The 106,694-nt window shown below is 42.4% G+C and overlaps 2 protein-coding genes and 2 long non-coding RNA genes across 5 annotated transcripts; 2 read left to right on the forward strand and 2 right to left on the reverse strand.

Moving 5' to 3' along the window:
• Window positions 1-4,232: 4,232 nt before the first annotated feature.
• On the reverse strand, window positions 4,233-6,026 carry LOC119018415. Its single transcript, XR_005074751.1, has 2 exons — window positions 5,415-6,026; window positions 4,233-5,179 (listed from the first exon to the last, which is right to left on the reverse strand). It is a non-coding gene; the product is annotated as an uncharacterized LOC119018415 (long non-coding RNA).
• A 5,106-nt stretch (window positions 6,027-11,132) lies between these two features.
• On the forward strand, window positions 11,133-74,298 carry sema4bb (sema domain, immunoglobulin domain (Ig), transmembrane domain (TM) and short cytoplasmic domain, (semaphorin) 4Bb). 2 transcript variants are annotated; one of them, XM_037095733.1, is made up of 15 exons: window positions 11,133-11,386; window positions 38,359-38,797; window positions 53,403-53,563; window positions 54,267-54,329; window positions 54,880-54,978; window positions 58,178-58,289; window positions 58,767-58,883; window positions 59,289-59,446; window positions 63,659-63,840; window positions 64,360-64,510; window positions 65,587-65,797; window positions 65,977-66,092; window positions 66,969-67,126; window positions 68,339-68,430; window positions 68,847-74,298. In XM_037095733.1, exons 2-15 carry the CDS (start codon window positions 38,677-38,679, stop codon window positions 69,617-69,619), a joined length of 2,514 nt encoding a protein of 837 aa, XP_036951628.1. In that variant the 5' UTR covers window positions 11,133-11,386; window positions 38,359-38,676; the 3' UTR covers window positions 69,620-74,298. The 2 variants fall into 2 exon arrangements, with proteins under 2 accessions (XP_036951628.1, XP_036951627.1); XM_037095732.1 differs by lacking the exon at window positions 11,133-11,386 and adding an exon at window positions 22,541-22,708.
• Window positions 74,299-85,528: 11,230 nt separating this feature from the next.
• Window positions 85,529-87,363, reverse strand: serf2 (small EDRK-rich factor 2). Its single transcript, XM_037096408.1, has 3 exons — window positions 87,215-87,363; window positions 86,283-86,391; window positions 85,529-85,968 (listed from the first exon to the last, which is right to left on the reverse strand). Exons 1-3 carry the CDS (start codon window positions 87,219-87,221, stop codon window positions 85,896-85,898), a joined length of 189 nt encoding a protein of 62 aa, XP_036952303.1. The 5' UTR covers window positions 87,222-87,363; the 3' UTR covers window positions 85,529-85,895.
• Window positions 87,364-87,374: 11 nt separating this feature from the next.
• LOC119018605 lies at window positions 87,375-90,306 on the forward strand. The gene is made up of 3 exons (XR_005074798.1): window positions 87,375-87,484; window positions 88,610-88,779; window positions 88,981-90,306. It is a non-coding gene; the product is annotated as an uncharacterized LOC119018605 (long non-coding RNA).
• The last annotated feature ends 16,388 nt before the right edge of the window (window positions 90,307-106,694 follow it).

Consider the following 106,694-nt stretch of genomic DNA (forward strand, 5'->3'; position numbering starts at 1 on the left):
CTATTGAGATGCATCAGGGGCGGACGCCTCGGGCTCCCCTTGACGTCACATTAGTTACAAAAAGACAATCAGCGTCCCCTGCGGTGCTGTGAAAGGACGTCTGCCACTGGCTGACAGGTCCTCTTGGTTCCCGGGAGTTTAATGCTCTTAACATTTAACTCGGCCCAGTGTGGCCGAGCTGACATTTACACATGACTCTGACCGGTTATATACAGCCAATCGCACGAGGGGGGACATTAAGGTTTTCATGGTGCATTTCCAATGGGCCGGAGGATAAACTGTAAATGATCACTCTCGTTAGCGGTCATAAGAGGGACGGCTGTTTTAAAACATGTACCAACAGGCTACGGCTTCAGGTTGTCCGGCAAATTTGACCAAAAAAACATGATTAACATTTATTTTTTCACTTGTTCATTCATTCAGTCACTCTGTCATTCACAGCCAGCCTGTTTCTCCCTCTCTGCGCTCCCGCTGAACTGTGTAAAGTGCTTCACGTCTATGACAATATTTGTCCTCGTTGAAGGAAAAACCTTTCGTCAGCTTTTTCCCATTTCCCTTATGTTCCCACTATGTCATCAGGCTTGTGGGTGACTGGCTGCCGAGCTGATTAATTGGCTTGCTGGCCGCTTTGCAATCAAACTGTGAGCGGTGTCGCTGACTGAATGAATGATTGACTGACCGTACAGTTTGTCGGCTCTTTTTGCCGACCGATTGTCAAGGTGACCGACCGGCTGGTTTTTGCCGGCTGACTCTCTCATCGGTTGCTTTCGCCTATGACTAATAACGTCTCCAACTGAGTTATATTCTGTTCGCCAATATGTCTCATGAAAAACAACAACTGTGCTCGTCTGTCTCTCCATTTGACTTCCTCAGCTGCGTGTTGCTCGAGGCCCCAAGCCCGTTGGTCTCCACTGAACACAACATTGTTATAAATCAGTCGTGCGTATATTTTTTACATTTCCATTTAGGGCATTTAGCAGACGCTTTAGTCCAAAGCGACTTACAGTAATTCATACCTTCATGGTGCCAACCAGCACATCAGGAGCAGTTTGGGATTCAGCAGACACTTTGACATGCAGACCAGGGGAATCGAACCAGCAGTCCTACCAAGAACGAGACGCTGACTCTACCTCTGAGCCACAGCTGGCTGTATAGAAGAAGAGTAATTCATAGTTATGTTATTAGCCAACGATGCACAAACAGAAGAAAACAGCGTATTGTTCGGGACTACTTTTAGCAGCGGGCTGATACATATCCGGTGCTGTAGTAGGTATTTCTGGCAAGTTTGTGCGATTGACTCAAAGCAAAATCAACTACACTACAGTGCGTACTGAAGAACCTGTCACACAGCGCAGAGGTTCGTCTTACTTACATGACTTTAATAGTTTTTTGGACAACAGTGAAGATCTGAAGAAATGAGACAGCTTGACCTGATGAGGATCCAGGTGGGAGTAAGTGTGCTGGCGTTACCTTATTTTTAGTCACACGTTTTTATCCCTGACTGTGCAGCGACCTGATGTGTGCGTAGTCACCCTCCACTCCTACACAGAGGTAAAAGACATCCGGCTCTGACTACAGACAGTGTTTGTTTGCAGGTGCAATCTTTTTTTTTTTATAATGATAATAAATAATACAGAATTGCTAGAAGAGCACTGGATTTATCCTCTTTTTCTACCAATAGGCCCACGGTTATCAGCAAAGGCGATGCACATGAAGACAAATGAATGATGAAGAAAAAAACTTGGAAACTTTGCAAAAAAGAAAAAATGTCTAACTGACTATAATATTTTTACACTTAATCTGACACATCACATTTTTTTGTCGTGCCTTCCACAGAAGGGAGCAATCAGTGGGTGTGAGGCAATCAACTAGATAACATTATGCAGGATCAGATCTCTGACTGCCGTATAAGGTTCGGGTTAAATCTGGCTGCAGGAACCATCATTCAGCAGAACCTCGGGAGTTCTGAGTTGTTGTGAAAGATCCGTCAGGCTGATGGAAGCAGATGAGGGAGGTCAGGGGGGGACAGATTACCCCCATTCTCATAAAGCTTTAACTTCAGTCATTGTTTGCGCTTATGACTGAGTAATTATCTCATTAGGGCTACACCAGCAATTTGTTTCTTTCATTGCCAGTGTCAACAAAACAAGCTGTTCCAGAAGATCTATCTGTCTGTCACCCCGGGCGGTCACAGTCAGGGATCTCTCCAAGAAAACTCCATATTTGTCCCTTTTTTTCTTTTCCCTCGGCTGCCTCGCGAAACAGGGTTAAGTGACGGTTCAGGGCTGAGAGAGACATCCTGTCTCACTCTCCTGCGCACAGTCGATAAAGGCAGCGTCTCTCTTTGACTCTCACTGTATCTGGAAGCTAATAAATGCCTGTAAAATATCTGTAAAAAGTATTTGCATGTTCAGAAGATGTTTCATGACGGGACGAGCCTGTCAGTGTTGGTGTATTGTTCCCAAAAGAGTCGTAAACAGGACGAACCTCATGCTGCACCTGCCTCTCTAATTCTTCGTTGCCCCTAAGCTCTGAGAGGCCCTTGACCAGAGCGAGTCTAATAAACTGGAAGATCTTGTTAAGAACAGAACAATTTGTTCCGCCAAAGGGGAGACAAAACACCAACGAGTAAAGGTTCCCTTCAAGACAAAACCAGGCAATTAAAGCTGATGAGTTACAGCTGAGGGGACAAAGTGATAACCATTCTCTTGACACTTCATTAAATCTCAAGAAACAGAGCATGGAGAACAGGCCCCACGGACTGTACACGCTGCACTGTATGGTGTTGATGTTGTGGTGAAATGGGACACGAGACTCCTCTTGTCAACCATCGCATCTCTTTTTTGCTCTGGATGAAGTGTTTTGTTTTTTGTTTTTTGTTTTGGTTTTATGGCATTCAAGAAACACGCGCTGTCTCTTTGAAAGCAGTGTCAGACGAGGCCGTCTGTGCTGTTATTTTTCTACTGTCACTTTTTTAAAACGAAGAAAACATTTTGCCAGCTGGACAGTTTGGGCTTTTTTGGAATCCACAGCCCATTTCTTTCAGACTATTTTTTTTTAATACTTACCTTCACAAAGCAGAGCGATTGACTGACTGATGTTTCTAAAGCCGTTGCTTCTGCTGGCGAGCCAAGCAGCAGGATGCAGGATGCAGGTAATGCAACAAAAATATGGGTATTTACTAAATCGGTCCATAAAAGAGGCCAATAAAACAAAACCGAACAGAACAGAACTGCAACAGATTTTGATTTAAGAAGGCTGAATGCAAATCTCGCAAGTGAACACAAACCTATAGAGGTGAAAGGTAAACATGTAAGTCAAAGTAAGGGTGGGAGTTCAGTGGTGTCAGCTGATTGTTCACCCTCACTGGTCAGTTAGTCACATCTAAATGAGTCTCTTCTAGACAGATAACATTATTTAAATTCAGATGTTTGATGTACCTTAAAGTACTTAAGCACTTTGGAAAACACACTTTTTCCCGAAGAAACCAACGAGAACATTGAAGCTACTCTTACGTCTGTGTATAAACATGTGAAGGTGCAGCCAGGAGACGATTAGCATAGCTTAGCATAGCTTAGCATAACGACCAGAAAGAGCTGAAACACTTGTGAAGGCTCCTTACGTACAAAGTTACTTCCACTTGTTTCATCATACACAAATTAAAATTGACTAGAACTATCGGACATCCAACACGTTCACCAAAATAAAGAGCAGCTTATCCACTAATTATTGTAGTTTATTTTCTAAATATATATCTGTTAGTGTAGTTTAAACAAAGATTCAGTGTGTTAACTAACTAACTTCTGATTATGATCCTGGAACTCTATGATTTGACTTCTGGCACACATGTTGCGTATGTTGCCGGCTAGTTTACAGCTGGTGTCTGTTCAGTTAACACACCGACAGTTTGGGCTGAATAAACACAGACTACACAAACAGTCCAGTGGCAGAACAATACAAGCCTCCCCCAACCCCCCAAAAACATTTGGCGCTCATTGCTGTACTTTTAAACTCTGGAGAGATCGATGCTAGCTGTTTCCCCCTGCGCCCAGTCATTATGCTAAGCTAGGATTATCGCCCCCTGGCTCTGACTTTGTTCTTTTAAGCACAGAGATTAACGAGCAATATCAATCTTCTCATCAAATTCTCTGAAGGAAAGCAAAGAGGCGCGTTTCCCCTCTACGACCAGCTGAATGGTTGAGACTGCGGATGAAAACAACAGAGCCACAGTGTCTCCGTCACACTTTATTATCATGGACACTAATCTGTTCCTAAAATGACACGGCGCATCAGTAACCATTTTCATCCAACTGTAAAGCAAAGTGGACCTTTGATGAAAGGAAAAATGTGATTTAGTTGAATTTCCATCAACTGGTTCGGAGTGACAGAAAAGTGTTGGTTGGTCAGAAGTTGACAGTAAAAGCTACAGAGTGTTGAACGTGGCTTTAATAAACAAAGTGGAAACAAAACTAGTTGTTCTGCAACCGCAAAAGCAGAAGCCATGGCCACATGAGAGGAAACTGGGAGAGGTCTTCAGGATTTTTTATTTAATTGTGCAAGCTGTAATTATTCTCCTTTTCCTTTTCCATCTCTTTTTGCTTCTTCATATTCTCCTTTTCCTTACCCCCCTTTTCTCCTTATTTTCCTTTTCCTTTTCCTTCTCCATCTCCTTCCCCATCTAATTTTCCTTACCCCGCCTTTTCTCGTCATTTTCCTTCTCCTTTTCCTTTCCCATCTCTTTTTCCTTCCCTTTTTCCCTCTCCATGTCTTTTCCCATCGCATTTTCCTTACCCCGCCTTTTCTCCTCGTTTTCCTTTACCTTTTCCTTCTCCATTTCCATCCCCATCTCCTTTTCCTTCCCCCACTTTTTATCTTCATTTTCCTTCCCCTTTTCCTTCCCCATTTCATTTTCCCTACCCCCCTTTCTCCTCATTTTCCTTCTCCTTTTCCTTGCCCATCTCAATTTTCGTCCCCTTTTACTTCTCCATTTCCTTCCCCATCTCCTTTTCCTTACCCCGCCTTTCCTCCTCCTTTTCCCTGTCCTTTTCCTTCCCCATCTCGTTTTTTCCTCTCATTTCCCTTCTCCTATACCTCTCCCATTTCTTTTTCCTTCTTTTTCTTCTTCTTCTTCTTCTTCTTCTGCTTCTTTTCCTACTCTGAGAAGAGTGGTACAGCTGATCTGTAATGTGAGATAGACGATCGCTCAGAATCAAGAAAGTGATTCCCTGCGCTAGTAAGAGCATTTTCTCTTTTTGAAACAAAAAAGTCCTTCTATGTATTTGTTTTCGAATCTTTTTTAATTTTGCAGGGTCCACCCATCTTTATGTAACACGATACTTGTGCATAAAAATGTGTTGATGTTTTTTTTGTTTTTGTTTTTTTTGTGCCCCTGGAACAGATTGCAGATTTCTTACCTAAAACCCAGAGGTGTTGCTCCTCGGCAGCATCTGACCTTTACTGGTTTTCATGCAGTATATGCGGCGCGCTATACGGCCGAATCTATATTTGTAAAGGCTTTATTCGGCTCGCTGATATGCCAGCGTCTCACCGGGGAAGCGATGACAAGGACAAGCATGTACCTTTTTCTCTGCAACCTTAGCGAGTCCTTCTTCAGCTGCTCGGGGGCAAGAACAGGAGTCCCTGTGTATCCAGAGAGAGAGGCCTGGCCGTAGGGTTGCCACGGCAACAGGGAACAGTGCAGGCATGGTGGTGAAAGACGAGGGGGGTCTGTGCTGATAGGGATAACTGGAGACGCCAGGGGACACCTTTGTGCATTAAGATACTCCACCACACTCCTTTCTGAGGGGGGAAAAGGAGATTTTTTTTTTTTCTTTTTCTTTCTTTCTTTTTTTTTTTTTTTTTTTTCTGAAACCGAACTAAATGAAACTATAAATAGTGCTGGTTAGGCACTGTCTGAAATTGAGGAGCCCAATATCAGGGAATGTACCTCACGGGCGGAGGGCACAGAACATTTTCCGGTGAATGGGTACTTTGATCTATTCCTTGTGTCTGCTCTATTAGATATATGCTCTCCAGTGCACTGAGAATGAACACGCTTTGAAATGATGTGCGTTTCCTCGTGACAAAGTAAAGTATGACGCTCTAAGAATCCTTATGTGAAAACACCCATTTCAAACATTGGCTCATCCTTTATTTATTTATCTTTAAAACATGCTAGATTTATCTTCTGACTGACTTGTTGATGACCTGGTGTCAGGGAGGAAGCGCTGCTGAATGACTCATTGTTAGTCCTTTTTCCAGGACATATTCACATTTACATAAAATCTGGGAAACAAATGGAGGCATATTGGAAACACAAGTTATTCAGTCTCATTGGCACCAAACTGCAATGTAGATTCTATCCAGGCTGTGGAAGAGCGGTGCATTTCAGGCATGCTTGTGGCCGTGGATGTGTAGCCAACCGTGTAATTGCAACATCACTGGGTCAATTCCAGCTTGAAGCGGACTGTATGTTGCATGTCTTCTTCTTTATTTTTTCCCTCCGAGATTAATAAATCCTTCCATCTAGTCTGTCCACTGGATGTAAGAACGTTAAATACTACCTTCCAGGTGCGACCATTTCAAGCCAGCAAATCTTAAATCAAAAGCATCTGTTCAGTGTGCTTCTCTCCGAGGTCTTCTTTGTGCCAAGTAACCTCACAAGAAATGCTGGTGCCCAATAACAGGTCGTACTGATCCAGCTGTGCCTTATGTCAACAAAATGTCCCCCTCAAGCCCCCAACTAGGCTTTGTTCCCTGGTTTAAGGTAAGACTCTCAGTAGATGAGAGACACATCCACAGCTGCCTCACCTGTAGAATCTGCTCTCTCCAGCAGAGCAGGTGACCTCCTCGTGTCCACCAGCCTATCGGAGAAGGACGACTGTTTGCAGGGGCGCACGTTTTATTGTAAAAATATTGTTGAAGACACGCCTGCCCTTGAAAACAACATGGTCTCATTCCATTGTCAAATTAGCAATAACATACATGAAAAAGTCTGGTTGCCCCTTTCAAAATAAAGGCCCCAAGACTACTTGGTTATGTTAAGAAAACATCGTGGACCATCATCAACCACCTGCACAAAGTCAACCTCTTCTCATAAACACATATAGGTGTGTAAAATGTGTGCCCAGATGTTGTTACTGTATTTAATTTTTTACATATTCTGCCAACTTTTGTGGCACAAGTGAAAGAAAATTTAATTGATGTCCAACATTTGTCAGTTCATCCCCAGAATGTGTGTTTTGCCGTCACGTCACGGCTCACTCGGACTCTTGCAGAGCCGTCGTTAATGTCTTCAGTAACATCTGTGAGGAGGGACGATCAGCACAGTCAATATCTGTGCATACTTTACTTTCATATCAGCAGGATATGAACTCCTTCTGTTGTTCAACAGAATTACCACAACAAATATTTTCTTCAACTAAAAGAAGTGAAACAGTGAGCAAATCGTTGTCACACTGCCAGTGGAACATTTAATGTGCCCATGCTGACCGTCCACTGCAGCTCAGCCTGCCATTCTCATGTCAGCGGCCTTAATTAGTGCTCGGTTCCCAGAGCCTGGGAACCCTGCCACCGTGTTGACTTTAGATGTGGCCCCCTCCCTACAGGGCCCGGTTTTGTTTTTGCAAGACCAGGATGATACAGCTTCGCTGGAACTTACACATAACAAGCTCGCCAGAATGGGCAAGATATGAGCAGGAACGTAAACAGCTTCAGGGAGCTGCTTTATCTTTCAATTAAGCTGTTTGGAACCTGAAATGCTGCATAGTTTTGTAGACGATACGAAATGCTGAACAGTCATGAATCCTGCGTGTTTGATCCAGTACTCTGACACTACAATCCTCAGAATTGAATACAGACTTCAGTCTGCATTATGTCATTAAACCCCTTAAAAACGTTTCACATTCAGTCTCTCACAGTGGCTGCTGCAGTAAACACGCACCAGTCTATAGCGTATGGACGTCGTGAGCAAGATGTTCCCTAAATGATCCACATCCACACACACGTGGGCACAGGTCCATTAGCCTTTGTCACATTTCATTTAGTGAGTCATGAGGATCTCTAATGGCTTGTGACAGCAAAAAGGTCAAACCTATTTCAAACAGGTCACAAAAGAAGAGATGAAGAAATATATAATTAGCGCCGTTTCTTCTGAACATGTCGATGTGACCGCAGGTTCTTGTTGCATTATCGCTTCACCTTCGTAAGTGTTCAGCTCTGAATAGAGAAAATCTGCAGCCACAGCTCTGAAGAGGCTACATCACAGTAAACTTCTGTCTACTTTTTTTTTTTTGGTAAAGTTCTAGCCATATTGCCATGAAATGATCTGAAATGAAGCAGTTGTCTGATCTCTGACGGCCCACCTCACAGAAGATGGATGGAGCATTCGCGGTCAGCAAGGGCGATGAGAGGACAAAGGAATAAAAAGAGGCCATTCTTTGGCCAGCTATGGCCCAAATCTGCCTTCACTTGAAACAGCACCGTGAATCATTAGGTTGAAAGCGTGTGTATGTGTGTGTGAACATATCCAATATCTCATAAAGTGATACTGGCAGGAGAGGCTTGGTTGGCAGCACCTCTAAAAGCTGGTATAACAGCAAACGTGCCAGAAATATTGTAACGATCATAAATCACTCCGACTCAGTAGAACCTCTCTTTGTTTGTTTTCCCCGCTGAGATTTCCCCCTTGTGCTTTAAGTTATAATAACTGCATTAATGTTGCGTTAACCCGTGTCACTGCTGAATCATTGTGCTTGTTATCTTTCAAATAAAGACCCTGCTGCCACTCCTCTGGTATCACAGATAATGAACAGGCCTGGACACACTAGGATTGGTGGACGACAGCTTAATGTTGTGGTGAAATCATTTAATTCCAATGTTATTGCTGTCATCGGGGAATCCTCTTGGGGAAGCAAAAATTAGTCCAGACTAGCATCGGTTCAACTTCCGCGAGCTTTGAAATGCAAATGTGCACCGCTGACCATTGGAAAACTATCCCGACAATGTTGATCTTTGAGGGGAAAGAGAGTCATAAAGGAAAGAAGCTATTGTAGCTCATTAGCTGTGTGACATCATTTCTAGAAGAAACAGACCATTTTTCAAATTCCCACCTCCCGGCATTTCCCTGTGGCGTTACTCTCTGCAGCTGTTAGCAACATGGCTACCGCTAACGATGTGGCTACTGTCCAAAGCAACAACAAAAAAAAATGCTTTTCTGTAAGAAACCCTGAAAAGGCAGATTTAAACACCAGGTTGCATCAATAAGTAGGCAAGTTTTGTTACTGATCGAATAGAATTTGAACCATCTTAATCAGCTGGGGTCACGTGGAAATTGTGACCGCAGAAAATGACCCCTCTTCATGTTCTGATTGCAGCGGCAATTATTTATATTTATTTTCATATATATTCAGCCTGGTGGGCAGGCCAGTAGTGAGAGGGAGGTTTATAGGGAACCAATCTAGATGGATGGTGTCACTTCTTTTTCCATTACGCTGTGCATCAGTTAATACTCCAGAATTATGAGTTAAAGCTAAAAAGTTGGTGTACAAATTGTTGCACAACACAGACATGGGTCATAGAGAGTCTGTAGTCCAAAAACATCTTCCAAAGCCCAAAGCGACTGAGCTGGAATGACATGCTAACCGAAACCAAACTTGGTTAGCTTGTTGGCTTGGACAACTGTATTCTCCCTCCTCAGCAACTTTTTATTGAATGAAATGTGGGTGCAATCGTCAGAGAGATGCCAGGTGGGGGGGGGAAGTAACCAGAACAGTAGAGAGAACACTGACAGCCTGCCGGGCCACATAGCACGTTAACAGTTGGCTCACCAGAGACGAGGCGGGAGGACACGGCTGCATCCTGAGCGAGAGTGCAAACATCACAACATCCCTACGAGTCACAGAAAGCCTGCGGGGCTAAACACAGACGTAACTTATGAAAATTAATGAAGAGAGCTGTGAGGGGGGAAGACTTCCTTATCTACGCGTTTCTGCCACCTGCCTCCCTCCTATCTCGTTTTCTGCCTGTCTGGTGCCAGATCGGTGCAGACGGAGCAAGAGGGTGCGAGGATGACCCTGAGCTGTCATTGTTTCCCCGCTAACGCCCTTCCTCCTCACTCCCTCTCTCCCTCCTTTCTTCTCCCTCTCCGTTCCTTTTTAGGGATGGCAGGCTGCACAAAGACAGGTGATCGCTGCTGCTCCTGTAAGGTAACAACAACAACAAAAAAAAGAGAGAAAAAAAAGAGAAAAAGAGAAAGACAGATAGAGAAAAGTGTGTTTTTTCTGACACATTTAGAGATGTGCTACGTCAAAGCCGGCAGAAAGTGTTTTGGAATCGCTCACCTGAAATGTCAGCGACTTCCTAACAGGGTGTCCATCAGTGCTTTTTTATAAAAACTGACAAGGGAGCCATTAGCTGGTAGCTCAGCCTGTGGGGCGTGTGTCCTGTGGTGGGAAGGCAGGGCTCGAATCGAGGGTTTTTTTTTTTTTCTTTTTTTTTCTTTCTCTAATGTCCATCTGCAGCACGCCTGTGTGACACCCATGCTACAGAAGAAAAGGAAAAGCATCTGGAGTGTATCTGCTCATGGAAGCTGTGTGGATACTTATTTATATCCAGCAGGAGGGTTAAGGTTCAGGATCTATGAAATGTGGCGTGATTATAATACCTCCTTGATTATAGCTGTTGTTTATGTTTCCACACACAACACAACATCACACACACACACACATACACACACACACACACATCACAGACACACACCACACGCAGGTGCAGGCACCGTGACGACACCGCACCGTTTGCAGCACGGACACAATCTTTAATCATCCCGTTGGTTTTTCGGCTGCAGAGGGAGAATATACAGTGATGCAGATCCAAACACAAACACAAGGACACACACACACACACACACACATGCGCTCACACACCTTCCCCCACCCGTAGTCCACCCCCTGCAAACCCACCGATCCCTAGTCCATGATGTAATGCTACCAGACCCCTCCTCTGCTGCCTCTCCCTCCCTCCGTCTCTCACACACTCCCCTCTCTCCTCTCTCTCTCCTTCTCCTCATTCTATTGGTGGCTCCCGCCTGCATCTGCCGGATCAGCTCTGACTCCACACACACCACACACACACACATACACACACACACACACACACACTCACACTCACACACACATGCACTCTCTCACACACACAGACGCGCGTGCACACCTCCACGCTCCCCTCTCTCTCTCACACACACTCTTTACACATACACTACCAGGGGGATTCCTCCGCCACTGCAGCCTCTCCGATCGCTCCACCTGGCTCCTGTCTTCTTCTTCTCCTTCTTCTTCTTCTTCTTCTTCTTCTGTCGTGGTGGAGAGGGGGGAGAGGTGGAAGCACGGTGAGTCCTCCTCCTCTTTTTTTTCTCTCTTGTGACAGCAGGCGATTGGGGTTCACAGTAAGACAAAAGGATGAACGGACGTTGGGAGTGTTGTGTGTGTTTCTTTTTTTTTTTTTATTTGCTTCAGTAGAGAGAGTGGCGGACAGAACACCGGGAGGCATCGCTGCCACCGCAGCCTGGGAGGAGAGAGGCTGGCAGCCGAGTTTGTGCTCTGGAGTAAGGAAGTGGTGTGTGGGGAGGGGAGGGGAGGGGGCTGGTGGTGGTTCGCTCAGCTACTACAGATACCGGTCATCCAGGCTGCCGGGTGCCATGGCAATAGATTGCATTGAGTCAGGGGCTCATTGTGCGTCTGTGGTGAGCTGCACGTGTGGGATAAGGGATCTGTTTGTGTGCATATATGTGTGCATGAATGAATATTTAGAGGCTCCAGTGTGTTTGTGTTTTATCTGCTCTTTGAAAAAATAAAAAAAAACATTCAACATTGCTTTTGAGATAACACAGGGAATTGGGAAAATGATTTTGGAAGCTGAATCATGTGAATTTAAAGCTGCTGCGTTAAGTTTGCTGTGGTGTGGTGTAGCTCTCACTGGACAGCGAGGATGTATGGCTGCAATGAAGCCCTGACAGTCTCATTATGTACGTATAGACTGTTCCTGTCGTGCCCCTGACGAAACAGGGTGTGTGCATGTGGTGTGAACTCATGCGCTTGTGACATTTGGACACTTGCGATGCCTCCCTCTTGTCTTCTCCTTCCCCCATTATGTGCAACCGGGCTCTCTCATTGTGAGGCTCAATGACATTGAGTCTAATGGGAGAAAGTAATTCTATTATTGCCTCGGCTTTTGACTGCTAAATGACACATTAATGATAATGGAACTTGGGAGCGAAGTCACTGGTGCATTCTTTTCTTTTCCGGGCTGAGCTGCTTGACCAGATTGCGTTTCCTGTAGCCGTGCACTGCAACCTAACCTTTTAGATCCAGTGTGTTGAAATGTTAATATTTTATAATGGTCGGTCTACTTCACATGTGGACGCTCTCATCACTAATTCATCCAGATGTTTTTTCCACTCCTGTATTACATGGAGCTGACAAAAAGCCAGACATGGTTTGTTGCTTTTTTTTTTTTCATTTCAGTACAAATGCAGAAAAAATTGGCTACTTTTGAAAGCATCGCCATCCTGTTTAGTTGATCAACGTGTTGATGAGATCTATAATTCAAACAAATATCTGGCTAAAATCTGGGAGGAAGTGTAATCCATCACCAGCTCACTGGCAGCAACCCAAACAATATGTTTTCCGCGCTTGATTATCTGCGTGCCGTTCTTCAATTAAGCAACAAACAAATTAGCGTTGCTATGCTCTTCAGCTCGCTCATTATTACCAACGATTGCAGCTATAACCACATCGAAAAGGAACAAACCCACAAAGATATTTTGAGAGTCAGCTGGCCTCGTTCAGATTCTCCCTCATGGAACAGCGCGTGCAAATATGTTGCTGGATTTTTTTAATCGATGATTAGCACATGAAACAGTTCCTCCTCCAGGCTGTTTAACTCCGACACACTCTCTGTGGGCATGAATGCAAAATAATGAGGACGGAGGTCCAGCAACAAACTAATAAACCAACAGGCAATGAGGAAGTGAGGCTGATTGGCTGTTCAAGCATTATTTGGGGTCTTTTAAAGGTTAGTGTGTGGTCACACTGAGATAGCTTATTGATTTCTTACTGTTTGAATCCCATTACAGCCCCACTGCCCCAAAGACCTTCTGAGAGTAAGGCCAGGAGCTAATACTGCACTCATGCGCTGCAGTTTGTGAAGCTGGCGCAGAGTCTAAATGTTAATATTCTCCCCGAAGCGCTTCTTCTGTTATTCAAACATCCTCTGATTGTGAGGAATCTCTGCTCTTGTCTGTTCTGTCACTATTTCTGACTTTGGAGCTTCCTGTGTGGTGAAGTTGAGGATGCAGAGCCTGAGCTGTAGGTACATTAGATCTGCCTACAATTTCATGCTGACTGAACCCGGTAATTCTGTATCTTCCCCTCACCGGGTCCGCTGACGTCAAAGCAATCAGCTGAGGAGAATATGAATGTTTGAAACTCACTCAAGGTATAGTGCAGGTAAAGAGAAAGGTCAATTAACTCAATATTTCATCGACTCCTGTGGACTGTGTAACCGATTTGGATCCTGAACGCGGCGTAGAGGAGGATTCACACTACTTAACCTTCTGGACAACTTCAGCTCGGTCACGGTTGTATCTGCGCAGGTGCCAGGAATAAATGTTGGCAGCGAACATGAATGCAAACAACTGATGACTCTCACATTTGTGTGCATTATCAGTGCCGGATTAAACGTAAAGATTACACTAGGCAGACATGTTTCTGAGAGCACTACATGCTCATTTTGATATCAGGTAAACAAACCAGATCACTGCAATGCCACATGATTACTATTATGCTCATTTTTTGGGGGAAGGTTTATATTTTAGCTTATCTATTTATGTTTCAGTTTTCATACACAGTTGGTTACTCGTGTCCTTATAGGGGAAGTACAGCTAAAGCTGTGTATGTTAAAAAAAATAATAAACTAACATTGGAATTAAGCTTTAGATGGGTTAGGGTCACATGTTAATGGCCTGACTGTCATATCAGAAGGTGGAGGGGATGGTGGTGGAGCTACAGGTGAAAAGACTAGCCAGGCTAGCCACTGACTGCAGTTCATGACTGTGTTTCAATATTTGTAAGTGTCACACTACTAGACATTTTCAAGGACAAAAGGCACAAAAATCAGATACTTTGTATACATGTGTGTTTGTAGTAAGTCAAAAATGAATTTACAGTAGTTTTGGTGCCTAAACTTGACAAGATCATAAAAACAGAGTTGTCAGATTAAATTTGATTCCTAATAAACATAATGTTGCGACATCTCAGTGGTTTCCGGAGATGCAAACACTGCTGTGAGCGTTGTTTGCAGTTTAGCTAACTTCCTGTAATCCGTTTTGCATGTAGCTCCCTCCTCTCTACACCTCCACACTCCTACAACTCCTTTCTTTATTCGAAGCAGTTCTCTTTCTTTTTCTTCATCTTCATCGCTTGGCCTGTTAAGTTGTGTAAGCCTCCACGGGGGAGCTGGAACTGGTAGCATCCCCTGTTAAGCCATCGCTGGTTTAGGTACCAGAACAGGAAAATGCTTCCTCTTGTTCGAGCAGACAGGACCGCCTCTTCATGGGGTTCTCTGTCCTGATTGGATAAAGGAGGCAGGGATACCAGATTATTTATTTTGTTGCTATTTTACTGCATAAGCTGGGGGAGGATAGACCATACACCCCACACCAGTGATAGCTGTTGGAATATAGAGCTGTTTATTACTTATTTTGATTTTTTTAAAAAAGGTATAATTAACAGCTGCTTTAAGTGCTAACATATATTCTGTAAACTGGGTTTGTTCTATTGCACTGACTGTGTGCGTGTGTGTTCTGGTCTGCACACAGGTTTCTACATGAGCACTGACAGCTGTCATTCCTGTTTTTAATCAAAAATTGCGTTGTTTTTTTTCTTCACCCAGTTGGCTTTAAACAGAGACACCACAAGTATTCCTAAGAATAAAACATGTGACGACGCAGACCTCACTTTAGGAAAAACCAGACCCAGGACAGCTGCTCTGCTTCTTTGATCCTCAGTGCACTGAAGCTGTCCACCAAATGGCATGTGTATACAAGCTCAGGAACAAAAAAACAAAAAGAAAACCTCCGACATCTAAATGCATTCGACTCAAAAACAATGAATTCTTCCAAAGTCAGGAGCTATGTGTCTGTAAATAGACACACATGAATACCTGGGACGGCACAGTGTTTTCACAGAGACTAAACACATAACAGAAGGTAAAAGAAAATATGGATGATCTTTGTTTAACACTTGAAAATCTAGTTTGACTGTTCGTGCCTGCACTTGTGCTATTATCACACTTTGCTTTAAAAGGATTACTAACACATTGCATTGCGATCTAAGCAGCTGATGGAAATTTAATTTTGTTTTCAAGGAGCTGTTTCTCTTGGTTTTTTTTGTAACATTGCACAAATCTCTACGGAGCTTTACTGGAAGCAGAGCAGTTTTGATTTAATTTCAGTAAAGAAAAAAATAAAGAACTTTAATGGAAAAACCTGCCATTAGACCTAAGAAACACCGAGGCAATCTCTTACATTTAATGATATTCCCCTTTAACGCTGCGCTGTGTTTAATGTCAAGATTAATAAACTTGTGTGTCCTGAAAAATTCATAAAAAAATCAGAAACTCATTAATTCATTCCCAGTGCCGAGGGGCTCTTCTTCCACAGCCCTCCCCTCCTCCCCTCACGCTGTGCAGCTGTGCAGGACCTTCACCTATGCCCTCCTACTGCGGCATCCACAGCCTCCCAGCTTCAAAACCAACCCAGAAAGAGCCAGACAAAGGAAATCTATGCATTGAGCAAACACACACATGTCGACGTCTTCATTTAAACTGCACTGACAGTCACCCGGGGGAACACTGGACCGCCTTAATCTCATAACATCCTCTAGAAATTCGTAACGCCACATGGCAGCCTGTTCTCCTGAGAAGCTGTCAGGCAGCAAATATCGGTGCAGACACTTTGGCTAGCTTGACCACTGAGCAGGCACAGGCTTCGAGTCCATTTCATGATAATCTCTGCCACATGTGAGACTGTCTGTATCATTTTTTTATCCACTTGTCTTCCTTTGTTTTTTAGTATCTTTAACGTTTGCTGGTTAATGGAGCAGAAATGCTACAAAGCTAATCCAACAGATAGGCCGCAATGCTTCTTTCCTGCCACATCTTTAGATTGATACTAAGGAAAAACTGGTCACGGCATGAAATACAGGCAAAAAAAAAAAAAAAATCAGAACTTTGTGTCAGTCTTTTAGTATTCTTGAGCTGCGCTATTGACAAGTTAGCCCTCTAAGCTTTAATTACGCGGGGGAACCAAGAAGCCTCAAAAACTCACAGTGGGATGATTGAACATGTCAGGAATGAAAGTAAGAGCCAATTAAAGTTGATGACATGATTTACATCCACTCGTGTTTAATTATTTTCCCTGTCACTAAATACACGGGCGTATTTCTGACATGCGTGTGCATCAGAAGAGAGCGAGGGAGGGAGAGGGAGGGATGGTCGTGAGGCTGCATGAAAACAATGGAAGTTGTAAAAAAAAACAGGAGAGGCCGCCGCCCTTGTCTTTGATGTGGACATGAGCTGCCATCTGATGCTGTTTGGTCACTCTGGCTTCCCTGAAGGGCCAATTTACCCCCGAATAACAACACGTTCAACATATTCTCTCACTTCCTTCTGTTAGTATTTAGCCATGCGGACAGTTTTGGATTCGTGCGCTCAGAGAATTTTGCATATTTGGCTGCGAGATTTCTGCCTCGACCCCAAAAAATGGAATTATGTGTGTGGAGCTCACAGTGTTGACGAATGATTATAAAACACAATAAGCAGCGTGCCTTCTCATAAAATCCAACGATTCTAGTTTCTGTGTTGACTCTTACTTTGGTAGAAAACAGGTCCAATATAAACTGAGGCCTGTGGATTGTCCAGAGTAACCGGGTCAGAGATGTTGTTGTGGGGTATTTTTTTTTAGCTATGTCTCCATCAGTCAGCCAGACCAACACTTTGATCCAGAGTGGAACATCTTAGCAACTACTGGATTGATTGTCATGAAATTTGGCCGACACAATCCTGCCCCCCCCCCCTTCAGAATAAATTCTATTAACCTAGTTGAACCTCCGACACTTCGAATTACAAGCAAATACATGCAAAACCAATGACATGCACATCAGTCTCAGCTGTGCGTGTCCCAAATTCATACTAATGTTAAACAGTACGCGCCACATAACTCATAATAATATACTGTTTTTTTGCAGCTCCTACAACAGAATACATCTGTGTGCCTGTGATGTCGGATGTCAGCTGAATTGCTACTTAAAGATGTCGCTCCAAATTAAATAATTAAGCTTCATATTGAAATGTTTTCCCTTCGATTTAATACTTCGGTTTACAAGTTATTTTAGAGCTGTTTCACCGCCACCACCCACAGTTAACTTTAATTTTTTTCAGCTGTGAGCTGCTCCTCCGTTTTCCCCTGAGAACGGCATTGTGGGAGAACAGCGTGCATAAACAGCGCACTTAAAAAAAAAAAGGGCTGTATTTAGCCGGTGTGTCGTCTGCTTTAAGTGTACTTTGTCACATTTCATACTTATTGACACCAGACACCCACTTAGAATCAGTGTGTAGTATGCATGTTGGACACAGTGTTTGTATTTTGTGCTAATTAGCAAGTTTAAAATAAGCATTCTAGTGTGCTACAATGTAACATTACACTTGCTTTTCATCGGTATATTAACATTTTCATTGTGGAAACAGAGTAGGAGTTTCTGTCACAACTGCGCCTTCTTTCAAGGTGCAAGGAGAAGAGAAGTATTTTTCCATCGTGGGCATGTTGGCTCACCAGCAGCATCCGCTCAAAGCCCCAGCCTTTGGTGAAATGTTAGTTGAAGAAGTCCTTTACCTCCAACTAATTGCCTGACTAGATGCCAGTAGAGGTGACTGAGAAAATATGATTCTTCGTGGTTTGTAGCTGACTCTTTAAACTGTGTCAGGGTCCAGAGTTTAGTTCATTGGCCGAGTTGTGCGGGGCAAAGATTTCGCAAACGCTAAGCGGAAGGTTTCAGATTTATTCTGATTCTGGTCCAAGAAACATCCGTTTAGGCGGTTTACCCAAATGTGTGTGGAAAAATATGGTCACAGCCGACAGCACATGCAGTTTGATTTAAAGGCATCAAAACAACAAGTCATTCCTGTCAATGATGAACGACCAACTTGTCAAAACAACTCCACTCAGGATCATTTATAAAAGCGGCAAATGGGACACTTTCAGATTGGAGTGCTGCACCCGGTGAATAGTCATGAATCATCGTTGTGAGGTGAGACGGAGAGAGAGAGAGAGAGAGAGGGTGAGTGAGATGTCGGGACATTTTGGGGACCGCTGGAGCGGGACAAGGTGAGGACACGGGGATGAGTCATAGTGCAGTCAGGTCTACAGGAGGTGCCTCTGACTTCATCACAGGCTGCAGGGGTAGAGCTCACCAGTCAGGGTGTTCACACCTCGAGGAGTCATGAGTCGACCTTGTTGCATGTCAACAGCTCTTGTCATCTTCCCCCTGAAATACGTCTCATATCACATATAATTTTGAGTTTATCTGGGACATAAAATACGTCTGTCATTTTTCAGTTTATCACCAAATTAGTGATTAATGAACAAGACTGAGGGTCCATGCTAGCAGCTCTGTGAGGCAGCAGTGCTAAATGCTAACAGCAGCATACACAAATGACTAGCAGGTGTAACATTTACCAGCTTCACCATCTTAGTTTGGCGTGTTAGCATGCAAATATTTGCAAAATGTCAGTAAAAAGAAAGTACAGTGTGGGCTAACAGGAAAGTCAGTGGTTTTGCTTGTAGGTTTGTGATAAACCTGTAGTGGGTGAACTGACATACTGATCAGATCAGATTGTGGCACCTGATTGAAAATCTAAGGATCACCAAAGTCATTCAAATGTAAACTCTGGGGACCATGAATGTCTGAGCCAATGTTTAGATGATCCTTCCAGCGGAGAGCTGCAGGAATGAGTCCTTAAACCCCTAAATAATAATGAGTATGTTTGCATTTTAGCACTTCCTGTTCCATCGTCTCAAAGTCAGTGAGTTTTTTTACATGGGTTTTTCTTTCAGTACCTGAAATAAGGACTTTGGTTAACACAACAAACAACATGCCAGTAAGTACGCCTTGTTGAATTTAAAAGCATTTACATGTCTGAAAAAGACGGTTGCTAACAAGTTACTAAATGTGACGAGAGGTTGTTGGTGACATTCAGTGTCTTCCCTTAGACTTATCCAATCACCATCAAAACTTTAACTGTACAACTTGGAGATTATTCAATTTATTGTGAAGTGTGTACTGTGGTGAAATAAGATGCTTGGTGGAGGTGACGTTGAAGTCTTTCGCCTCCAGTGTAAATCATTTATAGCGATGCTAATTTCCGGGTTAGCCCACAACAATACGTAGCTACTCTACAGTCTCTGAGATCTCTCTGTCTCAGATTTATTTTTAGCCAAGCTACTAGCATGCTAGCTACAGCACATCTTTTTTAAACCTCAAATTATTATCCATGAAGGTAAAGCCAGTGGTTAGACATAAGGGGGACATAATAGCTAAACTGCAAGTGCCTCTGAGCCCGTCAATGAAAAGAAAAAGAAATGATGATCTCATTGACGTAAGCCTTAGCTTTGCCGTGAGCCGCTTAGCACTTGTAAATACAAAATATTTAGGCGAGTCTCCAAATCTGTTCAGTGTTCAGTGTCTGTTCGGTGTTGTGTGTTACTGAAAGAGTCTGTCATACACTTAACCCCAATAAAGGCTCCGCGGGTGGCCGTGACCTTAATATGAATGGCTTCTGTGTGCTCCCCGGTGCGCTTGCGTGCCACCACAAAGGGATATTACTTGAGCGCGGCGGCAGATTAAGGGTGATGCGGTCAACAACTGCACATTTGAGAAAAATTTTGACCTTCAGGACCTTCAGAGACGGCTTCTGTTTGGGTCTGAAATAATTTCCTCAAAGTGTAAATAGCTCCGAATAAACTCTGGCGTGCTCATTACCAAGAAGCTTCTTAATTCTTATCGAAGTGCTCCACAGAAAGCCGCAGAGCCGCTCAGCATCTTGTTATTGCATCTTCAGTTTGGGAGTGTCGGAAGACCGCTTGGCTTTTTTCCTTTTTTTTTCTCTCCCAGACAGCGGCTAATTTGTTCTCGTAATTTTTTAATCCATTTGTTTTCAGAGCGCTCAGTCTCAGTTTCGTTGGACTCACAGCTTAATGCATTGATTAATAATGCTTTTAAATCACTGCAGAGCGAATAGAGAAGGAATAAAATAAGAATTCAGCCGATCTTTAGAGGAATTCATACCGCTGTGTGGTCCATCTACTCCCTGTTGTTGCGAGGCTGACTTTTGAATATTGGATGATTTTAATCTCCTTGGAAGTAATCCTTGATTGAATTTGAGGGATTACTGAGGGCCCGGAAGATAAAGGAGAGCAACTTTGATTTGACGTCTGTCTATCAGAGAACATACAATCGAGAAAGAGAATGAGAGCCACAAGTAGTCAAAGAAATGGAACAACGGGGACAGAAAGCAAGAGAGAAACAGAGACTTTGCCTTAAATCTAACCCTTTTCAACATTTCCGGAAGTGTCAGGATGCAGGCTGCTGTCATTACATCCATTGTGCTAATAGTCAAAATATCTTCCCCCTCGATGATGCATGATTTGTGTCCCTCCTGCTCCTCGTCAACGCTGATCATTCTGATTGGACGTCCTGAGCGGAGCAGAAGGGCCACGCTGTTGTTTCTAGAGTCCACGTTTCTTTTGTTATTACTCTTTTCTGAGGGCAGAGAGGAGATTACATGAATGGCTGAGTCTGGTTGCGTTCAGGTCTTTGCCTTTGTACATAATCCGCTGTAATTCTCTTTGTGGTAGACGCTCTCGGTCGTCATTCATTGTCTGACGGCTGCAGGGTCGCCCTGAGAAAGAGAGAGGAAGAGGAACTCTGACACCCGCGACGACAGAGCTGGGAAACTTTCTCTCAGCAAAGAAATCTGTCAAGGTCAGAATCAGAGTCTCTTCGCCTCGACTGCATAAACTGCATTAATATATACTTCAGAGTGTGTTTCAAAGAGACGAGCGGTAAATCAATTCACTACTCCTACACGTTTGCAACTTACTGTGTATGCACAGATTGTGTGCGTGCATAATTGTCAGGTTTTCTGCATTTCTAGGTGAATGTTGCATATTTTCTGAACACTTTCAGGCTACTTGAGGCTTTTATTGTGGTGGAAAATGTAACCCTGTGATCCCCGCAGCAACTGGTGGAACTATTTTATATAGTATGCAACTATTCAGTCATTCATTTATTCATATTGGGTTTGTTTTACTTATTTCAGAGAAGGATTCCCAAAACAATTGTAGAGGAAAAATATTACAGTTTTACCCAAAACACATTCAATGAGCAGAAGGAGGGGGAACAGAATATCACCTTCCCTGCGCTGCTGTGCACAAACTGAATTTGAACTTCCATGTTATGTTTCCAAACTCCGATAAGACAGAAAGGTCTTTAACACTTTGCAACAAGAAATTCTCACATTGCAGAAGAGTTATGTGTAGACTTGTGAATACATCTTGTCTATAAAAATACACATTTGTATTTTGACCTGCTGTTGCATCATTCACAAACACAAAGGCACCTTTAAGGCTGGCCAAGGACGTTTTATAACCATTTATATCTACGAGAGCCGCTCGGTGCAGTTTCCAAGTCAAAATGTCTTGACATCCGAAAATATCAAATTACCCGGATCGTGTGCACTTCTGCTGACCGAGCTGGCTAACTTCTAGTTTAGCGCCCGGCTAACTTGAATAGAAATAAACAATTTAATTCTGTCCCTGTTATAAAATTTCCCCAGTTTTTATTAGACTAATCATCTAGAGAAAAAAAAATCCATGGTTTTACAGCTGCTTTTTTAATAATGTAAGCTTGTGGGGAAAAAAGTATTTTGGGGTGGCAGTGCATCACTTGACATAAATACACGGTTTGGCCACTAAGAGGAAAAAATGGCTTCAACACCATAAATATGGACAATTTTGACTTAAATGTAATAAACTAATTTATTGGCTAAAAAGAACTAAGTGACATGTGTAACACTTAACAATAACCGAAACAAATAAATGGTCACTTTATAGTTAACTGTATTTAGTAGAGTCATTTCTGTGTTAAGAAACAATCAAACACTTAATAAAAGATTAACTTATCAGTTACAACTAAACTAAAGTTTGATTAATCATAAATTTACCATTTCTTAGAGTATATTATTGTTTATTTAATGATGTACTCGAGGACATGACCTGTGAGCGCATGCCTGATTCATACATGATGAGGAGTCACACACACACACACACACACACACACACACACACACGATGAGCTGGCACGCGGACAGGCAGCGTGTGCAGTGGGAGGAGCTTAAAGTTTACAACCGTGTGATCCGGCAGCTCGCAGTCTGTAGTAGAGGAGGCTCGTCTTCACACACACACACAGACACACACTGCAGGTCCTGGAGCGGATTTAAAACTGTATGTCGGTGCTTTTTTGTTTGTTTTTTTTCGGCACACACATCGTGAAGACGTGAGGGGTTTTTCTTCGTGCGCTGCTGCAGCTCGTGCATGGTAAGGTCTTTTTTTTTTGTCTGCGCTCGAGCGCTGTGCGGCGGTTTTCAGGTTGAAACACCTTCAGCGTTTAGACGGAGTGGAGACGACCCTCTGCGCATTATCGTACACATTCAAAAATGTGATTTTTAAAGCCTAACTTAAGGTATTTTGAGCATTTCTCTTCGATTTGTAGTGTTTTGTGTGATGTTTGGGGTCATCTCCTTCCAGGGATGTGCTAAAATGATCTCCTATACATTTGAATAAATACTAATTTTACTAATTTGGTAGTATTGCAAACGGCTATCACTCAGTTTAGCCTACAGAAACAAGAAACAGTTCTGTTGCATTGTGTCTGCTTTTCCATACAGTTTGTGTTCTTGCTTCTTACTTCAGGGATGTGCAGCTTGGTGATGCTCCCTGGCACTCTACCTACGCTAAAAAAAAAAAAAAAACCCAAACTATCATCTTTAAATTTGAATGCATACTTAAAAAAATTGCAGCTTTGTGAGTTGGTGTTGTGAAAGCAGTGTCTGTAGGTGTGGAGGCCGCCTGATGGACTGGTCCCTCAGTTTTCTGTCTACCCATGTGGGTAAACAGCTGCTGTTCACATTGGGAATCAAAAGAAAACACTTCTGTTGATTTATTTTCAACAGAGTGGGGGGAAAAAAGAGAGAGACATTGGCAAATGCTGCTGCTGCTGAGCCCTGATTGATCACACAGGTCTGTTAACACCATGTGGAGCCACTTGGAATTGATCCGGTCCAACTTTACACTTGCTTAACAGCACCTCACTTTTCTCTTCCTGTTACTCTCCTCCTCTCGTCTCTGAGTGTGTTGACATATCTCCCGTATCGCTCTGCATTTCTGTGAGACAAATACATTTTTGACCCGGCGTGAAGCATCCCCTCTTCTCCCCCTTCCTCTGGAGCATGTCTTCGTTAAGGGCTGATGAAACGTGTACTTTATCCCGAACTAATGGACCAAATCTGCAGGCTGTGATGCGTGTGAGTCTGTGTTTAGATGGTGCTGATGTGCTTTGTTGGAACCTGACTGTAAATGACCGGTGCAGCAGTCTCTCTCTCTCTCCCCCCGTCGTCGGGCCTCTGCAGCTCTCCTGCTCCTCTGCGATGCTGTATCACCAACACTAATAACACTGATAGTGTGTGTGGCTCTCTGACCGTAAACAAAACCTTTTTTTTCCCTCTTGAAGCATCTTGTGTTCTCCCCCATCCTCCTTCACACATATGCACACACAGACCCCCGCCCACGCAATCACACGCACATTCAAACACTCAAAACAAACAGGCAGACTCCACCCGGCCCTCCACCCACTGTAACAACTTCAGAGGAATGGTCAGCATGTGGAGAGGTTGTGGTAAAAGAGCTGGAAGGGAAGAGGAAACCGGGGAGGGGAGACGGTGCTGCTTTTAACCCCTGGAAGGTTAGCGATATCCCGTACCGAGTGCAAGTGTGACTGGAAGTGCTCAGTACAAACTGATGTGATTCGTGCGTCCCTGTGCAGCTTCCCATACTGTGCTGCGATGTGGGAAAACAGTCGTTTCACTGGGCTGAAGCCAGATTGCACCCAGGACGGGGGCGGGCATGAAGCCAGCCACGCTGCCTGTGCGTCAGCTGAGTTGAGTTAGTGCAGATGAGTTCATGAAGGGTTAGTTGTCAGAGAGCAGTGTGTTGTTTTCTGTCGGGTTTTTCTCTCCAGCGAAAACATTTGGCAGAGAAGGGAGCCCCAGTTTGAGGAATCTGCGAGAATTCCTGTTGCATTATCGCAACCTGAACTGTGAAAAGTCACACGTCGCCTTTGCACATGGGCGGGGAAAAAAAAAAAAAAAAGGTTTAGCGGTTCACATTTGCATCCGCTAAAACTTGCCTGCAGCCCCTATTCCAGACTGTCTCTGCTGTGTCTACGCATAGCTGTGTTTTAAGGCCATTCATATTCAGTTTGACCTGCAGGTCCTGTAGAAAAAGGCTGGTCAGGCCCTGAAGGGGTTGTAGATGTTGGGCCAGAGGAGGGCTCAGAGTGCAGGTGATGTCGCTCAAGGGCCCACGCAGATGAATCTGAGAGTCATTTCCCTAATCTGACATTCTACCTTATCCTGTTGCATGCTCTCTGCCCACTCTGCCTGGCATCTCTGTGACAGTCAGATCTGTTTTAAAAGTAAAAACACGTGTTGTGACACATTCTTATCAGTCAGCTGTCATCACTGTTCACACAGGACACGAGTTTGTAGCTGCAGGTCCGTACATATCGCAGCTCAGCCCCAGAATCGCACCAGTCCGTACCAACACGCTGTGTGTTTGCTTAACGCTGTCCGTTAAATGTGGTTTTCCGCTGTGTTTACCCTGGAGATTAAACATGTCATGTAACTATTTAACATGTCTATATTTGGTCAGCTTTATGAATGGTTAAAGGATACATTCACCCAAAAATGAATTCCGGTCATCTATTCATCCCACCACCCCCCCATATGGGTGGAAAGTGGGATGAAAGTTTTGGCGTCCAAGAAACATTTCTGGAGCTTTACAGCAAAAAAAATGAAAACAACAGCTGATAAAACATAAATGGCTCCGTACAGCTTGTCTGGTGTAATCCAAGTCTCTCAAAGCTCCAAGATCCCAAATTGATTTGTAAAGATTTTTATTTACACCCTTTTTAAAGCCAGTATCTTCAGTGTAGCTGCAAGGCTAAAAGCGTTAGCACACACACTCCGTCTCAGTTGGGTGCATAAGCTTGTCTTTTCCAATAATTTGAGATCTCAGGGCTTCCAGAGACTCGTATAAGTATGGAAGAGCTGTATGAAGCCATTTTAACGTTTTAATTTTTTTTTTATTTTAAAACAAGTCCCCATCTACTTCAGTCGTTTAGGAGAATGCTGAAACTCTGTGATGATGCAAAGCTCCAGAAATATTATGTGTAGTCTGAAACTTCACCTGACTTTCCATCGACATGAGTAGATAACGACTGACATGATCAGACATAATCTATAGTAAGTCTATAGTTGTCCTATTATTGTTAGTAAAGGCAGTAAACCCTTGTATAACTGTAGTAGGTTCACCCAGTCATGTTTATTATAAAAAGCAGGTTCAAATCGCTGCACTGCTTCCATCTGACAAGAGTTAAAGTCAAGTGAAACGTGTCCTGTGCATCGACGTGGACGAGGCCTGAACTGAGGTGGCTGTCTGTGGATTGGAAACATATTATGTAACGCGCTCCTCTCCAGAGAGAAATTAATGTCTTCCCCATTTTTCTTCCCTTGTTTTGAAAGAAATGTAGACAAAAAAAAAGATAAAACCGTGACTTTGTAATGAAAAACAGACTTTTCTGTGTGCCTGGAATGTTTTTCCTCGTGAGCCCAAATGATAACCGTATCTTATATTTCAGTCTGAGTGATATGGATACAGTTATTGTGTTTTCATTTTGCCCCGAGATGGTTTATTGAGATTCGTGGAAGTTACGAAATAGAATCATCTTATTTTTGCTTTTAAAAACAAATAAGTTTTTACTCTCACATGCAGCGGGAGGGGTGAAGTTATCAGGCTCGTGTAATTACAGAAAAAAGTGTTTCTTAGAAGAGATAAGAAAGCAATTTACTGAAGGTAAAGCTGCAGTTTTATTTCTTTTTAAACTTCTCTCTTAAATCTTTGAACAAACTACTTCAGTGCATCCAGTTACCACTCTGATTTTCCACTTGTTGGAAGTCTTTTTACGTGATGCAGTATGAAGCTACAGGCATGTATTGATATCAGCATGCTTCAGTAGAGAAAACTAATTATATTAGAGACTGTATGAAAATTATTAGGGAGGGTGTCAGAAAACGAGGAAGGTGTTTTTTTTAATTTCCCTTTTGGCAGATTGGAGCAAAGAGAGAAGTCTGGTACGTTTTGTTACCCTGGATTTGTATTTGATTTCAGCTTTAAACTGGCAGTCAATGAGCTTTTTGCTTTAAAGGTGCAGTATGTAGTTTTGGGAAGACATTTTCATCAGAGAGATCACTTTTTTTATGCAAAACAAACTAGAAAAACAAACTATTTATTCTATTACTGAATATACAAACTGATTTTAAAAGACAACACAGTTTCATACTGTTTGACTTTGTTTTAGATGTGGCGGACCCTGCCACTTTTCTAACTCCACACAGTGTTCTGGCGACCTTTGTACCATTACCTCATTAATGTAAATATTAAAATTCTGATTTTGAATTTCTTCCCTGAAACTACATAGTGTCGCTTTAATCTGTTTTTATGTATTAATGGGATTGCACAATGTAATGCAGATAGACTTATGACACCACCAGCGTTTTGGTTGGTTCCATGTAAACCTCACTTTCACTGTGCTGCTCCGTTTGCTACCGGGGCAGAAAATCTCTCATGATGGGGGTGAGTGTCGTGTCTTCATTATCAGTACACACAAAGAATGAATAAACTCGCAATGTGTTGTTGTTGTTAGTCGCAACTCTGGAAAAAAAAAAAAAAAACAGAAATCCAGTTTGATCCAATCCAGTTATCTTAATAAATAATAAATAAATAACAGGTAAATAATACTTTTATTGTTGCAAACGTGAGGAGGATTGCTGTATGATTGCTGGCTGGATGGATGGAGGTGTTACAGTGTTCATGTAAAAATGTGCACCGACTGCACTAATTTGCTTACAAAGAAAAACCCACACGGTGACCCACAAGTGGCCCCAACGACTCTGAAACTCAGAGCTAGCACGTGTCCTTAACGACTCTGTGAGGACACTCCCACACAGATTAAAATCCAGCCAACTCTCCTCCAGTCGGTTAGAACTGAAGGAGCCTCTTGGAAGAGAGGTGAAACGTCCTCGAGAAACTGAAACACGTCCAGTCGCTTACGATACAGCACCTAGAGCGGATTTATTTAGTTTGCCATACATTTAGCAATATTCAATTTAACCTTAAGTGTGGCATCAGGGGCTAAATTATTGTTGCATTAACATATTCATGTTTAAATTAGGGAACAGAGTCTAATGAGTTGTACCAATTTACTGTTCCATGCTTAAGTAGTGTGACTTCTGGGGAAAAGGGAGTGCTGCAGTTTTCTTTTAATTCCAAAGAAGGGTCCAAAGAATATATTAAAAACACTGGATAGGGCCATTATTTTTACAGTGAAAGATTTGGTTCTGCCCACCCAAATAATTTTCCTCTCGCTCATAAAGGACAAATTGTCCTATGTTTTATGACAGTTTTCATTGGAAATCAATGAATCATAGCAACAGCAGGCTTTCTAATATTTTCCCAGTTTCTCTTGCACCATTGCCCGTTATAAATTCATCATGATACCATTTCTTATCTGTCCATGTATCCGCTATTATCAGCGGTATAGTTGGCAGGAGGGACGACACTGTTGACTTATTACTTCCGTTATTGGCGTCGACTGCTCGCGAAGACAAAAGACGGAGCCCCTGACGGTAAACAAAGCAGAAGTGCTTCGGCTGTTCCTTTTTGAAGTCGACATGTTTGCTGAGCGTAAACAGCCAACAGCCTTGAGGCGGCGAACCACACAGACGACTCAAACTGTGTCGTGTTTCCACTCGGGATAAGTAATGTGAACAGTCCTGCGGTCGTGGCACGTCGTTAACATCATCGCCGTCGGTACCTGATCACTCTGAAGTGTTGAACTCTCAGGTTTGATGAGGTGAAGCAGGGGCCAGAAACAGAATATCGTCATCTGATACGCTTTTAAATCCTATTTCCCTGCCTGTCAAATCGAGTAAAGAAATGAGTCCTCACATCGGTTTAACTGCGGGGATTAATCGTGCCCCCCCTCAACTCGATGTTTAAGTCATGAGATGAATAGCCCACTATGGATGGCCAAGTCTTTGGATTTGATGGCGTAATTAGCAGATGAACTGTGATGCTAACACAGCATGGGCCAGACCTCACAAAGACCTCTATTGTGCGATTACATGACTGTAAATCTTCCACTCTCCTTTGTCACGCCACAGAGTTTGTCCACAGACGTGGCTGACATCATCATCCACCCAGCGGATGAATGAGAAATTGTCCTGTGATGTGGACATCTTCGCAGCTTTGAAAGCAACAAGTGTTCACTTTACATCTCAGCTGGAAAGTAACGAAGGAGACCAGAGCGGCAGGGAAATAAATGAAATGCCCTTTTTTTTTTGTCCTCTCGCTGCTGACGTCTTTGGACAATCATTAAAATTGCAGTCTGTCAGGCTGCAGAGCCTTGAGCTGAAGTGGAGATTTAGATTCCTCTGTGACTTTTTTTTTTTTTTTCCCCCCTGACTGGAAGCAAAATGTTCGGCGGTAATGACGAGGATTTCCTGATTGGTCAGCGCATTCATTAGTCTAAATGGGTCATCAGGTTAAACGTGTGGAGAGCTTTTCCAACCCAGAAGCAACATAATAAACAAAAGGGAGATTAGACTAATCTGTTATTTTCCAGTGAGTTTGTGTTCTAATAGCAGTCATCTTTTTAAATACAGTAAAGTGATTTCCCTGTAAGTGGCTTGTGGAAAAGTCCCCATAGTTTCTGTAACCGGGCGGCGATCAAGTGCGACTCCGGGAAATGATGCCTCCTATCACACTGCGCTCTGACTGACACACACTGCTCATTATTGACACGTTGTAAGTTTTTCATGAAGCGATCTCCCACTGTTCCCCCGTCAGGCTTGAATAATTTGAGGCAAGGGCACCTCGGTATCAGAGGGAATAAGGTGACCCCAACTCTCCTTTGAGCACTTATCTCCTCTGCCAGTTCTGCTTCACTCGCTCGTTTGAAATGATAATTGCTCTTTCCCACGCGGCAAAGCTGAGCAGTGTGTGCACAAATGTAAAAGGGGGTTTGAATATTCCTCAGAGCCTATTCGAGCTTCGGATCTCACTTAAAGTGGTGTCACACCGCGCTCTGGGCTCCTCATTCCAGCGCTGCTTGTATACGCTGCATGTTGGGATCGTTGTCACCGAGAGACAAGTCCCCCATAATAACCTAAAACGATAACACGAGGGGATGTTCGTCGCTGCTTTTCAGTGAATACCTGTGAATCAGAGACATTGGCGCGATGGGATCACGGAAATGGTGCAAGTAATCAAACAATAAGCACAGGCTTGTCTGGTGGCTTAGTGTCATGCAAAGCCAATTAGGACACATTTAAAGCAGCACTACGCAGTTTTGGGGGGGAAATAAATAAAATGGAATAGATGCAGTTGAAAGATCTTCACTGAATGATTTTTTTTTTTTTTTTTATGCCTGGACAAACTAAATACACAAACTCTCTTTGTTTTCATGACTGAATCAACCAAATAACAAACTGATCTTGAAGGACAACACAGTTTCATACTGTTTTACTTTGTTTATACAGCTTGTTCGTTCAGTTTTAAGTTTGAATTTCTTCTCTAAAATCACACGGTGACACCGTGACAGTGTTGTGTCACAACTCAACCAGGTTATCTTACTCTCATTAAGATTGATATCCAAACATACCTCGATTAACTCATTATTCCTCCAGATTCTGTCCAGTAATGGCTAACAACAAGTGCTTCAGTGTTTTTAATCAAAATTGCTAACATGCTCTTTAAATTCAACACAATCTGGCTATTATCCAAGAAGCGATGCATCTTTCTGGACCCATTCACACCATGAAAGTTAAATTCCTGTGATCCCTATAAACACTTAAATCTCAATGAATGTTATTATTATTTTTGTGCGTGATAATGTACTGATCGATATCTTAAATAGCATTGTTTCAACTAAAAATCAAACATTTGGAGTGTTGTGCAGCAGAACACGCCATCACTGAGTGCTTTCCAGTTTAGTTAGCACTCTGTGTGTGTCTGCGCTGATAGAAAAGTCTTTGATCCATATTTATTTTTTAGCCGATAGCAGTTTGAACCATCAGTGAGTGAGTCACTCTGGGGTCATGGGAAATGCCTGCTTTATGTCCTGAGCTGCCTTTAGATTCATAGTAAGTCTGATGTCCCTTGAGTGAAAAACTAACTTGCTCTGCAGCGTTTTTCTCTTGTTTAGTTCTTTGAAAGTCGTCATCGTTGTGTATTCGAATGCATCAGGGACAAACCGCAGCAGGATGCGATACAGCCAGCCATCGATGAAAAGACGATTGTATGAATAATTAATAATACATGCCGGAAAAGTCAGTATCCTGTTATTATCACTCTGGGATCACACATGTAAATCAGACATTCAGTAAACGATGTCTGTTTCAGTTCTCAGAGACTTCCGTAGAACCATCAAGTAAACTTAGAGTGACGGATGGTGATGATGTGTCCAGGAGAAGATGCCCGTAGTTGTAAGATGGGAAGATTTTAACCTTTTTTGACAGGAGGCTACATCTAGAAAACGTCCAGCATCACATTCACGGGTTGGTCATTTTAACAAAATAATGTTTTTATAAATGTATTTACATCTGAATACACAGCAGGTCTGAAATCTGTCATGTCGTCATTTCTGAGTTGCTTATTTCCATCTTAGAAAAAAGAAGATAAACATACAAGTATACATATTTATACTTCTCTATTTTTTTTTTTGACACAGTTTTCGTAAAGGATTGAAAAAGTGCCAGATTGCTGTTGCAACATAGACATTATCATCTGCCTGCTATCATTAAGACAAACACATTTGCATGGAGGAAGTGGAGGTGATGAGTTAAATCAATGGCTCTTGATTAGAAGTCGCTTCTGTGTTTTTCGCAGCACTCGCACAATTTTGTCTCTTTCAGTGGAAGGTTGCCTTCAGGCGTCACAATCTTGAATCTTCAGCGAGCAGCTGTCCCATATTACGGAGCTAAAAGTTGGAGCGTGCGTAAAGGTTTGTTTTTTGTTTTTTTTTTTAATTTTATCCCGGGTTAAAGTCTCTTCTGTTTGTGTTCCGACACCGAGGCCTCGGTTGGTTTCAGAGCCAACGGAAAATCATGTTACCTGCAGGGCAGAAATGATATTGGAGAGACAATATAAGAACACTTTTCTCTTTGATGTTTGCTTTGTATTTGTGTGTGAGGAAGAAGTGAAAGCATGTCCAACTGATTCATTGAGTTGACATTCATAAAATCAGTCTTTTAAAAAGTTTACATTCAATTTCCTACTCTGTATGAATTTTCTTTGAGAAGTAAAAACAATATCTGGATGTTAAGATATTTGTCTGCACTGAGTTGGGATGAGGTCGTCCATATTTAAAACAACTCAAAAGCCTCTGTGAGATCACATCCTGCCGATTTGTCTCTGATGTGCGTATTACCTACGAGCTGCCGTACAGTCTTAAGAAAGCGATGAGCCACTTTTGTGCCTGTGTAGACGTACCCACGACTTCACAGTTTATTTTTAACCCGGTCGTGATTTATTTAGGAGTCTGCTTTCTTGGCCCTGGGAGCAGACTGCTCAGCTGAAACCTTTCTCTCTACTTCCCCCCCGTCCCGTCCCCAGGTGGGCTGGGTGAGAGGAAGTACCGTGCCTCGTGTTGACAGAAGGCATCATAGCGTTGTACCTCATAGTATGAAAATAACAGTACTTTACCCTCTGACCCTGCTGGAGGAATCCACTCAAAAGGATTCAGAATCTTTAAAGTTGGTTCACAGAGTAAGGCCACGTGTTCTCAGTCATCACTTTATGAATTATTTATCAAATGGACTGTATTTTATCAAAGCAGTAAAGTCTGCCAGTAAATCAAACAAGAAAATGCATTAATATGTACCTTGTAGCATGTTTGGCACACGTGCTAATTACATTGCATCCTTTGCAGTTTGATCGCACGTGTAGAGGCTTGATCTATATAAATCTGGCAGGAAACTTGCACTCTCAGTGCATCTTTTAATCAAAGCTGTGAACACATGGTGCTGCAAATGTGCAGTATTGTGCAGGATACAAGCTAACAAGCAAGGCTCACCACCAGCACTATAGGCAGATTGTTCAGCCTTTGTTGGCTAACGCTCTCAATGTGATCAGAAACAGTATGTTTGGATTTTGCTGCCGCTTTTATTCCAAAGTTGAGGATTCTGGTAGTTGCACCTGATACAAATATAACTGAAAAGTTTTATAGATTCTGTTGTCTGGACTGTCAACATATAATCAGCTCTAGGTGGCCCACTGAACTGCTTTCCTGACCATAGTTTACTACATTACAGTGTTAAATGCAAATTCATGAGTAAGGGGGTCATAGGTTGGTATTGGTTCTCTTTGTGTTGAGTGGAGAGATTGGTCCAGGATGTGCTCGTTGGCTAAAGGTGTAAGGAGACAATTGGCATCGACCAAACACAGTGGCTGCATGTTGAACTACAATGTCTGGTTGTTTATTCTAATATATGTTGAATATAGAAGATGTCAGGTTGGTGTGGGGCTTCAGAGTTGTTTAAAGACTTCCACGAGGGAGCTGTGCTCGGTAACAGAAGTACTGTAGCGAGATATTAACTTGCGCTTTTGAGTAATTAGAAAAGTGATCATGTGAAGTATGTTACGAGTATTTGATTACATTTTTATCTCTGTGTTTAATATTTTATGTACCAGTGAATACAGATTTAGTTAAAAGCTCCTACTCTGGTGTAAGTTATTGGACAGGGGGTATTTAACAAGTTAATGTTATTAAAATTATACTTCAGATAATTGGTTTTTAAAGCTTTTTCTTGGCGATAAATTAACACTCATTTCACAGTCAGTGAATAGCCAGCCATTGGTTTTTGAGGCAACACGGCATGCCCTCCCCCCACCATCCCCCTGCTTGACTTTAAACCAATCATGCACTGCTCGCTCAGCAAAGCAGACTGCTATAAGTGAGAGTTATAATGGCAGACACAGCATGGAGTCTCTGATTGTCAGTCACCTACTGAGGTCTTTTCTGCCCAACATAATGGCTCCATAAATCTCCCTGAATAGCAATCTGCACCCAAGGGGCTGTGTTGTTTTTAGGGTCAGAACATGGGGGAAAAAAATCAACTTAAACGTTAGTGCCAGACAAGGACGGATGTAATTTACCCTCCAAAAATGATTAGACTTGTTGTTGTTTCTGTTTTTTTGGTTTTTTTTGGAATATGTGTCAGAAGCAGTAGTTGCAGTCTTACAAGGTCACCTTTAAACCTGGCAAAAAACTAAGGCACTGAAGTTTAAAACTTGATTGCAGTTGCACGGTATAATGCAAATTACAGTTCACTTTCACTTTGGACTTAGATGTACTCATGATACTGTTAATGGATTGGACGGCGGCCTAATCTAGCCTCATGTCGAGCTCTGTGATCGCGCTCTCATCACAGGGCCCTGCCCGGCCACTGATTATCTCCATAAGTGCCTCAGCCTGTGCCAAAGACTAAATGAGAGACAAGTCACTTTGCAGAGATGACTTATTGGGAGCTGCTCGTCGAGCACAAAGCCCAGCCGTTTATACAAAGCTAGCCAAATGGTTAGCATTCATGCTGCTCCCCATTCAGTGAACTTGCCGTGACCTAGCCGAGTGTATCGTCCACCGTATCTGTCACATCCTTTTCTCCCTCTCAACAGATGCAGGTATTAATGGGGAGCCTCGAGGGAGGTTTGAAAGGTTAATGAATCTGTTGCCTTAAGCAATATGGCACCAGATTCACCCTTCATAGATACAAGGAGCGGCAGACCCTCTCCTAGATGAGCAGATGGGTCCTGTGGCACTGAGCGTAGCGGGTCGCCTGTACTGTAACAGCTCCAGTTGAACAGAGCTCTAATCCTATAAGTCCTGTAATAGTTGCCTCTAATAAGATCACTTTCTTTGGTGGAGTACTTGGTGTCAAATATGATTTAATGCTTATTAATATTTAATACTGTTCCCTCAGATCCATGCTCCATTGTTCTTCAGAGTGAATTGGGACACTGCGTGATTAATTTGACTAAAATGCATGTAATGGTGACATGGCGGAATAGCAACAAAAATATGTAAGAGAAAACAGGACAAGTGTGTCATTATGTCGTTTACTTGCCCTTCCTGCCCTTGCTAAGCCTCAGCAGATCTGCCTCCGGGGTTTGGAACATCCATCTTGTCTTCCTGAGGTGCTGTATTGAAGATTTGAGGCAGCACATCCATGACTCATCCTGTATTTTGGATTCCCCAGATACTTTAAGTTTCCCAGACTGCTGGAGGGGCCTCTTCATATTGACTTAAGCTCATTTATGACTAAGCTCACCAACTTGTTGTTTTTGCTTTAAAACACTGAGGAATAAAATAACCAAAAGGGATTAAAGTTCACTAATCATCAACCACACCTCGTGCTCCTGTTTTAAAGCAGACGTATTATGCTCATTCTCAGATTCATCATTTTATTTTGGTTTATTAGAATAGATTTACAGTCTTTATTACTCAAGAACTGTATTCATCCTCTGTCTGAGACACTCTGTTTAAGCTCCTGTCTCTTTAAGGCCCCTCCTCCCCAATACCCTCCTCTGATTGGTCAGCTCACACATGCCTGAGCCTGGTACACAATGTCACTGGTCATGTTTTTGGCTTCCAGTTAGCTTCACTTGTAATGTGAATATAGGCATAAGTTAAGCACACAAAGTGTGACATGGTGACATAGTGTGATGTCACAAAGTCACAGAATTAAAGGGGGGGGAGACTACTGATGAGGCATTTAAGGAGCAGTGTTTTCCGTAGGAAAGAGGAGCTCTGGTTGTTGCAGGCTTTCAGCTTTTTAATTTTCAAGATCTTTAGCAAGAATGAAGATGGTATAATAGGTCTCCTTTCATATAGATCAAAGATAAACATAGATATTTTAACACAATGAATAGCAAACTAATAACACCCGATGCGTCTTTAAAACTCAACAATATGATTTGGTGTGATTACGTATAACCTCTTTTCTTTACAATGTCCATGTTTGTGATCACCGAAGTAATTTGCGAGGGAGTTAACAACTTTTGGCACAGAAAGGTCAACGCAAGAGTGTTGAGATGTTTATTAATTTATCCCTGCCCTACAGAACCAGCCAGAAAGTTTCCCAATTTCTCAGAGTGCCAGGAAACCCTCCCGTACAGCACCCCTCTCTTTTCATTAAAATTTAAAAGACCTCTGGAGTTATATAAGGATATGCCCCGAGAACATGGAGACCTGGGGTGTGTGACACATGCAGGGCTGCCATGCTTGTTGTTGCAGTCTCAGCAGGCATGAAAAGGACCAGACGAAGAGGGTGGGGGATGTTACAGGATCAGGAACGTGTGTTTCAGCCCCCAGTGACTCAGCTAGCTTCAGTGGAGCAGCAGGGACCCAAAGCAGGCTGGTAGCTAAGTGACGAGTGACACAGATGTATTGTTTCACTGGCTGAGACCCCGTGGAAGGACGGGGACTGGTGTGACAGCGAGGCACAGATGCAAAAAACAAGGGGAAAAGGTTTTACATAGTGAAACAACAGGAAACTGTTGTGCCATTGCAAAGGTGAGACAGATGACCGTCCACTTACCTACAAAAATGCCAGTTATACCCAGTTATTAGGCAAGATGAACGACTTTCCAGTAACTACAATCTGCCAACATCTCGACATGTCCCCCAATCAGCAAGCTGCTAATTTTCCTGGTGCCAGTCTGTAAGTCTGTCAGCCAACTCGTCCAGTCTTTGCGGCCCGTAGGTAGCGAGGAGACGGTGTTGTAAATCTGTTTATTCTGCTGCAGTACGTCCCGGCTGGTCCAAAGTTTTTGAAACGGTATTCCCCAGCAGGGAATTGTCTCAGCTGACAACCAGGGGCCACTAACTGACCCCCAGTTGTCTTGTACTGTTGTCGGATTTATTAGCTCCCATAAATATTTGAACGAGGTCCTCTGGGAGTTGTTGCAGTGACGCAAGCTCTCAACCAGAGACGCCATGTGCTCTCCAGTGTTTACTCTCTAAACGTCACCACCTATGTTGGAGCTCAGAGGGGGGGGGACGACATCCAGCGCTGTCAGGCAATAAGGAGCAGTGATCTCTGTTCTGTGGCAGGAACAGGCCTCGCTGTGTTTACTGACGTCGGTGTCTGTACTTTTCTCAGGATGTTGGCAAAATCACAAGAATAAAGAGACGGTTTGCTCTCTTGTTTGACATTTACATCCCCCTCAGGATACATTTTGATATCCATCAGCAGCAGCTGTACTTTGTGTTTTAGAGTTAATTTGCTGTTGTTAGCATACTAACATGCTACACTAACAATTTTAGGTTTGGTGCTGCTTCTAATGTTTTTCTTTTTATTCTTTTATTTTTGTTTGTTTACCTTCGCATTTAATCTGAAGTCAAAGTATGTTTTTTTTTTTTTTTAAAGCATAAATAATCAATACTTTTATGATTAAGATCAGACAACTGAGTAACATGAAAAGTGCCAATCAGACTCAGTTCCCCAGCTCTGCTTTACCTTTTTTATCATTTACTGGTACAACAACTGTTTTGGTCTATGTATCAGTCACACAGGATCCTTTGTGGCCACACTAGTCAGCTGTGTTCATTCAAAAGTAATGAACAGCAGACATGCAAATTCAGTAACTAGCTGATGAATGCAACCTTTAGTAGCTTAGATATATCCCTCAGGTGTTGATGGAGACCCAAAATAGAGCTAAAGGGATCGTAAATGTCGCTCTAAATTAACGCTAATGTAGCTTTTGTATCAGCAGCATGATATGTAACAGGTTCACCATACAAACATAAAAGGTCTGTGTTGGTGTTACAGCTCGTTTCCACCACCTCCGAGTGTTAAAGAAATGTGTTATGGCCGCTTAAGTGCTACTAAAACACATGTTTCCATTTTTTTATTTTTTTTTTTTGTATCATATATCTGTGTAGCTTGTGTTTGTTTCAGCCGAGAGCGATGAATCAGACGGAAGAAGTACCTATTTCAAGTGTCTTCCAAGGAAGAAGGACACCCTTATTAAAGAATCTGAGCATAACATAACAGGCACCTTATCTGCACACTCACACTGTAGGCAATAAAAGTCAAAGAGCAGATGTGTTCATTGCGCCTCTTTGAGACAAATTACAGAGTTGTCTTGGGAGTCACTGTTCTTTCATTTGCTTCTCCACATAGCCACAGAATTAGAGCCGAGCTGCCATAATATCTTCCCGGGGAGCTCTCACCGACTGTTGATGACAGCATAATTAAATACAGGGATTTAAAATAAAAAGTCCAACATGCGTTTTATCTGGCAGACTCTGTGGGCTGCTGTGCAAATTGGACATTCACTTGCATTTAAAAAGTTTATGAAACCCTTGATGCTACCACACGTTCTGTGTGTTCGTGTTCGCTGTGTGGTGGTCTGACAAATGTTTAGTTGAGTTTTTCTTTGGCAGTGCGGCGAAAAAGCAAACGGTAGGAGCATAAATATTTGTTTTTGTCGCCAAGGCTTTAGCTGAAGCCATCAGCGCTCTACAGTTGAATATTAAAATCTCAGGACAAAAAGACTCAGCGGGTGATTTTTTTGGGTGACGCCATTGTTCTGCTCTCAAAGCTGATTAACACCTTAACTCTTGAATTCTTGATTTGTTGTTTGCAATAAAAAAAAAAAAAGACAAAACAACACACCATCCCCCCAGAGTGAACCACCAAATCTATCAGTACTTTTGCTTTTATAGTTGTTGGTTATAGCGTCAGAAGTTGGATAAAGATCTGTCACACTAGCTGGTGTTTCATCTATCTTTTAACGTGTTCTTGGATCCGACATAAAGGAACAACGTCTCTCTCTTCTCTCCACAGATCTGGAATGACTTTTACTAAAGGGCCATAGGTCGGAGCTTAACGCTGATCCGGCGTCGAGCGCTATGAGTAGATGACAACAAAACAGCCTTTAAATCCAGGAAGGGCTCCTCTTCTCTGTGCTAAGAGTCTCGCTAACCGTGTGTAAGGACCGCTGGGAGTACAAGAATCAAGTCAAGGACACGTTCACTCCCCCAACAGGAAGATGGGAGTGAGAAAATAAAGCTCCACGGAGTCGAGAGGAGCTTAATGAATTCCAGGGAATCTTGAAAACAAACTGTGCTTTTGTGTACGACTGTGTGAGAGGATCAGGCAACCATGTGGACATTAGCTGCGACGGTCCACTGTCTTCTGGCTGCTGCGCTGCTATTGACCTGCTGCCTCCAATCGCTGATGGCCACTGAGGATGATGTCACGCCACGCATCAGTTTCCCTTACAGTAAGTCAAAAATAATTACCCGATATGTCTTTGTAGGTATTGCTAAATACACAGAATACCAGTGTTATTACAGTTTCTCTAACCCCCTCCCCCAATACAGCTATTGTCCAATCATGCGCTGAAGCTGCACACAACCTTCATCTTTGTTTTCTCATTAAAAGTAAAACCTGCTTCTTTAAAAAAAAAAAAATCAGAACACTGATGCATAAATCTGACCTTTGTCTTGCTTCTCAAAGTGTTTAAGATGAGCAGCCACACAGAAATCAAGCCACGTTAAGCTAGCTACAGCTTAGACGTCTGCTACGCCAGTTGTAATTTCAGTCAGCCGCACAAAGTAATGCAATTTTAGACGGTGAAGTGAGAGAACCAACAGCTAGACGTTGTGTGTAATGAAGCAGCACCCCTGCAGCAGTCTGGTACCGACACAGACATGACAGAGACCACAAGTGCCTGCAGGCCCAGATCCACGCGTGCCAACGTCAAAGACGGGCCACTCAACAAACACCACTTTTCATAAACACATGCAATTATAAGTTTGTTTTCCCTCTGGTTATTTATTTTATTTTTTTTGCTAAGATTAGATGTCACTTTGCATAATATTTGTGTTGTTTTTTTCACCCCGGGCGTTGACAGAACCGGGTGAAATGTGCGTGGCTTAACATGCAACTCTTCAAGTTCAACAATTTTGGGGCGGTAGAAAGTGTTCTGCAGCACTTACAGCGCCGGGCTTTGTGCCGTCAGAAGCCCTCGGTCTTTTTCCTCCTTCTGCTACTGATTGAGCCTTCGGCATTGTCCAACAATTTATCTCAGGAATATAAACTTAATGTGTCTCCTGGTGAATCTGCTGATTGAATGGGAGACCTATTTGCACCTGACTTCATCACTGAATGTAATTACTTCACACCGCAGCACTCCGTATTATAATAACAACCGTGGATTAGGCTTTTATAATGCAAATACATGGTGCCGTTGTTTGCCATTTTGTGCAGCTAACAGCTTTTCGGCAATTGATTGATGCATTATGGGAGCTTATGACAAATGAGGGAGAAGAGAAATAAGGTCGCTGTTTGGATGCAGCTCACAGGGAAATCGACTGGCTCGCTAAACACTTTTTATTTTGAATATCCTGTGTTGGAAGCAGACAGTTCTGCATCGCTAACAAGTTGCTTCTTATAATTAGCTTCCTGTTTTATTATTACTTTTTTTTTTTATCCTGTCTTTGCATCTGTTTTGCAACACTGCTCATCCAGGCAAATATGCCGATCCTGCAGCAACCAAAGTACAGGCTTAAATGGATGCATGGGTGTGTTTGGCTCCTGTAAACACTACCTGTCTCAATCTGAAGATCCTTCCTCTGAAAACAACTACCTGACGCTTGTTTCCTTCACTCCTCAGCCAACGCCAGTGAGGCGTAATGCTGTAATTAACATGCACCCATCTTAAAACTGGCATCGCTTATACCCAAGAAGAACCTTTCACATACTTGAGCCAATTTAATCCATTTAGTTCTTTGAGAAACAAGTTAAATGGCTCAAGGCTGGTTCCCAGCAACTAAGTGTTTGGCAAAACCACTGATGTCTCTATTTTGTACCCCACTTTGCTTCACTCCACTCGGCGTTCATAATTTAAATTTCATGTATTTTGACAGCAGCAGCCTGTGATTGAGTTTCTTTCAGCTGGAGTGGTGACAGACAACGTGCTTTTCAGCTGATAACATGGTGTAGAAAATCGTATTTAGAACGTCACTGACACTGATTGTAACCTATTCATCAAGAGTTCAGCTTTTGCACAAACATGGTCTCAGCGTCACTCACATGCTAAACGTTTCGTATAGAAACTAGTCTCGATTCAACCCGCACCATTCACGCAAACCATGTAAAGCAGGTCACCCCTTTAAAACCTCCATTCTGGTGTGCACAGTTGGTAAGAAAAGAGAGAGGACCCTTGCCTCAGCACCACCTTTTTTTCCTGGAAAGGCGTCCTTTTTCTTTTTTGTCCTCCTTCCTTCTCCTCCCGCTCCTTCCCTCTCTCCTAATGAGCAGGCTAATCTCTCATGTGCACTGAGTGGAGGTTTTTGTGGTTTCTGCAGTGGGAGAGCTCGTCTGTTTTTCATTATGGCTCTAGTGCAGGGAGGCAGCACAAAGGATCATGGGACTTGAAGCAGTAAGCATCGGTTAAGCATGCGGCATATATCGCTGTTAGATATCAGAAACTTCTCGGCAGGATGTTGCTGTCTTTCTCAAGAGATCTGCTGTGGGGATGATTTATTCTTCCTCCTTTTTATTTTTCTATCACTTGGAACAACAAGAAGAAATTAAAGTTCTGCACAAACTTTAAACAGTTTATATTAATGAGCTGGTTAGAGCGTCTGGCAGCCACTTGATCCTCTTTTATCTAAGTCTATCTCAAGTACATGAACTGCGCTCTGTGGCAACCTGTTTTTTCTTTGAGTCTGGATTCACTTAAAGGAACAGTTCAAAATTTTAACAAATATAACTTCTTCTCAGTTAGGTATAATACATTACATTCAGCAGATGTTTAGCTTAAACGGCTAGCCTTGCTCTGTCTGAAAGTAACAGGATCCACATACTAGCACTAAAGTGCAAACATTCAGCCCCCCTCACTCTTGTCTATGTGATTTGGCCTTTCATTTACATGTAAACAGTGTTTTAGGTCAAGTATATCTGACCTTTTGGAAAAACTCATTCAGAAACCACTATTGTCAGCGAAACAGAGATTTTTGTAAGTCATGACGATCATTAGCAAATGTGATCTTGGAGTATGTTTGTATGTTGATGGAATAGATGTCATATTGCTTAAGATTATATTTAGAATGACATTAATGATACAGAGATGGAAAAGAGAGACAAAAACGTCTGCTTATAATGTTTTGCTGACAAAATGTTTATTTTGCTTTTGTACCATTTACTGCAGCTAAGCAGACGACCAGAGTATAAAGTCTGCCTCCACATGCCCAGTGTACGTGAATGGCCATGAGAAATACTTTTTTCCAGTGTGTTATTTTGAAACGGTGCTCGTCTAGACAGAGATTTTCTGTGTTTTTGAATATGTGTGGACTAGGCCTATCAAAACACTATTACATACACTACTACAATATTTACTGTATGATACATTTCAGCAAAAAAACTTCTTGTGTGTACAAATACAGATGTAAAACATTTCCTGATCTTTATCAGCTTTGCTTGGTCACAAAGTTTATATCAAGTTTCTCATGTAGGCTAACACATGGCAAGAAAATGTTTTCGTCTATTTTTGACACAACCTGGTGTTTACATGCCTAGAGATGCAGCTTTTTGAAGATTGTATATACCTCGCTGTATGTCCTTTTTCTTTACCCATGAAGGGAAATGTTAGTATAGATATAATACATGTGCTGACAGTCAGTGTTGTATCTTATTGCAGATAACTTTGTTTTGAATCTTGAAAATATATGCTCACTATCCTTATTTTCGCAAACGGGCATCCAGAGACTCTGCCAGTTACTGTTTTCTACCCGTGCTTTGTAGGTAATGTGCTGAATATGTAAACAAAGGAATCAGTCGGATCCTAAGGGAACGTTTTCAGTCTCAATACGTTCACACAGGCTTAGAGAAGAAAAATCAAAATGGCCCTTTAAGCCGAGCTACCGAGCACGCTGTGTTTGCTCAGTGTACACAGTGTCCTTTCCCGTTTACGTTTGGTTTACGTTCGGCGAATATTGTGCTCTTTCTCTCATGCATGCTAATCCACTGACCTTGGCAGTGTGCGGATCGCAGTGCAGAAACAAGAGGAGGGGCGGCCAGAGGGGGGTCAGCCCAAATACTCATGACATGCTCCGATGCCCACCTAAAACCCGACAAGGACACGCCCACTGATCCTGAAAGGAAAGCGGTCTGTGGCTTCCAGCAGAGGTGGCACTCACAAGTGCCTGCACATAACGCCATAACAGCCGCAACAATGGAGCATAATTACAGCACATCAACTCCTTCTGTTGCACACGTTTTAATGGCTTCACCACTTGCACGCTCCAGGGAATGTACAGAAAAGTTCAGTCTTCGCAGATTTCGATCAGGGACATTTGATTTGAAGAAAATGGCAAGCAGCGGGAAATAATGGTGTAGCTGTTAATTAAGATGGACAGAGAGGAATGTGAGGTTAAAGAGAGTCATTAGGTGTTTTTTGGTCTGCTGGGGTGCAGCGCGGAGTTGTCCACAGCGAAAATGTGGTTTGCCTCATTACTATTAACACAAGAAAGTTTCAGAGAGGTTCAGTTTTACAGTTACTGTGATGCAAAGATGACCACATTTTATTTTGATTGTGTGATGAAGCAGATCAGATTTATGTGGGAGGTTTTTTTGTGGTGCTGGCTGTAAATCACTCCGGACAACTCATACATTTTATTTTATGACACACAAACGAACGCTTTTGCAGCAGAACTGTCCACATTGCCGTCATAAAAAGCATTTTCTTTACGTTTACATAAAATTCAGCATATGAGCGGCGAGGAATGAACGCACTGCTTCTACCACATGGACCTTCGATGCCACTCTCACTGGAAGATAATGTGAGACTTTGACCCCGTTCACAGAGTAACTTCTTGCATTAACGGCGGACTGGATAACCTCGAAAATAGGATTTGATCTCCAAAAACTGAGTTTCTCCACAAAGAAAGATGGCTCAAAGGTGTACATGCATCACTCTGTCCAAGATGTACACATAATGTGTTTTCCCTTGATAACTGTAACAATGTCAGGAGGCAGTCTGTGGAAAATAACTGTCTCATTTTTCTTATACATCCATAGTCTGTCTCCTCTGTCCTTGTGATGCTCTCTGTGTGTAGCTGTTAAACTGTATATAGTCACAAGCTCAAAATAGGCTCTGCCCCCATTAAAGTGTCAGTTTCTGTGGATTCTGCTGTAGAATAAAACATGGGGGCACTTTTGGCCCTCTCTTTTTTTTTAAGGTTAATTTCTGCAGAAAAGGCATTTTAACATGGGCTGTCATGGGAATTGACTTGTTTTTGGAGCCAACCTCAAGTGACCATTCGAGGAATTGCAGCTCTTCTGCATTTGCTTTAATTTTCAGCCCCCAGATGTTTAATGCTAGAGCAGTCTGACTAACCGGATGTAGGCTGCTGGTATGAAGTATTTCATGTTTCCCTTTCGCTCACAAAACAACAACAACAACCGCTAAGCTACAGCCTACACCACGGCAACTGGCAAGTTACTGTGGCACTACCAACGGCACAGACGTAAACAAGCTAGCAGCTGTTACCTTTTCTTTGGCAGGGATTTAGCCATTTTCATTCCAGGCGTGCAAAATTAGTTTCCCCCGAAACTATTTTGCAGGGGCACCGTTCCTGCATCCTGGGTTAAATACCACCCAAGATGATTGTGATTGGAGCAAAAACGTGCATCCAAGCCAAGGTGTGGGTTTTTTTTCCTCCCGCTATACCAAAATGAGACTTGTAGCAGCCAGAGCTTTCTCCAGCAGTGACTGTGGTGATGGGGCGTTTTCTTTGCGGAAGTAATGATGCACTAAGAAGAATTACATGCTGGCTAATTATTGTCATAAGTTACTACAAAATTGATAAACATTATGGCAAATTAAATTAAATCTTTCTGTGCCCATAACATTTTATCACTACCACAAACCATTATTATCTTAAAACATCTCGGCACAGCAGAAATAAGCGCGTGCTCGTAAACTGCGCTCAGGAAACACTTGAGGTTTTACTTTTTGAGTCGAGGCAGAACTTAAATAGTTAAACGCAGTCATCTCGAGTATCTTTCATTAAAAGTCTGAACTTTCCTGATTCCGTTCCAGTATGTTAATACGCTCCATATGCCTCTTTATTCCTACTCGTGAGTGAATGTAAAAAGAGAGATGTGTGTGTGTGTGTGTGTGTGTGTGTGTGTGTGTGTGTGTGTGTGTGTGTGTGTGTGTGTGTGTGTGTGTGTGTGTGTGTGTGTGTGTGTGTGTGTGTGTGTGTGTGTGTGTGTGTGTGTGTGTGTGTGTGTGTGTGTGTGTGTGTGTGTGTGTGTGTGTGTGTGTGTCCCTGTGAGGCCTGGCTGAATATATTATATAGAAAGAGCTCAAGGATTCTGTTAAAGTGTCTCATTTTATAGGAATTTTATCCTCCTGATCCTTAAAACACTGGTTTAGACTTGATCAATGATGACAGCTGACGGTCTGCAGTGCGTGCAGGTGTAGCACTCATTAATCCACGAGAGGAAACGCCGTCCTTTATCAATCTCAACGACACCTGTTGACGGAGAGATGGAGTTGGATCAGGCCATGTGAGGGTAGACTAATCCTTTTGAGCCAAAATATGGGGGCTAACGTAGCAGGTGTGGATATCCTGAGATCACTTGTGTCCTGATAGCAGCATGATGGCAGGAAATAGATGTGACAGTGAAGAGGTGTGTGTGTGCGTGCATAAGAAAAGCCATTAGCAAAGAGCGTAATCCCACGTGCTTGACCACTCTTCATCCTCAGTTACTTTGTGGTGGATGAGTAGAGCGCAAGAGACTCCAGTTTCAACTCCATCCCGCTCTTTTCATCAAGTGTCTCTCCAGAGACGCGCGCACACAAACACGTGCACTAACACACGCAAACACACACACGCACACATACACATACACATACACATACACACACACACTTTCAGGGTGGAGGGCTGTGTCTGCATGCTGCGGTAGCACTTAACGACCTTCAACACATGTCAGTCCAAAGTGAGTGCACTTAGTACGCTGCACACTGCTGCAGCGGTGCCCTAAAAATCGACAAGCGTGCATGCTGGAGAACGGCAGGAGAGACGCATAGAAGTGTACTTTGATGGGACTCGAGCTGTAGCAGAAACCATCTGCGGGCATGTGTGAGCCAGCTGGATTTGAATGTGTCCAGCGCCAAAAAAAATGACATTTTTTCCTCTTCAACTCCACTTGGCTGAGCCACGGATACTGTGTCATTCATCAAACTAATCTTCTCTGCCTGTTATTTTCTGTGTGCATATAAAGATATGAGTAACTACCAGAAATAAAGAAAGTGTTTGAAGTCCTGGTTGCTTTTGTCCACTGGAGGTTGTTGGTAATAGTTTAAAACAACAAAGCAACACATGTTAGTTGTTGGTTTATTTGTTTTATTTCGATGCGTTTCTGATGATCGCTGTTGAATTGAAATCAATTGCTTCACAATAAAAGCTGCTCTGTGTCGGAAATGTTGCATTAGCAGTAACTTAATCCAGCTTCTACATGGCAGCACTGCATCATCATTTCCTGTCAGTACGTCCTGGGTGAACGCATTTCGATCCAATGTGTGCATGGCGGACCCTGCCATCAAGGATGGAAACTTCTGTATGGAGAAAATATGCAAAACAACATAGTGCCTCTTTGAAATATCTTTATTCTTATTTTATTCTTCTTCAATTACTCTCATTGATTTCCCAGCTACATTGGTTTTACCCTAAAACCATGTTGCCTTTCCTTTGCTTTACTTTTTGGGCTCAATTCCACATGAGCACTCAAAGATAAGCAAGATGGCAAAATCTGAGTGTGTCAGATTCCAGTGACATCTAAAGCCTCTTTCCTAGAGACTATAGGAGAGAGAGATGGAGGGAGGGAGAGGTTTAGAGCAGCAGGCCACACATGACAAGCACAGGCACGTCTGTTTTGAATTGCGCATGTGAGGCAAATTATAACAACTATCTGTGTCTGAAGAACTCACTCAGATTCCACACAGATCTCTCTCTCTCTCTCTCTCTCTCTCTCTCTCTCTCTCTCTCTCTCTCTCTCTCTCTCTCTCTCTCTCTCTCTCTCTCTCTCTCTCTCTCTCTCTCTCTCTCTCTCTCTCTCTCTCTCTCTCTCTCTCTCTCTCTCTCTCTCTCTCTCTCTCTCTCTCTCTCTCTCTCTCTCTCTCTCTCTCTCTCTCTCTCTCTCTCTCTCTCTCTCTCTCTCTGTGTCTCTCTGAGCTAATAGCCAGGATTTTGTACGCTTTCAGCAGTGATAGACCACTGCGCTCCGTCACTCCGCTGCTTTGAGTGTTGGTTGGGTGCGTGCCAATTCAGAGTGCATCAGGATGACACCTAAGAGCCAATAATTACAGAGCGGAGCATCATGTCTGTGTCAGCCCTCTGTTTTCTGCTTTTAGAGGTGTGCAGCGCTTCATGCACTGACCTCATCCTTGGTACATTTGTGCCGAGGCGATGTTGTCGTTCCTTGCGAGGGTGAAGGGAACATTTTCAGCATTTCGTCTTTTTTTTTTTTTGCAGTACACACACCAACTGCTCCACATTTCCCACAAATGCTCACTCATCTCATGGTGTTCTGTTGGTGCCCTGATTCTGAGCCTGCACATGTAACCATGTGGCACCATTAACACCTCTTTGCTGCATAATCCTCACACACTGCAAACACTGGACTTCCACACCGTCAGGCTCTGGTTATTATCTGCAAGGTGCAGTCGTCTCTCAGTGCCATGTGTGCTCACTCACAAACACACACACACACACAATATGCAGCATTTACACACAATGTAGCAGCAAGGCCACACCATCATTCCAAGTCATTACAAGTAACACGTGAGCTTTACAGACACTGTAGGTGTCACAGTCTCTTCTGAGATTGATTCAGGAAAAGTGTGATTTTCTCTGCCCTCATTTCTCTCTGTCTTTGTATCAGGTTTTGTATATTTTAGTCATTTATTTGCAAAATGTATCCTTTTAAAACAATAATAAAATCCATTCATGTGACTGACGCTGAGGACACCATTCATATTAAAATGAAAGAATATTTGTGAAGTCTCTTTCAAGTTTGCCCTCTGCTCCTGTGAACCAGCCCGTCTCTTCATCAGAGGTCCGTGTCCTCTGACTGTGCAGACAAACAATGTTTCTTTGCCGACTTGGCTGGCAGACTACGGCAGCAGTGCAGAGCTGCTCTCGGTTGCCAGTAGTCACCGACCAATAAATTACCATCACTGCGCCCAAATATCAGGAGGAGCAGCGACGTGATGACCTTGAAGTGACTTGTGTCGGCCTCTGTCAGGGAGCTCCAGGGCCGCAATCCAGTCCGTTGTCAAGTCATGTCAAACAGGGAGCCTTGAAGCTGTGTGTGGTTGTGTGGCTTTGGCTGGCAAAGGGCAGAGATGGATAGATTTTATTTTTTTTTTTTTGCAAATTTGTGTCTTGCATGCAAGATAAGCAGAGCTCGGTGTGAGATTAATATCAGCTGTGCTACACTCTCCTCTCCTTTGGATTTTCTCTGCCCCGGCTGCAAGTGAACCCCTCTGTCCCCGTTGCCCCCTCGCCTTGTGACTTGGCTCATGCTGCTTTAGTAAATCTGGGGCATGTTTACAGTCGGGGCTTTTAGGAGTGTCTTGGCAGGCGAATGCCTACCAAGCAGCCAATCAATCGCCCCACCCTCGGAGTACTATTAAACCCCTTGGAAAAAAAGTAGGTTGATCCTGCTCCATTTCGTCTGAAATATGATGCCTGCCAGAGTGCCGGCATGTATTTTATTACTCAGCGACACTGTGGCTGCAAGCTGGCACCATCTAATGATATCTTAGTTACCTCAATGGTGAGCAAGCACACGCTGAACAAACTCAGCTGTGATGTGAATGAAGGGATTCAGAGCCGTGAAAATCTCGCTGGTGTCGCTGGTGTGCTATTTTGGAGATCTGGTAAATCGACAGTGATGGAGTGAATGTAAGATGTACTTTAATCTTAAAGGTGCACTGTGTGGTTTTTGAATAGATGAGAAAGATCTTAACTGATTATTGTTTTCATAAACAAACTGTCTTTGTTTTCACGACTGAATAAACTGAAAAACAAATTTAATACAGTGTCAGACTGTTTTACTTTGAAGCTAGAAAGATGGCAGGGTCCGCCAAATACTAACAAACAGTGTTCTGGGGACTTGAACAGCCTGTTTACTCAGTCATGAAATAAACACATATTTCTGATTTTGTAGTATTACCTCATTGATAGTGTAAATATAAAAATTCTGAGTTCTGTCCAAAACCTCTTTGTAAAAACAAATAAGCAATATAAACAAGTGATAATAAAACAAATGATGATACACAAACATTTCTTAAGACTCTTCCCTCAAGAGCACTCTTCTTATATTTACATTTATATTTAGTTAGATAAGAAGATTGATACCACTGTATACATATGTTAAGCTATGGTCGGTAGCCAGGCTGGGTTAGCTTAGCATAAACACTTAAAACGGAGGGAAACTGCTAGCCGGACTTTGTCCAAAGGTTACACAGTAAAAATCAGTGACACCTTTAAAGTTCACAAATTAGGATGTCATATCAAGTTTGAATGGTTTTATAAGACACAGGTGCTCATTTTTTTTCTACCTTTCTTTGGTTTGCTATTCAAAAACCAGTGTCTCCCAGCAGACAAGCAGCGATTTCAGCCAATACATGTTGCACATATTGCAATATTCACATTGAAGCACTAATTCTAGCAGAATTAGTTCAAAGAGGCAGAACTATTATATACTTTACGTATGGAAGAAATTCTAAGTAATCAGTGGAGTAAGCACAGAGACGATTGGAGTCACAGTTACAAGACTTCCCCCTCGTGTATCTCCATTTTAATCCAAGAAGTTTGTTGCTGCTCATTGTGTGTGTGTGTGCACAGAATTAGTCTGATTCTCTCACTACAGAGCAAACACCTCTTTGATCACAGAGCAGCTGCTCTCCGAGATCCTCTGTGATCTGACTTGTTCCTGCTATCTTTACCTCCGCTGATTAAAAAAAGAACATCGCAGTGAATGAACACAATGAACGCGCTGCCAAAATTAAATTTCAGCTAATTGCTGAGAGGTTATTATGTGCCTGGTGGAGAAAGACAGTCAGTTCATGGGTGTGTGTTAGTTCTTCGTGAAGACTCTGTTCTTTCAGCTGTAGGCTGTCATCGATCCTCATCTTTTGAACTTTGCTACTGCACTCTAGTTTGGACCACTGGCCAATTACTCCTGCAGCCTATTCTGCAGCTTGTAGGCTTTCACAACCATGGAGAATCGAGGCTGAATTGGTTGTACTAACCAAGTCAGCAACAACAATAAAGCAGCCAAATTGATGGTAGGTGTGATGTGATGAGCATTAGCAGAGGTTGAGGGCCCAGCTTGTTGACAGCCAGCTGATTAAACAGGCCGGTGATGAATGGACCTGGAGCCTGGCTGTGAAATGGCCTGCAGATGCCCGGCATTCTGCTGCAAGCATGTCAAAACGCACAACTGATCCGCTGCATCGGACGGCACAGAAATGGAGGAAATCTCAAAAAAAAAAAAACCTTGTGGATGAGAAGCAAAGAGAGAGAACCTTGAGTTTTCGCAACTTGACACAGTGTTAACGTTCGTTACTGAGTGACCTTCTGCTGTTACCAAAAATCCATCCCAGAGTGCTTTGAAAAAAAACCCATCTCCCTCCCCTCCGTCTGCATGTCTCTTCATAGGTCATCGTCTTAAACCAATCTTCGTGGTTACCACAACTCCCACTCAGTGCCCTGACCTCAAACCCCTCCCTCGGAGGAGCCCCAGACTGCTCTCCGGGTAAAACTTTCATGAGTGTGCTCTCCTCCGCTCGTTATTCCATTGTCTGTCTAAGAGGATGTCACTGTGATTTATGTCAGAGAGTTTTAATATGCCGAGGGAAGGCTGTTTTTGGTTCCAGTGAATGGCCAAAACTCAGGGGAGCCGTGACAGTCAAGCTATGATACGTCCCCCTGTTGAGAAGAGAGACGGCTCTCCTTTGTCTGCCAACGGTGGCGTCCACTGGGACTGACTATAGCTTTCTTTATGAGCATTTAGAACATTTTTAAAAGACTTAATTCACCTTGAAATAAACCACAGGACTGAGGGGGGGAAATACACGTTTTCCTAAATATGACAATAGGAAGTCTTTTTTTTTTTTCTATTTTGAATCCTCTCCCTGGATTTTAATGACAGGCCCCTCTCCTCATTGAATCCAGATGTCCCCACGTTTTGAACAGAATGAAGGCTGTTGATCTGCACAAGGGCCTCAGATTTGATTTTGGACACGATGTGGCTTGCGCAGCTGGCTTTCACTCCCGTAAGGGGAGAACGATCATCTGCCAAAGAGCCTCGAGTGCTAGATGAACCATTTGTTTGCGAGCATATTGAAAAGTTTAAGTCGTAGGTTGTAAACATTTATTGCTGTTTACTGGCTCCGTTTGCATTATGGTCCAGTGCACCACCTGGAGTGCTGGGGATAAACGCACTGCTAGTGTCTTTCCTTTACTGTCAGAAGTGACTACATTTGAATTCAGTTTCAGCTGGTTATACATGAGGGAATAGGCCATAAACGGTTTAACTGCAGCAAATATTAGTGTTGACGACTCCAGATACGAGCCAGTAATCTTATTTGGATAAGCAAATGGAGTCTGTGACCCCGAGCGCTCTGGCGTGAGGAGCACATCGAGTGTGTTTTAATATGTTTGGAATGGAAGGCAACAGACAAACATTTACATAGATGGTCAAAAAAAACTGCAAAGAGCTAGAAGTATGTAAGCAACGGATGCAAAAATATTTGATTGCTCATATCCCATGTCTTTGTTGACCTCTAGAGGACTGTTAGTCTTGTTGATAGACACTAAGTGATAACACTCACCAGCTCAGCTGTTGTTTCCCCGAGGATGACAATGCTTGAAGGTCCTGATAACCCACTTTTCATGACTTCCTGGACCATTTGATGCCATTTTTATTGTGTTGTTCAAGCAGTTTATCACACTGTGACCAATTGTCAGACTCACTGCCTCTTACAAAAATCAATCCCAACCTCTCGAAACGCCACTTTCATATTGGAAAGCAGCAGTAAAAAGCCGCTGCTGATGCCACTGCAGAGGATCCTGGGTTGTTTGCGACACCGAGGGAAATGCTATAAAAGGAGCAATGTGTACATTGAATCTGTGCCTCATCTCAAGAACTATTCAAGGCTGCAGGGAACGGAGAGATGTGGGGGGAAAAAATAACTCATTTGACTTTGGGCCCACTGCTAAAGAGATCCATCTGAAGAGGGTTTGGCGAGCAACAGAATGAAGGTGATTTAGATTGGTGTTGAGTAGAAGAGGCTTTCACCCCGCTGCCAGTAGTGATCTGGCCAGCACAGGAAAGTGTTGACGTGGCTCGCTGGCACACATGTGACATGTTGTCATGGAGCTACAGTAGCCGCCGGCCGCCACCACCAGAGAGGATAGTCTCGTCCAGGAGAGCAGAAATGATGCTCAGCTCTTGTGCCATGGATTGATCTGACTGGAAATCACCACTGCAGTACATGTTGTGCTGTAGTTGGATGTAATATGATGTCTGTCCACTTGTTCTTGTTTCCTGTTTGATTTGTTCTTCCAAGAAGATTTCCACATTTCCTTGGAGCACCATCCTGTAGGAGTGGAAGTTATTGTGTGTTGATTTGTGGTAGTCCGCTGTGGTTTTAGGAGGTCCAACATGTGTGTTTAATAATGCTGGAAGGAGGTAACTAAAAGACCTTCGCCTCTTAGTGGACAGAAACCCTTCATTTCTTAACAAGGCTTTTATTTTGAAACACCATCAGGAACCTATTGAGATATGTTAATTGACTCATAAGATTCACACATGGGCTACTTGAAATGTAATTTCTTCCATGGTTTCTCCACTTTCACTCAAAGAGAGATATTACATTTGTATTGTTGTGAGATTTGAAAACAACATGTTGCAGTTGCCCTGATGGACTGTTGTGCTGCTACACTTTCATTAACGGCTGTTCCTCGAGGAAGTGGTTTGATATCGTGCAACATCTAGTGGTGCAATTGTGTATTTCCTGTTCCGGTTGTCTTGTGTTGTCGGAATAATGGAAAGTCGGACTGGGAAAATCCAGTTGAAGTGGGTACATAGTGTAAGTCAGTTGCTACACAAGTTGCAGAGTTGCCATCGTATGACACTGAAAGACAGCAGACAAAGTTTTAACATTGTGGTGATGATAAAAAAAAAAACTTTATTTTGGCATCCATGTTGCTCCCTCATTGAGACTTGACACACATGAACACACCTAAGTTAGAAGAACGACTTCCCAACTCCGAAGTGAGGTCGACAGAGGAGCACATGAATGCAGCATTACGTTTCAGAGGTCTCGTAATCATCCCAACATTTATATATAGTGTGATGTCACAACAACAATAGAAGGACAATTATTGCCCCGACCTAGTTTGATGTGTGGTGGACTGTCCCTGGATGTGGCAGCACACAAACATTTTATTGTTTGTTTAGTATCCAATTACAGGAATGAAATGGTTTTATTTCCAATCATGAGATGAAACTTTGGAATCTATTTGAAGCCCCTGAACACTCCTCAACATGCATTTTAAATCCCAGCGCTAAATTGTTCTTCTCCCTTCGTCACAGCTTGACAGTATTGAGAGCGTTGTAAATTGGGACCTATTTCGGTGTTTGTGATCACATTTTGTGTGTGTTCTTGTACTTTAAGCTTCAGGATTAGGTTCTGTGCCAGTCTGTTCCTCTCTGTTCTGTCCTGCTATGTGATGCTAATCTCCAGTGTGTGCGTGTGTGTGTTTTTTTTGGTTTTTTTTCTTGCCGTCTCCCAGATGCAAAGGAGAGGTCGGCCAAGAGATTCTCTGTGGACGGCGTCTTCAATTACACGTCTTTGCTGCTCAGCCAAGAGGACGACATGCTGTACGTCGGAGCCAGGGAGGCGCTGTTCGCCCTCAGCCTCTCCGACATCAGCAAGACCAAGCTGCAGAAGAACGTGAGTAAACGAAATTCCAAATGGGGGGAAAATTGCAATGAAAAAGTGGGTTGGTGGAAAAATCATGCAGCTAATTGTTGTTTTTTCTTTTCCAAGTTGAAGGAGGCCTATTATGCTTTTTCATTTTTTTTTCCTTTCCTTTGGTGTTTTATATTGGTTCTTGAAAGTTTAAAAGGTCAAAGTCCACAACAACAGAAGCTCCAGTCTCCCACAGAAAACATTCCTGCTCCTGAAACGCCTCGTCAGTAGACCCGGCTTTTATTCCTTCTTGACATCACACTACATCACCATGTCACACATTTGCATGATTTACACCAATGCGCTGAAGATTTGATTTAGCACAACTGCTCTGTTGTTGTTCGTGGAGCTGGGTTAGGCATGTGTGAGCTGACCAATCACAGCAGACTGGGTATTCGGGGGGGCCTTATTAAAGAGACAGGAGCTAAAACAGCTTTTTTGAGCACTAAAGAATTTAAAAAATACTCTTGTGGTAGCACACAATTAAATTATGAACCTAAAAAATTAGAACAGTGTGGTTTGTAAATGCAAATGATCCGAGTTCAACTATTTTGAACAGTATACATGTGTTACTGGAATGCATAATTTTTATGACTCTCCACACAGCAGTTCTTTGTGTATGAAGAAACTTCTCAGTCGAATCAATTTCGCATGACTTATTCAAGGTTTTCTTTATCATCCTCAGCTGACGTGGGGCACTCCTGCAGGAAAAAGAGAGGAATGCAGCTTCAAAGGGAAGAACCTGGAGGTGAGAGGCACCTTTTCACCGCTATTGAACATACCTCAGGAAAATAGCTCCATAACGACAATATCGAAAAATGTGGACTTCTTCTTGTCTCTTTCCTGACTGCCCTCTCTGAGTTGTTTCACTGGTGTCTCCGAGTAGATAAAATGAGCATTGACTTCTGTGTTGACAATCGTTTCCACCAGTTACAAATAGATTCATCAAGTGTGCAGGCTCGCCAGGGAATTGCTCTTTTCTCTCCCTCTCTCTCACTCTCACTGTCTGTTACCTTGTTGTCGTACCAGCTGTTGTTTCCCTAGGCACGAACCTTTGCTAATCTTTGTGCTACAGTGAACAACGCTGGTCTGTGTATTACAGAGAGCCCACCAGGAAACTGCCGTGTGATGCTGGGACGGAAACATTTTTATGTTTTTATCGAACAGTTTACTGAAGTATTTGCATCTGAGAGCTGCAGTATTTCAGGCACAGAACTGAAAAAGAAAAATCAGTCTCTCAGAATGTTCTTGTGGATTCATAGACCTCACACTTGCTTTTCCCTTTGTTCCCCATCCAGACTGATTGCTTCAATTACATCAAAATTCTCCTGCGGCTGAACAGCACTCATCTCTACGTGTGTGGCACTTATGCTTTCAGCCCTATTTGCGCCTACATCGTAAGTAATGACCTCTCAGTCCAACTGAGTCCTGATCTTTATTTCTCTCCACTTCTCTCGCTGGCACAGCGTTTGAATTCAGATGCATTTCTTTGGTGTTTTTGAGGAATCAAGCTCTTTTTATCCACCATGTCAGTATTGGATCTGTTGCTATCCAAGCGTAACCAAACGCTGCTGAGGCACTTTAGCCAGACAAGTCAACAGGGGGTACACGAGCCGTGTGGTTTTCCAGCGAGAGGGAAGCGGTAGATCTGTTTATCTAGCGGAGGAGTAAATCTGGAGTGATGGTAACCGGCAGCGGGATGACATTGATTTCGGTGAAGGGGGGTCAATCGAGCTTGGCGACAACTTGGCTCAACAACTCAGACCCCCTCCCTCCTCCTGCGTTGACGTCAGAGTGGAAGAACAACAAGAGACTTCTCAGACTGAAGATGACTTGGCAGGACTTTAGGCCCTGAACCGAGATTCCAACTCTGAGCCCGGTTGGTCAGGGTGAACACTCGTCACGTTGACAGAGTCCAGAAGTGTGTGTGTGTGTGTGTGTGTGTGTGTGTGTGTGTGTGTGTGTGTGTGTGTGAGTGTGTGTGTGTGTGTGTGAGTGTTACCCGGGCGGTCCTACCGGCCAGGCGCTCTCCGAATCGCATAATATTAACATTAATAAATGCTTTATTTTTATAGCTGTTCTCAAAACAGTTGTCGAGGATTTTATGGGCAGCGTTACACGAGGCTGAAGCCAAGAAGATACACTAAACAATCAGATGATGGACATGAATTCAAACAAGCCCTGAGTACAACAAGTCATAATGATGAAGCATGAGAAGATTTTCCAGGAAATGGAGGCACTCTGTGCTGTCCTTTTTTAAATAGAATGAGTTATTACTCCTGCTGCGAATTGTCCACAGACATTTTTTTTGCCCCTCTATCTTAATATAATACTCACATTCCCATATGTACATTTAATTTAAAGGCTTTCTTGGTGACCGTAATTGTTCCTCCTCTCTATACTGACTGCAAAAAGTAATTTCAGTGTAAATGGTTGGCACAAAATCTACTGTCCCTGTTCTGTGCAATGCACCGAACCTAGCTGAAGGCAATGCGACAGGCAAAGTGAGAAAGCATACGTCGTCTTTAGTGATCGACAGATTATTAGGTGTCAGGGAGACAGTTTACAAATATTTGGAACCCACTCACTGTGCATTTGTTTGTAAATATGAAAACCTTAGTGTTAAACTTGTACATCACTTGATTATTTCACATTTCTGCTACTTTATACTTCCACTGCATCACATTTTGTTGGAAAATAATGTTTTTTTTACTCCGCTACATTATTTAATAAGTGTAGTTACCAGTTAATTTGTGGATTCATATAAGTGAGTGCTGAAAGGCTATTGCCTTTTTTTGTACAGCGTCCATTTGCCTCTGAAGTCGTGCTCAGGATGGGAAGTTTGAATGCTGGGATAACATCATGCTGCTGTGTTTCAGATGGTCAGTCATCTAAACTAATGAAAGCACCGCAAACATTTCATCACTTACTTGTTGATTAGCAACTGAAAAGTTCTTGGAAAAGGGAAATCTTGTGGGCGTCAGGCCATATTTCAAGGTAAAACAACATATTTGATATCTTGTTAGCCAACGTTAGCGTTCAGCCACTTCCTAGCTAACGTTAACATTTGATTTCATCCACTGTGTCCAAGATATGGGTTGATGTTTTTGGAACTAACCGGTGCCTTCCCTGTCGTATCGTGGTACACTTTCAAACCGCAGTGTTAGCTGGGAAGTGGTTGAAAGCTAACGTTAGCTGTTGTCTAACAAGCTAATGAGTCATCATATATGCTGTCTTACCTCAAAAAATGGCCTGATGTCCCTTTTCCGATGACTTTTCAGTTGCTAATCAACCGGTAAGGGATGAAATGTTAATGGTTTACGGGCGGGACACTGAGCGGGACCACTGAGTGGTGACTTTATACGGAGAGGCGGCTGCATCAGAGCCAAAGTAGGGCAATTTGAATTGATTTGTTTTAGTGGCAATCACATAAAAAAGCACAATATTCCAATAATCAAAACAAAAAGTGACTCTCTGATTAAGATAAGTGCCCGGTCTATTCATCATCTTTTTTTAGTACCAAATCTCTGCTGCATCAACATATATTTAGACATGTCAGATTTGTTTTATGATAAAGTTGATGATTGTGAATTTTCGGTCCTGTGATATTGGCTCCCACACTAGACAACAGAGTGGAAGAAAACAGTTTGCTCCCATTTTGATCATTTATAATCTATATCAAGTATCAAGCAAAAACACTGAATATGACTGTTTGCTGCTTTGCTGTGTTTTCTATTATCCTAAGTTGATTAAAAACGGCTGGTCACAAGACGTCATCCACACTTGCACCCGGCCTTCCTGTTTGACCCTCCCTGCCTGTTGACGCCAACGTTTTTCTGCTCACTGTTTGTGATGCGGCTCACTGTTTAAACGGTCCAACCCCGAGATTACTCAACTGATGTCACTGCTTCAGACACAACAAATCTCCTTGAGAACCCAAATAAGATTATTATTATACAACTGTTGCACAACTGGAACTGGCGTACACAGAGTTAACGTGGTCTGTCGGTGGATAATGTCTGAGAGCAAATGTTAAAAGTAAAGTCTGATGATGAAACATCATACAAGCTGCTGACAGGCATATTTAAAGTAATGTTTCTGGTGGTCTATCCATCCTTTTGATACTTCTCTGTTTGTCTCGCTCAGCCATAAGTCTGTCTGACCTCACTTATGACATGAATCTTTAAAAACAGGTTACAAGTGTATCATTATAATTTTCATTTGAGGCTCAGTAATTCCCTGAAATGGCTGGTCACTGCAGCTTTCAGCAAACATCCTTTAAACTGTACCAAAGGGTTGCATTTGGGTGACTGTTTTGAGCGAGCGATTAATGAACATTAGTGAGCGTTTACTGCAGCAGGATGGCGCATGTGGTGTTGACTCACAATAAACTACAGCAGCTGTTGACATACAGTATCCTGAAGACCTGGCCTTGCCTCCAGACGCAGCTACTGTGTGTTCAAAGTGACCAGACTCCCTAAAAGTCGGCGAGCTGGAGGTGGCTGAGCTCACTGTAGCTCACTCTTTACTGTAAGTACAATTTAATTGGACTGCGCCTGAGGGACATTTTTTTCCCTGTTTGTGTCTCGTCTCCAGAACACGTCAACATTCACGCTGGAGAGAGACGAAGTGGGCGAGGTCGTGATGGAAGACGGGCGCAGTCGCTGCCCCTTTAATCCAGAGTACAAGTCAACTGCCATCATTGTTGGTACGTAGAATTACACACACTTCTCCCTTTGTGTCACTTTAAACATTTGGAAAAGACAAAGACAAAGGTATGATTATGAGTGGCTTCGTGCAGGGAAACAGGCTCAGGCTTTTCTGAGGCTATACTTTGATGTTAACTACCACTTTGATTCAGTAATGAGTCACGATGTGCCTGCTGATGTTGTTTGTCTGCCTCAGCCCTTCTGATAAATAGCCGGACACCAACAGACGCTGTTTGTGTTCAACTTCTTTAACAAGCAATTAGGGAATAATTGAGCTGGATATGAGCGGAGGACATCATTTGTCTAATCCCTCACTCATAAACGCTCTCTCTAAACTACCACTGACTTCATCTGTTGCAGTTAAAAAAATTAAAAAGCCCCCAGCACAACATTTATTTGAGGTTTATTTTGCTTAATTAATAGCAAATTAACTTCTTTATTTAAAATCTTTGCAATCTTTGTCTTTTTTCCTCCAGATGGTGAATTGTACACGGGCACCGTCAGCAACTTCCAAGGGAATGAACCAGTCATTTACAAGAGTTTGGGTCAGGGAATGGCTCTGAAGACAGAAAACTCTTTAAAATGGCTGCAAGGTAAAAAAAAAAAAAAAGAAGAAGAAGAAGCACATCAGATTGGACTGTGTTTCTCTTTTTTCCCGCTCTACAAATCTCCCATTATGCACTCAACAGAGCAGATAAGCTCCAAAAAGTAGCGATCATTAGCGAGGCAAGGCCCGCTAATGCAGGCAGACGGAGAGTCCTATCAGACGGCGCACATGGACTTCAAAACACAGCTCTGCCGTGTGATCTCTGACTTCTCTCCGAATTTACGAAGTCACAAAGCGACTGAAAGCATAGTTCCATTGCGTTGATGATAAAATTGTAACGTGTCTCTCTCTCTCTCTCTCTCTCTCTCTCTCTCTCTCTCTCTCTCTCTCTCTCTCTCTCTCTCTTTCTCTAACCACATGTTTCCTTTTGTGTTTCTCTATTTTAAAACAGATCCTGTCTTTGTCGGGTCGGCTTACATCGAGGAGAGTCAGCCAATAGGCAACCCCGTGGGAGACGACGACAAGATTTACTTCTTCTTTAGCGAGGCGGGGAAAGAATTCGACTTCTTTGACAACACCATTGTGTCGAGGATCGCTCGCGTGTGCAAGGTAAGACACCTTTACGGTTGGGGCGAGGTCATTGCACAAGAAGGCCGTGCAAACGTAAAGAGGCGCAGCGGGCTGGAGCTTCCCCTCGATAATCCTCGATACAATTACCTCAAAACAAGGCGGGGCGCTCCCATGTCAAAGCACGTTTGGCCACATTTAACTGAACGTCACGCCGGTGCAGACGCAATGAAAATGTGCCACTGGTGCGTTAAAGCGCCTTTTCTGTTCGACTGTGCAAACATGTTTTCAACAGATTTGGTTTCCCCGTGCCTGAATCATCCTCTCCTCCTCACCACGCCGCCCTCCCTCCCTTTCCTCTGCAATGTCATCTCCCCCTCTCCTTCCATCTCCCTCACAATGTCAGCTGCACTCGTCCATCCCTCCAGCTCCCTGCCTTTCTCCGCCAGCGCTTTGAGCTTTGCAGGCATTATTAGTATTCAAGGGTGCTTCGCAGCAATATGAAATGCTTTTTCCACTCCACTATATGGCCTGTTTTTTGTTGCAGGCAAACCGTAGCAACTGCAGAATTCGCTCGCATCATTTAAACCACCGACGTCATCCCCCCCTCCTCCCCTCCACGAGAGTTTAGTTGGGTCGATCACCCTGAATAATCAAGAGCAGACTTTATCCTGTTTCACCTGTCATCGGATCAATTAAAACGGCTATGAACCTGCCTGATATACATGCTCTCAGCATCCCTCCCTGATTGATGCCTCTTGTTCATGGAGGCAGTAATGTGAGTAATCGTGGGGACAGCATGTAATCTTAAGTGACAGCTTAATGACTTAGTCCTGCTAGGCTGTGGCACTCGGTGCTGCGACACCTTTTCGAAGCCGGCGGAGCACCTCCTGGGTTCTATATATGGAAATCACTGACAGAAAAGGCCTCCAGACTGTGGCAAGCGGGCAAGCTGTTGCCGCAGAAGAACTGTGCAATAGAGACAGAAGAATGGCTTGCTCTGCTCTATAGAGCGCCTTTATTTCACTGGAATGCAGCAGCCCTCCTTCTTCAGACTGACATCTTTTCAGCCGCTGCTCTGTGGCAGTACAGTAGAGATGCAGGTGTTTTCTTCAACAATGCACCCGCGAACAGCCTAAAAAACGGCAACAGAACCGCGTATTGAGACGATGCAGAGGAATTCCTCCGACTGTCCGGTTTCTACTCGAAGAAATGATCGTCTGACACCAGATAGAATTGATGTTGCACAGTGCTGATTGGCTCTTAGTACTTGCTATTATGTTTTTTTTTTTCCTTTTTTCCTTTCCCTCAGTGTGTCAAATAGGTTCCTGTGCATGTAAAAGGAAAAAAAACTGTCCCTGAAGTGCCTTAAACGCCTCGCCAGTAGTCCTGCCTTTAATTCTGTGACTTTTTGACATCACACTATGTCACCGTATCATACATTTACATACTACATGCAGAGCTGACAGGAGACACTATGAGTGGTGCTGGCTCAGACATATGGGAAGCGACCAATCAGAGCAGACGGGGTGCACAGGAGGGGGTTCTTAAAGGGACAGGAGCTCAAAACAGAGCGTCTCAGGCAGATGGGGAAATTAAATGAAAACCGATGCGTTTCTTGAGCATTTAAGCATGTTAAACCTAATTTCAAACAGATGATTCATCATTTCCAGGAAAACTACTGTAGAAATTCAGTACAAAAAAGCAGATGTTGCTGAATGTTGCAATGGAAAGATGGCTCTAAATTTGGAGTTAGAAATAAGTCAGTCTTTCTGTGAAACTCTAAAATACCAAGGGAAGTCCCCCCTCACACAGAATTTTGAAAACTCTACCCACTGCCTCGATCTCTCTATCATTTAATGTATGCCAAAGTATTTATAAACAGCGCCTGTTTGCGCTGCACCCATGGATGTAAAGATAGTTATCTCTGGATTACTTGGATACTGAAGGAATCATAAACATCTGATTATTATCAAGCTTACAGTTTATACTCTGGATCAGTGAGTCACACTGAATCTAAAGCCGTGGTAATTGTGTCTGTGTGTTTCGATTTCACCGAGTTATGACTCAGTCGACGAAGGAGTACAGTTTTGACGCAAATTGCAGCAATCAGGTCTTAAAGGCTTAAAAGTGCCTTAATTGCCTTCATGAGCTGTGTGTCCCTGCTGCTGCTGCTGCTGCTGCTGACTGTGTCGGTGAGTGGGCCCAGTCAGCAGGCAGAACCACGCTAACTAACTTCCTGTTGTTTCCGGACCTCCGACGTGTACCTGTCCACCTCTCAGTGTCTCTGCCTCACGTCCCTCTCCAACATTTCTTCCTGAATTGCTTCAGGCTGACATCCCACACTATTTCCATATTCACCTTTTGTTTCTCAGAATAGTGTCTCACAACTGAACACACACACACACACCCCCAGCCCGTGTACTCCTTTCAGTCTGCAGAAAAAGGCTGAACTCGGATCAGAGTTAAGTAACTGCGAAGTACGAAGGCCCCTCCCTAGAACACACTTTTCTTGCAGACTGACAGAAAACATGCACTCCCTTCTCCGTGTCCCAGGTCAAGGCCAAATATGTGTAATTGTGGTTTTATATCAATACGTGAAATATTTTGGCTGAGCTGGTTCACCTCGCAGACATTTTCTAAGATAAGATAAATCAAGGCCTCGTCAGCCTTTTTCGCAGTGTCCCTCCTAACTACTGTTTTGCTTGGGGTTTGCCAAGTAATTCTGCTTCCGAGTTGTTTTTCCTCCCCCTCTTTCCCATCTGTCCCCCTCCCTTCTTCCACTCCCTCTTTCGGTTGTTTATTCAGGTGTGCACACTGAGGGACTGTGAAAAAAGCGGGCCGATTATGAACGCTGTGTGGCACCATTTTCCTAACTTCTTGTTGAGGCTGCTTCTCAGGTGGACAAACGTGATGAACAAAGTTGTGTTTTGATACCACACATACGAGCGAGTGTATTTTTGGAGGGCAGTTATCTGGGGAGGGGAGTGGTCGATTTGAAAGTACGAGCTGCGCAGCGGAGCACAGCAACAACAACGGTGGACAGCTGAGAGAGCAGGAATGTGGTCTCCTCATTATGTGGACAGGCTACTATCACAGCCCTGGTAATTGGCTCCCAGGGCCTGAAACATCAGTCCCACGAGGTTTCACCTCACCGTCGTGCAGCATGATTGTTTGTGTGTAGCAGAAAACAGAGAGGAGGAAACGGAGGACGTTACAGTTTTGCATTTTATTATCTCCTCAAAGGCGAATCGCTCCTCATGCTGTTATGTAGGAGTTGTTCGGGGTTTTGGAGGCCCTGCTGACGGGATAGTTTGGATCCGAGGCTAAAAAAGCTGTCTTGAGATTGGGCGAGACCACTTGTTTTGGTCGTGTCCTTCCTCCTCCTCCTCTTCCTCCTCCTCCTGCTGCTGCTGCTGCTGCTGCTCCTCATGTGTTTTCCAGCTTGCTAGCTGTATTTGGGAGGAGTCTCATGTGGTGTGTGTTTACAAGCTCTTTGATAATTGCTGGTCCCAACAAACCCATCTGATATCTGTTTTTGTGAATATTTTGTGACAGTGTAAAAGGAGAATAAGCATCTGCTCTGTATGTCAGAGGAGAAGTGAGGCGTGAACCACTGATGTTCATTTCAAAGCTGCAATTAATAACCAACCATTGTCTGTTTTCCATTTCAACAACTCTTCTTCAAAGAGCGACTGATATTTGTCTGCCACACATTTTTCTCAAAATGTCCTTTGCAGTTAAGTGGTTGGAGTTGAATCAAACAGTGCAATCCTGTTTGGTTTAGATTAGTTGTCCAGATTATTTCTCTAAAAATAGTCACAACTGTCACAGTAACCACGTTCTTGCTCAGATTCCCTTCTTTGACCTCAACAGCACCCTCTAAAGTCAAGCAGGGGGATTGCAGCTTTGATATAACAAGCATTTGCCAGGCTTGCAGGCCTTTTTTTTTTACTTTCCAACAACTGGTGAATTGTGTCAAGTCCCCATCCAATAAAGATATGTCTTGCTTATTGTGGAGCTGAATCTGATTGGCATGAACGGTCATCCACTCTAAAGACACAGAGTTTCAATAGTACGAATAATTTGTGACTGTCTTAAAAATCTTCATCAGCTGCATGATGCTTTCAGCCCTTCACTCTCCGATTTGTGTCCTTGGCCACGTTCCGTTCCTGTTCAAACTCATGTGAATAATATTTAAATGAGACATACAATCATCTGTAACAAACTGTAATGTACCTGACCTGTTTGCAGGGTGATAAAGGCGGTGAGCGGGTGCTGCAGAAGAAGTGGACCACCTTCCTGAAGGCCCAGCTCCTGTGTTCCCTCCCCGACGACGGCTTCCCCTTCAACATCATCCAGGACATGTTCGTCCTGAAGCCCATGGGAGACAGCTGGGAGAGCACCGTCTTCTACGGCGTCTTCACCTCCCAGTGGTACGAAAACAAAGATGTGTTTTATTTTATGCACAGACACTTTATTAAATCTGATTTGTGTTCCCGTTTATGTTTATCCAGAAACACACAGACAGACACATGAATCTACACAGCTCACACACACAACCTCCAGCCAGTTTTTATTTAATATCTCCACTCAGACTTGGCAAGTCGCCTTTTCTTCCTTGGCTCATCTGAATTTAGAGCAGCTGTAATGAGCTTAAACACTAACAGAAGCTCATGCAACCCCGATGTCTAATTAATGTATCAACAAAATAAAGGTTTTAATATGGAAATCGTTCAAGCGCCCACTCTACAACTGTTCTCCAGTGAGAAGTTGCTGCTCCAGTTTTCCCCGAGTAAAATGATGAGAAGTGCAGAAAAGGATGGACCGGGTAGAGAAACCCGCTGCAATAAAACGGACACGCATAAAGTGCGAGACTAAATCTTAAAATCGCTCCACTTTCAAAACTGCAACAGAAGTATGGAGAAGATATCAACTTTTATATGTGTTGACAGGTATAAAGGAGCGTCAGGCAGCTCGGCGGTGTGCGCGTTCACCATGGCGCAGGTGGAGAGAGCCTTCAGCGGGCGCTACCGAGAGGTGAACAGGGAGACGCAGCAGTGGTACACCTACAACCATCCAGTGCCTGAACCGAGGCCCGGGGCGGTGAGTGGTGCAGACTACATCCTGTCACAAACAATTCAATTCAGCTCCTTTTGCCTCAGCTCACCTTAACCTCAACGTCAAGGCCATTCAAGTAGCATCCAGCTCCGTTCTGTCAGAGGAAAGTCCACATGACGGATACAAATTACAGAAATGTTTGTTTTTTAAATTCCAGATACACATTTTTATGATTATCTTTTACATTTTTACACAATCAGTGTATAATACAGTCCAGAACCAGCTGGACCTTTAGTCTGATTTCTGGCCTTTTCATGGTTGAGCTTGATGGAAAGCAGATGTTCTCCTTTTCCTCTCTAATGAAAGAATCCAAAAGCACTGTCTTGTTGATTTTCTGCCTAACTGTTCATGAGTCCCACAGGCAAAAGAAATGCCTAAGAGCTTAAAAATGAATAGATATTAGCTTAAAAAATGTTATCAGCCAGTTCAGTCTTTGTTTCCAGTGATACCGCACCCCAAACATTATGCTTTAAGCGAACATTAGTAGTAATGTTTACATTTTCACTGTATTCTTTAGGATATGTACAAATACTAGAATGTTTGAAAAAAAAGTCTTGTTGTTATATTTTCAAGGCTAGGCCTGAATTTAAATCAAATCCTTGGAAGTACTTGATTTCCTGCATAATCTGATGTTTTATCTACACTAGAAATCTTGTAAACCAAGAAAAATATTATAATGTATCATATTTTTAGAAATTAAAAATTATCCCGTAGGTCATTTCTACCATGGTGCACATTAAAGGGGCCATATGGAAGAATTTTACCTTAAAACATAGAATTATCAACAGATTGTAAAGAAATAGCAGTTTTAGTGTTATGTTATTGTGTTGCTGAGATATCTACAAAACTTAGCATGCTAACCAGCCTAGCTCAGCCCGTTCAACTCGGTTCAACTTCCTGTTCAACTCGCAGTTGCATTTATAGCAACAATTTAATGTTTGATTTTAGGCAAGGCATGAAAGTACTGAGATATTACTGCTTCTGTTCAACCACTGTGTATTTTCAGGACCACATGAATAAGCAGAGATTCATTTTTTCATTTCTAATTTACTCCCTCGCAGTGCGTGACCAACCACGCCCGGCAAATGGGTATCCAGTCGTCCCTGCACATGCCTGACAAAGTGCTCAACTTTGTCAAGGACCATTTCCTGATGGACAGCGTGATCCGCAGCGCTCCTCTGCTGCTCAAACGCAGCGTGCGCTACACACAGATCGCCGTGCACAAGATCCAAGGGATGGAGAGGGCTTACGACGTGCTCTTCATCGGCACAGGTACGGCTCATTACACAACAACTGTCCACCTTATGGGTTATTTTGTGGCTATTTCCGTAATTTTTAAAGGAAAATCTTTGTTTGTATACTTCAGTGTGTTTGATTTGTTGCCTGTATCCGCTCACAAATCCCCCGCCTCCCGTATAAGTCACTTCCACTCGTCCTCTTGTGTCTTCCAGATGATGGAAAGCTCCATAAGGCCATCAATGCCAACGATAAGATGCACATCATCGAGGAGATGATTCTGTTTCCTGAGCCTCAGCCTGTGCAGCACATCGAGCTCGATCCTCAGCGGGTAAATCACAAGTCTTGTCGTCTCAACGCGCATCATAATGATGATTGTCTCTCTGGTTTGTGTCAGATTGTATTTAATCTCGACTCATTTCGCACTCAAATTCATTTTTTAAGTGATAAAAAGGGGGGAAGAGCTACATTTACCGGATGCACAAACTGGTTACAGACATTTTCTTTCCTCGGCGACCATTCCATTGAGATTTCCTGTAAGTTATAGCACCGTCTGGAGCAGAGTTTATGATCCTCTCTGGCATTTTACCCCGAGCTAAATTTCATTACCTTTCTCTCTTTATTACATAATGGCCTCTCCCAGGGCCAAAGCAGCCAAACAGCAATCTTATCTGAGATTATGTAATTCTAAGTCCAAGATACGTTTGGTGCGTATATTCTGAGCACCAAATAGGGATATGAGAGACAGACAGAATCCCCAGGAAATCTAATATGCTGGTAGACAAGATGGGCTAAATTTAGACGGTACTTTTGGGAACACTGGGATGTGCTTCATATGAGGATCAACGTCACAGTCGTGGTGAAAAATGCATTTCTGGATAATCATATTTCCGCAAAAATGAGACATAGTGACTGTGTTTAAAATCAAGATGAGGCCTTTGTATCAGACACTTGTTCTCATGTGTTTCTGAGCTTATCCCAGCCCATCAAACGACTTGGCCAACATCACAAAAGAGAACAGCTGGCCTGAGTTAGCCCTTAAATTCTTCTGTTTATCTTAAGTAATTGTTTTGGCATCGTTTCCCTCTTCCTGAAATCAGAAAAATCTGTAATCCAAAGCAGAAGTTCTGTTTCTGTTCTGTTCTGTCCTCCGTTCACCTTCTTTAATAAGAGATTCGCCTCACTCACGGCTCTTCCTCTCCTGCAGGGTCTGTTGTTTGTGTCGTCCAACTCCGGGCTGGTGGAGGTTCCTGTGGCCAACTGCTCCAACTACCTGAGCTGCGGAGAGTGCGTGTTGTCCAGAGACCCCTACTGCGCCTGGACCGGGCGGCTGTGTCGGGACGTCAGGATGGCTCCACCTGACAGGTGAGAGATCACCGAGCACACAGGGCCACAAATTCCTCAGCTGCTCTGAAACTTTGAATTTTATTTTGAGAGTACAACCCCACGTTTCCAAAAATATGGGGGCGCTGTGGAAAATGTAAATAAAAACAGAATCATTTGACAACAGTTTTAGTGAAGCGTTCCTGAGCCCATGTAATAATATCCTTTATACAATCATGTGTTTTCACAAAGTGCTGAACCTCGTCCATTCCTTGATGACCTGTGTTTTCCTGTGTTTTCTGAGCTTTAAATAATTTCCCAGTCTCTTGATGCTTCTGTCCCAACTTTTTTTTTAAAAAACCTGTTGCTGGTGTCATATTCTGAATCAGCATAAATGCATAAAAATCACTGAATTTGATGAGTGAAACACTGAATATATTGTCTTTGTATTGTTTCTAATTGAGTACAAGTTAAAAAAGGAATTATTCTGCATTATTTATGTTTTACACCTCATCCCAGCTTTTGTAGAATGGGGCGGTTAACAAAGGCTAATTATGTTTACAAAAAAAACACCTGAAAAAATCTGTTGAATTCAACAAACTCTCTGAAGCATGCATGTTATTGAGATTTCACTATTACAATTATGGTTTTACATGAAGTTGGATGCTAAATAACTTATTTCTAAAGCAAAGCGGCCCACAACTACTATGAACAATGACCTGACAGGCAGGGAGATATTAAACAAAGGAATATTACAGCCTGTAGTAGGTGATTTTACACCGTTTTGCTCAACAGAGGAGTAGGCAGCTGTCTGACCGAGAGGACTGACCAGTTTATCAGCCAAAATATGAAAATAAAGAGCTAAAATCAAAATGAATGAATGGCACAAATCTTGAATAACTTGTATGTGCCGATGTGTCTGTTTGCATGAATGGTTCTTGCACGGTACTCACACAATGAAAAACAGGAAAAGGTGCTAAGTTGGTGTTACCTCACCTTACTTCACCTGAACTGCCTTTTAATGAATGTGTTTTTCGCAGCGTAATATATGAACGTGCAACCAAACAAACAGTCATGTGCGACAGCAGGTAGCTTTTAACAGAGATTTGTTCTCTTCATCACACTGGTGAAGCGGTACTCAAAGGTTTGAAATGACAGGCCTGGAGGGAGAAATGCGTGTGCTTGTACACGGTGCCTCTCATTACAGCTGCTGACCCCTCACAATGTTGTTTTGTTCAATATGTTTTGTTTCAGTCACTGGCAGCAGGATGTGGAGGAGGCCGATACATCAGCCATTTGTAACAGGACACTTCCCAGCACCAGATTGTTCAGACCGGCAGCTTCTCGTAAGTGTGACCTCTGTGTGAAGTCACCTTTTGATTATAGTGTTGTCGGGCACCTCGTGAGCACCACAACACGCTCATAAAGGTGTCACATGCAGATTGTCATGAAGGCACGAAACATTGTGCAGTTCTGTGTATAAGAATTGGGAGCAAAAGGACGTATCCACCAAATCTTTAAAGAGAATAGCTCAACATTTTGTTTTCCCCCCAGTCATTATGCTAAGCTAAGCTAACCATTTGCAGGCTGTAGCTTCGTATTCATGCCCCCTATTGTTCAGAGTATGAACTGACAGGTGGCCAATTCTTACCTATAACACCTTTTTTAAATTAAGCTTATTCTATCTGCAGTTGGTGGAATATTGATTACATGGAATCTTAAAGTGTTTTGAAAAACGTATCGTTCTCTCTTTTTTCTAAAGGTGGCTCCCACTGTAAGCTCATTACAATCCCAGCCAACACGTTCAGAGTCCTGCCCTGTAAGCTGCGCTCCAACCTGGCGCAGAGGAGGTGGCGCTACAGTGACAGCGCCAGCCAGTTCCTCTACGCCACCCCGGAGGGGAACCTGGTGGTGGTGGCTCAGTCTGACAGGATCGAGACCTACGAGTGCTGGTCGGAGGAGGAGGGTTTCCGCCAGCTGTTGGCCAACTACTGTGTGAGGGCGGAGCCCCGCCAGGAAAGCACCACTCTTATTGGACACTCCCGCACGCCGCACATTGAGCAACAGGAGACCATCATCCTGCCCGGCGAGTCCCGTTCAGAGCAGGTCCACACGAAGACGTACTGGAACGAGCTGATCGTGGTGTGCGCCCTGCTGGCGTTCTCCCTCGTGGTGTTCTCCCTGTTCGTCATCTACAGGAACCGAGATCACATGAAGTCCATGCTGAAGCAGGGCGAGTGCCCCAACATGCAGCAGAAGAAGCCAAGGATCGTGGGAAAGCCTGCAGAGAGTTTGCCCCTGAATGGTAACACCATCCCCGTCTCCACTTCTGATCACAAGGGCTACCAGACGTTAAACGACAACTACATCTGCAGCACGCCCACCCACGAGTCCTCGCCAGACAACAGCAAGAGCTTCTCCGAGGCCTCCGACAGGCGGCCGCTCAACGTGAAGGAGAGCCACGTGGAATACTCCCCGACCTGCCCGCGGCCCAGAGTGAGGCTAGGCTCCGAGATCAAAGACTCAATCGTATGAGAGCACAGTGTTCGCTTAAGAGAATCCACCCTGTATCTCCATGAAGGATACAGGCCACTGAGCGAAGGAGAGGAGACCCCGACATCCTTCTACATCACAGCATGTCTTTTATTTTAGCCATCTTTGTTCTGTGATCAATGCGGAGGTCATTTTTGTTTAACCATTTCCACTCCGAAGCCAGAGGTTGGTCCGGTTTGCTGCCTATTGTGCAGGAAGAGAAGCAGCAGAGGATCATGACCCGTCACAGCTGCTAAGAATCGTTAACAGTCTTTGTTTGAGTCATTGTCATGGCCACTAATGTGTGTGAGTGCGGGGCTGGGCAATATGGGGAAGAAAATAACCGATCAACAGAAGATCTACTTCCGTTATCAGTATTTATCACAGTATATCTCTAGGTATGCAATATCCAACATCCAATTAGCTCCATCACTTAACAGAACAGACACTAACTCATAAATAATATGTTGCCCAGCCCTGTCTGAGTGCGTGTAAACTTGCACATGCTCTGCAGAAAAGTCGACACTTCTGCTAATATGCACACTAGAACCAAGCTACAGCTTCATGGTGACCAAGAGTTCAGGTTTAGGAGATATAGTACAAGTTTTGCCTATTCATTACGATCCACACATTACAGAGGCAAGTCAGAAGCACATTTGTTCCCTTTTGCTGAATAGATGTCGTGACTGTACGAGGACGAAGACGGCGAAGGATGAGGCAAATCAGGAGGAAAAACACCCGCACCCTGGTTATAAATCGAGCCCTCGTAACGAATAATTTAAAGGACTGCAACTTTAAAGGAAGATCATAATTTATTCTCCAGGGCCTAACTATTGACATTTACCTCCTGAATGTACGCTGTTGTTCAAAGAAGGTCTGCTTCATTCACACATCACTGCACCGTGGACAATTTAGGCAGCCCGTTGCTCTTCATCTCTGCTCATCTGAGACAGCCCTGTTCTTCAGTATTGACCTGCAGGCACCACGATGGGCTCATAAACTGACACAGATGTCCTGTTTTTCGAGGCGAATATGGAAAAGAGACCTGACATTGTTCTGTTGAGAGAAAAAAAAAACAACAACAACAACCACAGAGCCAAGACAAAAGGAAGACGTCCACACCTCTACCATGATCAGGGCGGCACTGACATCATCACGTGCACTGTGCCAAAAAAAAAATAAAACTAACTTGATCGTCTTTCTAAATGCAATAGTGCCATTCTGTTATGACCACTCCCATGCTTTGTGTTAGCATTGATCACTGTCGAAGAGCACATGGTGAGGAAACCAGAGGTGGGTTTCACAGACAAGTAAAGTGGCACTAATAATAAACAAATGTGAAGGGCGAGGATGGAGATTTTTCCCTCTAAGACTGTTAGCTTATAACGAACCTTTCAGACTGTGTTGGGTCAAAAGTAATCGACTTTTCGTACATAAAATCTGAAGCGGGGCCAAAGGATGCAGCATGGAGGTTTCTTCATGTCTTGCGGTTGTGATAAAAGTATTCCAGTTTTCCTTCCGCTACCCTTAAAGGAGTTATATGCCTTCTTAGCAGACACTGAATCACACCGACACAACCAGTTTGAGAACATTGAGCTTGATGAGCACTGACGACACAAACCTTCTCTAAGAGGAGATAACACAGGTGAAAACTGCACTGCTCAGTTTTGATAGTTTGGGCTATGTTTTTGCATTTTTTTTCTTTAAATGTACGCAAATTAATTATATTTAATTAGATCTCCCTTAGTTGTTTAAAACAGTAAACATCAGAAAGCTACAAATACAAAAAATCTTAATGGAAGTGAACTGAGGAAGTTTCAGGATGATGGTAATGTTTTACCCTTCTCACCATTTTTTTGTCTTAAAAAGTATATAGTTTAACAATCTATATTGTAAAGAGTGCAATATGTAAGAAACATTTTTAAAAAATACTTTCATTCATAGAATTTGAAGAAATAACACGTTTGAAGTATGTCAAAGATTTTGATGCTAACCCTGTGTTGTAGAGGTGCATCTCCTGATGTTAGCATGCTAACCAGTTAGCACTGGGCCTGGAAGTGTCTGTCATCAGTACAAAGCTCCTGTGCTAACACCAACACTCGCCCCAGTTGTCCAGCTAGCTGCACAGCTAACTGAGCTAACATGGTAACCATAGCTACAATCATGGGTGTGTAAACAGGATGCAGTTAGCAGCTGTTAGCAGTCACTAACTGCTGGTCGTAGTGGAGGTAGCCAGTTCTTACATATTACACTTTTTAAAGGAAGTTTTCTCAAAAACATTTTTTTTTTCTTTGAGCGATAAATCTCCACTTCAGCAGCACTTACACCAAACCTTCCAGTTTGATTCTCATCTATATTCTTAAGATGTTTACAGAAAAGGTTTGTTTATCTCATTCATAGCCTGATTTATAAAACATAAATTAACATTTTATTCTGAACACATGGTGACATTTTTAATTTTTTTTATTTTTATTTATGGCTGTTGACAATGTTTTCTAACGTTAAGTGTTTGTCACCAAAATGAAACAAGAATTTCGGACCTGGATTTTATCCAATGTTCAGATTTCTGTTATGGAAATGTATGCAAATTGACACTATTTAATCATATAAAGCCTTATTTAAACATTTAGTAGGACGGAAAGAAAAAGAAATCTCATTAATCTCAGTGAGTAAACACCTGGGGAACTTTCATGATGATACCTATTAGTTTAAATTAACCCTCACCTGTAGTGTCTCCCATGAAGAGCTAATAAACTCCAAATTTAAAAAAATCACAGTGTAACTTATAACAACTGTCGCTGTCGTGGACATGTAATATTCACTGGTCTCTCGTCCAGCCTGCAGCTGCACAACATAATGACGCAGTTGCTCAGAACACTGCATTAGCTCAGTTAGCTCAATACAACCTCCTCCACCAGGTGACATTTCTCACATGCATAGCATTCACCACACTCACTCAGATGTCAAGGCGACGTTAATGTGAAAGCACAAGTAATCAGGGTCTTGAACACTTCACAGGTTTGCACATGTCAGCAAAATTAGAGTGACTTCTAAGAAATGCAACTACTGAGAGACAGACTGTGTGGCTGCTACGGAAAATGATTTTTTTTTTTTTTTTTTTTGTAGAAATCAGTTAATACAGGGACCAGTGCAGCCATCACGCTCGACACTCTTGCACCCACATTCGCTTTTTCGACTTTTGAGACTTAACAAGCAGATATTTCCAAAGATGTAGGAAGCCGATAGTGTTGTGTAAATCTGAATGAGAAACATTTACACGGCCATAGGGACAATATGGCACCACATGTCTTAGAAGAAATCACCAGTTCACTGTATTGATCAAGTAAGCCTACCGTATATATTCCAATACCATACAGAATTAACATTTTTGCGATTTCCGACACTGAGCAGACGACAAAATGCTATGTAACTGCTACAAAGTTGACAAAGTACTTGCATATACTGCGCAACAGTGGTCAGTGTTTCCTTTCTTTCTTTGTTTTTCTTTTTTTTTTTGTTGTGTATATACAGTATCTGTGCTTAATATTGTGTGTTTTAAGGGACCTTGTGCAAGATGTGTTGTAGAGATAGTCTTGAAACTAGAGAGTGAACACTGCTGATATTTTGTTTTCGTAGTGCTTTACTGCCTACTTCAGCGTAAACATTTCAACTCTTGCACAGAAATACCGCACATTTCTCACCGCGCTGTTAGTTCAGCACCTGGGCTGGTTTTTATCGAGCATGTCAAAGCAGGAGAGCGATCTCTAATTATCTTCATGTCATACTGAATTTACGGGGTAGCTCGATACTGTAGGAAATAGTCTTATTCACTCCCTTGCCAGAGGTTAGACGAGAAGTTTGATACCACTCTCGTTTATGAATATGAAGCTACCACTACTTAGCTTCATGTAGGTTAGCTTAGCTTAGCATGAAGACTGGAAATCCCAGAAACAGCTAGCCTGGCTTCAGCGAAAGGGTACAAAACCACCTGCAGTGACAACCCGAAGTCTCTTCGTCAGCTTTTCCAGGAAATCAGTGGTCACTCCAGGAAATGGTGCAGCACAGAACTTCCAATACAACCAAAATGACTTACTGAATTTACCGGTAAATTTTTAATTGTTGCGTATTTTCATTAGTGAGAATTTGATAGATTTTTTTGTCACCTTTGGACAGATGCAGGCTAGCTGTGTTCCAGCTGTTTCTCGTCTTTTGCTAAGCTAACCAGCTATTAGAAACGGGGTGCATCTTCCAGCAAAATGCAGCTGAATTACATTATTAAAAGAAAAAAGAAGTTGTCAGACAGGCTACTTTTTGTTTTTATCAGTTAAATTAATATAACCGGCTATAGAGTCACACCATCCATACATTAAAGGGGTATCAATCTTCTCATCTAACTCTTGGCAACAAAAGAAATAGGTCTATCTCCCAAAAGGTCCATCTGCTCCCCTGATCTTGTTTGCTCGCTTGCAAGCAAAGACTGACAAATTAAACCAGAGTATAAACAAGAGATTTATAACAGGAGTAAATCAGATGCTTAAAGCCTTGGTGCAGAGCATTGTTTGTCACCACAGATTGTCTCGACTATAAAACATCTCTCTGGTGGTTGAATACCCTGCTTTTGAGATGCTCGGTGAACAACCTCACTACATATTTTCAAAAAAAAAAAAAAAAATGCCTTTTTAGATCTCAAGTTGTTCTTGCCTTTAGCCATGTGCCACATTGTACACCACCCAGCAGTGACCTCACCAACAGAAACGTGGTGACTGGCATGATTGTAGCCCTCCATGGGCGCACGCAACTCCACAACTCAACACGGGTCAACGGTAGATTTACAGCTTTCACCCAAGCCGCCGTTAACTTAACCTGCGAACAGTACAGCTGGGAGCTTCTCAAAATCACGTACCATTCTGCAGTCGCCGCTTATGTCTCACGTGATGCCGTGCACGTAGGGAACATCTTTCTGAACAGGTCAATATCTAAGAATAATACTAATACTTTCTAATCTCATGTAGAACCGCTGAACTTAACAATACCATTTGACCTTAGTAGTTAACAATGCCAAAAAGGTCAACTCTGTGTCAGAAATGCATATTTATTGATGACGTGCTTTTCATTAGAAAGCAAGTGCTACCATGGTGACCGATGCTTAATTTTGAGTGGCTCCTCAGTAATGCAACATACTGTACTGGACATGAATGTAGCCGACAATAACACATTTTGTAGAACATCTACAGCAGTCTATTTTCCTAAAACGGCTTAAGTAGGCAATCCATCGCAACATCTTTTCAGGATTTTGTTCTGGGGTTCATACTACAAAGAGAAGGCGCACTAGAAGTAATTAATCATCTGTGCCACGCGACGTAGTAACTGCAGTAAGCACAGCTTCAAGTCCTCCATATCGGCTCAGCCATGAGACACAGCAACAGCTTTGCCTCAGAGCTCCGAACACCATAAGCTTATTTGACTGAATAACTATTAGACAAATGTGGTCTTGCCTGCATGATTTCCTTTTTTTGTTTTTTTGTTTTTTTTTTTAATTTGTTGTGTACAAGAAACATTGTGAACTGTATTTTTTGTATCATTGAGATTGTGACTGTTGTTTTTATTATATTGTACATAAAAAGCACTTTATTTTAATTTTTTAAGATAAATGAATAAAATACATGTTTTGACACATGCAAGTCTGAGTCCATAATTAGTCCTACAGTGTTATAGGAGTGGCCTACATTACCCACAATGCAAGATAACTGCAGAGTGACTCATTGGAGGTCATTTATTATATTGCATGCCGCTTCCTCTGAAGCAACAATAGGCTTTATTGTTATTTTTCACAATGCACTCTGAGACCCGTAAACACACTTTAATGTGTGCAATTGGTGGATTGACCCTTTAAGGTTACAGTTACATCCAGTTTTGGAAGATTCATTATAGGTATTAAAGCAACAGTGGACTCCAGATGTTTTAAAGAGCATCTCTCCTTGTCTTTGGATTGCTGTCATCAGAAATAATTGATGAGTAGTCCTCCATTATTATACAGACTGTATTGGTAATTTAATCAGTTAATTAATCGCTGAATTAAAAGTCCAATTCATTAAGCGATTAGGTAAATTTACATATAAATCATATTATTCAGGAAAGTGTTTTTTAAAAAATTTCATCATTATCACTCAATCATTTAATTTGGAAATTAATCATATTTAATTTTTCAGCACTGAAGTGATGCTCACATTAGCTGATTGCCACCAGCTGCTTCATTTAGGCCATCGCTGACTTGTAACGTCCAAACATATTCATGTGGGTGTGAAATGTGGCGCTCATAACCTGACACTTGTCAGTCCCACTGTGCTGATAGGCTCACGCCAGCGCCGTGGACTGCCGCGGCTCCCGACCTCCTCCTCATGTTCCAGATCTGTTTGTACTGTTGATTTAACTCAGATTTAAAGTTTGTGTCGTTGAGCGTGTTTGACTAAACTGCAGTCGATGTGCCGCACCAAAAAAATCGAAAGCTTTGATGGGAGATGGGAGAGCCTCTTACACCCAACACTGGAAGTGATGCTGTGAGAAAGGCTGAAGCTCCTCACGTCCAGTAACAGTGTATTAATTCTGCTGCACACTATCGTGGACACGCAGCGATTCAGAGGGCAGCCCTGTCATAAACGTTTCAGCTTTTCGCGAATCAATACTTATTTATTTTTGGAGGCTGTGTGTCTCTGCCACCTCAGCGGGGACGGAGAGGAGATTCACACCACAGGTCAAAACTGGGTTTGGTTTTCTCTACAGTCTGTCTCTCTGTTGTGTACAAGCACATCACAGCTACAAAGTGATGAGAAAAATTCCCGAGAAACACTCTAAACTCTCCACCGACTACTTGAATATCAAGGAGCATAAAGTTTATCACTCTATAATATCTGTTCATGCCCTTTCTCGCAAGATGTTTGTGTATCATTAAGTGTATTTTCTCTGGAACATTCGGTTCCTTTTCGTCATCAATTTATGACCACAGCTGCTGCAAATGTTGAGCAACTCTCCGCATCCTCCGACTCTGACCGTCTCCAAACATCCAGCCTGTTCTGATGACTCACGTTTTACTGTACTAAATTAAGGGCCTCGTTACAGATGGTGTCTTCCGAGAGAGGGGAAAAGGATCTGTTATCGTAAATGTGCTGTTGTCTTATAATGGCAGATGCTGTCTGGCCATTCAGGAATCGGTAAAGTGCTTAAAAGAACAGAGTGAGTGTGCAGTTTTTTGAATATAAATTTTAACCATCTGGCCTCATAAACAAATACTGGAGTCTCACTGGAACATATGTTAATCTCAGTTTCTGAGAGTAAAAAAACAGACCAAAAAAACTCATTTTGTAGCTCATCGTTCACAGATACTGACACAAAACATTAAGCAGTTGTGTGGTTTCCGGGGAAGCAACCATAATATATCGATACGTATTTGCCACATTTAAGAGATTAAACTTGTACGACAGATTACAGATTCACAGAAATAACTGAAACCGTTATCCAGCTTTAATAACAAATTGTTAATGTAACATGTGGTGTACCACCCGGCTCTTGTTTGGGACCCTTTTTATTTCTTATTACATATATTAATGATATCTCATTAGTTTGTTTGCTAACGATACAAACATGAAGTTATCAACTTAAATCATTATCAGGTGTCAGGCTGTTGTATAGAGTGTGTAAATAAAACCATGTGTTGTCTCTCCAGGAATGCGTAGTAAGGCAAAGGTTTTGTATATTTGAAGTCCTGAGTAAATGCTGATATTTATTGTTTGAAATGGTTGATTTTGTTTGAAATAATGAGCACCACGATAAGCTTCTGATATCATACGCCTGATCTGACACTTCCGATTTAGAGATGTGCGAACAAACATCTGTAGTTGACATAGACTCTTAACTCCTTCAACACAGTAGCTGGTTAAATTCTCTCAATCTGTCTATCTCAGTATAGTCCTCTTCACCGTCTTACCGTCAAATCTTCATTCTTACATTCAGGTTAGTAAACTCAAAGCGCTGATGTCAATCTGTCAATCAGAGGATCCAGATCTGCCCGGCGTTGTTCGACCTGGCTGCGCTGTAGGTCAGGGGAGGAAAAAAAAAAAAGTCTCAGGACATCTCCGACATTTAGTTGGCAGGTTTGAAAGGGTTTTTTGAGATAGCGACACACTGAGTGCAAACACAGAGATTTTCACACAAAGAAAGTGCAGATTGAGAGCAGCGACGAGAGGAGGAGGAAGGTGGAGATGGCACTGATGACACCGTCAGTCAGTTGCTCCTCTCCACAAAGCTGCTGAGCTGAGTACAGTCCTTGTCCTTGGCGTCCTCTGAATATTTCTTTATTTTTTTTCATAACCTAATTATACCATTTCCCTGGACTTAAGTGTTATTAGAGTGGGTCTTTCATCTTCTGGTTTTCTTAATTTGTTTGGGACAGTTTGAATTAAGATGAATCGTGATTTTTTATTATTTTTTTTTCCCATCCTCAGTAGTAATTATCAGGGCTTATTCGGAGAACTATTCACTCCTGCTGCAGAAAGAGGGCAGGTTACACGGGAGTGGATAGCTGAATTGGAAGCGAGCTGTATCATCCATTTGTCCTTTTTCAGATCTGTTTAACAAAGCAAAAAAAAACTCATCATCAACCTTTAGAGTCACAGTCTTATTAGAGTGCTGTCCTGTGCTGTTGACCATGAGATGCGTCAGTCCATTAAATACGCGATTAAACTCTGTGCTGACCTCACTCGTCGTCCCTGGTAGTGACTCCAAAGAGTTTACCTCCCCCAAAATAAGATTCCAAAGGACGCAAAAGTATGATTCAGCTGTAATGTCCTTTGAGACAGAGTTTGGATGCTTGCACTTGAGAGGGGAAAGATGAAAATAAAATGATGTGAACATGTGTGAGACTGGAAGGAAAACAACAGTGCATACCTGAATAACAATAGGAGCCACAGAGGATGCATGCATAAGCAAAAATGTGTAAAATGATATCCTTATCGAGAGTTTTTAGACTTGAGATTATAATAAACATGTTCTCAGAGGTTGATGTCACTGTGGGTTTTTACACACTGTCTCCCTTGTGTTTCGGGCCGATAATCAAAACCAACATGACCAAGCTTCACATCAAAAATCAGTGGATGAACATGAAAGTGAAAGGAAAACACGTCTGTGAAATATCACTGGGGTGTGATTAGTTCTTTAGCTCAGCTGTGTAAAGAAATGACGGATGGCCGCGCTCACATCCAGACACTTATTGATGGTCTGTCTGTCCAATTTCTAATGTTAAACTCTTTAGTTGGTGCTGCTTTTCTTCTCCATCCACCAGTTGTAATAACACTGTCAAACTACATCACAATCAGCCTCCATCTTGTTTTAGATGACCACTTTGCAGCTGTTTACAAAGATGTCTCAGAGGAGTCAAGCATGCAAAGTTACTCAATGAGACGTCCAGTGACCAAAACAACTGGAGTAGCATCTTGTTATTGGAAGGTTGCTGGTTCGATTCCCCTGGTCTGCATATCAAAGTATCCTTGGGCAAGATACTGAACCCCAAACTGCTCCTGATGTGCTGATTGGCACCTTTCATGGCAGTGAACCGCCATCAGTGAATGAAGAGTTAGTGTAAGTTGCTTTAGACAAAGGTGTCTGCTAAATGTCCTAAATGAAATTTGTAATTACAACTTATTTGTACAATTGTTCATGTTAATAGAGATGATATTAGATGAGGCCAGAGTCAGAGTCGGGCTGAGGCCTCAGGACATTCTGCAGGAAGCTCTGCTCAGACGGGACGCTGCACTGTGAATACATCTCACATTATTGATGTCCTAACACCCCTGCTGAGACAGAGATCAGCTGCCAGCAGGAATAATAGGCCTCTTCCCTCACACACTGCCCGTGTGTGTGTGTGTGTGTGTGTGTGTGTGTGTGTGTGTGTGTGTGTGTGTGAGAAAGCTCTCATGGTCACATGGGCCGAGCTGACTGTGACTGTACAGAGGACTCTCAGAGTGACTCTGGGTTAATAAAAAAACAAAAGGAAGCCTGTCCATTCACACCTTCTTCCCTCTCTGTGTCGCCCCATCTCTGACTGTCTTCCTCTCTCTGCACATCTCGACGTCTCCTCTCTCTTTTGATGCCCGGCGACAGATCCCATTTGCTTTCAACGCCAGCCACCGACCGTTTGATGAAGAGCAAAGGCGGTAATTTGCCATTCATTATTAGCAAATCACTGCGCTGTGAAAAGTGCCTTTTGTTTGGCTCAGCCTTGAAAACAATTACAGTCGAGTTGCATTTCAGCTGTGATTGCGTTGCATATTTCACGGCGACGCTCCGCTGGTGGTGAAATTGAAAAGCAGATTTGCCGTTTTCACAGGCAATGGAAGAGAGGAACTGGATCAGAATCAGCCCAGATCCAAACTTCCCGGGTCACACAGCATCTCATCTCCATACAAACCCGAGTATTCACATCATCATTACATGATGATGATGTCAGCTCATCTGGTAATAACCTACAACCTGATGAAAGAGACTGAGAGTGTGACTCAGCACATTCACTTAAGTACATGAGGAAAAATCTGAGGTACTTTACCTGAATATTTCCATTTTATTTAACCATGTACTTCAAAACATTTCAGTGGCAAATATTGTACTTTCTACTCCACTACATTAATCTGACAGTTTGAGTTACTAGTTACTTTTCGGATCACGCTCTATCTGTGCAGTGAAAATCATGTGTGTCCAAATTTAGTCATCTAAAATGAGAATTTTGAAAAGATAAATGAAGTATTTTTAAAAAGCTGGAAAATGCAAAGATGAGAGAAACTGATTTAAAATATCAAATATATTTTAACTATATGCCCTCTAATAACCTCACTCAAGCCCATTGATCATTTGGTTAGTTGATTTTTATTAATGTCAATGTTATGTTATAATTGTTAATTATTATTAGGCATGTCCCAGTGTATCCCAAAGTAAATTCATGAGCTGTTGAACCATTTGGAGTACAGGCAGGTTTTAGGTTGTCAGAAGGTCTCTAAATGCCTCTGGCATTAATCTATAGGAGTCTGAACACACTGAATAATACATTTATTTTCCCTCACTCTGAAAAAAATAAGTCTGCAGATGACCTGTAACTGCCCCCATCAGCTGGAAAACACAACGGGTCCACATCATTTAAAATTACATGTTCCACATTCAAATTATCACATAAAATAATTAGATGAAAATGAGAATCTAACTAATGATTTTCTGAAGAAATATTCAGGTGCATGGCAACAAAAAAAGCCATTCTACGACATCAGAATTCCCATGCTTGAGAGAAACGTGCAAAAACTCATTATTGTTCTCAATTTTCTTATTGGCATTTATGGAATTTATGAGAATCAAACTGACAACCTACTTCTAACATTAACAAGGTGCGTTTGTTTCCCTCCACTTTTCTATATACAACATTTTTTTCTAAACTGGGAAAACTAATAATCCAAGCAGAGGAAAAAAAATGTTAAGGGAATTGTTTTAACACATTCAAATCAACTCTACAGGTCAGACACAGGAAATATATGAACGTTCAGCCCCTCAGCAAGTTTAATGGGACTCATATAATTTATACATCCAAGATGTTAGCCTCTATGTGTTTTCTTACAGTTCTATCAAATTTTTAGCGTCAGTTCAGAATTATAGCATCGTGTGATATTAAAATTACATTTGTTTTGTATCCAATTTAAATAGTGTTGGGTGGAGCTCATCATGATGCAGCAGCATGTGACCCACCTTAGAGAATAAGAATAAGCTACCTAATAGTTTACATTTGATGTATGAAGCTCCTGTCGGATCATTATTTACAGTATGAAAGGACGGTTTCTTTGATAAGACATTGTGTACACACTGTGGATGTCAACCAGTTACGTGATTTATAAAATCCATCATTTTTTGTGTAGTCATTATCTAAGTGGCTGCAGCAGCGTCGCTGTTTAAAAGATGTTTTCTTTACAGAAAACAAGCATTATTAAAACGCCGTGCTGCCTTCACCCTCAGCATAATGAAACAGGAGGAGTCCCCGCCAGTGGCTGTATTCATCAACAACATAATGAGCACGATAATAACATATTTCTTCAGAGCTGAATGAAACAACATTTCATGTGGCTGGCGAGTTGCTAAGTCTGGCTTTATTAGATAGATTTAAAGTATACGTTTGATAGCGTAAAATGGGGTGATGAAAGAGCGACATAGGTCCCAAACCCCGAGTGACACTATCACTGGATGAGCTTCGGCTAATTGAGCCACCAGGATTCATCCCAGCAGCCGTCTGGAGGATGCATAATCAGGGGGAATTAGTTGTTTTTCGAGCAGCGGCCAGCCAGTGACTCACACCTGGGCTCCTCAATACAAGTAAAATGTTCCACTGTTGGCTACTGACCTTGTAATCAGGGGGGTATTATGTCTAAAAGAGGATCTTGTGTGCTGTAAAGCAGTGGATCTTGGAGGGAAGGGCGAGTCGAAGCCCCAGGTCTTAACCTTAAAACCTCCCTGTGCCGCTGGGACATAAACCTGTGGATGTAGTCTTTACTGAACCAGCGATCTTCTCAAGCCTTTTTGAGTTTAGTGTAGGAAACAAGGTACAAAGTACATAGTACAAGGTAAGAGGTAATTCTGTCACCATTATAAAACACGGAGTTGTGTAAAGAAATGAAAGTCTGTAAACGCCCTAATGTGACACAGATTACTGAACATGTATACAGTTATAAATACGCAGTACATCTTTTGAATCTGCATCAGGGAGAAAGTAAACAGGAGCAACAAGATGGTGACGATAATGTGGCCGGCATCTTCGTATCAACAGATCGACATCTGGGAAACTCTGTTCATCATCGTTGACCTCATGTGAGCAACCAAGCATCGATGTTATAAACACAGAGTCCACCTCTCCTCGTCTCGCTGTAGTCCACCTATCGAGTGCAACAGCTCGATCCAAGATGTGATGGAGACGGGTCCCTGTGGGCACAACAGTCTCTGATTGTTTGGCCAGCCTGTGTCCCATTTTGTCCATTTCCTTTTTCCAGCAATCAGACATTAGCCAGGAGCATCGTTAAAACTAAGGCAGATCAGCGTGGCTCTTATTCTGACTCTCTTCCTCCCTGGGGCGGTCCAGTCCGTCGAGTTACAGCATTTGTAAACACTCATACTCAAACACTCAGGACTTCTGTAAGGTTATGATGTCACACTATGCAGTCATCTCCCATCAGCCAGTGCAGAAACACCAGCCGGTGTGGTGGGCGGTGCCTGCTCAAGCCTGTGAGAGCTGACCAATCAGAGCAGACTGGCTTAAATGAGACAGGCACTAAAATGTAGCCTTCAGACAGAGGGTGATGAGAGGTGCAGCAGAAGAGGACAGTGTGAAAAAACTAGTGTGTTTTTTAAACATTAAAGCCTGTAAACATTTTCTAGTTTACACCCAAAATAAAAGTATGAGACTTTAAATGAAAACGGGACCTTTAAGAGAAACATTTCCTCTGATTCTAGCTTCTTAAATGTCAATATTTTCAGGTGTTTTTACTCTGTGACAGTAAACAGAATATCTTTCTTTAAATTGTGGACAAAACAAAACATTTAAGGTTCATCAGTTAATTCAGAAAATAATCTGCACATTAATCATCAGTGAAAATAATCAGCTGCAGTTCTAATTCGTCATTAACTGCACACAGTATGTAGCTGAAGCCGGATTTCTGAGGAGCGAGAGGATATGTAGGATTTGACTTTACAGTGAATGACTACAGCCTGTCTTTACTGCGGGTAATTTGAGGCCGTATTTAACACATGTAAAGCCGAGCAGCTACAGCACATTGCTGTCCATCGTCTCTCCCATTTGTCCTTTGACACTGGACTATTTAACAGTGTAAAATAGGAGCGCACCGGTTCTGCTACGACAATGCAGTCTTCTCCCTATCTCAACCAATTCAGCAGAGAAGGCATAAAGAGATGAGGCGTCTTGTATGAATCTAATTAAATGAGCTGGCTCTCGTCTTTTTCTTCTGCGTTCTGTGTCTCATTACCACCGAGCTCCTCTCCTCTTCCTGGTCTGTTTTTAAGAAAAACTCGCCAGAACCCACTCAGTCTGTCGGGCCTTATGCTGGAATTTAAGTGAGATTTACCCAAAGCTGTGAGCAGGGCATCGCGGATGATAGAGGATAAGGTCTGAATTTTCTTGAATTTAGGCAACTTTGCTGATGCTGCGTTTGTTCCTCATCACTATTCAGTTCTTCAGCTACTCCCCCCCCAAACGCTATCTGAGATGGGAAAAAAGCTAAACTGGTGACTTAATTATACGCTCTGTAATCTGAGAACTGAGGATACAAACCCGCTGGATTTCAGTAAGTAGACACACAGCTTATTGACTATAAATAGGCTGAGCTGTAGCTCACTGGCACCATAGAATATCAGCAATATGCACTTTGGTTTGGAGGGATGACAGTCAACTGTTCTGGAATAACAGTGCTTGAGTGTGTGTGTGTGTGTGTGTGTATGTGTGTGAGTGAGTGTGTGTGTGTGTGTGATTGGACCCATGATATGTCTTCCTGTAACTGTGAGAGAGCACACACCCCTTGACAAACACAATTCATATGCTTTACCATTCTGATAAAATCCAATGCTAACCAGCCAGAGGAGGGTTGAAAAAAAAAATACCTTGTCGTGTGCTTCCATCTAGTGGTCGTGACGCCTCTGAAGTATTGTAAGGTCTGCTGGCACACTTTATTTAATTACAGTGAATTTGGCAGACCCCACTGTTACACAACACACACGTATCCTCCCTTTCACCACAAGTTATGAGGACAGGATGTTATATCTTGGCCAATTTCTTCTTCTGGTGAACTGCAGGAGTTTGGCATGACTTTCTGCACATAGTACTGCACCCATAATAGCCCACTGCGTTTCTCTGGTATGCACACATTGCAGAGTCAGATAAACGACTGACGTAAGGAGGTCATGAACACATTGTGCTGTACCTGCTTCACAGATACAACCACTGTATCGAGTCGGTTTCATCCTGTTGCAGCGAGGCAGACACAACGTCTTGGCAATCTCCATTAAATGATAACAGACATTTCTTCATTTGCCATGCCTTATTTGATTTGTTGTCAACCTGGATTCTTAAAGGCAGAATAAAACAATTTGAGTGTCTTTAGGTGAACTGTCTTGTCTGATTGTAAAGTGTAAATCCACAAATCAGATGATGCTCTGTAAGGACCTGTCTGAGGAAATGGGGTTGTCCAAGACTGTGGCCTCTTATTAATCTCCTCTAAAAACCTTTATCAGAGAACATACCCTGATTTTGTCACATATGCCTGTTTATTGGTTTTAATTCTATTATTTAAGATTTTAACACAGCTCTTCTTGTATATTTGTGTCATTTGATTTCACTGTTCAGCACATTGTACTTCTGACAAGTGCTCTGTAAATAAAGTATATCATTATATTAAATAATTCTATAGAATCTAGCTTAATTATCATACATTTTTGATTATTCAGTTATACTAGTGGTGACCTTATTTGGTGGAATAGTAATATTTTCATATATTTGTGTTAGACATCAGAAAAGCAAATTGCAGGACTGTCTTTCTAGAAAATTTTAATTAAATTCATGTACAGGGAGGGTTTAAATGGTTTCAAATGTCCAAGTGAAATTATATTTAAGCTTTCATTACAGCTATTATTCACCTTTTGTGTATAGAAAATACTTACATTTTAGTATTTGCACTAATTCAATGTTATACAAATGATTTAAATAGCAGGACAAACTCAAGAAAATCCAGTAAATAATGTATTTACTGATGGCATCTACAAGATGAAACTAAAATAATTGAAAAGTTAACATTTGCCATTCAGAACTCCCACGAGTAACTCAAGCAAGCATGAACTAAAAAGATACACTTTATTTAAAACCAGCAGGGGACATTATTGTACAAAAATACACAACTGGTACATGGATGCTTTGTGTCAAACATTGTTCGTCTCTCTCCTGCTGATTACACCACCGATGCTGTTCTGCATGCAGTAGCAACATGGGACAATTGCTAACTTGCTCAGACATAATTTTTACCGAGAAAAATAACAAGTCCAACAAGCAATGTCATTTGCCATAGGGAAGAATGTAGGATCCTAGATTCTTGAGTATAGACAAAACATGGCAGACCCATTCTCATAAATATCAGGAAGAATGCTGAACATGGGATTTTATTGAAACACTGAGTTGAACTCGTCTGCGATGTCATTCTGTGGCCTACTTGGTCTTGGTGCCGCCTTTCCCATCTCCATCAGCCTTTTTCTGCTTCTGTTGCATTATCTCGGCGTCCCTAGGAGAGAAAGGGCGGTTCAAAGAGACTTTGTTAGGGCAGACTCCATTGTTACACAGAAAAAACAGAGATGTAACTACTATGTTCTCCTTTTCAAGCACATACGTGGCAACAGTAATTAGGACTTGGATATTTTCTCAAGTAAAAATAACTTGGTTTTGCACTTTTACAAAAATGTTCAATTAGCTAGATTGTAATAGTGTGCATATCCCTACACGACAAGTCATGATAAAACATGCAGTGCTGCCAAAGTACATTTCTCGAGTTTGTGAGCATCCCACTCCTGAAATACCATGCTGCGGACTGCTGCCTACCTCTGCTTGCGAGCAGCAGCAGACAGCCCATCGTCGCTCCTCTTCCCTTTGGACTGGTCGCCGGTCTTTTTCGCATTCTTGAGGCGTGCTAGCTCACGCTGGTTTCCTCCTGCAGGTCAGACAAAAAGGTAAAGTAAACGACAATGTAACACAACCAATGGCACGTTTAAGACCAACACCCCGAGCTACACACTCGAACCCCTACTTCTAATAAAAATACTAACAAAAAAAAGAGGCACTTCGTAAGCGTTTGACGTTATAAAAAAAAAAAAAAAAAAGATGCACAATGACAAACGGCTGCTTCCTGTTTAGTACGGCGGTGTGATGGCATGAATAAAATTGGTGCAACGTATAAAAGCCGCCGACGTGGCACGGGGGCGCTCTGGAGCAGCGTCTACCGTCGTTATCACGGAGGGTCGTTCCAGTGGGCTAATTGATGACAAGCAACGACGGCACAGCCACGTTTGAGGACATAAAAACGATTATGAGCATTTTTGACAGCCAGGTGTCACAGAGAAATGTCCGCTTTGTATGCTAGGTATGTCCCTCCAGAGAGCCGAGGCCTCGACTAATAGCTGGACTCCAAACGGCCCAAGTGGCCCGTCGATGTTGACGAACGCACACAATAAAAACACACGGCTAAATGGCCACATGCACACACTGTGGCCACACAGAAGCATGTCAACACAGCGACTGCACGGCCACTAGCGTTATTTGTTTACAACCGAACGGCGACAACGCTGGCATGAACTCTGTGAAGGAAAAAAAAAAGAGACAGAGCGAGAGAAAGGGTAATGTCCATTTCAGCAAATAGACGGAACCCAGGTCGGCGGTGGCCAAGGCTAACGGCGAAAAAAAAAACGACCACAGACTACGTGCAATCGAATTAAGTACATGAATGTCTTACAGTCAAAATATATGTCGATACCCACTGGTCATGTTATGAATCGACGCTTCTCTCGCCCGAAATCCAAATCAGCTCAGCCAAAGGGCCGTCGGTTCCCTTCTCGTCGCTCCAGTCGCTGTTGATGCGTTCGGTTGCGCCTCCGTGGCTGCCAAATATGCGCGAGACTTCCGTGCGAGAACTAGAACATTCTGTCTCGCTCCCTCGTCAGGTTGCATTGCGCATGCGCCAGATATACTGTGCAAGAATTCAAAGGGGGCAAATTCACGACTGAATCACAAAAAACAAAGACACGGAGGTAAGGTTATTTTACAAATGTTTATTTATGAAGCAGGAGTAATCTACACATTCAGTTTAAACCTTAAAAAAAACACACACACACACAAAGCACACAATTAGCTTTTAAGTGGGTTTGTTTCATTTGCTTATTAAAAAGTATCCACCCCCTAATTGTTTCCCCATTTCATTGCTTTTAAAAATGGAGAAAAATACATGTGCAAAAAAAACCTCTTTAACATCAATGTGAAAACAGATTTCAACAAAGTAATGTTAATTAATTAAAAAGATGTAAAGTAGGTCTCAACCAGGCTTGCACATCTAGAGGCTGTAATTTTACTGCTGCAGCTCTGTCTGTTTGCACAATGACCAGGCGAGAACAGCCCCTCTGAAGTCCAGCCACAGATTCTGGATTGGATTGGATTGAGGTCTGGACTTTTACTGAGCCACTCTACTATATTCACCTTGCTGTCTTTAAACCATTTCTGTGTAGCTTTGACTGTATGGTTCAGGCCATTGTCTTGCTGGAAAATAAATCTTCTCCCAAGTCATAGTTCTATGCAGACTCAATCAGGTTGTCCTCCAGGATCACTATATTTTGCTGCATTCATTTTACCCTCTCTACCATAACAAGCCATCTAGGGCCTGCTGCTGAAAAGCATCCCTGCAGCAGGATGCTGCCATCACCAGGCCTGGTGTGTTTGTGGTGATATGCAGTGTTTGGTGTTCGTCAAACATAATCTCCAGTCTGATGGCCAAAAACCTTGGAGACTCCCACATGTCTTTTAGTACAACTCTGGTAGAGATTTCATGAGCTCTCTTCAACACTAACTTTCTTTTGCCACTCTCCCATGAAAGCTTTGGCGTGTGAAGAACCCGGGGAACAGATGTTGTACACAGAGTCTCTCTTGTCTCAGCTGCCGAAGCTTTTAACTCCTTCAGAGTAGTCATGGGTGTCACTCAGTTTGTAAGGATAGCCTGCTCTGAGCAAATATGTGCCATATTTCTTTCATTTCTTAATGATGGATTTAACTTTACTCTGGGGGATGTTCATTGACTTGGAAATGTTTTTGGATCCAATCCCTTGATTTATACTTCTCAATGACCTTTTCACAGAGTTGCTTATAGTGTTCTTTTGTCTTCATAGTGTAATCTTAGCAGGAACACTGATAAACCAGTGGCTGGACCTTCCGGACGCAGGTGTCTTTATACGACAATCACCTGAGACACATTCACTGCACTCAGGTGATCTCCATTTCACAATTTAACTAATTGTGAGAATACTAGCACCAAGTGGCTGGACCTCTGTTGAAACAGGTCAGTTAATTTAAAAGGAAATGCCTTTTCAATCATGCATTTATGTATTTTTGATGAATTGACATTACTTTGTAGAAATCTATTTTCACGTTGACATTAAAGAGGGTTTTTTTTGTAATTTTTTTGTGTATTGACCATGATTCAATTTATAAATGCAATAAAAAGGGGAAAATAATTAAATGGGGTGAATATTTTTAATAGGTGAGGAAGAGAATACACATTAGAAGTGACGTCTGGAAAGAACCCTTTGACACCAGTTGATCAAGAGACATCTGGACCTGTTTTGATCACTATGTTAAATGTGTGCCCCCATACCTCCTCTGTAGGATTGTACTGCCTGTACTTTATTATCACCTCATCCTTATTTCTTGTTGTTTGTGTATCTGCTTAGCATTCTTGATTGTCTTCACATTTTTTATAATTCATACTCTCTCATTGTCTATATTGTACTTTTTTTGTTCAGGAACCCAGGAAGACTAGATGCACATCCAAGTGTTTCTATCAGAATATTTGCCATTTTACATACTTCCCAACTCTGAGGAAGGCAACAAGATCTAGCTGAAATAATGATAGTTGTACCTTTGTAAATCGTTAATCTACCTTTTGTTTAGGATGGTGCAGTTTGCAAGGTCAAAGATGATTAATTAATGCTTAATGCTCAGCTTTATTATTAGGGTTTTGATATTATGGTATATTGTTTACAGCAGTAGCTGCTCTCATAATTACAGTAGCAGTTTTCAAAGTTTATTTCAGATTATTTGATGGTCATGTATTGCTCACCCTGTCACTCAGCCTACAGAGTGTGAGGCTCTGATTGCAGGACATGGAGCCTGGCACAGTCCGAGAGTGACTTTTCTTCCCTTCTGTCGTCATGCTGGGCCGACGCCAAGATGGGAGACACAGCTGCTTTGTATCCAGTGCAAAAATGTACTTCAAAATGAGTTCATATGCACTATTTGGTGGCCTATGCTCAGATTCTTATGGTTGTCTCTTAAATTAATCAAATAGAAGTGGCTAATTTCACTTTCTTTGTAAATATAGATTTAATAAACACAATTCAGCTCCAATAACAGTTAACAGCTATGATCAAACAGCGTCTTACAGCAATATAGCCAGCAGGTGGCAGACTAGGCTCAAGTACATTTGGAAAGGAGCACTTGGAATACAAGGGAATCAACTGTGCATTGCCATTACTGACAAAGAGGCCACTGAATGTTTTAAAAATACATATTATGACACAAGTATCAAGTATTTGAATAGATACATTACATGCAGTTAACTGGAAATGATGATCAAATCAGTTAGCTATGTTCCGGCGTCTCCATGTAGAACAAAAACCTGAATCAATGATTTTGTCACTTTTAATTACAATTTGCCTGGAATTAATTGGGCAACAGAAGCATGATAACACGGTATGACTCCACTGATATTATTGAATGATGGGTTAAAGTTAAAAATGTAATTCTTTTAATAGTAAGAAGTTTATTTGTGTTCTACAATAAAAACCACACAATGTTTCCCTCGCAATTCTGGTGGGTTGACTTTATTGACTGTCTGGCTGTTAAATAGGCTGATGACTGAGTCACGTCTGCCCAAAATTGAACTTTTACCCAGACGCTGAAACTATGAATAGAAGAAGACAGCTCACTGTATGCAGCTGAACCTGAATGTGTCCAATGCACAAGTTGGCTCTGTGTTATCTCGAGGGGAACGTCTGCTTGTGTGCAGCTACATTTAGTCAAATAAAATGACAGGTTTAGAGGCTAAAATGTATTTGAAAAGGCATCATCAGAATCAGAAGAAAAAGGAGAAGAAGAAGAAAGAAGTGGAAACTTAAGTTTATTCATGGCTGACGAGATGACAACTTTTCTGCATTTGGAATAGAAATCTTAAAATGTGTTCATGGCCGTGGAAGGGAGCACGTCGGAGGAGAATGAAGACAGGGTTGGGTTTCTTACAGAAAGACGAATACTGTATTTTAAGGACATAATTACTGTTTGAGTACAATGAGCCATCAAACTAGCGCTGTGATTGTCTAGCCAACAGTCAATTTGGGTAAGGAATAAGATCTTCTTTGAATTTAATTATATGCTGTTGGTTTGTTCTGGTCTGCAGCCCTCTGCGTAATATTTCTTGTTGGATGTTCGGCTAAAAACGTATTCTGGCTGATAAAAGTAGAGCCCAAACACTTTTTTGTTGTTTTCCTGTTGTTTGTCAGGTTTCTCATCAAAGCTTTGAGGTCGAGCTCACGTGCCGCCTCAAACATAATGAACGATCATTTAGAAATGTAGCTCTGACACATGGTCACTCACTCATCACTGACAGGCCGACTGTAAGCGTATAAACACAGTGTCAGAGAGCAGAAATGCTTATTTATACACTAACATGTCGGCTATAAGTGCAGTTTATTTTACATAACTGTGACCTGACGCTCTTAAACTTCCATGTTGTGCTTGAAGCCGGTTGATTGTTGATGTTAGCAGACTCCATTTTGTTACGTTCTGTCAGCAGAGCAGAGGGAGTCACATCTTTTGGACTGTCACGGAAAATCTGACCTGGGTCCTTCACACAAAGAAATCCACAGTCCAGCAGCATTAAACAATTCAAACAAGTCGTCCACAGGCTTAAACATGCGACCGAAAGAGACAGGGAAAACACTTAGAATGCTAACATTTGGTAGGTAGGCTCGTGTGCAATTTTTTTCCATTTTTTGTTTGGCATGCTATCATTTATTTGTCGATTTGCACTAAACTAAGAGTATATTCAGAGGCTGACGGGAATGTCATTTGTTTTTCTGGCATTTTTAAAAGTTGACCTGATGATGGTGTCAAATAAAAAATCAGGGTTCATCCTGATGGAAAAGCAAAAAATGTCTGAACCACATTTCATGGCAATTCGTCCAGTAGCTGTTCAGACATTTTACTTCAATCACAATGTGAACGTCACTGCGTCACTGAGGGGTTCAACAGGGTCAGTAGGATTCATCCTCTGAGGATCACGAGTGTCTGTAAAAAATGTAATGTCAATCAAATAGGTAGACCAACATGCTGAACCTGCTACCATTATAATAGTTTGCATATGGACTGCTCAAATGATAGCTTTCATGAAATCTAAAGATATACAGTACTTAGAGAAGACATAATGTAACCAGTGACATTTTAGCTACATTGCACTGACTTGTTAAGACATTATGGGTTTCCATTTATATACTTGTATGCATTTTATATGAGTTATATGACAATTTTTCCCCAAGGACTGTGGACCAAACTGTACTGAGCACATATTTCTGTGTACATACACAGATGAAATATATCTTTCTATCTTTAGTCTTAGTCTCTCTTAAGTCTCCACCCCCCCCCAACCCTCCCAGACTGAGAAATGTGCATCTTATCATCACCATTTCTAACTTGTGAATCTAACAGAAACATTAAAACTACAGAGGAATGAGTGGAAAAAGAGAAATGGTTTTTGCATGCCACTTGCGTGCTGGAGCATGAAGACTTTAACAGTGTGTAGAACAGCATGTCGAACACTGTGGTCAGTTTATTGGGCTGGTGGCGACACGGGACGACTAAAGGATGTCTGCCGCTGACTTGTTTTCCCCACAGCTGCTTTCAGTGACAGCATCCTGCTTAAAGCAAACTATTTTTGTCTCCCAGTGCAATTATCACCACCTGGTAATTTTGACAATGTTGACTGGCTCTCCTTTTTTTACAAAGCCTCCAAATGTTAATGCTGTCCTTGTGTGACTGCTGCTGCAGTTCAGCAGCTCCTCATGTTGTCTGTCGCGTCTCCAATTTAATCGAATGGAGATGATGGCGAGGGAAAACTTTGTTTTCCATTAATTTCATACTAAATTTAACAGTAGGAGTCCTTGCCCCCTCATTACCTCCGGCACTTTTCCATACTGACTGCTTAGTGACAGACACCCTTTCACATGATCACATGCAAGTAAACTGTTCAGTTTGGGCCTCCAGCAAGTGTGCGTGCATGTTCGACTATTAAGTGCGTGCTGTGGGATAATAATGGCTTTTGCTTTTTAAAGGGGAAATATGTTTGTGTTTGTACTTCTGTATCTTTATTCAGTCCAGACTGGTGAAAGATGATTCATGAAATCATGCAGATGCCAAACGCATATGATCTGACATGAGGACAGGACAACCCCCATTAATTTCTCCTCCAACATTTATTGCACCGTAGTCACTCACAGGCTGCACGGCACTGTTTGGAGCAGTGTGTTGCTAACGCTGATCATGAAGTGGTGGAAGCACTGATGTGTGGCAGTATAAACTTAGTGTGACAAGCTGGACGTATGGTGCATTCTTCTCTGTCTCATTTCACCGCTGTCATCCATCACGCTGCCAGAGTCCTGCCCGCTGTCTTGAATGATTGATGGGACTTGCTGATCCCATCTTCTGCATTGCCTTAATGTCCCTCGTGTCCTGATTGTTGGAGCTAATTTTGACATGAGCCTATGAAATTGCTATGTTGCCCGTGCTGTTTTGCAGACTACTGTACATGTGGGCCGTTCTACTTCTCTACTGAAAACCTCAATTTTTGGACTGCTGGAACTTATTTGTATTTATGCAAAGTAAAACGTGTGTTTATCTTAATAGTCTATATGTGTTCAAATGTGTAGTGATTTGGTTTTGACATGCATTAAGCCTTACTAATCCAGACTCATCTTTTATTTTCCAAAATGCTAAAAACTTGACTATATTAGAGGAATGTTTGCTTGTTTGTTTTGTTTTAGAATTCAGATTTTTGTAAACATTTTGTGTGGTTTTTTTTTTTACATTCTGTTGATAATTTGAGTTTGTTTTTTTAATTAGAACTCCTCCTGAGGGGGCATGAATAACATTTCAGTCTGGACCAAACTGATAGACCTACAGTAGATTGATTACCTTTCCTACAGCCACACTGCTAGCATGGCTAAAGTTTGTTTGCTGACAGGAGTCAGCAGCGCTGGTGGTTACTGTTTCAACTTTCCAACCACAAAAAGTGTTGTTTGGTCATCACTGTAATTATTTGATTCAAGTAGTTCAGCCTGAAAGAGCTCAATCACTGCAAAGAGGTTTTTAAAGCTTACTGTTCCCTCGAGACTGGAGACAAAAATGAGTTATGTGTGCCGCTCTCATGGGTATCACCCTCGATATTATATAAAGCAGTGATTCATTTCACCTGCGCCTTTGTCCCCCACGTCACCGGACATAAAGCTTTCAACAGTGTAAACATGCTTTGCATTGTGGTAAAGGATGTTAAAATAGGTTAATGTTTCCAGGGGAAGTGTTTGCATGTTGGCTTCTCTGCCAAATTGAGGGACATTCTTGACAGGATAAAGATCGGCTTGAAGGGAAAGAGGTTACCCGTTACGTATTCATGTCTTTATCTTTCTCATATTTCAGTTTGGTCGTGCAATGTTGCTTTTAGATGACTCAAAACACAAAACCATTGGCCTTCTTTTTCATCAAATGCTGGCAAGATAGAAACCAAAAGAACAAGAGTCCACCTGTTTCTTGCACAGATTAAAAAGGGATGCGGAGGAGGGAGATTGCACTGTTTTGAGGTTGAATGAGACAACATGACCTTCTCCCATTCTTCTTCAGTGTTTCCACTCCCATCTAATTTAGAGGCCATTTCCGCAAACCCAACAGTGCACCTTTTATCTCAGGTCTAACTGCCTTGCCCGAGGCAAACTTGCCTACTTGATCTAAAGTTATTTGGGGACAAAAGACGGCACGTGAGCGTCAAGGTAATTTCTCCTGGTGTGCAGATGTTGCACCGGTTGACCCTGTGCTGTGGAAACACCAAGCACGGTCCAGCAGGGGTGGAGACTCGACTGGATTGAATTTCACTGACAGGACTACGGATGCAACCTTCAGAAAGCACAGAGAAGTTTTCCTTGACTAGATTTCTCATCAGGTGCACGAGAACAGAGGAAACACGTGATAAAAAAGGATGTCTCATACACATCCTGTAACAATCTGGCACACAACACAGAGTAATGAACTGGCATTAATGTGAAAAATCATTAATATTTTTGAATGGAGGTTCAGGTTTGTGGGTGTGGGAGACGGTATCTTTTCATTCGTCTCTGTGTGACTCAGTGCTGTTACAAACACAATGCGTACGATAAGAGCCGCACACCAAGTGAACATTGCGAGGTTATCAGGAAAAAGTACAAATTCAATTTGAGCCGCTGAGTCACAAATGGGGTTTTTCCGCACGTATGAGGCCAAACATGACAACCTGTCCTCTGATACAGCCTAACTAAATGTTCTTTCACATGGCACGGTACAATAGCAGTCATCCAAGGAGAAAATGAGGGCTTTATTTACCACAGACACACTCTGTCTTTGTACCCTGTCTCCGTCGCGTCTTTGTGCCCCGATTTAAGTCACTTCTGCCATTAACAGCACAAAATGGAGGAATGCATTAAATCAAATAGTAAAAAAAAGCCATCGACACCGCTACATAGCCTACTTTGATCCTGGACTACATTTAAAGCATTTGACAAAAAATTAAAAAATCCATAAGGCTGTTTCCTTTTTTTTTTCATGGATTTTCAATGACTACCTCGTCGTTGCACTGAGCAAAATGGGCCTACGTCAGTTCTGGAGTCATTACGATAATGAAATGAAATCATGACATTGTCCAGATGATGTGTTTTAGAATGGTTGCCAAGGTAACCTCCCTTTCTAAGCGAATGCATGATGTCCAGAATGTAGGGATGAGTAGATAACAGCGCATGGATCATCCTGAGCGTCTGACAAGGTTGACTGGTCCACAATCCAATTGAATTTGGAGATGGGATAATTGCACCAGAACTGCAGGTTAGCCTTGACACATGCAGGCGTCCTCCACAGTCAAAATATGGATCACCCTTTATTTTTTGGAAACATATTTGCTTGTTTTTGGGGCTATTTTTGGTTGCCATATCTCTGTTTTCATCTCCTCATCCTCCTGCCGTGCATGATGTCACCACTGTCTGCCGGCTGACTCATCTCCGGTTTGTTCGAGCAGCAGACGATCTGACTGACGGCTCCACACTTCGCATGTAAAGTACAGAGAATTATTCTGTCTCTGTGAAATCTAGAGGACGTGCGGCGTACAGACTCACTGAAAGCACTCTGTATGCATGACATGTTGCTACTCCACTGAGCTTATCAGCGTGTCTCTCGCAACACTTTTTTCTGTGGCCAACACAGTATTCAGAACAACATGTGCTGAACAGTGTGTTTAAGTACAGTGTTGTAGCTATAAAAGCAGTAGGTTTGTGCTGTCGAGCGTCAATTTGGGTCGGAACCTTTCTAGTCATTGTTGAATTTCGTAAATGAGATGTCGTTTGGTCATGAGACGTCTCTGGTTTACCTAAAATGTCACAGTAACAGTTCCATAGATTGCCATGAAATGTTGTACAGGCATTCTAGGTTCCAAGAAAATAAACATTTAAATGTGTTTCGATCCTCCTGCTTCTCCTTTTGCTCCAACATGAGGATGACATTTTTGATCCTCTAAGAAATTATCATGAGAGAATTCTCCAAAATAATGACTTTGTATCTCAAAATAATGTGGAAGAAGAAGAAGAAGAAGAAAGAAGAAGTGAGACAGAAAGTCAGCTTGTTCATGAACTTCCTGATGGTGTCATTCATTTTTAGATACTAAGTCAATATTTTGAGATACTAGATCAATATTCTTTTAGATACTGTGTCTCATTTTAACCGTGTAATGTGTACTTAAGCGCTACTTTGCAAATGTTTGCTTGCTCGCACATTAAACTAAGATGGTAAGAACAGTGTAAACAGTATGTCTACAAGAATCAGCATGTTAGCATTGTCATTGTCAGTGTGAGCATGTCCAAGTGCTAACATTAGCTTTTAGCTCTTAGGGCCGAGTTGTGCTAGAAACAGACTAGTTCAGACGAGTCGTCTGAGAAAGTAAGAGGGTGAAAGTGTTTAAAATGTTCCACTGCTGAAGTCACAGAGAGGAAATATATGGAAAATGTAGCCTACACTTTTAGACATTGTATCCTAGCATTTAAAGTCAATACATCTGTTCAGTAATTGTGTGCAAGACCGCGTTGGATGGGATGTTGGATTACAAATGTGTTCAAGTTCAAGTTAGCATTTTTAGCTTTAAATCATTTCTCTTCTTTTTTAAAAGGTGAAAGGTGTGATTCATGTCAAAGAAGTCATTCAAATGAGAAACTGAACATTGCTGCTCTACTAAATAACAAAATAGAAATAAAAAAATGTTCAGCACAAACGTTCCCAAAAGAGCCAGTCTAAAAGTAGCATCCCCATATGTAGGAGTCTCCTCCATGGCAACGTGGCTTTACCAGGCCTCAATTAGCTGAGTGGCAGGACACATGGGAACCTCTTACCCATCTCGAGACAGGGCTCCCGAGACCAGAGCAGAGGGGACTGAGTACAGCAGTCAGGTCCTGTACAGTGAAGCCCATTATTTTAAGTCCGAGGTGTAACAAATATCCACAGTAGCTTTTCCCTGAGAGGACAAGTGGAGACAAATATTATGAAGGGTGAAATTAGATGCAGCTTGCTCTTTTAAATCCTGCTGCCGCTCCCTGGGCCCTTCAGCTTTAAAAGCCAATTGTGGATAAGGATGAATACTTAACACAGTATAGGTGTTGTGTGGGAGTTGGTGATTTCATGCCATTTTAACCATCATCATTTGAATTTCTACAAAACAGATGTTTGACGTGACAAAGATCCTGTGTGGGACAAATAGCACAAAATAAAAATGTTGTATTGTTGTCTTCAGACAGCAAACATTCAGGCCAAGAACCTGAACCTGTCGTGTTTTAACAAGGAGTAAATTCATCATGAATTCAGAGTCGTGGTTTAAGCACATTCGCCTTTCAGCTCCATTTTGGTCACCCGCTCTTTGCCAGCTGCTAAATGCTCCGATTTATGCGCCAGCTGGTTGCTAACTTTGTTTTTTTATTGTTTTTATTGTCCTGCGCAGGTTGTGTGCGGTCGATTTTTTAAGCTTTTTTCACTGAACACGACTGAAAATGAAGCTGGTGAGAGTGAACAAAAAAACAGTAAAGTCACAGGCCATGAAACCAAAACAGCGAGCTGACAGATACTAAAACTCCCTGAACGTGTGAGGTGACGATGTTCAAAATACACTCTCTCTGTCAGTTAATCTAAAAAGCTCTTTTAGTTCCACTTACACCTACATGCAAACATGAGAGTGCTCAAGGTTGTTTAACGTAATGCAAAAATGATATATTTGCAAAATGAATGTCTTTTTTTTTTCTTCTGCCCTCTTTTTCTCCAACATTTACTATCTTCACTCTTCCTCTCCCTGTCTCCAATATGGAAGTGACGTGCAGCTGGGGCAATACGAAGGCACCTGCCTTGAATAAGATGACGTCCGCGGCCTCGGTGAGTCATCGAGACCCCTGAAGAGCTGCGGGGGGGAACTACAGCGGGGCTGAATGGCTGTTTCCCCTCCGTGAAGCTCGGGATGAGGCAGCTCCAGTCATCCAGCTGAACAACAGGCTGCGAACAGTGCGCGGCATTAACCTCGGAGATAAGACACTGTGCAACTCTATTGTGGGTTTTCTAGTCCTTTGACTTTCAAGTGTGATTACCTGGTCCTCCTACGTAATGCGGCTCTTGACAGGGCGCCGACTTTTATCAATCTTCAAAGGGAACGGCATCATGTGGTGGCTACACACACACACACACACACAAACCAACACACTGATGTGATTTTTTCTTAAAAGCACAGAAAGGTGTCCGTCACCCAGAAGGCTTTACATGTTGACAGTCCTGCTCTGGAGTCAAGAGTGTTGAAATATGTGTTGTTTTTCACTGACTGATAACTTAACTCATCTCTGCATTCCTGTTGATTAACACAGTGATAATACTCATGGACACGTGTTGGGTTTTTACTGATGCAGTCTCAGATCAGTTTCAGTACTTTCGCATCGGTCTGTTGGTCTTTCCACCACTTAGATCCAGACCGAAATACCTCCACAAACTGCTGCGATCCTTTGCTACGAGGGCAGACTCTACACTCAGCAGCTCACACCAAAACAATGTAGAAGAATAAATAGCACTACGGGTAAAAGGAAAGACACGTACATTTGATTTGGGAGTGGACTGTCCCTTTAAAACTCTGGTCACAACATTACCCTGATCCCTCCGTCATAACATGGTTCCAAAGACACATCCCCCTCTTGGTCCCTTTGGTATAAATGCTTCAGTAGTCTGGTATCTGACTTTTATTGGATCGCTCTGTCACTGTGCCCCTGTGGTTATGGGAAATCGGCTCCTGCTCCCAGTTACACAATCCCGTTCCATTGGCAGGCGCCGGTTGTTGTTGTGTTTTGTGTGTGGTGGCAGAAAGGCTGGATTTGCCAGACCCAACTGATATTTTAATCAGAAATTGTCCAATTATGCCAATTATGCTGTAAAAACACAGACATAACCGTCCCACCACTACTGAGACTTGCTGTAAGCAAAGTGTGGTTGGTATTCACTGCTGGAGCAGTCGCAAAAAAAACACCGTCTGAAAACAGCGAAGCAAACAAAAAAAAGAAGAGAAACTGGATGGGAGGTTGAAAGAAGGTGAGAGATAGAGTTAAATCTGTTTCATGACCGTGATCGTCGAACTTGGACGGTGAGACAGAAAAGCTCTGCAGAGCGGTGATGTTTTGAGGATGTTTTCCAGGACGGGAGGACACAGCAGCGCTTGTTTGACTGCTGTCTCTTTTCATGCGTGCAGTGATCAGTCACACCTGTACAGTCACTGTAAAACCGGTGGCTGTAGAGGGCCTGTGATCTCTATAAAACACCAAACACCTGGGTCTGCTTAGCAACGAGTATATACATGCATGTGTGTGAGCGATGGCACAGGCACAGAGGAACACACACACTCACACACACATACACACACACACACACACACACACACACACACACACACACACACACACACACATTCAGAGGGAACGAAAAGCCCAATCCAAAGTCTGATTGTGTTTCTTTGTGGGGAAGTTTGCGCCCACCTTCACTTTGAAGACAGTGAAAACAAATGTTCAAATCTCAGATGTATGTGAACATAATCCACACAGTGTGCTGAGTTAGTTTTCCTCTCTGTGCTTACGGACGACTGGTTCCAGATTTTTGTCGTCTTCTGTCTCACACGGTGCCGCGGTGGGTTCAGTTTCACTCAGGTAGCGTAGTAACTTTAAAACGAGACCGACTGTGCCTTTTTTGTTGTTTTTTTTTCTCCCGTTTTATGGGTTCTTGAAAAAGATCTTGAAAGTCAAAAAGGTCAAAGTCTGCACCAACAGAAGCTCCTCCCTCCCACAGAAAACACTGTTCCTGAAATGCCTCGTCAGTAGTCCAGCGTTTAATTTTGTGACACTGTGACATCACTGTGTCATGTTAGCATAGTTTATGACTAGCCTAATTGATTTAGCAGAGCTGCTCTGCTGTTGTTAGCGATGCAGGGTCAGGCGTGTGTAAGCTGACCAATCAGAGGAGACTGGGTATTCAGGAGAGGGAGCCTTAAAGAGACAGGAGCTAAAACAGCATTTAAGAAGGAGGGGGAACACAGAGCTGCAGCATGGGACAGTATGAGAACACTGATGTGTAAAGCATGCTTTTGGCAACCCAAAATACAGTTATGAACTTGCAAATGAGCATGTATGTCTCTGTTAAATCAAGTTTTAGTCTCATGAGTTGAAGATAACATGATACTAATTGTGTTACACTTAACAGAGCCAAAGAAAACGGCTCATCCTGTTCTTCAAATAAGTGTTTTTGTGATGTTTGGGAATTAGTTTATCATCTTTTGTTTAGGTTTATATGAGAGGATCCATCTCATTTGTGTACTGTTAAAAGGCAGCTAGTTAGCCTAGCTTAGCATAAAGAAAAGGAACGGGTTAAACAGGCTCAGAGAGAGCAGGGCGCCTGCAAGTTGGAAGGTTCGCGCTTTGGTTCTTGTGCACATTAAACAAATGAGATATAATGTGATGATTAATGAGATTGTGAGGTGTTAGCTGTTTCCCTCTGTTTCCAGTCTTTATGCTTTATGTTTCTCACTCCAGCTTCATATTTACAATTCAGACAATTTCAGAGAGGTGCAACGATCTCATTTTCATCTAATTCTTTAAAAGAAAGTGAATATTTTACATTTTAGTCTTCTTTAAAATTTTGATCTAGTCTTTCAAGACACCATCACTATTTAACTTGTGTTTTTGTATCTGTGCTGTGGGCTTCACAGATCGCACAGAGAGACGACCTGACTGCTACCAACAGCTTTCAGTGAGAGACAGAGAGGTCTGTCTGTCGCCAACATGCCTTGCATGTAACACGCAGCCTTGAAATTCCTTCACCTCGAAAAAACATAGAAGCCTTGAGTGTGGCCTAATGCAACAATGTCAGAAATCCTCCACTCTCAGACTTAACTCAGATACACGAATACTACACATTTGCATCCAGCAGTCAAGTTGTTATTTGTGTGTTCTGTGAAAATTTGAAAATAAACATTGATTCATAGTATTTTCTTTTTATATCAAACCAACAGGGCATGTTCCCATGCAGGGGTCAGTCTCAGTGTTAGCTGCTCTCGTGACTACTGACTAATTCATGAAAAAATCAAAAGCGACTTCAAAATGTTCTGCACATCTTAGAGGGGCTGGAACACACTCAAATAAAGCTCACGTTAAAGCACCAGGCGAGACTTGTGACATAACAGTTTCCTTTCCTTAGGCACTGTAACGGTAAAGTGCTGAATATTTCACGCAGAGTTTTTTTTTTTTTTTTTCAATCCTAGTCTTCTGGATCACCTGCCATGCACGTGTTCAGGTGATTTATCTGCCTCAACACACCTGATTCAAATGATCAACTCGTCACAGAGCTCTGCTGGAGCCTGATAACGACCCAAGTATTTAAATCAGGTGTGGGGAGGCAGGGAGACATTTGAAACATCAGTTTCAGAATACATTTTAGCGCATGTATGTTACATTTTAGAAAATATATTGAGTGATAATGCAAAATGAACCAATACAGCTTCAGATACATGAAATGACACTTGTATCTGTCTGTGTAAATGCTTGACAGGTGGAAAGACACCTAAGACATCATTAAAATTTGATGATATTATTCACCTTGGAGATTCAGCTCTTCATCGCAGTCAGTGATAGTCAACAAAATATTTACTATCTGTGTGTTTTCCCCTGTCCAAACCCTCGCCTTCACATTTCCCAGCAAAAACAAGTATTACTAGTTGTTCAATTTCTGATTCAGGCTTTCTCCCCAAAAAAAAAAAAGAAAATCAAAGTTTGAGCCTGTGAAAGAACACCATAAAGTGCTGAGTGCTGTTGAGCTTGATACCAGGCGAAGCGTTAGTCTCACATAAAGGGCGTTAGTGTGTCGAACTCGATACCTTCCCCAAATTCATAAGTGTTTTCTCAATCTGCCAGATACACCATCTGCCAGCTGGAAAAACAGTGTGTGTGTGTGTGAGTGTGTGTGTGTGTGTGTGTGTGTGTGTGTGTGTGTGTGTGTGTGAGTGTGTGTGTGTGTCAGAGGGAGAGAGGGAAAGAGCACACTGGATTACAAATGTACACATTACACACCCTCTCTAAGCCTCAGCCTTTGAGTCATTTGCACTGTCTTTGAGAGATTTTTAGCCGGGTTTTCACAGTGAAATGTGCAGTGACGTGCACCGCGTGCATCATCGGATACAGAGAAACATACTGCATGTGATGTGACTTTATGTGTTGCAGCATGCACGTCAGGCTTGAAAGGTCACTTTCTCCAGATGACACATAAAGAGATAAAGCAAACGGCGTAAATAACATCTTCTCAAAGCAGTTCGGCATCTCGGAGCTTGGGTTATGTCGGGCGAGCTGCATGGAGCCATTTTATGTTTGTTTGGTTTTGGGGGATGGTGGCGGTGGTGGTTTTGGTTGTATTTTCACTTTTCTAAACAATTTCCCCTCAGCTGCGACAATGTTTTGCTGTGAAGATCCAGAAATGTTTTGTGGACAACAAAACTTCACCCGACTTCCCATCGCCACGGGGCCAAGTTTCCTTTAAACTGTCATCGTCATACAAAGTTTCATGATGTTTGTCACCTCGAAAGGAAAATCCACTGTTTAACCACAGCGAAGTCTGTTTACAAATATTCAGGAGTACGTATGTGTAAAGTGTGTTTAAAGACTTTTTGTGTCTCTTCAGGGAACCTTGAGAAGAATTGCCTCAAGTGATGCCAGTCTATTTAGCGCTGGTTGGACCTGAAAGCGAAAAAATAACCTGGGGATGTTAGAGTTGGCAGTGGAAGTGAGCTTTAACAAACCTCTGCAGCGCACTTTTCATTTCTGCTTGCGGCCATAGTGGCTACATTAGCTGCTACTAGCATGAGACAGTGTTGGCCTCCGAGGTGCAGTGAAGTTGATGTCGGTTGTTGTGAGGGGAAAAAGACAAAGACAGTGGTTCTGGTTCTGCAGCATCACATTTAATCCTTTTGTCTATCAGAAATCGGACACTGTTCATGGAGTGCAATGCTAACCTGACGCAGTTCTCAGTTCTATCTGATAATCAGCAGTTTTCACTGCTAACAAAAACTCATCGTGTCAAAGCAATTTAACATCTTGTCATGGAATCTAAAGCAAACTCAACATGTTGTTGATAAAGCTGCTGTGAGCGTTCCTGTAAGCATCCTTTTAGCTAACTTCTTGTCCGTTTTGCAGTCAGCAGTCCGCTCCCTCCCCTCTACGTCGCCACATTTGCATGACGCTTTCTTTTCTCAAAGTGTTTCTCATGACTTATCTTGTTAGTGAAAGCCGTCTGCAGAAGAGCTTTTCCGTGGTTGGATAAAGTGGGCAGGGATACCAGAAAATGTATGAGACCTGAGTTACTGACCAAACACTGGAATACTGAGCAGCTACACACTTATTTTAATAAAAACATGTAATTTACTGCAGAAATACAGTAAATTAACTTTGAACCAAGAGCAATACTTTATTCTTCTCTTTTGGATGTGATTCAGCGATAAAACTACAAATATGTTTTCAGTTCCAAACTACACCTAATTTTGATGGAGCGTTCCAGCGTTACATTAAGCGCAGCTCCTTCACATACGCTGCCTAACGCTGACAACACGTCTTGGTAGATCTCCACATTATATTAAACATCTGCTCCCCTTCTTCCACTCTGCAGGCTTCTTTCGTATGGACACACAGTTTCCATTACGTTCTCTCCACGAGGCTGTGATTTAGTATCTATTATTTAACCTGATATAATGGACATAATACGGTTTCTCTGACACGTAGTGCTCTGCGCTGGGAGAGAGAGGGAAACAGGAAGGGCAACGGTGCAATATGAACAAAGTGCTTCTAACCAGTTGCAGGTGTCCTGGGAGTCATTGACCTCAGGTGTGAATCGTCACTCCCGAGGGGGGGGTGGGGGCCGGTGTGCATTAGCAGGTTCACATGCAGCAGATGGCAAAGCACAGACAATGAGTGGATGAGACAGGCGAGCCAGGTAAAGAAGAGGGAGGGGCTGAAGTGGGTTAATCTCCCACGGCTTGGCTGCTGGGAGGCATGACTTCAAACCTACATGCGTCAGTGAGTTGAAGGGAAGGACTGATCGTTTAATGTAATATTAAACGGAATATGTAGCGGTCTTGCTTCTGCTACATATTTTGTTTACATACAGCGGTTTATTGGGTCTCAGAGAGTGATCACAGAGGTGCAGGCCTTTTTCTCGGATTCATGGAAAAGCATGACGCAAAGATTCAGCACCACCTGTTCTTTGTTGACCTCCACCGGCCCCTCCCCCCACCTGTTATGTACTTTCATTCAGGGAGTAGCTTAGCAATTTAGCTAAATAGGCTTACTTGTCAGACTCATCTGCTTGGCCGGCCTCCAGCGTGGCTTGTGCGCTTTCTCCCAGTTATGCAAACACTTAAGTTGCTTAGTTTTGCCGTCGTTCAGCTCAGTCATGTTTGCTGGAGTCTGAGGCGAATACATTCAGCACGTGGATTTTTCTTGACAGATAACAGGTTCAGCCAAAGTGAGTTCATTATCAGTTTGAGCTGCTCCTGTGTGTGTTTTGTTGTTTGTTTTTTTTTTGTTGTTGTTGTTTTTTTTTTTTTGCTGGTTCACTGTTGGACCTCAACGAAGAAGAAAAAAATGAAAGTTTGGCAGACTGTCAAAAACTGTGGACAGCTAAGCTAATTAACTCCTCAGGATAAGCATCTTTCCTGTCGAGGATTATTTGCAAACTGACCCACATTGTGATTGTCACTTGGTTTTTCTTGTTTCTTCAGCTTTTCTTGAGACGTTCGCCAGACATTCTTGTGTTTAATTTGACGAAACATGCAGCATTTGTTTACATTTTAAGTCAAGGGGAAAAAAAAGATGTAATTAAATAATCCATTCATTGCTTTGCTACTGTTAAGTAGGAGTGCCTTGTCAACAGTTGATACGACAATCTGTATTCTGTCACAAAGTATTGAATTCAAACTTTGACCTTTGACATTTGGCTGATCACAACTGAGCCATTAAGAAATCTGTCATCAGTCGATGAGACTTCTAACACAATTAAAACTGGTTTTAATTGCGTCTCTTTTCCTGGAAGCCAGCATGTAATAAAGTTTACAGGCAGTGATTAATAAACATCCTTCACTGAGTGACACACATGTGTTGTAAAGAATGTGGCTGAGAGTTCAGTGTGATGGGAAAAGACCAAGAAACTTTTCCAACAAAAGTTTTCCTCACAGATCTTTGTTTATGTAAAAAAAAGAAAAATAAAAAAGCTGTCAAAATATAATAACTATGTTTGTGTCTCACTAACAGGCTACATTTGCAAAGCTAGCCTTGCCCGGTCTTGTTTTATTAATGAATGAATCATGTGTTGGTGTATTAATCTCACAAGATGTGACATTCATGACAGTTGGCACATTTTACCAAACACTTATATCTGTTCAGAAATGTTGATCGGCTCGTTATCTTGTTCCCGTCAGAGATGACTGCTGGTTCTAAACAGAAGCCCGTTTGATGTGGTGACAGACTGTGTTTCTCACCATGTTTGTGTTTGCGTGCGTCTGATTCAGGTTATTATTTCCGATCATATTCACACACACACACACACACACACACACACACACACACACACACACACACACACACACACACACACACACACACACACACACGCACACACACACACACACATTTTCTGTAGACTGTTGGCACAAGGGACACCAAAAACTGCTTAAACGTATCTGAGATGTTAGGCTGACATGATAGGCTCAAACATTTAAAAAACTCAATAATGTAAATAATGTGGGTAAAGTAATACTGTCCAGTGTTTTTTGTTGTTATTTTATTAAGTATTTTATATATAGAGAGAGAAAGAGAATCTTATAATAGATTATTTGGAAGCAGAGGCTATGACTAGCTGGTTAGCTGGCATGCTAACCCCAGTAGATATCTCTGCAACACATTAAGACTTCATAATGTCAAAACTGCTCATTTTTCTCCCTAAAACTCCTACATATTGCATCTTTAAATAAAAACAATTGGTGCAGCTTTAACATGAAAGAAGCCATATTTATATAAAATGATAATGCTTTTATTTGTAATCTATTAATTGTACTATTGTAAACTCTATTGTACTCTGTTTTAGTTTACTGTCTATTTCTTTACTTGTTTTAATATTTTGTGTCTTGATGTCTACCTGCTTGTTTTAAATGCCATTTTAATGCTTTTTAATGTAATTTTCATGCCCCTGTACAGCACTTTGAGTTCCGTCTTGTCTGAATTGTACCATACAGACTCACCTCGCCTACTTGTAATTCAATCACATACATTTTTTGTGTGTTCTTCTCTTCCGCCTTCTTGTTTCAACTCACCCTAGACTCAC

This window comes from Acanthopagrus latus, chromosome 4 (genome assembly GCF_904848185.1).
Source record: "Acanthopagrus latus isolate v.2019 chromosome 4, fAcaLat1.1, whole genome shotgun sequence".
NCBI classification, from domain to species: Eukaryota; Metazoa; Chordata; class Actinopteri; order Spariformes; family Sparidae; genus Acanthopagrus; species Acanthopagrus latus.

Excerpts from the sequence above, each read along its gene's own strand:
- sema4bb (XM_037095733.1), top strand. The coding sequence starts at position 38,677 with ATGTGGACATTAGCTGCGACGGTCCACTGTCTTCTGGCTGCTGCGCTG. Across the intron at positions 54,330-54,879 it reads TCAAAGGGAAGAACCTGGAG|ACTGATTGCTTCAATTACAT; the intron begins GTGAGAGGCACC and ends TTCCCCATCCAG. Across the intron at positions 66,093-66,968 it reads TCGAGCTCGATCCTCAGCGG|GGTCTGTTGTTTGTGTCGTC; the intron begins GTAAATCACAAG and ends CCTCTCCTGCAG.
- serf2 (XM_037096408.1), bottom strand. Across the intron at positions 85,969-86,282 it reads GCTGCTGCTCGCAAGCAGAG|GGACGCCGAGATAATGCAAC; the intron begins GTAGGCAGCAGT and ends TTTCTCTCCTAG.